The sequence below is a fragment of the Cervus elaphus genome, chromosome 24, assembly GCF_910594005.1.
Source record: "Cervus elaphus chromosome 24, mCerEla1.1, whole genome shotgun sequence".
NCBI classification, from domain to species: Eukaryota; Metazoa; Chordata; class Mammalia; order Artiodactyla; family Cervidae; genus Cervus; species Cervus elaphus.
Window position 1 is genome coordinate 12120297 of NC_057838.1, and position 144179 is coordinate 12264475.

Consider the following 144179-nt stretch of genomic DNA (forward strand, 5'->3'; position numbering starts at 1 on the left):
AAAAGAGAGACCAAAAGAGAAGAGACACATTTTCCATGTCAAGAAAGAAAACACATATGGCAGTAGAGATTCAGATTCTATAGACATTAATCAGATGATAAGAAATATCATGAACATATTTGAGCCAGGAAATTTAACAATTTATAAACCAACTCTTTGCAAAAATGCTGCAGAATCAAATTAAAAAAACAAAACAAAACTGAATTGCCAACACTTGTACACTGTTGTTGAGGATGTAAATTCATTCAGCCACTGTAGAAATATTAGAGAGATTTCTCAAAGAACTAAAAATCAAACTACCACGTGGCCTAGCAATTCCGTCCCTAGGTACATGAACCTGAAAAGAACAAAGCACTAAAATGAAATGATACAAGCACTCCAAATCCAAATGTTCAAAACATCATTATATATGATTGTCAAGTAATGGAAAACAGCTTAAGTGTCCATACACACACACACACACACACACACACACACACACACACACACACACAAATACATACACACATACATAAATATATGTTTATATTTATATAAATATACACACACAACGGGGTATGGGTCAGCTCTAAAAAAGGAGAAAAAAATGCCATTTGCAAGACATGGATGTATTTGGAAGACTACGCTCAGTGAATGTCAAACAGAGAATGATAAATAATGCATGATAACACAGATGTGGAATCTAAGAAATAAAACAAACTAATGAATATAGCAGCAAAAAAGCATCAGACTCACAGGAAACAAGCTAGCAGTTATCAGTGGGGGTGGGGGCGGATATAGAAGTGAGGGTGTGGATTGTACAAACTATTGGGCATAAAATAGATTCAATGAAGAATTGTACAACATGAGGAATATAGCCAATATTTTCTTTTCTTAATTACTCCAAATTATGTTTTATTAAAGCAAGCTCTTTTTTTACTGGAGAATAATTGCTTTACAATATTGTGGTGGTCTCTGCCATACATCAGTGCCATTCTGCCATAATTATATATATGTATACATATATATATTTATGCATTTAAAAATAAAATAATAAATAGCCTTATACTAGCTGAAGAAATTAAATTTGTACTTAAAATTCTTCTAAAAAATAACTCCAGGCCCAAAAGTACAAATTCTGCATCCACAAAATATTTTTAAATAAAAAATATAAATTCTACATAAATTATTTTGAAAATAGGAAATAGTAAACACATCATTTCATTCAGCCAACATTGCCTAAATGTCAGATCACATTATAAGAAAGAAAATGACAATTATCTCTTATGAACATAGGCACAACTATATTAAACATGTTAAATGAAATTTGTCAATTTATTTAATAATAATTCACCATGACCATGTGTGAAAAGTAATTGAAAGTGTCAGTCACTCAATCATGTCCAAATCTTTGCAACCCCATGAACTGTAGCCCACCAGGCTCCTCTGTCCATGGAACTCTCCAGGCAAGACTACTGGAGTGGATTGCCATGACTTTCTCCAGGGAATCTTCCTGACACAGGGATTAAACTTGAGTGCCCTGCATTGCAGGCAGATTCTTTACCGTATGAACCACAAGGGAAGCCAAATGGGTTATACCAAAAATAAACCATTGCTGAAAATAAATAGAAAAAAAGATCAAATATATTCACTCTGTGTGTGTGTGTGCATGTGTGCTCAGTGGTGTCCAAATCTTTTGAGACCCCTTGGGCTCTAGCCCTCCAGGCTCCTTTGTCCACTGAGCTTTCCAGGCAAGAATACTGGAGTGAGTTGCCATTTCCTTCTTCAGGGGATCTTTCCGACCTAGAGATTGAACCCGCCTCTCTTGTATCTCCCACATTAGTAGGTGGATTCTTTACCACTTTATATTCACTAAACTAGTAAAATAAAGTAGAAGGATAGCAAGATAACTTCAATAGATGTTTAATAGTTACAGTAGTTCTATTTAGATTTATGAATTAAAAAAAAAAAATACCAAATGGGGAAAGGGAAAATTACTCAATCTGATAAAGAGTATCTGTATAAAACCTAAGCCATCGTTATAGTTATAGGTGAATTCTAAGATTGGAAATAAGACAAGTCTGCCCCCTCTAAACTTTCTTTTGCATTGTACTCTATATTCCAGTTGTTAAATTTTAAATAAAGCCTCAACAAAATACTCATTAATTAAATCCAAGAACACATTAAAAGGACTACACATCATGATCAAGTGGGATTTATCTGAGGAATGCAAGAATTCTTCAATGTATGGAAATCAATCAATGTGATATACCATATAAAGTAATTGAAGAATAAAAAACATATGGTAATCTCCAAAGATGCAGGAAAAAACCTTTGGACAAAATTCAATAATCATTTACAATAAAAAAATCTCCTGAAAGTGGCCATAGAGGGACTATACCTCAACATAATGAAGGCCTTATACAAAAGACAAACAAAACACAGTAAACAGCATTCTCAGTGGTGAAAAACTGAAAACATTTCTTCTCAGATCATTAACAAGACAAGGATGTCCACTCTCACCACTATTATTCAACATAGTTTTGGTAGTCCTAGCCATGACAATCAGAGAGAAAAGAAATAAAAAGTATCCAAATGGAAAAAAAGAAAAACCATGACTGTTTGCAGATGATACGGTACATAGAAAATCTACAAGATGCCAAAAGAAAACTATTAGAACTAATCAATACATTTGGTAAAGTTGAAGGGTACAAAATGAATACACAGAAATATCTTGCATCCCTATACAGTAACAACAAAATATCAGAGAAATTAAGGAAAAAATCCCACTTACTATGGCAACAAAATGAATGAAATATCTAGGAATAAAAATACCTAAGGAGGCAAAAAAGCTATACTCAGAAAAGTATAAGATACTGATAAAAGCAATCAAGGTTCACAAACAGATGGAGAGATATACCATGTTCTTGGATTGGAAGAATCAGTATTGTGAAAATAACTACACTACCCGAAGGAATCTTCAGACTCAATGCAATCTCTATCAAATTACTAATGTCATTTTTCACAGAATTAGAAAAAACATAAATTTTCAATGTGTCTAGAAACACAAAAGACCTTGAGTAGCCAAAGCAAACTTGAGAAAGAAAAACAGAGCTAGAAGAATCATGCTCCCTGACTTTAGACTACACTGCAAAGCTACAGTAATCAAGACAGCATGTACTGGCACAAGGAAGAAATATAGATCGATAGAATATGATAGAAAGCTCAGAGTTAACCCCACACATCCATAGTCACTCTACAATAAAGCAGGCAAGAATATGCACAACAGAGAAAAGAGAATCTCTTCATTAAGTGGTGCTAAAACTGAGGAACTGCATGTAAAAGAATGAAATCGGAACACTTCTTAACACCATAAACAAAAATAAACTAAAAATGTACCTAAATGTAAATACCTAAATGTAAAGCTGGACTCTATAAAATTCTTTGAGGAAAACATAGGCAAAACATTGTTTGACAAAAATCACAGCAAGATCTTTTTTGACCGCCCCCCCCAAGATTAATGGAAATGAAAACAAACAACCAAAAAAAAAAAAAAAAAGCAATCTAATTAAACTTCAGTTTTTGCACAACAATGGAAATCGTAAATAAGATGAAAAGACAAAATCTCTCAAAATGGGAGAAAATATTTGCAAATGAAGCACCTGTCAAAGGATTAATCTCCAAAATACACAAAGAACTCATGCAACTCAATATAAAATAATTTAAAAAAACCAACTCTATCAAAAAATGGGCAGAAAAATTAAATATATATTTTTCCTAAGAAGGCACACAAATGGCCAACACTCACATGAGAGGTTGCTCAATGGCACTAATTATTAGAGAAATGCAAATCAAAACTACAGTGAGTTCTCACCTCATACTAGTCAGAATGACCATCACCTAAAAATCTACAAAAAAAAAAAAAAAGTGTTGGAGAGGATGTGGTGGGAATGTAAATTGATGCAGCCACCATGGAGAACAGTGTACTGGTTCCATAAAAATCTGAAAATAGAACTACCATAGTAATCGTACTCTTGGGCCTATACCCAGAGAAAACCATAACTCTGAAAGCCACAGGCACTCCAATGTTCTTGCAGCACTATTTACAATACTCAGGACATGGAAACCCATCAAAAGAAGAATGAAAAACAAGATGTGGTACATATTCACAATGGAATATTATTCAGCCATAAAAAGGAGTGAACTTGTTCTGTTTTCAGAGACATGGATGGAACTAGAAACTGTCACATAGGATGAAGTAAATCAGAAAGAGAAACACAAATATCATATATTTCTTATAAGTGTAATCTAGAAAAATAATACAGATGAACTGATTTGCAAAGCTGAAATTGAGATACAGACATGGAAAACAAACATACAGATACCAAGGGGGGAAGGGATGGTGGGCTGAATTGGGAAATTCAGACTGACATATCTATATTAAGTGGAAAGGAAATTTAAAAACAAATTAATAAATAAAGAGGGAATATATGTATATGCATACCCAATTCACTTTACTGGATAGCAGAAAGTAACATGACATTGTAAAGCAACTACTCCAATTAAAAGTAAATTTAAAAAAAAAATCAATGCCAATAATTTTATGCCTTCACTGCTTTGGCTCTCAGGTAATAGATACTAGATTCTAATATGGATAAGATGGAAGTTCTCTCTCTGACATGAGTGCACAGTTTAACTATACACAGGTCCCCATGCTGGAATTATGCCATAATTACTATTCACATAACATTCAGCCTTCTTAGAAAGCCTGGTTCAGATAGAGAAAGGGGACTCACATGTTTTGGTTGCAAATGCAGGGAATACAATTCCCCACTCAAGAATGAATGTTTTTCAAGTATATCTCTCCAGAATACTAGCTTCTAAGACAAAGCCATTCCATCAAAGGATATAATTTATTTCTGGGAGGGAAAATAGAAGCTACAAGACAAGGTTCTTGAATCTTAGTGGAACTTCTTTAAATATCTATGCATTGCAGGTTAAAATGTTTTCTTTGACTGTTTACATCTACAGAGAGAGATTCATCACAGATGCAGTGATCCATTTGAACGTGTTTTCACCACATATACTACCTCCTGCCCATGGGTCCAGAGTCATCTGTGGAAGATCATTTCTCCTTAGTGTTCCAAATAAGCCATTCTAAATGCAAGTCCAGGGTTTTCTGTAAAAACTTTTTGAGGCTTTGGGCTAGAAGAAAATATTTAGACTTACAAAAAGACATTTTTCAAACATTGATTTGATATGAAATTATCTAAATATCTTTAGATGACTCCAGGAGTTGGTGATGCACTGGGAAGCCTGGTGTGCTGCAGTTCATGGGGTTGCAAAGAGTCAGACACAACTAAGTGACTGAACTGAACTATCTAAATACCACAAGTTCCTTATCTCAAGAAGAGGTCAGCTTGAAGATGGGATTATATTTGAGCACTCACAATTATCCGTAAGTTCTAACCCTAAAAGGTGAGATTTTCAATAGCGCTGATGACTATAAAAGATTGTCAGGTTTCATACAGAGTTAGCATTATGTTTCCACACTTCTCAAATATACTAATAGAGCATTTTACCTCTTCCCAACTCTTCAAGAAATAGTTGGTAAGTACACATAAACTAATTTGACAAATGAAAACGTTGGGGCTCATAGAGATTAAGAAATTTATAAAATCCAGCTCCCTAACACCACATACCTTTCTTTCATCATAAGATACTTCCTTTAGTAACTGAAACCAATGAACAGAATCAAAAACATGTAAATACAAAAAGTATTTTCACACACAAAAATACATAATGTGAATATTAAATGATAGAAATCATAACCTGTTTATTCGAAACCCAAACATGAAGAACTTTTCTTGAGATCAACTACTATGAATAGTATGGATCTCTGTGGCTTCTTTGGGGCTTCCCTGGTGGCTCAGAAAGTAAAGAATCTGCCTGCAATGTGGCAGACCTAGGTTCAATCCCTGAGTTGGGAAGATCCCCTGGAAGAGGGCATGGCAATCCACTCACTCCAGTATTCTGCCTGGAGAATCCTACAGACAGAGGAGCCTTGTGGGCTACTGTCCACAGGGTCACAAAGTGTTGGACACAACTGAATGAAAAGTAAAATTGAAGATGATTCTTCCTTAGTTTGTTGCATGGTTAGATGTTTCTCTGTATTATTGCTCAGAATGTCAATTATTCCTGCACTTGAGTGAATAAAAAGTCATAAAAATAAGTGAAGTTCCTTTGTCTGTCCTCAGCAGTGTGGGGGATATGTTTCCTCAGTCAGTTCTCATTATAGCCAGTGAGGTGGATACCGTGCTCACTTTATTTTAGACAAAAGAAGGATGTAAAGTGCCAAGAAAAGCATCCTAGATACAAGAAGTTAAAAGTGGGGAAAAGCGAGATTCTTATCTTGCCTTTCTGATTCACAAAACAACACACTTCAGCACTGAGATTGTCATTTTTCATATTTTTCAGAAAAGTCTGTCGGATTATTCTTTGGAGGGGAACTGGAGAGAGAAGAAATGAGGTGAAGGAATACAGAGATAAAATGGATCTACCACAAAAGCAATACCGCATGGTTATTAACAATTGAGGCTAAATATTATGCTGTGTGTGTGTATGTGTGTATGTATGGGTATTTGTATATCTGTTGATGAATTTGCCTCCTAGATACTTGCCCCTGAAATTTTATTAAAGCAATTAGTTAATACGATCATATAAAATTTCGTTCACCAGTTAAATCTTATTTATTATGACATAATAATACAGAGCATGGGTTAAGAATGTGGAAGAAACAGATCTAATCATGGTTAAATCTTTATTATTTGCTTGATCTTGGTCAAGATCCTTAAGTTCTCTATGCTTCTATTTCTTAATGTGTAAAATGAGCATAAAATGAGAGTAGTAACTGTCTAAGAAGTTTGTTATAAGAATTAAACACTCAATGTCTTCAAAAACTGAAAGCACAGTAACTGCTCAGTAAGTTTCAATTATTATTATTATCATCATGATTTTCTGAGATTGCTTCTCATTTGCAAAACAGTGAAATAATATCACCCATACAGGTTTCTACCATGCCATGCATATAGCAATCTATCATTAAAATTATATTAGCTCTTATAAAGTTGTTGTGTTTAGGCAACATGCTTCATCAAATCTATTGCAGTAGCTCCTGTATTCTTTCATTACTTTCCCATCAGCAATACCCTGGCTTCCCCAGTGGTTCAGTGGACAAGAATCCAGCTGCCATGCAGGAGACATGGGTTCAATCCCTGGGTCAGGAAAATTTGCTAGAGGAGGGCATGGTAACCCACTCCAGTATTCTTGCCTGGAGAATTCCATGGACAGAGGAGCCTGGCAGGCTACGGTCCATAGGGTCACAAAGAGTCTGACAACTGAAGCATCTAAGCACACACATATACACACAGCAATAACCTATTACACTTTATGTCAACACAAAAAGAGTATGATACTGGGGTTCCTTTCTTTGGTTTCTATCTCCAAACAGAATCTCAGCCCACTTCATTCAGTCGCATGAACATCTTCTCTAGAGTTATATTGGTGATTTCCACTTTTTCAGTCCCTCTTTGGTTTTATACTCGTATTATCAATTACTATTTCTGATTTCCCCTTTCCTAAAAATAAATGGAAAATTCCTTAGCTTTGCATACATAACCACACACATAACCATACACATATTTTCTACCTCTCTTTTCAGTCTTCCACTATGTGTAAGATCTACTGTTTCACCTTATGCTCAGAGTCATCTCACATAATTAAGTGTCCACAGATCAACTCCTGCCTCTGCATCAAGATCTTTATGTCTATACTATAAAAATCCCATTACCCAGGAGAGACTTTGAGTAATCTTCAAGAGATCAGGCCAGTTTTTCTATCTCAAAAAAAAAAAAAAATCATAAGCATTCAGAACTCAATAGAATTTAGGCATTTACTGTTTATAACATTGACAATGAATTCAAGGTTGAGCTAATGAAATGTGACTTTTTCAAGTAACATGAATTAATCTTAATCTGAGATACATGGAAAATAGAAGCAATGTGACAGAGTTTGTTCTATTGGGGCTCTCACAGAATCCAAAGATGCAGAAAATCATCATCCGTTGTGTTTTTGATTGTCTACATTGTCTCTATTGTGGGGAATGTGCTCACTATGGTCACCATCAAAGCCAGTCATTATGGGGGTACCCTACTTACTGTTTCCTGGCTCATCTCTGGTTCATCGATGCCTGCTATTCCTGTGTCAATACCCCTAAAGTGATCATAGATTCACTCTATGAAAAGAAAATGAGTCCTTTCTATGAATGCATGATGCAGATCTTTGGGGAACGTTTATTTGCAGGTGCTGACATCATTCTGCTTACTGCAATGGCATATGACCGCTATGTGGCCATCTGTAAGCCCTTGAATTATACTACTATCATGAACTGGCAGGTTTGCGGCCTTTTAGTAGGAGTGTCATGGGTGGGAGGCTTTCTTCATGCAACCATACAGATTCTCTTCATCATCAAATTACCCTTCTGTGGCTCTAATGTCATAGACCACTTTATGTGTGATCTGAACCCTTTGCTTGATCTTGCCTGCACTGATAGCCACACTCTAGGACTCTTTGTTGCTGCCAACAGTGGTTTCATCTGCCTGCTAAACTTTCTTCTCTTGACTGGCTCCTATGCAGTCATTCTGCACTCCTTAAAAACCCAGAGTTTGAAAGCTCGGCAAAAAGCTCTCTCCACCTGTGTCTCCCATATCACAGCAGTCATATTTTTCTTTTTACCCTGCATATTTGAGTGCCTGAGACCAGAAACTAGTTTACCTATTGATAAAGCAGTTGCTGTATTCTACACTATGTTAATGCCCATGTTAAATCCCTTAATCTATACTTTGAGAAATGACCAGATGAAAAATGCCATTAGGAAATTGTGTAGTAGGAAAGTGATTTCAGGTGATCAATAAGATGTGTGAGAAACCCAACATTTATTCAAATTATGCAAGGATCAAAAGGATATTGTTTGTAAATTAGGCTAAGAATACCTATGAGATTTAAAAAAAAACACCTACAAACCATACATTCTGCAAGGTGAAGAGAAGAAACGGTTTTAGGTAAAGAGAGACAAACCTAACCTGAGACTAATGTTTGCATATTTGGAAAGTTCTGCCAAACTGGATTTTAGTTTTACTGTCTTCATTATTGTATATGGATTCATAAGCTTTCATCACAATAAAAATATTATTATATTAATATTCAGCTGCAATCTCTATAACAATATAAAGAGGTAGACACTGCTATCATCCCCATTTTACAGGTGTGTAAGCAAATAGAAAGGACTATGTTCCAAAACAGAAATATAATGAAAAACCTGTAACTGGAATCTAACTGACCTCTCAGACCATGTTTTTGTTTGTTTGTTTGTTTGTTTTTTTATGATCATGTTCTTAACTGCTGTAATCTATGGCCAGGCAATGATGATAGAAAGGTGGAATAATTATACCAGTTACCATTTATTGAGACAGGGACTGTGAGTGACTATATATCCATCTTTCTGTCTATATACACATATATGCCATTTTAAAATAAATTGGCATATATACATTAGTTATATATACAATAGTATAGATAGATAGATAGATAGATAGATAGATAGATATGCACACACAATTTTATTATGTATGGTGGTGGTTTAGTTGCTAAGTCATGTCTGACTCTTGCAACCCATGAACTGTAGCCCACCAGGCTCCTCTGTCCATGGGATTTTCCAGACAAGAATACTGGAGTGGACTGCCATTTTCTTCTCCAGGGTATCTTCTCCACCCAGGGATGAACCAACATCTCTTGCATTGGCAGGCAGATTCTTTACCACTGAGCCACCTGAGAAGCCCATATGTGTTCATTACATATAACTAAATTCTATTTTTTTAATTAAATACTCTACAAATTTGTACACATCATTGTTGGTGGTAAGCTGGTAATTGACAATAACACTATGGTATGAAACTACTTAGAATGAAAAACAATAAGCTATTTAACCTCTAAAGGTAAATGACAAGTGTTACATTATTTATAAATTTTTTTTGAATATTAAGTATAATTCTCCATTGTTCATATCACAAACTTAGGCTCAGAAAGCCATCAGTAAGAGTGGTGATTTCAATAAAAAGAACATTTTAATGACAGATATTTTCTCAGGCCATTTCTCTCACTCTTCTTCTCCTGGGACCCCTATAATGGGAATATTAGCATGTGTGATATTGTCTCAGAGGACTCTTAAACTGTCCTCATCTCTTTTCATTCTTTTTTGCTTGTTTGTTTTCTATTTGGCTGCAGTGATTTCTACCTCTCTTTCTTCTGACCCACTGATTCATTCTTTTGTCTCATTCAGTCTACTCTTTATGCTTCTAGTGTATTTTTCATTTCCATTATAGTATTCTTTAATTCTGCTTGACTGATCTTTATATTTTATCATTGTTTGTTAAAAATTTATGATTTCCCACTCTGTACATTTGTTTTCCTCCCAAGTTCTTTATCTTTACTGTCATTACCCTGATCTCTTTCATCGGTGGGTTTCCTATTTTCACATCACTTTGTTGTTCTTCTGAGATTTTATCTTGTGCTTTTGTCGGAAACATATTCTTCCATCACCTCATCTTGTCTAAATTTCTGTTTATCTTTTTATGTAAGTAGTAGGCTAGTGAGGATTCTTAACCTTGGAGGAGTGGTCCTCTGTAGATGTCCTCTGTGTCCCAGCAGTGGACTCTCATCTCACTCCCAATGGCTAGAAGCCAGTGGTCTCAGGACTGTTAGACTGTTACACCAGACTGCTTGAGTCTGGTCTAGACGCTTCTGCAGGTTTCCTGGTGGGAGGAGCAGGTGCCTGATGACTGGTGGGTTGAAGTAGGACTTGGACCTCTGATGGGCAGGACTATGTCTAGAGAGAAAGTCTAGAGGTGGTTGTGGGCTCATAAAGTCTTTAGACAGCTTGTCTGCTGTGTCTTACACTCAGTTTGTTTTTCGGCCTGGGGTGTCCCAGCAATGGAGGCTATAGGCTGTTGGGTGGGGCCAGGTCTTGGTGCTGAGATGTGATATATGATAGGTTCCAGTTTGTTCTGCAATTACTCATGATTTTGATGTTTTTGTGAGAGGAGGTGAATTTTTGAGGATCCCTTTACTCCCATCTGGGCAGCTCTCCTCAAATAAATTTGATTGATAGAAGTATAGTATATGGAAGTCTAGAAGTGGCAGATAAAAGAGATATTTAGGGATGGTGTAGAGAGAAGTTGTGGAACTTCTATGCCCTTTCCAGGTGCAATGATCCCAGCACCTCCATGAGTTCATCAACCCAGAAGATCATTACACAAACACTGCAGTAATCACTACTGTAGTCACAATCTCATTTGGTCCTAAAGTTGTGGCTAGTCCTCCAAATCTATCAATTCTAACCCATATCCCCTTGTAAAGTTTATTTTGAAATAAATTTAGTAAAATGAAATGAGGTTTTTTTTGTTCTCATTTATTTTAATTTCCAGGAAATTACAAAGTTCAGTGTTTTCATGTCATGCTCGAGGAAGGAGATATACGTGAGTGTGTGTGTGTGTGTGTTTGTGAATGGAAATTTTGTGATTCCCTCATAAAACTAATTTTATCTACACCTCCATAACACCAGCATGAACACACACAAATACACACACCACTATACAAGGGTTTAAGACTATTTGGATTCCAGGAATGAATGAATGAAGGTAGCAGTTATAAAAGAAAACAAAACAAGCTAATAGCTTGTTGGAAATGTGAAGTAAGTTAATGGAATAGGTTATACAGAAGTTAAACATGAAAAAATACTTAGAAGGTTTTATGTGGCTCAAAGTCGTTCAGTCACTAAGTTGTGTCCAACTCTTTGTGACCCTCTGGACTGCAGCACACCGGGCTTCCCTGTCCTTTACTATCTCCCAGAGTTTGTTCAAACTCATGTCCACTGGGCCTTCCCAGGGGTCACTAGTGGTAAAGAACTTGCTTGCCAATGCAGGAGACATAAGAGACGTGGGTTCCCTATGTTCATCGCAGCACTGTTTATAATAGCCAGGACATGGAAGCAACCTAGATGCCCATCAGCAGACGAATGGATAAGGAAGCTGTGGTACATATACACCATGGAATATTACTCAGCCATTAAAAAGAATTCATCTGAATCAGTTCTAATGAGATGGATGAAACTGGAGACCATTATACAGAGTGAAGTAAGCCAGAAAGATAAAGACCAATACAGTATACTAACACATATATATGGAATTTAGAAAGATGGTAACGATAACCTTATATGCAAAACAGAAAAAGAGACACAGATGTACAGAACAGACTTTTGGACTCTGTGGGAGAAGGCGAGGGTGGGATGTTTCAAGAGAACAGCATCAAAACATGTATATTATCAAGGGTGAAACAGATCACCAGCCCAGGTTGGATTCATGAGTGCCGGGAGCCGAGATCCCACCCATGACAAGGTCATGAGGGAGAAAACCTGACGGGCAAGGCAGATCAGGTTTTCAGGGATTCTGAAAAGCTGCCCCCGGCACTCACCTTAAAGATGATATCTGTCTTTCTGATGCTTGCTTCAATAGACAGCTCCCTAATTTCTGTGACACAGGCAGAAGGCCTTCCCCGATCTCTTTCCAAATAAGAATCAATTTAGAACTTTAACCAATAAGTTTCCTGGGTGGTGGTATTTTATGAGATTATCCAGGATGAAAGGAGTGCTTTAATTTAAACTCCTTTGCTGGTATTTTAGTTTGTTTGGCAAATGCGTTTATGCCCTTGGTACTAATATACATGATTGCTTATAATGCCCTAATCATAAAACAGCATAAAGAACCTGATCACATAAAGGCCCTAATAGGCACAGAACCCTTCGGGGGTGAGGAAGCCCTATTAGAGAACATAAAAATATCATTCTAAAAGTGGTTATAGTTAAAGATTTAGAAAAATAAGAGTTTAGAATTGTTAATTTTAACCAGGAATGCTAAACAGGGGCTGCCTCATTGGAGCTGCAGAGTCTTTGTGTGGTAAACCTTTTAGATAAATTTAACTGATAACTTCTGCAAAAGGACTGACCTTTGTGTTCATTAAAGAATTGATTACGGAAAACAGCTTTGCATTCACCTAGGTCATAAAATGTCAATAGGCCCCAAGGCCAGAAGATAATGTACAAGACCCTCATAAACAAAGAAGTATGCAGAAAACACCCTGGTTTCATGAAGAACAAGCTGATGTAATGTTAAACTATCTTCCCCTTAGAAATGTACTAAGTTAGGGCATAAAAGCCACAGTAAAAAATAAAGCATTGACAGACTCTGCCAGACTCTACTAACCACTCCCTCCCCAGTCTGGTCTCTCTCTCTCTCTCTCTCTCTCTCTCTCTCCCTCCTTTTCTCGCCTACACCATTCATCCTGAGGGTACCCCTGGATCCTGCTGAGGCTGGACCCCAGCAAGTGGCGCCACGAACAGGGAACCCAAAGGTAATCCCCCCACCGTTGTTCAGTCTTTGGGATGGCTAGGACCCCACTAGGGCTCCGCGGGCTCCCCTGCATAAGATAGGTAGGGTGAGGAAAGTGGGTAGGCTTCAGGTTTCTTCTTTAGGACCCCACTAGGGCACTACAGGCCCCCCTGCATAAGAAAGGTAGGGTAAGGAAGGTGGGTAGGTTTAAGGTTCCTTCTTTTCTAAGAGTAAGATCCTCTCCTTTTTCTTCTAATTAGTAACAAAAATGGGTAACAGTGAGTTAAAGGAAAGACAGCTTTTTATTGGGGTTATATTGCAGCTATTAAATAAAAGAAGTATTAAAGTAAAAAAGGCTAGTGTTCAATCTTTTTTCACATTTGTACAGGAGCAATGTCCTTATTTTCCAGAAGAGAGCAGTTCTCCTGGGTTCCCTTACCCTCCTGCTCTCCACCTGGGTGCCCTTTCCAATGAGATCTCTTGCTTTGTCAGCACATGTGTCTCCTCCGAGCTCAGTTACAGGCCCTGGAAGGGGTCCCCCTTCCTGCAACTGGTGGGGGACTCTTCTTCGCTGAGACTGACATCCTGACCACTCGGGGTACTCAGAGGCCAGCTTGCCTGCCAATGGACCAGACCCAGCGGCCGCAACCGAGACCCTTTTGTCCCTGGTCTCCTCCTGATGTGAACGACTGGCCAGAGTGCCCCGACTAGTAAGGAACAAGAGACTTTATTGACCTCTCTCCCCTTCCCTCTCTCTGTCCTCTCCTTAGCCCTTCCTATCCTTCCCGTTTTTCTAATCCCCCGGTCCTGGACACAGGAATTTGGTCAAAGGGCCTCAGCTTGCGCTGAGGATTGGAGACTGATCACCTCCTGTTGGCAGAGAACTCGAATTCTGGCAGGGCCGAGTTCCAGTCCTCCCTTCTCTGGAAGCGCAGGGAAAAGTCCCGTAATGCCTGGGTGTCTGCAGGTGGCAGGAGACGTCTGTAAGGCCACCCCTTTTGTCCCCCTTTCCCGCCTCCTCCTCCTTCTTTTCCTTTCTTCCTCTTAAAACCTTTGAAGACGTCTAAAGTTCTGTGTCTCTATAGAAGGTTTTCTGAGAAACTGTATTCTTGTATTTAAGGGAGTGTCTGATGAGGACTGCCAGGTTTATATGTGTGTGTTTTAACTCTGTGTTCCGTGTTGTGATTTTTGATGGCCATTCTGCTTTTTGTTAGAACTTGATTTTCTTTCCCTGTGCCTTGAGACCAGGGCTCTCAGGAACACTTATCTAGACCATCTCTAACTCCTGAGGCTGAGGGAAAAGGGAAAAAGCCTTTAAAAACTTTTATTTATTTCAACTTTTTTATAAACTAGTAAATTTTATATTGTAATATCTAATTCATGACCAAACTTAAAAAATGAAGCTAGATCTTGCACTGTGTCTGTCTAAATATGTCTTGGTATGTCTTTGTCTCTGGGTGATATTTTTTAGGTTAATTGGTAAATGAGCTCTATTTAATTGGCTTTAAAAAAAGGTAAGAGCTTACAAATCAAATAACTCTAAATTAAACAAATTCCAGGTTCAGGTAAACTGGAAAATATTCAGTATTAAATACCTGATATTAATGTTTCTTTGTTGACCTATCTAATACAGACATGTCTTAGAGTAATTAACATCAAGTAAAATATTTTCATTATGCCTAGGCTTATTATAAGTTAAATATTGTTATATTGTAATATCTGTTACAAGTTTGTCAACAAGGAAAGTACCTCAAGTAAAGAAACTTCAAAAAAAATGTAAATGAGATAGGAGTTTTTAGATAAACTATTAAAAATCATCATACTTTAGAAATGTCTCTCTAAAACAGTCCCTTTAGATTTTGGTAACCTGAATTTCTAGGGTGGTGCTAAATTAAGTGACTGATATATTGAATAGCTAGATCATTAAAAATAGTAATAATAATAATAAGATTCTGAAACATTCACTACTAAACACTGATTTCCCTTTACAGAAAAGTTAAAGAGATTTGGACTACAAATGAATAATGTTTGATGCCATCCTGAGATGTTTGCTAGAATTTTTTTAGAAATTATCACTGGTATTTATGTTCACCAATCTATAGACTGCTAATATAAAGGTAAATTCTTGGTTGCTTAAGGAAAGTAAGATGTGTGCCTTCAGTAAACAAGGTATGAAAAATGAAGTTACATTTTATTAAAAAAAAAAAAGGTGAAGTAAGTCTGACTTACAGGTGGCTGTTTCAGGATGGGAGAACAAAGTAATGGGTACAGAAAGTGTTAAAAATGTTTGATGGAAAGTGCAAATATATTATTTCACAGTGATCTATATAATTCTACCTGACAGAGTACCATAAACCCTTTTGATATTTATTGACAAAACTGCCTAAATAGCTTGACTTCTAGCTGACTTTGGGATGCTTCAGAGGGCCCCTGAGACATCCCAAAGAGCTATTAAACTACCTGAGTTCATTTGACATGTTAAATTGCATGGGAATTATTGTTGGAGGAGTGATAAATATTCTCAGGTTATATTGTATGGTTGATGTTACTTATGTAGATATCCTAGAAATTATGTGAAATTCATGAAAATCTGATATGTCCTGGTAAAATGTCAGTTATAATTTTAGTTATCATGTTAAAGTGTTATAAGTCACAGCAATGACCAGGCTACTTTGTCAATTACAATTTAATTAGATTTTAAACATGCCTTGTATGGTTTCACTCTCATGCCTTAAAAAAAAATACTGCTAGTTCTTCAAGATTTATAAAAAGACTTTTCTAAGATTAACTGAAAATGTTTGTTTGCTATCTGGTAAATTGGTAACAGACTGGAATTTAGTCTACTCTCTATGTTAAGAGAACAAAGTTTTCTTAGAATGAATCTTTCAATAACAAATTATGAATTTCTTTGCCTTTAAGTGATTTATATTTGTTTTTAAAATCTTTTGATACTTTAGTAAAGTAAATAAGTGTTATTTAAGATTATGGTACATATAAAAGATCATTCTGCTTCTACCAAAAATGACCCCTCACTGTTAGACTTGTGTTATCTTAATGTCTTAAAACTGACAATGCCCCTGCTTACACTTCTAAATCTTTTCAAGGCTTTTGTACAAGGTTTCATATAAAACATAGCACAGGTATCCCTTATAACCCACAGGGACAAGCCATCATAGAAAGAGCACATTAGACTCTAAAAACTCAAATTTTAAAACTACATAAAGGTGAATTTAAGTATAGTTCCCCTCACCAGATTCTACAACACGCTCTTTTTGTGATATACAATCTAAACACTGATTCATTTGGGGTTACTGCAATGCTCTGACATTGGAGTCCAGAGCAGCAGAGTACAAAACTTCTGGTTAAATGGAAAAACCTTCTTTCAGAACAATGGAGGGGTCCTGACCCATTACTAACCAGCGGCCGAGGGTGTGCTTGTATTTTCTCCCAAGGTGCTGAGTAGAAAATTTGGATCCCGGACAGACTGATTCGACACTAATTCGCCATGTCGCAGTCCCCCAGACATCTGGTTCCCCCATTACTTTGACCACAAAAGAAGAAGGACACTCCTCTGCCCCTGCCTCTGCCGCCCACCTAGAAGGTCCAGCAGACTCTGAAACAACCGGCAGTGGAGATCCTGGAAGAACAAATGCAAACCACCAGGACGCCCTGAGCGGACAACTCAACAAGCCTCCATACCCACATGGGGGCAAATTAAGTCACTTTGCCATCTAGAACAGGGAATAGCTTCTCTACAGGGATCCTCAGCCTCTCCTCAAAGGGTTTTTATTGCTATGCTTGCTTTACTGTCTTGCCAGGCAAGTGCTACCTCTTCTACATCAGAAAAATACTGGGCATATTTCCCTGATCCCCTGACCTTCCAAGTAGTTACTTGGAACAATGACCCTATACGGGTCAACACAGACCAGCCTCGTCTCTTGGGAGGATCCTATACTTCTTATGATAAAGATCACTACCCTATCAATTTTAACTATACTTTTAGGGGATTAACAGATGACCTTCCCCTTTGCTTTAACTTCCCCCATAGTCATACAAGTGATCTTATTACTCCCTCTAAGGAGGGGTGTGTTGGAGCCTCCAAGAAAGCAATTCTGACAGATTCTCCAGCATCAAAATTTTCAGACAAAACAGGAGATAGGCTGGTTTGGATATTACAGGCCCACATGCCCAGGGTCCTTGACCCCTATGAATCCTTGTTCCTTAATGCTCCACCAAAATATCCAAATTGTATTGATGTTGCTCCTTCAGACGTCATATGGAAAACTATAGACAACTGCCTTGGATATCCGGTATGGAAATCCTGTACTTATAATTCAAAAACAGATTATAGAATACCGGGAGGCAGAAACTATTCGGTACAAGACTGGAGCAATCCAAACCCAAGTCAGGATCCAGGATCTGTTCCTGACTATCAATAGGTTTAGCATTTGGAAAGATGATTCCATCCCTTGGCCGTTGGCAGCTAGCAGATGGCATCATAATCAATTTGTTCCCCCCATGCTGTCCTATACAACTAAGGGCAAAACCTTTTGACAACCAGAAATTTGGAGAGCCCTTGCTGCCACCTCCATTGTTACTTTAACTCGACTAGAAAACGATTCCACCTATTCTGTGCTGGCTTGTTTACCCTCCCCTTACTTTTTTTTTTTTTTTTTTTTTATGTCTACTAATGATTCATAAAGGCTTCATATACAAATGAATTATTCAGGTGGACCAAATATAGTCTACTGTGAACAATGCATGCTTTCATCCTGTTTAACCCCTCAATATAATATTTGTTCTTTTGTGGTGCTGCAACGTCCAACTTACCTTATGGTGCCCGTCACAGTGAATGCCTATTGGTATGACAATTACGGTTTAGCCGTTCTGCAACAACTGCAAGATTTAATGCATTCCCGATGGTTTGTTGGATTACTTATCTTAGGGATTTCAGCTTTGATAACAGCAATTACCTCTGTCACTGTGGCAGCGATATCATTGACTCAACAGGTACATACTGCTCAATATGTCAATGATATGTCAAAAAATGTTTCTTTAGCTCTAGCTATGCAAGAATTTATAGATAGAAAATTAGAAGTAAAAATAGATGCCCTAAAAGCAGTCATGCATATTGGAACTGAGTTACAGGCCTTAAAAGTAAAGTTAGCATTATCCTGTCACGCCGACTATCGGTGGATTTGTGTAACACCTCTAAAAGTAAATGATACAGATTATAATTGGGAAAAGATTAAAAATCATATTTTAGGTGTATGGAATAGCTCCAGCATTAGTTTAGATCTTGGAAAGCTTCACGGTCCTATAAAAACCTTAGAACATTCCCGCCTGGACTTTACTGCTGCAGGAGCTGCTAATGAATTTTTTCATAGCTTTTCTAACTTTATTACTGGAAAAAATATCCTACCAACTATCCTCAGTTATGCTACTGTGGCAGCCCTAGTCCTACTTCTCATTATAATCCTTCCTGGTATTGTCAGAACTCTCCGGCAGAACACTCAGAAGCTTGTGACTGAGATCCATCTGGCTGTCTTAAAAAATAAAAAAGGGGGAGATGCCGGGAGCCAGCGCACAAGATCCCACCATGACAAGGTCATGAGGAGGAGACCTGACAAGCAAGGCAGATCAGGACTTCAGGGATTTCGAAAAGCTGCCCAGGCACTCACCTTAAAGATGATCGCTGTCTTTCTGATGCTATATTAGACTACTCCCTAATTTCTGTGACACAGGTAGAAGGCCTTCCACGATCTGTTTCCAAACAGAATCAACTTAGAACTTTAGTTAATACGTCCGCTGGACGGTGGTATCCTATAAGATTATCCAGGATAGAAGGAGTGTTTCAATTTAGACCCCTTTGCTGGCATTCTGGCCTGCTTGGCAAATGCCTACTAATGCACATGACTGCTCACAACACCTTAATCATAAACAGCATAAAGAACCTGATCACATAAAGGCCCTATTAGGCACAGAGCCCTTCGGGGGTGAGGAAGCCCTATTAGAGAACACAAAAAATATTATTCTAAAAGTGGTTATAGTTAAAGATTTAGAAAAATAAGAGTTTAAAATTGTTAATTTTAACCAGGAATGCTAAACGGGCTGTCTCACTAGAGCTGCAGAGTCTTTGTGTGGTAAACCTTTTAGATAAATTTAACTGATAACTTCTGCAAAAGGACTGACCTTTGTGTTCATTAAAGAATAGATTATGGAAAACAGCTTTGCATTCACCTAGGTCATAAAATGTCAATAGGCCCCAAGGCCAGAAGATAATGTACAAGACCCTCATAAACAAAGAAGCATGCAGAAAACCCTGGTTTCGTGAAGAACAAGCTGATGTAATGTTAAACTATCTTCCCCTTAGAAATGTACTAATTTAGGGCATAAAAGCCACGGTAAAAAATAAAGCATTGCCAGACTCTGCCAGACTCTACTACACCACCCCCCCACCCCCCAGTCTGGTCTCTCTCTCTCTCTCTCTCCCCCCTTTTTTCACCAATGCCGTTCATCCTGAGGGTACCCCTGGATCCTGCTGAGGCTGGACCCCAGCAGAATTTGCCTATCATGCAGGAGAATATGGTTCAATCCCTGGGTTCAGAAAATCTCCTGGAGAAGGGAATGGAAACCCACTCCAATATTCTTGCCTGGAGAACTCCATGGACAGAGGGGCCTGGTGGGCTTAAGTCTATGAGCTGCAAAGAGTCAGACAGGCCTCACTGACTTTCACTTTCATACTTCATATGTCACGGAGTCCACTTTATCCCTGGTACCAGCCAGAACACTGAAGCAATTCAACTGTATGTCCTCTCTCACCACAGAGCTCAGCATGATGTCTGCAGGGTCCGAAACCTATCAGGCAATGAGTAAATTCTTGGTGCATTGCCATTTGCCATGGGTAAAATACGACTGTTTCCCTAGACTGTAAACCTAGGAGGAATCCAAATGCTCTTCTTCTCCTTCCATGTTTATCATTACTTTGTAGTAGATGAGAAATATAAATAAACATTTATTTAGAAAGTCATTTTGTACTGCCTCCAATTTTTCTTCTAGCTGAGGCAGAAACAAATACAATATTCATGGTGATAAACATATTTCTAAGAATCACAGAACTTGGAAACATTTTTTGTTTTACCAAAATAAAATACTTGTAAAAATGGAGGAGCTGTTGAAGGTCACAGAAGATGATGGCATAGTGTGAAAGAAAACGCCTATCTCCTGATCCTAAAGTTAGTGGTCTCACTCTCCATGTTTTCATAACAATAATATATTTGCTAAATATTGTTACATCATAGGGTCCATTGATTTCTTCAGTAAAGCACATGTACCCAGGAAGTGGGAGGCTGGAACAGTATGTCAGAAGAAGAAGCTATAAACCTATTTATGACATATATACGTATTTGTATTTTGATAGCAGACTTCACTTATAAAAAGAGCCAAAATTAATTCACAGACAATTTTCATAAGTTAGACACTTGTTTAACTGAGAAATATTTTTTCTTCAGTCAACTATGGAATTCCTTATACCACCTATGGCTCAGATGGTAAAGAATCTGCCTACAATGCTAGAGACCCAGGTTCGATCCCTGGGTTGAGAAGATCCCCTGGAGAAGGGAATGGCAATCCACTCTAATGTTCTTGCTTGTAGAATTCCATGGATAGAGGAGACTGGCAGGCTATACAGCCCGTGGGATCACAAAAGTTCGGACGTGACTGAGTAACTAACATTTCAATTTCAATATTATATACACATATATATGAAGTGAAAAGTGAACGTGTTAGTTGCTAAGTCATGCCTGACTCTTTGGCGATCTCATGGAGTATAGACCACAAGGCTCCTCTGTCCATGGAATTCTCCAGGCAAGCATAGTAGAGTGGGTAACCATTCCCTTCTGCAGGGAATATTCCCGACCCAGAGACTGACCCTGGTCTCCTTCCTTGCAAGTAGATTCTTTACCATCTGAGCCACCAAATGACTTATATATACATACATATATGTATGTATATATGTTATATATATATATATGTATACATATGTATATGGAATCCTCTTTGAAAAGTGCTTTACCTAAAGCACTTTTCAAAGAGGATTCCAGATTCAAGGAACTAAATATAAGGACAAATTTCTAATAGTGAAATTGTTTTATAAATTTACTTTACTGTGTACTTTTGAAAACTATCTGCATTTACACTGACTAATAACTGTTAATCTAATAAAGTATCATCCCCTATGTCATATAATCAAAGCACATTTTATATAGCTAATTATAATGAAATACAACCCCAAAGAATTCTATATGATGTGACAATCACAGGTTGTGGAATAAGAATATTTGGATTCAAAACTGACTTACACGTTCTATGATCTAATTATTTAACCTTTAAGATCTTTCATTTATTCAGTAAAATAAGAATACCAAATTTTATATTTAATATTGTTCTAACCATTCAAAAATCCTTTAAAGCTTTCACATCAGTTTAAATACCATGTAACTAATTTTTTTAATTACTGACAATTTTCACCTAACAGATCAAGAAATACAATATTATGTTTAATGCTATATATATCAGATATGTGCAAAGAGATAAATGGCAAGCATTTTCTTTCTATATTATGTTCCACATCATCCTAGATTCCAGTAGGCCATGCAGTTTTCTCAGAAACAACTGCCTACATAGGCTAGCACATTATAAAGATGTGTAATTACAAAGGGAAATTTAAAATTACTAGAAAACAAGAGAGGTTCTAATGAAATGCTTTTTCTCTGATATCCTTTGAAATGGTTGAAAGAGAATCATGTTTGGATTTAGAATAATTCAGATCCTATTATTAACTGTATCTCTGATATCAGCCAGGTCTTTGAACTTCTTCAAACTTCATTGTGTGAAATGGGAATAATCATAGTAACTCTTATCTTACTTAGTTGCTACTAGTGTCAAGAGAGAAGTGTGGGATGAACTTTCTAGTAAAAATACAGGAAGATGTAAAGACCATGATAGAAATAAAATATTCATAATTGGTCATTTCTTATCTGAAATTGCATTCCTGCTTAATAATATTATAATGACATGTTTGCCCTCTGGCTTCCTTACTGTGTAAGTAACAGGGATTAACATGGGAGATGGCATCCAGTTCCATCACTTCATGGCAAATAGATGAGGAAACAATGGAAATAGTAACAGACTTTATTTTCTTGGGCTCCAAAAATCACTGCAGATGATGACTGCAGCCATGAAATTAAAAGATGCTTGCTCCTTGGAAGAAAAGCTGTGACAAATCTAGACAGAATATTAAAAAGCAGAGACATTACTTTTCCAACAAATTTCCATCTAATAAAAGCTATGGTTTTTCCACTAGTCATGTAAGGACATGAGAGTTGGACCATAAGGAAAGCTGAGCACTGAAGGATTGATGCTTTTGAACTGTGGTGTTGGAGAAGATTCTTTTCATTTTCATGGACTGCAAGGAGATCCAACCAGTCCATCCTGAAGGAAATCAGTCCTGAATATTCATTAGAAGGACTGATGGTGCAACTGCAACTCCAATACTTTGGCCACCTGACGCGAAGAACTGACCCATTTGAAAAGACCCTGATGCTGGGAAAGATTGAAGGCAGGAAGAGAAGGGGACGACAGAGGATGGGATGGTTGGATGGCATCACCAGCTCTATGGACATGAGATTGAGCAAGCTCCGGGAGATGGTGATGGGCAGGGAAGCCTGGCGTGCTGCAGTCCACGGGGTAGCAAAGAGTCGGACAGGACTGAGCAACTGAGCTACTACTACCAGGTTCCAAAGCTGTTGCTGTTTAGGTCTAATACATAGATTTACATCCCATGAACCCCCTATTTTCTATCAGGCACATTGACTTCAGTTGATTTATCCACCTTATTAAACTAGTTGTTCTATTATCACTGCCCCCGTTTTACAGAGAAGCAAACTAAGGCCAAGAGAAGTTTATTAATTTACTTGTGTCACATCACACGTGCTTCCCCCACAAAGAGTGTCAGGTACTATTACCCTGGAATACAACTTCCTTTCAAAAGTTTCACCTACAAACTTCCAGCCCAGGTCTTTAAAACTCAGTCTTACTTTCTTTCAAATGAGACAGCACTGTCTGTGATATATTTTAGTCTATAGATGAGGAAATCGTCTGCAGTCTTAATGACTCACTTGTCCGTCAAAGAGACGGTGTCAGTGTTTCGTAATCCTGTCTCACGTTGTCCCTTGTCTTGTCAGTGTGCTGTGATCTTCTATATTGTGGCGTTATAGTTTAGCGAGTTTGTTCCTTATTGCCTTTGTGAAGGCTCAAGTTATGTCACTTCACTTTTACTAAAGACCAGCATTAGCATTGCAATAGACACCTATAATGGAAAAATCTAAAAAATTATATATAATTATTATATATATATATATATATATATATATATATATATATATATATATATATACACATATACAGTTTGTTGTTTTTTAGTCACTAAGTCATGTCGACTCCTGTGGGACCCCATGGACTGTAGCCTGTGAGGTTCCTCTGTCCATGGGATTTCCCTGGAAAGATTATTGGAGAAGGTTGACATTTTCTTCTTCAGAGGATCTTCCCAACTGAAGAATTGAACCCCTTTCTCCCTTTCTCCTGTTACAGGCAAGTTCTTTACTACTGAGCCACCAGGGATGTGAGTGTGTATATATATATGTATTTATATATATATATATAAATCACTTTGTTTTACATTTGTACTAACACAAATTGTAAATTGATGTAATTCAATACAAAATGGAAAAACAATGCAAAAATCCATTAGCATTTATATGATAGTGAATTCATGGATTTTTTTGGGGAAAAGAGGGTAAAAGCAACTATACTTGAGATTTCTTTCCATCAGTGAAATTAAGTGAAATCAATTTAACTAAGATAAACTTTCAGAAAGTGTGAAATACCTGAAATATTTCTCCATGCACGTGGAGAATACCAGGTCAACCTACATTGTTAATAACTCATACATCAAAACTTTTCTGACTACAACACTCCAACTCATTGTTCTTCTCACAAAAGTCACTCTCTAAAACCCAGTGGTCAACTGAAGCTATTTCTTCTATAATTTGAACATATATTCTGAACATGGTACTCAGGTGACAGGGTTTTTAATAACTTTTACATGACTATCTCAAATTCAAAAGAAACAGAACCTCTTAACACATGGTCTAAGCCTAAAAGATGGTATTATCAGCACTTAATTCATTAGAATGGTCAAGTTTGCAATTGCTGGTGAGAACAAAACATTTCGACAATATCTGGTCTACCTTATATTTGTTTCCTTTCTTTGTGACTGTTAGAGAGGATATGAAAGTAATCCAAGGATAAGGATGGGGGAAGTCTTCAGTAAGTATTGCTTCTATTCTAACAACAAAGGAAAGATTTGAAAAAGGAAACTGGGGTCAATGGTGTGTCTTTGGGGCTATACTAGAGGGTTAGCGGAGGCATGAGAAGATTAATACACATTATAAACTGTCAGCAGAAAACTCAGAAAGTATCAGAACCGAAGAAAGAAGTGTAGGCTGTATGACATTCTCAGAGGATAGAGTCTTGCTGGTTTGTGAGTTTAAACCTTCTTCAGTTGTTCGTTCACTCTCATCATCATAAATCTCTCCTGAGGACCAACTGTCTTCTGATTATTTATGATTCTTATTAAAAATATAGGGAAATAGATATGCTTCTCCTAAAAGTCAATGAGATAAATAGTGTTTGAATCTGTTGTGCAAAAGCAATTTGATTTAAACTGTTGAAGGTAAATTGTGAGGAATATATTTTGACATTTTTTTCTTTGTAAAAGCAAAAATCCTCTTCATGTTTCCTGTGAGTGAAATTAAGTATTAATGTAGGTCATTATAAAAGTGAAGTGACTAAGATGAACTTTCAGAAAGTTGGGGATACCGGCAATGTACCTCAATGCAGGTAGAGAATATCATGCCAGCCTCCATTATTATATAACTCTTTATAAATGAAAGCTTCTCTGGTTCCAATACTGCAACTGTTGTTACTTCTCACAAATATCTCTTTGCCAAAAACAGTGGCAAACTGGAGTTATTATTTCCATAATTTGACCACACAGTAATGCCTGAGCATAGTACTAGGGTGATTCTGTTCACTAAGTTGTACAAGGCTGCCTCTAGGAGACAAGAATATACAATGGAAAAAAGAATGTCTCTTCAATAAGCGGTTCTGGGAAAAAAATGGACAGCTACATGCAGAGAATGAAATTAGAAATCCTTTAACACCATACACATAAATCAATTTAAAATGAATTAAAGACCTGAATATTACACCAGACACTATACAACTCCTAGAGCAAAACATAGGCAGAATATTACTTTATATAAATTGCAGCATTTTCTGGGATCCATCTTCTAGAGAAAGTTCAGTTCAGTCACTCAGTTGTGTCCGATTCTGCAGCCTCATGAATTGCAGCACGCCAGGCCTCCCTGTCCATCACAAACTCCCAGAGTCTACCCAAACCCATGTCCATCAAGTCGTTGATGCCATCCAACCATCTCATCCTCTGTCGTCCCTCCTCCTCCCACCCCAATCCTTCCCAGCATTAGGGTCTTTTCGAATGAGTCAGCTCTTCACATGACGTGGCCAAAGTATTGGAGTTTCAGCCTCACCATCAGTCTTCCAATGAACACCCAGGGCTGATCCTCTTAGGATGGACTGGTTGGATCTCCTTGCAGTCCAAGAGACTCTTAAGAGTCTTCTCCAACACCACAGTTCAAAAGCATCAATTCTTTGGTGCTCAGCTTTCTTCACCATCCAACTCGCACATCCATACATGATTACTGGAATAACCATAACCTTGACTGGACGGACCTTTGTTTACAAAGTAATGTCTCTGCTTTTAAACATGTTATCTAGGTTGGTCATGACTTTCCTTCTAGAGAAAGAAAAATTAGCAAATGGGACCTAATTAAACTTAAAAAGATTTGGCACAACAAAAGAAACCATAAACAAAACAAAGAGACAATCTACAGAATGGAAAAAAATATTTGCAACTGAATTGAATGACAAGGGATTTATCTCCAAAATACACAAATAGTTTATTCAGGGCTCACATGGGGTCACAAAGAGTTGGACACAACTGAGCGACTTTCATTTCACTGCACTTCACCAGTGGCTCAATGGTAAACAATCTGACTGCAATTCAGGAAACACAGGAAATGCGGGTTCCATCCCTGGATTGATAAATTCCCCTGGAGAAGGGAATGACAACCCACTCCAGTATTCTTGCCTGGAGAATCCCATGTACAGAGGAGCCTGGTGGGTATAGCCCATGGAGTAACAAAGAGTCGGATATGACTGAGCAATGAACGCACACAAACACAGAACCTTGAAGAGCTAAATAGGTGTTATTTCCACAGGGCTTTTCCCACTGTTATCCTATAGAGTTAACATTTACTATTGGGGGGAAAAAATGGCTCTGCGGTTAATTCACCTTAGGAAATTGAGACTTATATAATTTAACCAGAAAGTTCTGTTCAGTGTCTATGGTGGGTTAGAGAGTTATGGAAACTGAGTATATAAGGTTTAATAACACTAACATCAATTGTGTCTATGTGGGAATAAAATTCCAGGGTGGGGGAGTAGGTGGGTAACAATCAAGTAAATAAATAAATGAAAAGCATGATCTTGTTAGCAATGTGTAAGATGAAGAAAGCCCTGTCTACCTGTAGCTTCCACATCACAGTTGTTATCTTGTTCTCTGTGCCCTGTATTGTTATCTGTGACTTGGAGCTACTTTTCCCACAGGCAAAACCACAGCAGTATTCTGTATTCCTGTTCAGTTCAGTTCAGTCACTCAGTCGTGTCTGGCTGTTTGCAACCACAAGGACTGCAGATGGATTAATGTGATCTGAGTTTTTTGAATGTTGAGTTTTAAGCCAGCTTTTTCACTCTCCTCTTTCACTTTCCTCAAGAAGCTCTTTAGTTCCTCTTCACTTCCTGCCATAAGGGTGGCGTCATCTGCATATCTGAGGTTATTGATGTTTCTCCCAGAAATCTTGATTCCAGCGTGTGTTTTATCCAGCCCAGCATTCGGCATGATGTACTCTGCATATAAGTTAAATAAGCAAGGTGACAATATACAGCCTTGACCTACTCCTTTCCCAATTTGGAACCAGCGCATTGTTCCATGTCCAATTCTAACTGTTGCTTCTTACCTGCATACAGATTTCTCAAGACGCAGGTAAGGTAGTTTGGTATTTCCGTTTTTTTAAGAATTTTCCACAGTTTGTTGTGATCCATGCAGTCAAAGGCTTTAGCATAGTCAATGAAACAAGAGTAAATGATTTTCTGGAATTCTTTGGAACCTAACCATATGCTTTTTATCAACGTATGACAAAACCCACTGAAATGTTGTGAAGTAATTAGCCTCCAACTAATAAAAAAAAAAAAAATTTATAAAAGGTGTTTACTCTTCTTGTTTCAAATGGTTCCTCAAATCTTGCTATGGAGATGAAAACATTTCTATTATATTCAAGAAAAATGTGAACCATGAGGATATTTAAGAAAATAAGAGACAGTTAAGGTTAATTTAAAACTTCCTGTATAATGTTTGTGCCAAAAAATAATTGTAGATAGATTGTGAATTATTCATTCCTCCTACTGTGGGTGTCTCTCTTTTGATTTTGATGATTTCATAGTGCAGAAAAAAATTCAGCTGTGATTCCTTCATGAAACTGCCCCTTCCCTTGGTATCTATCAAACAATTTTTATCCCTTATTTGCTTTACCACAAGCTAAGCTAAAATAGAAAAAGTTCAGAGATCAATGGTCTATAGAAAAGTCAATTTTATCCAAGTAGGATATATGGAAAACTTAATAAAGTAGCAGTTACAGTTAAGAATGATACACTCTACAATCATCAAACTAATGGCTTACATTTTCTTTATTATCTATCTTGTGGCTGTGAACATTAATATTGAAGTTTGTGTGTGTGTGTGTTAGTCTCTAGAAAGTATATTAAAACTTACAAAAATGCCTAAGATATGTCTAGCCAATACTAAATTATCAACAAATATTAGTTTCAGAGGCTTTTTTTCTGTCAATGTTCTGAAAAGTATTTTATTTTCTATCATAATTTACAATAGGTTCAAGGTTATCAATGCATATAAATCATTCTCTAATTGGCATCATGAACAGCTACACTACTCTCCTCTTCAACAAACTCCTCACAGCATTTTTCACCTCTGTGTTTCTCACTGTGTAAATGATAGGATTTAACATGGGAGTGAGGATTGCAAAGAACACACTCACCAACTTGTCTTCAGGATAACTGATCACCGGACGGGTATAAGTGAAAATATAAGGGATAAAATAGAGCACCACTACTGTAAAGTGGGAGCCACATGTAGAGAGGGCTTTGCGCCGTCCTTCAGAACCTTGGGATTTCAGGGAGCTCAGGATGACTATGTAGGAGATGAGCAGCATTACAAAAATAAGTAAACACATGCCCCCACTGTTAGTGGCCACTACCATTCCCAGCCTGTAAGTGTTGCTGCAGGCAATTTCCAACAGTGAAAAGAAATCACACATGAAGTGGTTAATAATATTGGGGCCACAGAAGGTCAAGTCCACAGTGAATAACATCTGCACGGTGGCATGTAGGATCCCTCCGATCCAGGCCACCACCACCAGGAGCTGGCAGAGCCCCTGTCGCATGATGGCCATGTAGTGCAGAGGCTTGCAGATGGCCACGTAGCAGTCGTAGGCCATGGACATGAGGACAATGACCTCTGATGCTGCCAGGAAGTGCTCCAGAAAGAGCTGAGTCAGGCAGCCACCCCAGGAGATGGTTCTCCTCTGGTACAGCAGGTCAATGATCATTTTGGGGGTGGTGACAGAGCTGAAGATGCCATCTATAAAAGACAAGTGAGTGAGAAAGAAGTACATGGGGGCAGAAAGTGTGGGGCTGAGGGAGATGGTGATGATAATGAACAGATTGGCCAGCACAGTGAACAAGAAAATGAACAAAAAGACAACAAAGAGTATTTTCTTCAAGTATGGATTCTGTGTGAGTCCCAAGAGAACAAATTCAGTCACATTGTTGGGAGCCATGAGATTCATTTATGAACTCCCACCTTCCTGGGGCCTGAATTGCCTGCAAAGATAAAGAACGATACTTGTTAATCAAGAAAGAATTATTGTCTGAATGTCTTAGAACAAAAACAGAGCAGTTATGGTGATTGCGGAGCATGTCCTTGTTACTTTTGCCCTGTAGTTGATTTAATGTTATTTCTTTTTTTTTAATTCTTCCTCAATGATGCTTTCTACCTCTTCAGACATCTAGTTTCTCTCACTTGTAAACACCTATCAGTCAACTTTTAATTTACCAATAAAACATTGGGCTGTCTACATGGGCTCTGGATTCTTCTCCTGGCTCCAATTCCATGTGAGTCTGATAAGTCATCTTAGTGCTCCATACATTTACAATTTACAATTATCAGATTAATCCTGTAAGGCTAGAGTTACCCCTCAGATGTAAGAGTTATTCCCTCTTCCATTAGAATTAGCATCTGAATCCTCAACTCTTACTGTAGAAAGACATCATCAATAAATATCTATCATAAGCAGGCATGTTAAGGATTATATATATATACATACATATATAAAAGTCTTTGGCAACACATCCTCTCCAGTACCTATCAGAACACATATAGCATTCAACTGTGTTTCCTCACTTATCATAGTACTTGGCATAATATCTGTAGTGCTTGAAACCTATTGAAGTGAAGTGAAGTGAAGTCGCTTAGTCATGTCCAACTCTTTGCGACCCCATGGACTGTAGCCCACCAGGCTCCTCCATCCATGGGATTCTCCTAGCAAGAGTACTGGAGTGGGTTGCCCATTTCCTTCTCCAGGGGATCTTCCCAACTCAGGGATCGAACCCAGGTCTCCCGCATTGTAGGCAGATGCTTTACTGTCTGAGCCACCAGGGAAGTTGAGTCTGAATGCTTGGTGAATTGCCATTTTCCATGGATAAGTATACAACTGCCTGTCCTAACCATAAACTTAGGAGAAATTTAAGTGTTCTCATTCTCCTGCTCTGTTTATTGTTACTTGATGAGAAACAAGCTTTTGAAGGAAGTTGCGTTCCAATTTAATAATTTCTAATACTCTTCCTGGGGTGAATGTGAAAATATCCTTGCCTGTAAGAAAGAGAATCTTACTGAGTAATTTTACTTTCAAGATGATTATGGCATTTATTAATTGAGCTTTTATTCTTTAAAACTTTGATCCACATATAATTTAATATTGTTATATTGTTGTAAAAATATAAAGTAAATTACAGATTCAGTAGGCATGGATAAAAAAAACTCTTGCATAGCTGTTCAATACATAAGGATCTGTTAGGGAAAAGAAATCCTTATTTTCAAAGTATTAAAATGAAAATTTCAATATGGAGAACTAACTGCAATAGCTTGCCAGGTAAGATAAAGAGATAGATGATGCACTATACATATATACACAGACTAACACAAGTATATCAAATTTGTTGCATACTAATAAATACTTATTGCAAGTTAATTCATTCAACAAATACCATTTCAGCCACTAGGAAAACCCCCAACAGATATTTATGGGATACTTAATCTGTATTTTAATGTATGTATGTTTACATAGAGTCATAAAAAGAATCCTTGTTAATTGCCCATAATGCCTGATATTTCATTACCAAAAAACAGCAGCTCATCCCACCATGATATGAATGACCTTCCCATTCCTTTATGTTTTTGCCAAATTCATTCCTATGCCTTCTTCTCCAATCTTTCCATACTAGCTATCATTCCTGTTTCAAGGATACTACATTACTAACAGAATGAAAAATTGGGGATATACATTTCCCAAAGAAAAGAGAAGAGAAACCATAAATATAATACAATGTATTCTGGAAAAAAATTCTTCCCCTTTCAAGGAGAAAGAATTTTATTTTTAAATTATCCAAAATGAAAATGATATACTTAAGTGGAAACAAAATGCTGTAGCTTCATTATATTCCCTTATTTTGAATTGGGATCCCAGAAATGATCAGAAAAGATAATAGTGTATCAATACAGAAAGCAGAATTAGACATAGTTATGTGTAACTAAGTGTTTTAGAAATAACTCTGAAGAAATAAAAATTACTTTTCCATTTTTTTGGCTCCAAAATATTCTTCCTAAGAATAAATTCTAATGGAAAATATTTTTGAAAGGAAAATTCATTGTTTACATTTATTAAGAGTTGTGAAAAATTTAGCTGTGTTAGTGGAATGATTATCATTGGAGAAATGGTATTTTAAAAAGTCATGCAATATATTTGGAAAATTTTGATGTATCATTAGTGGGGAAATTTTGGATGCAAAGTTGAAATATAAAATTATTCTAACTAATTATTCTTTTAAGTAATATAAATATGTATAACTGAGAATAAATACACAGTTTTACTTCTAAGTTGGTAGCATTGTAGTTGAACCTAACGTTCTGAATGTTTACTGAAGAAAGGATTTAAATCTCACATCAGTGAGGATGAGGGATGATTATATAATTTGTAAGATCATTTTTAAAACTGAGGGTCTATGATTATACTATTTCATGGAAAAAAAAAAAAAAATCTCACCTATGAACGTGTCTGACAAATGTCCATGACCAGGGCTTCAGGCAACTGTTAGTTCACCAAAAATGAGGTAAGTTGTAAAGTTAAAATGTCAACTAGCTCAGCTACAGAAAGTGTCTTTGTTGATTTATAAATGGTATCTTTGCATAAGACTCCTTTTGAGTCTTAAAGGTGCAACAGTTATCCTATTTGTAGGCAAACTCTGTCAAGTTTCTTAACTGCGGCTAATTGGACCCCAAGGGTATTTCACCATCATTAACAAACTTTGCCAGCAATCCAATTATTTCACTTAACTGAACTTTAGAAGATAACTTTTATAGCACTCATCTTTAATTTTAATATCCTCCTTAGGTTTACATAAAGACAAAATGCTATGACAAAAAGTCAAGTAGAGCACTTCAGAATTCAGGCATTTAATTTAAAAATCAGTGAAATACAGAGTCTGAATATTGGTTATTACTTATCTTAAATGCTTAGGTGGGTAACTATCTGATTAGTTTTTATTGTATTTTATTTTAAATTTATCTATAATTTGCTCTAATCATATTTCTTAAATATTATTTTCAGATGTACACTAAGTGATATTATGAACCCCGTATATTACTAATGTTGGCACTTTACACTTCAAAGTAGTTATAACTTGTGTCAATTCTGGATTTAACATAAAAAACCATGAAAATAATTCCACTCTTCAGTTATATTCAAAGATGGAAAAATGCATTTATTTATCATTTTAAATTAATCTCTATTGAGTAAAAAAGTAGGCAATAATATTCACAGTTAACAGCTAGAGACTATGACAGGAAATAAAAATGTCATTTGCCAAGGGAAAATATGAAGCTAGGTCACTAAATCCTGGACCAAGACTCTGATCTCCAAATTATTATTTATAACTAATATGTAATGATACTCTTGTGCTGCCATCAGCTGTAAAACCTATTGCAGTTATCTATTAAAAGAAATAAATATCATTATTTGAAATTATACTGTAAATAAATTTCATTCAATTCAACTCAGGAATGTAGAATGTAGAACACTCACTCAACATGTACAAATATGGTTGCATTAAGAAGAAATTTGCACATAACTCTGGATTAGCGCCAGAGAATGTGTCACTGTAAGCATGATGTGTCATGAAAGAAAAGATTTAAGAAAACTAAAACCACGTGACTGAACCTAGCTTGACTGGGTGTGTAGAGCAGTAATTATGATGACAGATGCCAAAGACACTCTGAATAAGGATCTGAACTATAAGGGATGTTGTTGAAGTGTCATCATGAAAATGGCTTTAAACATTTTTTCAACTCTGGCATGAAAGGCAGAGTCAGATCAGAGAATCATCATGTATTGACAAAGTCATCATTCAAAACCTCATAAAAGATTGAAATCCATTCAAAATGGCTCATAAAGACTCTGGTTAAATAGCTACCATGCTGGATAGAGAGATTACTTTAGAATCCATACACCAATCTAGCACATCACCCAAATCCCTAGAGTAGCACCAAATAGGAAGAAAATAAACTTGATCTAAATAAGTGAAGGTTACCATGAAAATAACTTTTCAAAAGAGGAGTTCCTGAAATTATAGGAAAGTCCATTTCCAGGAAAGCCTGTATGCAGAATACCAATCCAAGGACGGAGTGGTTTAAAACCCTGGAAGGACAGCAACATAGAATCTCAAACTTGAATAGTAAATCTGAATGAAAACAGGAGAAATTATATATGGATCTCTTCATAGTTGATCAGGAACTAATCAATAGTTGAGGTGTGGTCTGACCTATGACAGTCTCATGGACCAATTTCACAAAACCTGGTACTGCCAAAGTGTTCTGATGGAAGCTTCATGAGCTTCAATAGGTAGAGGGACATATTTTCAAGATAACAAAGCACTCACACACCCATACTGTCTTAGTCCAATCCAAGGAAGCTTTCATCACAGGAGCACATCTCCTAAGTTGTTTACCAGATATGGAAAAGTCCTGAGAAGTGGGCTGTGTTTTCATAGCTCTTCCAATTTTACTTCTAATAGAAGTAGAAGCAAATCTATTAATATTTGTGGCAATAAACATTTTATCTTGAGCCAGAATCTCAGAACTTGTAAACATCTTCTAATTTGCCTAAGTAAACTACCTGTAGAACTAGGGGAAACTGCTTAAGGTTATAAAAGAAGATGATGGCATGGTGTGGAATAAAAATCATGTCTCCGCACAGACATAGAGAAGAGACTTGTGGACACTCTGGGGGAAGGAGAGGGCGGAAGGAATTGAGAGAATGGTATTGAAATATACACATTACCATGTGTAGAGTAGATAGCTGGTAGGAAGTTGCTGTATATAACACAGGGAGTTCAGCCTGGTACTCTATGATGACTTAGGGGGTGAGATGGGGGTAAAGCAGGGCGGAGGCTCAAGAGGGAGGTGATATATGCTTATTTATGGTTGATTCACATTACTGTACAACAGAAACCAGTGTAACATTGTAAAACAATTATCTTCCAAGTTAAAAAAAAATAACAATACCTGAAGGACCTTCTCTATATAACACAGAGATCTATACTCAATATATTATAATAACATAAGGGAAAAAAATCTAGAAAAGGATATATATATGTGTGTGTGTGTGTGCTTTGCTCTACATCTGAATCTGACGTGACATTGTAAATCAACTATATTACAATAACACAAACAAATAAATAATATCTGAAGAATCAAGCTTAAAAAGCAAAAAAAAAAAAAGAATTAAAAAATCATATCCCCTGATCCTGAAGCTTTCCATCATGTTTTCCTTACCATAATATGCTTTCTAAATATTTTTACATCACAAAGTCTATTGTTTTATTCAACAGGCCAACATAAGGTACCCCTGAAAAGGGAAGTTGGCTCTTTCAAAGGAGGGAAATACAAACCCATCTATGACATGTAGACACATTTGTATTTTGATAGAAGACTTCATTCTTGAAAAGAGCCAAAGTTAATAGACAGCAAACTTACAAGTGAGGTAAGTTTCTTAGGTGAGAAATACTTTGATCAACTATGAATTAGTGACTTTGGCTTTGTTTTTATATATCCCTTATGAATGATCTACTAAACCAGCTTTCAAAGAGGATTCCAGATTCAAGGAACTTAAATATAAAGCCAACTTTGTAGTAGGGAAATTGTTCTACAAATATGTTTTACTGTGTGCTTGTGATAAAAAAAAGCATTTAATTGTTACTAATAATTGTTAGCATAATAATGTTTCATTTCCTATGGCATATAATCACAACTCTTTTTATATATCATACAGTAATCAAATATTAGCCCTAAGGAATTCTGGGTAATGTGAAGATCACAGGATGTGAAGTAAAAGTATTTGGATTAAAAGCTGATTTGTGTATTCTATGATCTAACAATTTAAGCTTTCAGATCTTCAATTGTTTTTCTTCAAATGAGAGCACTAAATTTCAATTTTATATTTCTGTTGAGACCATTTGAGAACAGTTTAAAATTTTCATATTAGTTTAAATACTAAATTAAATTTTTATAATCACTGAAAACTTTTACTGGAAAGAACAAGAAATCAAATATAATTTTAAATATTAGATATATTAAGTGTATGCCAAAGGAGTATTGGCAAGTATCATCTTTCTATTTTATATTCCATACCATTCTAGATACCAGTAGGCCAAACAGTTTTCTGAGTACCAATCACTTATACATGCAGGTACATTATATAAAAATGTAATTAGAAAGGAAAATTTTCAACCACTACAAATCAAGAGACTTGATTCTGATGAAATGCTGTCTTTTCTTTGATACCTTTTGAAATAGTTGAAATGCTATCAAATTTGAATTTAGAAGTATTCAGGTCTGAATACTAGTTCTGTCTCTGATATCAGATGGTTTATTTAACTTTCTTGAAGTTCATTGGTATTCTTCTGTGAAATGGGAATAATCATAATAATACCTTGCACAGGTGTATAAGTGTCCAGTTAGAGGTATGGGAAGGGCTTTATAGTAGTAATATATGAAAATGTAAAAGTCAACATAGAAAGAAAATATCATGTTGAGTCATTTATTTTCTGAAATTGTATTCCTGCTTAATAGCATCCTAATGGCATTTTTGACCTCTGTATTCCTTGCTGTGTAGATAAAAGGGTTTAACATGGGGGTAACAAGAGTATAGAATACTGCTATGGCTTTATCCATGGGAAGAGTAGCTACTGGTCGCAGATACATAAATATACAGGGCACAAAGAAGAAGACAACAACTGTGATGTGGGAGCTACAGGTAGACAGGGCTCTTTTCCTCCCTGCAGAGCTGTGAGTCCTCATGGAGCAAAGGATGAACACATAGGATACCAACAACATTACAAAAGTGACCACAGGGATTACCCCACCATTGACAGCAACCAAGAGACCAGCAAGGAAAGTGTCAGTGCAGGCAAGTTGTATCAAGGGGAATATATCACACATGAAGTGATCCATTATGTTGGGACCACAGAATGGGAGCCTGAAAGTGACTAGGATCTGTCCAAATGAGTGGAGAAAACCCACTGCCCAACACACCCTCACCAGGAGGCAGCATGTGCGGTGGTCCATGATGGTCACATAGTGCAGAGGTCTGCAGATGGCCACATAGCGGTCAAAGGCCATGACCACAAGGAGGACAATCTCTGAAGCTCCCAAGAAATGTTCAGTGAAGAGTTGTATCATGCAGGCACTGAAGGAGACAGCCTTTGATTCAGAGAGCAAATCAGCTAGCATTTTAGGGATTATGGAAGAGGAATAGCAGGCATCTATGAAGGACAAGAAGGCCAGGAAGAAATACATCGGGGAGTCCAAAGTCCGGCTGCAGATTATAGTAACCACAATGAACAGGTTGCCAGTGACAGTGACAATGTAAGTAATAAGTAACACCAAAAATAGAACTCTCTGCATCTGAGGATTCTGTGTAAGTCCCATTAGAATGAATTCAGTTACATTCATCTTGTTTTCTTTTATTGTAATTCTGAAGATGAATTTAAAAGTGGAGAATTAACCTGCAAAAACAACAGTATCCATAGCAATATGATGAGAAATTAATATTTTGGGCTTTCACGTAAGTCCAAAATGTTTTAATAATAGAAATTATATTTTTTTCCATAGTGCAAGAGAAGAAACATGCTACATTTTCTGTTTTATAAAGAAAGTGAAATTTTGCTGCTGTTTAATTCAGTTTATTACAAGGATGCTCAAAACCTTCTTGCACACCTTCTGACAAGCGGTCCTTCAGTCTTTGTTGGAGGACATCCAGGCACAGGGAGCTCATCAGGCCTTAAATCTGATCGCTTCTCAGCCAATAAGAAAAGTTAAAAATATTATTAAATTTTAAAAATATACTAACACAATTATTGCTTCTGGTTCTGCACATTAAATCTAATCTACCCCCCATTTTCATTTAAAACCCGCTTCAATTAATCTAAGATAAAATGTCTGTATTTGTCTTCTCTACCTCTTTACCTCCATTACTTGGTTCAGTGTCTGACATACTGGTGTTCCATAAAGTTAAGTGAATAAATGCATTGGAAGACTCTCATCTGGCTTTTTTGTGTGTGTGCTGTCTTTTGTTCAAGCCAACTGCAAAAATAGTACTTACTGTCTTAACAGCAACAACAAAACTGAAAAACGGTTGGAATGATAAACTCCTTTCACCCAGTGATTTCTCTCACTCTCTCCACCCTGAGTGGTTTTCTTCCCTTGTCTGCACCAACCGTCTCCCCTACCTTCTGGCCAAGGGGCGCAGGAGAGAATAAAAGAAGAAATGTCATGGTGCTCACTGTCTGGGTTCCCTTTAAGGCCTGTCAGTGGCTGGGTGACTTTAACTGAGGCTGCATCCATTTGGATGGACCTTCTGGGTTTCTGAGATCGCTGTCTTCCATGCTCTCCAGGTCCAATTATGGTGATGCTTCCTGCTCTTACTAGTCCAGGTTGTACTTTATCATCTCATTAATTTTCCTCAACTCCTTCCATACCTTGAAAAATCAATATGTTCAACTTGTTTTAATCTCCCATTTTATGTATGCTGTTTCTTGTTAAACTCCAAACAATGTGGAAATTTTGTTTTTTTTTTTAAGTGCAGAAATATAAGTGTGAAATCACTTTTCTCTGTATAAATCTGTTTTATTCATAAGGCATCAGTCCCTGTTTTATATAAAGCTGATAAATAAATTTAACTTTTTCAGAAAAATACATTGTGGAAGACTAATATGTAACAAAAATAAAGATGTGTGCATGTTATCACTAGCATTCCCTTTGGAGTCATAATTATATGAGATTTATATCTTTTACTGACTGTTAGCTATTTTACAGTTCTTGAGGTAACAGAAAACTGACAAGAATGGAAGTAATTATTTTCTATAGATATACAAATATTGTCAGATGCAAGTTTTATTGATTTCCCTGATCATTACAGATAAAACAAATCTTGCATTTATTCATAAAGTCATTACATATCTCTGATTGAACAATGTTAAAAATGGTACACTGAATTTTCCTTTTGGCTGTGATTATACCCTACTAATTCTCTCATTAATCAATAAGCTAAATGAAATTTCTGTTATGTGTTCTTTTCATGTTTTATGAAAGTCTGATTTCACTTTTCAAAAAAGTCTTTTTCCTCTGGATGTTACAATGAGAAGTGGAAAATTTTCTGCCATATCAGGAAACAAGGGTGTCACAGCCCTCAGCAATTGCAGTCCTCCAATGTGAGATGGAAAATGTCAGTTTTCATCCCAATCCCAAAGAAAGGCAATGGCAAACAGTGCTCAAGGTACCATACAGTTGTCCTCATTTCACATGCTATCAAGGTAACGCTCAAAATCCTTCAAGCTGGCTTCAGAAGTATGTGAATCGAGAACTTCCAGATATACAAGCTGGATTTAGAAAAGACAGAGGAACCAGAGATCAAATTGCCAACACCTGTTGGATCATAGAGAAAGCAAGGGAATTTCAGAAAAGCATCTACTTCTGTTTCATGGATTACATGAAAGCCTTTGACTGTGTGGATCACAAAAAACTGTGGAAAATTCTCAAAGAGGTGGGAACACCAGACCATGTGACCTGCCTCGTGAGAAACCCGGATGCAGGTCAAGAAGCAACAGTTAGAACCAGATATGGAAAAATGGACTGGTTCAAAATTGGGAAAGGAATATGAAAAGGCTATATCACTCTGCTTATTTAAATGTTATGCAAAGTACATCGTATGAAATGCCAGGCTGGATGAATCACAAGCTGAAATCAAGATTGCCAGGAGAAATATCAACAACCTCAGATATGCAGATGATAACATTCTAATGGGAGAAAGCAAAGCGAAGAGGAACTAAAGAGCCTCTTGATGAAGGTGAAAGAGGAGAGTGATAAAGCTGGCTTAGAACTCAGCATTCCAAAAACTAACACCCAGTCCCATCACTTCGTGGCGAATAGGTGGGGAGAACTGGAAACAGTGGCAGGCTTTATTTTATTTGGCTCCAAAATCACTGCAGTCATTGACTACAGCCACAAAATTAAAAGATGGTTGCTCCTGGAAGAAAAGCTGAGACAAACCTAGACAGTGTATTAAAAAGCAGAGATATCACTTTACTGACAATGATCCATATAGTCAAAGCCATGGTTTTTCCAGTAGTCATGTACAGATGTGAAAGTTAGACCATTAAGAAGGCTAAGCAGTGAAGAATTAATGCTTTTGCACAGTGGTGTTGGAGAAGACTCTTGGGAATCTCTTGGACTGCAAGGAGATCGACCTATCAACCCTAAGGGAAGTCAACCCTGAATATTCATCATAAAGACTGATGCTTAAACTGAAGCTCTAATACTTAGGCCACCTGATGTGAAGAGCTGACTCACTGGAAAAGACCCTGATGCTGGGAAAGACTGAGGGCAGAAGGAAAAGGGAATGACAGAGAATGAGATGGTTGGATGGCATCACCAACTCAGTGGATATAAGTCTGAGCAAACACCAGAAGATAGTGAAGGACAGGGAGGCTAGGCATGCTGCAGTCCAAAGGGTCACAAAGAATCAGACAGGACTTAGAGGCTGAACAAGAACAATGTGAGCTTGTCCTACCCTTTTAGGACCCTTAGAGGACAGCCACTCCCTAAGGTAAAAGAAGCTCCTGATGTGGAAACACAGATAACTGGACCCAGATAGCTGAGGTGCATATCACAGGAGTGATTTCAGTGAATCCAGACTCTTGCACCTTCCCGTACATAGAACAGAGCTAAATTTCTTAACATATCTGGTTTCTTTAATTAACAGTAATCTTTTGATGATCCCAACTACCTGCCCAGTGTTGCAAAGCTCCTATAGAGCCTAGCACTTCTCTTGCTTCTGCAGAGCAGTTTCACAGGGCTCTCTGAAACATTGTCTCCTGGGCTGTAGTCCTCATTTAGGCCCAAGTAAAACTTTACTAGCAACACTTACATGAAAATTTTTTCAGCAATAATAATGACATTTTAGAGAAATAAGCTAAAATACTCATAAAAGTCTATGTAGTTTTACCTTGTGGGTTATTTCATCATGTATTTTCTGGTTTATTTTCTTTTTGATTCATTTCTATATAGCCAGTTTGTAGAAATCTCCTTCAAAGCTTGCTTTGAAGTAAAATGGTCCAACAACTCTTTCTCATCTCTGTGTATATTTCCGTGGTATCCAAAATATTACAAGTTCTGAGATGATAAAGGACTAAGGAAATGAAGCCTATTTTCCTCTTGAGAGATGTTATTACTGGGTAAATTGCAAAGTTCTTCCTGAAGGTTAGCAATTATTAATATAACTAATGATCAGAACCAAATATTGCTTCATATATGCTAGGCACTGTGTGAAGAATTTTATAAATTATCTCATTTAAGAATTTTTTTGAGAACATTATATGTGGTTGGAAGATAGAAAAACTGAAACATGGAGAAGTTCAGCATTGTACTCTAGGACATGTAATTACTGAGGAGCAACCCTGAAAAGACATTTTAAAACTCTCTGATCTCAAGTCTTGATCTTGATCCTGAGCCCACATTACTTCCCATGTAAGAACTCACCAAATATTTAGCAGGAGACTTCTTTAACATCCATCTTTCAACAAAGGCTTTCAGAAGACTATTTTTCAGCCTAGTTTGTGGAAACATTAAAAAAAGAATTCAAAAAACCCTTGGGAATTTCAAAGATGTCAACTTCTTCCACTGAGAATTCTCCATCTCCTCTTGCAGGAAACTTTCTAATTATACAGACATTTTATTTATTTATTTAGTCAGTTAAATAACATGTAATCAACCCTGCCCATTTATCATCTGCCCTAAATTTCTTATTTAGAAATTTATCCTACATTGGGCATTTATTTTTTGTAATCATCACTCATACTTAATTTGAAAATAACTCAGAGATAAATACATAATTCCTAACTCATAGATAGAAAAGCTGAGAGTTAGAATGTTTATTTCACTTGTCCAGGATGAGGTAATCAGTAAGTAAAGCCTGCTTCTGCTGTTTCAGTTCCAAGCTGAATTTAAGAGCTCTCCAAAATCAGAAGCTTCTGGGAAATGTTGGACATGTTTCACCATAAACTGCATAATTATCTTGGATTTCATATTATATTATAAATGAGATTTTTGAGAATTCAAGTGTATAGAGGCCAGCATTAGGTCCACAAATAAATAAGCAATTAACAAAATATTAGTCATTGAGAATTAGGAGTTTATTAGAAAGTATCTAATTCACTCTTTTCATGTGCTTACAAAGAATCTGAAACCCAGGGTAGGAAAGGGGCATTTCTAAAAGTGCATATTTGGATACTGTCAGATTAAAGATAAGAATTCAGGTTTTCTAAATGCCAACTTGTTTTATCTTTTCCCTATGGGATTAGCCACTATTCTCACTTGAAATAAGGTAATTTCAACAAAAGATATTGTTTTCTTTGTGTAATTGTTCATATAATTATTTCAATGAGCTTCATTGTTTCCCAAGTGAGAACTGCCTAGGGAAATAAGAATGTTGAGAGCTCATAACCAAATACATCCTTTGACTCAGTCCTATAGGATTTTCTCACGTAAATAGAAAATACACAAAGTAGAGACCTATTATACAGTATGTTTTTAAGCTTCCAGTTTCCACACCGGCTTAGCTTGTGTCTTCACTTTATTCTTAACCCACAAAAGTAAACTAAGTTGTGATAGTAAGACTAGAGAACGTCCTGCATCTGTCAAATATCCCTGATAGCACAAAAATGTGGTGCTTTTTGCTCATTATGTTGGAAAGATAGATTTGCTTCAAATACTTCTATTCAGTTCTCTACACCATCAGGGAATGGATATGGAAATGCTTGCCCTCTGTAGAATACACATAGTTCACTAGATATGTAGAAATGGCCCACGAGGAGAACATTGAGTAAATATTCTCTCGCCTTGCAGAAATTAATAAACAGAAACCCAGTGAAATAGAGTTGGGAGACCGAAGGCAGAACTCTTGTTCCCTACAGCATAGCAGAGCCCAACAGGAAGAAAAAAGACTCATTTTCTTCCTGGTAACATCTCAGTCAATGAAAAGTCATGTGTTCTTTATTTAATAGTGCCCCCTCAACTTTCTTTTCCCTTCTATAAAAGCATTTACCTTTCCTTGCCTGTGGGGGAATTGCACATGGTTCATCATGGTTACAGGCCCTAAACTGCAATTCTTGCTGATCCCAAATTAACTCACGCTTGCTGGAGAAATATTTGGTATCCTATATGTTTCAGGTCAACAACTATCAATCAGCTTTCTGACCAGTGAAGGATGTGGCAATATGCCACCCAGGACTGAGGGTTAGAATCTATTTCTGGTAATCTCCAGAAAGATTTGAGCATTTATGTTTGCTAGAGTATATTTACCTTAGTAAATGGTCACAGATCTCTCAGAGAATGGTCAGGTTGAAGATTTGTACCACCTATTTGTGCTGACAGCTTTAACTCAAAAATATCTGATATATTTTTAGTCAAAAAAATCTCTGGATTTGGAAATTATCTATTTCTGGCAATTGGATGAGGAAATTTCTTTTTTTTTTTTTCTGATTTGAAACTTGGTCATTCAATTCAGACCTCTATTGAGCAAAGTCAACCTATATTTTATCATCATCAGCATCCATTATCAATACCACCATACATTAATTGACTTGGGCTTCCATAACAAAATAATGCAGACTGCACAGCTTAAATACAAGTCATTCATTTTTTTCACAGTTCTGGAGGCTGGATGTCCAAGATTAAAGTGACAGCAGGATGGGTTCCTGGTGAGGCCTCTCTTCCTGCTTACAGACGGCCTCCTTCTCACTCCATTCTCTCAGGGCCTTTCCTCTGAGCAAACATGTGGACTCTGGTTTACGTTCCGTTTCTCAGGAGGACGCCAGTTCTATTGGATGAGGCTTCACCCTATGCTCTCATGGAGCACTGCCTGCTTCACTTGCCACTGCTCAAGGCTTCCCAGCCTGTACATGACTTTAGCCTCAGACAGTTTCTGACTGCACGCTTATGAGAGATGCTGAACTTAAAGAACCCAACTGAACTAATCAAATTCTTGATCTATTATAATTACCTGAAATAGTAAAGTGAGAGTTAGTTTTTTAAACCACTAAATTTGGTAGTGATTTTTTTTTTTTTTAACATGGCAATGGTATCTGAAACACTGCAGTAATTTTAACAATATACTATTGGTTCATGGATAAATATGTTAATTGAACAAAATAAACAGCTAAGAAAATAGTAGATAAATAGATTTTATATATCAACATTATCATAGTGATGTAGAAGGGTAGCCAGAAACAGAATATCTTTTCCAAGTCAGATCAAGCTGTTTGTCACTTGAAAAATAATCAATACACATAAAACTTGGTAAATAGGAGAGCTGCCTTAAACCACAATGCCAACAATCTACAGAAATGATGGATTTAGTGTTGGCAAAAACCACCTCCAAAGAGTCTGTTGAGCTGTGAACATTTTGAATGGAAGAAGGGAAGAAATCTCAGTTAATCATTGAAGTAGAGAGTCGGATTCCTTGACACCCCCCACTGCATGCAGGAAGGATCGGGAAGATCCCCTGCAGAAGGAAATGGCAACCCACTCCAGTATTCTTGCCTGGACAATTCCATGGACAGAGGAGCCTGACAGGTTACAGTCCACAGGATCGCAAGAGTCGGCATGACTTAACAACTAAACCACCACCAACACCACGGAATGCTCAATAGTGTAAAAAAAAAAAAAATTGTATAATTGGAATACAGTGCATCTGCTTCAATAATATGTAGTTTTCAAAAGATTTTTTTTTTAATTGTGCAGTATCATAGAAACATTTTTAAAGTGGAGACAATTTGGATGCAAATGTGAATTGTTTAATTATTATAATTTACTTCTAATTAATATTTCTACTCTTCTTACTAATTTAAATACATGTTTTTGTTGTTCAGTCTCTGAGTCAAGTCCGACTATGCAATCCCATGGACCACAGCAAGTCAGGCCTTCCTGTCCCTCACTAACTCCTGGAGTTTGCCCAAGATCATGTCCATTTAGTCGGTGATGCCATCCAACTATCTCATTCTCTTACTGCCCTTTTCTCCTTCTGCCTTCAATCTTTCTCGTCATCAGGGTCTTTTCCAAGGAGGTGGCTGTTCACATCACATTAAATAAGTATCGGTAAAGAAGAAAAGACTTCAAAATATTTCTACAAATGGCAACCCACTCCAGTAATTTTGCCTGGAGAATCCCAAGGGCAGAGAAGCCTGGCAGGCTATAATCCTTGGGGTCGCAGAAGTCGGACACAACTTAGTGACTAAACCACCACCACATAAATTAGTAGCATTGTACTTGAATATATTTTTCTTGATGTACTCTATGCTGAGAAAGACACAATTTAATGTCAGATAGGTGAGGATATGATTTGTAAAATCAGTTTAAATCTGAAAGTCTCTGATTATGTGATTTCCTTGGGAAAAAAGTCTCACCTATGCATGTGTCTGATATGTCCACGCCCAATTTCTGTTAGCTCACCAAGAAATAACTTGCAAGATTTGAAAATGCCAACTATCCCAGCTATAATGAGTGTCTTTGTTGGTTTATAAATGGTACATTTTGATGAACCTTAAAAGCATTATCACATATCCTATTGTGGGCATTTTCTGTAAAGTTTCTTATCTGTGGCTAATAGGACCTCAAGGGTATTCCATCATCAATAGCAGACCTTTCCAACAACTCAATTTTGTCATGAGGTAAACTGAACTGAGAATAACTTTTATGTCACTTATATTTAATTCTGAACTCCTCTTTGAGTCTACATTAAGACAAAATAATATGATGAGACAAAAAAAAAAAAAATTGTTGACCACTTATGAACTTAGGTATTTCAAAATATATGAGCTTTATAATAAGACTGAATATTTACTAGTGTATAAATTAAACATTCAGGTGGGTAAATCTCATATTTAAATTCTATTATAATAATTTGTTTTTTAATCTACCCATTATACAAATCATTATAAAATGTTGTTTTTAATTATATCTTAAGTGTTAACTATTAACACTATTATAATATTGGCACTTCAGGTGAAGTTTTCAGTACCTCTTCAAAATAGTTGTTTCTTGTGTGAATTCTGAAATTAGATTAACATGATAATGATGAAAATAATTCTATTATTTAGTTATACTTAGATGGGAAAATACATGTATTTCACTTATTTAAAATTAACTTTAATATTCATATGAAATAGAAAAATTAGGCAATAATATTCACAATTTATAACAAGAAAATACAAGGAATAAAATTGCCATCTGCCAAGGAGAAATAAGAGGCCAGGCCATTAAATTCTGGGTGAGGACCCTTATCTTAAATTTATTATTTTAAGTGGTTTGACACATTATGTTACCACCACTGTAAGGCCCAATTCAATTATCTACTGAAGGAAATAAATATCAGTATTTGAAATTATTTGCTAAATAAATGTAATTCAGTCACACTCAGAAGTATCCCTATATGGAGTCACACTCACACACCATGTTCAAATATTTTTGTGTTAATAAGAAGGAAAATACATTATACATAACTCTTGATTAACTCCAGAGAATGTGTCACTGTGAGCAGCATGTGTCATGAAAAAGAAATTAAAAAAGAATTGAAATCACATGGACAACCCTAGCTTAAGTGGACACTTCAATTAGAGTGTTTTAATGCTACCTGTGATGGCAGATGCCAAAGACAGCTTGAATGAGAGTCTGAAACTATCTAAAGAGCTATAAGTGATATGGATTTCTCTGAAGTGTCACTGTGAAAATGTCTTGAACATTTTTTCCAACTCTGGAATGAAAGACAGAATCAGATCAGAGATTTAGCATGTACTGACACAGTCATTATTCACAACCTCGTAAAGATTGAAATCCATTCACAGTGGCTCATTGAGTGTCAGGCAGCGTCTACTTAAATAGCTACATGCTAGGAAGAGAGATTGCTTTAGAATTTCTACACCTGTCTAGCCAAACTCCTGAGGGCCTAGAGAAGCACGGAATGGAAGTAGAACAGATTTAGGTAAGGGATGTATATGAAAATAATTTATCAAAAGAGGAGTTCCTGGCTCTACACCAGAAAAATTTGTTTCCAAAATATAAATCCCAAAAGAAAGTTTTTTAGAACCCTGAAAAGACAGCCACACAGATTCTCAAACTTGAAGGGTTAACTAGAATGGAAGCAGGAAAATTTACACTGGATCTTACCACTGTTGATCAGAAACTAGATGAGATGTAGTCAGACATTTGATAGATTCAGGGATAAATTTAACAAGAACCAGGTACCTGTCAAAGTGTTGTTATGACAGCTCCATGCATTCCAATATGTAGAGAAATACATTCTCAACATAACAAAGCACCCAAGGGCAGACCTCGTATTGTTTTAATCCAATCCAAGGAATTTTTCATTCCAGAAGGACATCTCTTAAGTTGTTTACCAGGAATGGAAAGATTTTGGGAGGTGGACTGTGGTCTCATAAGCCTTCCAGTTTTAATTCTAATTGAAGTAGAAGAAAATATAACAATATTTATGTTGATAAGTGCATTGACTTTGCCAGGACAACACAATTTTGGAACATCATTGCAATTTACCTTGGTAAATTACTCATAGAAATCGGGAAAACTGTTTAAGGCTAAGGAAAAACATGATGGCAGAGTAAGAAATAAAGCTCATGTTCCTGGTCCTGACACTAGTTCTGTTGCTCATCATCATGTTGTCCTTAGCATAATATGCTTGCTAAACATTTTCACATCATGATGTATATTGATTTATTTAATTAAGTATGTGGCACCCATATAGTAGGAGGCTGGATTTTTCTAACAAACAAGAATATAAACATATCTGTGAAATATTTATGCATTTAAATTTTGATAGCAGAATTTATTTTTGAAAATAGTTTAAATTAATTGCAATAAAGTCACATAACATAGGTACATTGTTTAGTCAAGAAGTACTTTCCTTGGTTAAATGTAGCATGATTTTTTTTTAGTATACATATTCCTTATAAATAATCTCTTAAAACAGATTTCAAAGAGGATTTCAGATTAAAGAAACTAAGTATAAAGCCATCTTTCTATAACAAAACTTTTAAAAATATGTTTTACTGTGTGCTTTAGAGAAAACTTGCATTTAATTTTACAAATAATTGTTAAGTTAATGAAGGGTCACTTCCTATGGCATGTAATCAAAGGGATTTTTATATACAAAATCATAATTATATACCAAGTCCCAGGAATTCTGTATAATGAAAGATCAGAAGATGTGGAATTAAATTTTTGAATCCTATGCTGACTTCTATATTCTATGATTTAATTATATAATCTTTCTGAACTGCCATCTTTTCTGTAAATAAGAATATTAAACTTTAATTTTGTAATGTTGTTGTGACCATTTGAAAATATCTCAACTTTTTTTTCCCATAAGTTTGATAATTTTTATAATCTCTAATGTTTCCCAAGAGAATAATAAATCCAATATAATTTTCAATATCAGTTGTGCTCAGAATACATTAAGAGGATATTGGTAAGTGTCTTCTTTCTGTTTTATATTCCACACCATCTTAGATACCAGTAGGCCATATAACTTTCTGAGAACCAATTGCTTCTATACACAGGCAATTATGAAAGTATGTAATTACTATGGAAAACTTTTTAATTACTATGAAACAAGAGAGGTCCTACTAGAATTCTGTCATTTCTCTGATACCCTTTTAAATGGTTGAAAAGGATAAAATTTGGTATTTAGAAGGATGCAGATCTGAATACCAATTCTGTCTCTGAAATTGGATAGATTACTTATCTTTTTTGAAATTTATTCCTCATCATCTGTGAAATGAAGATAATCATAATACCTACCTTGCAGAGGAGCTGTTAGTGTCAGATGATATGTGTGGGAATGACTTTATAATAATAAAATATGAAAATGCAAAGATCATGAGAGAAATAAAATCTTCATATTGGGTCATTTATTTCCCTAAGTCACATTCCATTTACTAGCACTCTAATGATATTTTTGACTTTTATATTTGTTTCTGTGTAGATAATAGGGTTTAATGTGGGAGTAACAAGAATACAGAAAGCTTCTATGGCTTTATCTGTGGGAAAAGGAGCTACTGGTTGCAGATAAAACTACAGGACACAGAGAACAAGACAGCTGTGATGTGAAAGCTATAGGTAGACAGGTCTTTTTTCCTCCCTGCAGAACTGTGAGTCCTCATGGAGCTCAGGATAACCACATAGGATACCAGCCACATTACAAAACTAATCACAAGGATTGTTCCACTACTGGCAACAACTAAGAGACCAGCAAGAAAAGTGTTAATACAGGCAAGTTGTACCAGGGGGAAATGTCAAATGTGGCATGATTCCTGATGTTGGGGTCACAGAACGGGAGACAGAAAGTGACTGGGGTCTGTCCAACCCAGTGGAGAAACCCACCGCCCAACACATCCCCTTGAGGAGGCAGAATGTGTGGTGTCTCCTGATGGCCACATAGTGCAGAGGGGTCTTCAGATGGATATGTAGTGATCACAGGCCAAGACCACAAGAAGGATGACCTCTGATGCTCCAAAGAACTGTTTGAGGTAAGACCTGTTTCCTGCAGCTGTATAGCTTGGGAGTTCATTGGTGCTCTGTGATGACCTAGAGCATGGGATGGGGCAGGGGGTGAGAGGGAGTCTCAAGGGTGAGGGGATATATAGATACGGATAGCTGATTCACTTTGTTGCGCTGCAGAAACTAACACATGGGAAAGCAATTATATGCAAATAAAACAAACAAACAACAACCAAAAAGAAGCCACTGAATTATACAGCCTTTATACAGCTTTTTTTTTCTTTTTCCTGTTTTTGGCCATGGAACATGGCCCATGGGATCTTAGATCCCAGAACATTTGCAGTGGAAGTAAAGAATCTTAAGCCCTGGATCTCCAGGGAATTCCCTGAATTAGATGGCTTTTTAATCAGACAGCAAATCAGCTAGCATTTTAAGGTTGTGTTTTTTTTCTAAGTTTTCCTCTAGGAGTATTATAGTGGCCAATCCTACATGTAGGTCTTTAATTTATTTTAGGTTTATTTTGTATATGGGGTAAGGGAATGTGTTGAAGAGGCTCTCTTTTTTCCATCATATATTCATCCATCTTGGAGACAGCCTTGTACATCTTAGTAAACACAGTCACCCCAGTACAAAGCTCTACCATTGCTGTGCACTCAAATTATGGAAGAAACAGCTCCAGTTGAACACTGAGTTTCACACAGTAACATTTGTGAGAAGACACATGAGTTGGTGTGTCGTAGTTAGAGAAGCTCTGATTTATAAAGAACGATGTAAAAATGTAAGATGACCTGCTGTCTTCTAGATGCAGAGAGGAGCATTGCAGGCATCCCCAACTTTCCTGAAAGTTCACCTTAACCACTTTGCTTTTATGAAGATCAACACTAATTCTCTTTTTCAACAACAGCAAGGAAAACTGAAGGGGATTTTGCTTAAAAAAATTATGTTACCATGTTAGTGTTGTTCTTTTGTAAAAGTAAAGTGGCATAATTTGAACTTTCAAAAAGGAAAAAAATGCAATGCTGAAATATACTGCTATTAATACATGTGAGACAAGGCTGCAACCTACTGACACCATCTACTTGAAGGACAGTGACTCATTAAGACTGCAGATAATTTTCTTATCTATGCACCTAAACATAGCACAGACACCTAAGGATATTCAAGAATAGAGAGCAAATGAAGACTAACCTGAAAACTTCCGGCTTATTTTTTTTTTTGTTTGTGCCAAAAAAACAGATGGCGAATTATTCTTTCATCCTTTTGTGATGGCCTCTCTTTTTTCTTTTGGTAAAATCATAGTAAAAAAGAAATTTTCATTTGTGAGTCATTCACTAACTGTCGCTTCCCTGTGTATCTACCCAGGAATTTCTATCCCTTATTTGCCTTACTACAGGCTAGGCAAAAATACTTCTGAGGTCAATGTCCTGTGGAAAAGCCAATGTTGCCCAAGTAATAAATATGAATTTAGTACAGTAGGTGTCAGGCTCTTGAGAAAAACATTCTACAGTTCTCAAACTAGGGGTTTATTTTTGCTCATTTCAATTCCTAACATGAATCTTTGGACAAGAACATTGAACGGTCCTAGAAATTATATTGGGGTTCCCTAGTGACTCAGTCGCAAAGAATCTGCCTGCAAAGCAGGAGACTTAAGAGACCCTGGTTCTATCACTGGATCAGGAAGATTTCCCTGGAGGAGGGCATGACAACCACTCCAGTGTTCTTGCCTGGAGAATCCTATGGACAGAGGAGCCTGGTGGGATACAGTCCATGGGGTCGCAAAGAGTCAGACATGAGTGAAGCAGCTGAGCACTCAGAAAGTATTTTAAAACTTATAATAACACCTAAAATATATCCAAACAATATTAAATAATCAACAAATATTAGTATCTGGCCCTTTCTGTCAATGATCTACAATTTTATTTTTACTTTCTTTTTTTTTTTTTTAGCATATTATTTTTTATTTTTTTTTCAATTATTTTTATTAGTTGGAGGCTAATTACTTCACAACATTGCAGTGGGTTTTGCCATACATTGACATGAATCAGCCATATTTTTACTTTCTATCACAATTTATAACGGGTATAATCTTACCTATGTATATAAATCTTTCTCTTCTTGTCATTGTGAACAGCCTAAGTCATGATCATTCTTAGCAAACTCCTCATGGCATTTTTCACCTCTCTGTTTCTCACTGTGTATACGATAGGATTTAACATGGAGGTGAAGACTGCAAAGAACATAGTCAGCCACTTATCCTCAGGGTAAGTGGTCACAGGACGCATGCAGGTGAATATACAACAGACAAAATGGAACACTGCTACTGTAAAGTGGGAACTACATTTAGAGAGGGCTTTGCACCTTCCTTCAGAGCCATGAAGGAAGCTCCCATGATTTCAGGGAGCTCAGGATGATTATGTAGGAGGAGCATGAAAAAACGAGCAAGCACATGCCCCTGGTGTTAGCTGCCACTGCCGTTCCAAGCCTATAGGTATTGCTGTAAGCAAGATGCAACAGTGAGAAGGAATCACACATGAAATGGTCAATGGTGTTGAGACCACAGAAGGTCAAGTCTACTGTGAAAAGAATCTGCATGGCGGCATGCAGGATTCCTCTGACTCAGTCCACCACCACCAGGAGTTGGCAGAGCCCCTGTTGCATGATCGTCGTGTGGTGCAGAGGCTTGCAGATGGCCACGTATCGGTCACAGGCCATGACAGTGAGGATGGTAACCTCTGATCCTCCCAGGAATTGTTCCAGAAAGAGCTGAGTCAGGCAGCCACTCCAGGAGATCGTTCTCCTCTGGTACAGCGGGTCAGTGATCAATTTAGGGGTGGTGACGGACGTGTAGGAGGCATCTATGAAGGACAAGTGAGTGAGAAAGAAGTACATGGGAGCTGAAAGTGTGGGGCTGAGGGAGATGGTGATGACAAGGAGCAGACTGGCCAACACAGTAAATAAGAAAATGAACAACAACAATAAAAAAAAAATGAAGAGTATTCTCTGCAAGTGTGGATTCTGTGTGAGCCCAAGAGAGCAAATTTAGTCACACTGTTTGGAGATGTCAAGAGATCTGTTTAGCAACATATACCTTCCTGGGTCCTGAGCTACCTAGAAAGGAACAAAGAATGATGCCTGTTAATCATGAAAGCATTAGAGTCTGAATTCTTTAGAACATAAGCACAGCAGTCCCTGGAACTGCGGAGTGTGTCCTTGCCACTGTGGCCTGGCACGTGCTTCAGTTCTTGCTCACTTCCTCTGTGATGAGTTTCCCCTCTTCTAACATCTAGAACTTGTCACCTATGAATATCTCTTGGGAAACATTTGATATGTCATTAACTGAAAAAACACTAGGCTTTCTACATAAAACATGGATTTTCCCCTGCTTTCCAACTCCATATGACTCTGCTAAGTCTTTCAGTGTCTCATGTTTCCAAGCCTTCCTCTGTGTGTGAGGTTACAAATTTTAATTCTCAAATGCACCTCGTAAGCTGGGATGTGCCACACACAAGTGAGAGTTATTCCCCTTTCCATGAGAATTTATGTTTGAACACTCTGCTCTAACTTTGGAAATAAAGACATGGTCGAAAGATATTCATCATAAGCAGTGAGTTTAGGAAAATATATAAGTCACTGCTCACACAATGTAATTAGTACCAACCAGAATACAAGCTATTCAGCTGTGTTTCCTCACTCACTATAGTGCTTGGCATGATGTCTGTGGTGTGTGAAACCTATTAGGTGATAAGTAGATGCTTGATGAATTGCTATACACCACGGGTGCATATGCCTGATTCCCCAGACCATAAACCTAGGAGGAATTCAAGTGTTTTTTTTCTCTCCTATTCTGTTTATCATTACTCTCTACTTCAAGAGAAACAGAAATTAACATTTGAAAAGAAGCTGAACTCCAGTTTAATAGTTTTGGCACACCTTATGGAGTAAGTATTAAAATATTTAATTGCCTCTAGGAACAAGTATGTTATGGGGTCTTTTTACTTTCAAGATAATTATAGTGTTTGTTAATCAAAGTTTTTTATTCTTTAAAATTGTTTCATATTGAATTTAATGTAGTCGTGCTTAGTAAATGTAAAGCTTCTATAACCTTGGGTAAAAAAAATAAAAAATAAAAACCTTTGCAAAGTTTTTCAGTATACAAGGAATTTTCAAGCAGTGGACAGCTTTATTTTCAAAAGTCTTAAAGTAAAAATTTAATGTAAAGAGCAGAAAAGTCTGAAAGATACAAAGATAGACAACATACTATACATTCATGCATATCAATTCATACTCAGACTAACACAAGCACAGATAAAATCCACTGAAGTATCTATTACAAGTTCTCTCACTCAAGAAATATTTGTTGGACACTTACTGCCTATGAATGTGCATCTGTTAACACAAAGTCATGAAGAGTGTTCCTGCTCAATGCCCTCAAAACTTAAATTTCATTCCCGAACAACAGCAGGGTGTCCATCCACAATAGGAACGGTCTTTCCACTTCTTCCTATTTCCACTACATGCATTCTCATGTTTTCTTCTCCCATGTTTTCTTCTCCCACGTTTTCATAAGATCCATCTTCCTTCATTCCTGGTTATAGACTACTGAATTACTAATAGAATGAGAAATCTGGGGACACAAATGTCCCAAAGCAAAGACAAGAGAGAACATAAGTACAGTATAGTGTACTATGCAAAAGTATGCCTTACCTTCAAAGATCAATGGATAAAGAGCTTTATTTTTTAACTATTCAAAAGGAACACAACAGAGACGTCCCTAACAGTCCAGAGGTTACAGAGGGTTTGGGGATTCGGCCAATGTTGAGGAGCTAAGACTTCATATGTCATGCAGCCAAAAAAAACAAAATATATTAAAAAAAATAAAAGCAATATTGTAACAGATTCAATAAAGGTTTTAAAAATTATTCACACAAAAAAATAAATCTTTAGAAAAAATGAACACATACTCTTCTGTGTGTGTGTGTGTGCTAGTCATTCAACCATGTCCGACTCTGTGCGACCCCATAGGCTGTAGACCACCAGGCTCTTCTGTCCAGGGAATTCTCTAGGTAAGAATACTGGAGTGGGTTGCCATTCCCTTCCTCCGGGGATCTTCCCAACCCAGGGATCAAACCCGGGTCTCCCGCATTACAGGCAGATTCTTTACCATCTGAGTCACCAGGGAAGCCCTATACTCCGGTAAGTATTAATTAAAAACTGAAAATTATAGTTATGAGCAAACAAAGTGGAGCTGGTTCACTGTATTTTGTTATTCTGAGGTATGATCCTCTAACAGATCAGAAAAGGGTATACACACAAGGTAAAAATGAGAGATGATTTACATAATAAAATTGTTTTGATTTATCTATGAAGAAATTTATGTTTTTATTTTTACTTGGTGCACACTACTCTGTCTAGGAATAAATTCTAATGGAAATATTTTTAAAGGAGAAAAATCATTCCTAACAAATATTTTCAACACAATTATTAAGGGTTGTGGGAAATTTGGAAATGGTATGGAATATTAAACATTGGAAAAATGGATAACTGAAATTGAAAATTGAAAGTTGCACAGTCGTGTCTGACTCCTTGTGACCCCATGGAATTCTCCAGGCCAGCATAGTGGAGTGGGTAGCCATTCACTTCTCCAGGGGGTCTTCCCAACTCAGGGATCGAACCAGGTCTCCCGCATTGCAGGCAGATTCTTTAACAACTGAGCCACCAGGAAATACAGTTAATATGTACTTTCTAACAGGTAAGCTTTTAAAAATTGTTCAGTATCCCAAGAACATTTTTCATTTGTGATATAAAGTGGAGACAATTTGGGATGTATATTTGAATTGCTTAATTATTCTAATTCTACCCAATTTTATTATTCTTCTTACTAGTTTAAATATATGTCAGTAAGGAAAAAAGACACCAAAATATTTCTACTTATAAATTGGTAATATTGTATTTAAATCTATCTTTATTGATGTTCTATATGCTGAAAAAGATACATTTTAATGTCAGATAGTTAAAGGTGAGGAATAATAATATCATTTATGTCACCCATTTAAACCTGAGAGTCTGTGATATACAGTCTATGATATTCTGGGAAAAAAATCTCACCTATGAACATATCTGACATAGGTCAATGCTAGAGCTTCAGACAGCAGTTAGTTCAGCAAGAAAGAAGTAAAGGGTAAGATTTTAAAATGCCAACTGGCTCAGCTATAAATGTCTTTGTTGGTTTATAAATGGTACCTTTGTATGAACCTTAGAAGTAGGATCATGTATTTTGTTTGTAGGCAAATTCTTTAAAGTTTCTTAGCTGTGTCTAATAGGATCTCAGGAGTATTTTGCTATCATTAGCAGATCTTGCCAACAACCCAATGATATCAAGTAAAGTGGCTAAACATCAGAAGAGAACTTTTAGATCACTCATCTTTAATTTCAAATTCCTCCTTGAGTCTGCATGAAGGCATGAAACACTATTAAAGAAGGAAAAAAAAAAAAAAAGAAAGCAGAGAATCACATGAATGTAAGTATTGGAAAACATATGGGTTTATTACTGAGTATGAATATTTAGTATTATATACATTGAGATGTATGTGGGTATTTATCAGATATTTAAATTTTGTTATAATAATTTGTTTTTAATCTACTTATGAAATCAGAATTTTAAAATATTGTTTTCAGATATATTTTAAGTGGTAATTGCTGTTTAGTCACTGAACTGTATCTGACCATTCTGTGACCCCAAGGACTGGAGCCCACCAGACTCCTCTGTCCATGGGATTTCTCAGGCAATACTGGAGTGAGTTGCCATTTCTTTCTTTAGGGAATCTTCCCAAAACAGAGACTGAACGCATATCTCCTGTTTGGCAAGCTGGTTCTTTATCACTCAGCCACCATTGAAACAAGTGATAGTTATGAACCCTATTATAACACTGACACCTCATACCAGGTGAAATTTACAGTAGTTCTTTTGTGCCAATTCTGGAGTTAGATTAACGTGATGGTGATGGAAATAATTTGATTATTCAAGTATACTTGAGATGGGAAAATACATTTATTTAAATCAATTAAATATAATTTTATAACATTCATTATGGGATAGGATAAAATAAGCAATGACATTCAAAATTTATAGCAAGGAAATATAAGCCAGGGAATGAGAATGCCATTTACCAAAGGGAAAGAAGAGGCCAAACCATTAAATTGTGAGCCAGCACTCTTGTATTTAATGTATTGTTTTACAGCAAAAGTGGCATGAAGTGTATTCCTACCAATTGTAAGGCTCATTACAAATGATCTACTGAAAGAAAAAAATACAGATATTTGCAATTATATTATAAAAAAAAAAGTACTTCAATTCAACTCAAAAAATACTCCTGTATATATGAAAAAGAAATATTTATAGATAGAATCGCACTCACATACCATGTTCAAATATGCTTTAAGTAATAAGAAAAATAAATGAATTGTACATAACTCTGCATTGACCCCAGAGAATGTGATCATTCTGAGCGGCATGTATTATGAAAGAAAAGAGGTTAAGGAAACTGAAATCACATGGACAATTCCAGCTTCACTGTAGTTATTGTTGTTCAGTTGCTAAGTTGTGTCCAACTCTTTGTGACCCCATGGACTGCAGCGTTCCAGGCTTCCCTGTCCTTCACTATCTCCTGGAGTTTGTTCAAATTCATGTCCTTTGAGTCAGTGATGCCATCCAACCATCTCATCCTCTGTCGTCCCCTTCTCCTCCTGCCCTCAGTCTTTCCCAGCATCAGAGTCTTTTCCAATGAGTTGGCTGTTTGCATCAGGTGGTCAAAGTATTAAAGCTTCAGCACCAGCTCCTCCAATGAATATTAAGGGTTGATTTCCTTTAGAAATGACTAGTTTGATCCCTTTGCTGTCCAAGGGACACTCAAGAGTTTTATCCAATACCACAATTCAAAAACATCAATTTTTCAACTCTCAGTCTTCCTTCTTTATGGTTCAACTTTCACATCCATACATGACTACTGGAAAAATCATAGCTTTGACTACATGGACATTTGTCAGCAAAGTGATGTCTCTGCTTTTTAATACACTGTCTAGATTTGTCATGGCTTTTCTTCCAAGGAGCAATCATCTTAATTTCATGACAGCTGTCACAATCCACAGTGATTTTGTAGCCCAAGAAAATAAAATCTGCCACTGTTTCTATTTGTTATCCATCTATTTGCCATGAAATGAGGGGACTGGATGCCATGATCTCAGTTTTTAGATGTTGAGTTCTAAGCCAGCTTTTTCACTCTCCTCTTTCACCTTAATCAAGAAGCTCTTTAGTTTCTCTTCACTTTCTGCTATTAGGGTGGTATCATCTGCACATCTGAGGTTGTTGATATTTCTCCTGGCAATCGTGATTCCAGGTTGTGATTCACCCAGCCTGGCATTTTGCATGATGTACTTTGCATAGAAGTTAAATTAACAGGGTGACAGTATACAGCCTTGTCATATTCCTTTCCCAATTTTGAACCAGTTCGTTTTTCCATGTCTGGTTCTAACTGTTGCTTCTTGACCTGCATACAGACAGGTTTCTTAGGAGGCAGGTAAGGTTGTCTGGTATTCCAATCTCTTGAAGAATTTTCCACAGTTTGTTGTAATCCTCACAGTCCAAGTCTTTAGCAAGTCAATGAAGAAGAAGTAGATATTCTTCTGGAATTCCCTTGCTTTCTCTATGATCCAACGGATATTGGCAATTTGATTTCTGTTTCCTCTGCCTTCCCTAAATCCATGGTGGGCATCTGGGAGTTCTTGGTTCATGTATTGTTGAAGCTTCCCTTGAAGGATTTTTAGCATTATCTTGATAGCATGTGAAATATCTGGAGATGCATAGTAACTTGAACATTCTTTTGCATTGTTCTTCTTTGGAATTGGGCTGAAAACTGCCTTTCCCCAATCTGTGGCCACTGATGACTTTTCCAAATTTACTGATATAATGAGTGTAGCATTTTTACAGCATCCTCTTTTTGAATTTGAAATAGCTCAGCTGGAATCCCATCACCTTCACTAGCTTTGTTTGGAGGTATGCTTCCTAAGGCCCATTTGACCTCACACTCCAGAATGTCTGGCTCTAAGTGAGTAACCACACCATTGTGGGTACTCCAATGTTAGAGTAGTGCTACATAGCTGCAGGTACTATAGTGCTATTTGTGACGTCAGGTGCCAAAGACAATCTGTATAAGTATATAAAATGATCTAAAGAACTATAAGGGATATGAATTTGGCTGAAGTGTCATCATGAAAATGTCTTGAACCCTTCCTTCAACTCTGGAATGAAAGCTAGATTCAGATCAAATAATGATCATGTACTGACAAAGGCTTCATTCCCAATCTCATAAAAGCTTGAAATTTACTCACAATTGCTCATTGCATGGTCATGCAGTCTCTACTTAAATAGCTACAGTGCTAGGTAGAGAGCTTGCTTTAGAACTCCTACATGTGTCTAGTCTAGCCCCCCAAGCTCTGGAGAAGCACAAAATGAAAAACAGAGCAGAATTTAGGTCTAACACAGTGAAAGTTGTCCAAGAAATAAGTTGTAAAAAGGAGTTCCCAGATCTTTACTGGGAAAGTTCCAGATTGCAACTCTAAAGACAGAGTGATTTAAACCCTGGAGAGAGAGAGCAATATAGATTCTCAATCTTCAATGGTAAAGTAAAATGAAAACAGAAGAAATTATACATGGGCCTTATCGTTGATCAGAAACTAGTTGAGATATGGTTTGACTTTTGACAGGTTCAGGGATTAATTTCACAACAACCAGGTAAAATGTACTGGCAAAATGTACTTATGGAAGTTTCATGCATTTCAAACATGTTCTCAAAGCCCTCAATAGCAGAGGTAGGGGCTTCCTTGTTAGTCCAGTGGCTAAGACTCTGAATAATGACTGCAGGGGTCCCAGGTTCAATCTCTGGTCAGGGAAATAGATCTAGCATGCATGCAATAACCAGGTGTTCACATGCACAACTAAAGGTCTCCTACACAGCAAAAAAGATCCCATGCAACCAATATAAAAATAAATAAAGCAAACAAACAAAAAAGAAAACAGATGACCAAGAAATGGTATGTTGGGTCACCTTGCCATTTCTCATCATATTAAATCCAAAGACTAGCCTAATAGTAAGCAGTGCTTTAAAAAAAAAAAAAAAAAAAAGTGCAGAGTCCATATTCTTTCAGTCCAATTCAAAAAGGCATTTTCATCTCAGAAAGACATCTTCTAAGTTGTTTACCAGTAATGGAAAGGTTTTGAAAGGTGGACTGTGGTCTCATAAGCCTTCCTGCCTTACTTCTTTTTTTTTTTTTTTTTCCATTTATTTTTATTCGTTAGAGGCTAATTACTTTACAATATTGTAGTGGTTTTTGCCATACATTGACGTGAATCAACCATGGATTTACATGTATTCCCCATCCTAATTTAAGTAGAAACAAATATAACAATATTTATGGCAATAAATGCACTGGTTTGGCCAGAGTCACAGAAATTGAAAACACACTGCAATTTACCTAGGTAAACTACTTGCAAAAACAGGGGAAACTGTTTAAGGCTAAAGAAGAACATAATGGCATAGTGTGAAAGAAAACTCATGGCTCCTGATACTAAAGTTAGTGTTCTTACTCTCCACCATGTTTCCATAGCCAAAATATGTTTGCTGAATTTTGTTACATCACGATGTCCATTGATTTCTTCAATAAAGTATCATATGATACCTATGTAGTAGGAGGTTGGGCATTTCCAACAAAAGAGGAGACTATAACCCCCTCCATGACGTGTGTGTGTGTGTGTGTGTGTGTGTATACATGTATATATGTGTGTGTGTGTGTGTGTGTGTGTGTGTATTTTGATAGCTGATTGACTTCATTTTTTAAAAGACCCAAAATTAATTTTCAATAAAGTCTTATAAGTTAGTTGCTCAGTTTTGTCCAACTCTTTGCATGGAAGGTAGCCTGTCAGCCTCCTCTGTTCATGGAATTCTCCAGGCAAGAATACCAGAGTGGGCTGCCATTTCCTTCTCCAGGGCATCTTCCCAAGCCAAGGATCAGACCCAGATCTCTTACATTGCAGGAAGATTCTTTAGCACTGAGCCACCAGGGAAGCCTAGATAATTTTTTTTAGCCAAGATATATTTTCCTTGGTTAATTGTAGAATAATGATGCCCACTGTTCTTTAAAATATATATATATATTCCTTATAAATAATCTCCAAAGCAGTTTTCAAAAAGGAATTATGTTTCAAGGAATTAAGTGCAAAGCCAACTTTCTAATAGTGACATTGTTTTTTCAAACATTTTACTGGGTGCTTTTGGGAAAAAAAAAATGCATATAAGTGCTCCTAGTTGTTGGTAACGTAATGAAGTGTCACTTCCTATGGCATATATCAGAAAATATTTTTGTTTTTATAGACCAAACTTCATCTAACATCAACACAAAGGAATTCTGCATGATGTAAAGATCACAGGACATGGAATAAGAGTATTTGGGCCCAATGCTGACTTACATGTTCTATGATTTAATTATTTACTCTTTCTGATCCTCCAACTTATTGGTAAATAAGAACACTAAACTTAAATTATACAATATTTTTGTTTCCATTTGAGAACAACTTGACCTTTTCACATCAGCTTAAATGGCATACAACAAATTTTTATAATCACTGACAATTTTCCCCAAGGGAAGAGGGAGATCTTAGGAACTTAGAAGGTTCATTCAAAATGGAACAGCCTCAGTTAAAGGCATTCAGTCTTTGACAAACCACAACAAGGAACCAGGACAATAAACATTCTTTTTGTTTTGTTTTGTTTTTCCTTCTCATCTGCCTTCTAATATTCAGCTAGGGCTACCTCTTGGCCAGAAGGTAAGTGAGTTGATTGAAACAGACCAAGGAAGACAGATGTTTAGGGTGGAGAGAGTGAGAGATCTCACTGGGTGAAAGAACTATATATTTTTAAACATTACAAACATTTATTCAGCTTTTATTTCTCCCTGAAGTAAGAAACTAAATACTTATCTTGGGATTAGCTAGAAAAAAAAGAAAACACAGGGGAAATGAGAGTCTACAAACTCATTTATTGACTCAGTTTTATTGAACGTCAGTATGAGCCAGACCCTGAACCAAGTGCTGGTGATAAAGTGGCGAACAAGACACAGACCTTGTCTCTTAGGCTTACTTAAATGGTTTTTAAGTGGAAGAGGAGAGCGAGTTAGACTTCATCTTTGTATCAACAGTGTGCTGAACCAGAACAAACAGCTGCACAAGTACCCTCTTTACTATCTAAAGAAATGTTTTTCACATTTCTTACTGGTGGAAAAGCAATCAGGTTATTACATGGTGAGTTCTCTGTGCCTGGATGTCCTCCAGCAAAGACCCAGGGACCACTTGTCAGAAGGTGTAGAAGAAGGATTTGAGCATACTAAGCCTCATAATAAGCTGAATAAAGCAGCCTTAAAAGTTCGCTCTGATACAATATTTGATTTTCTTTTTCTGAATTACTTCACTCTGTATAACAGGCTCTAGGTTCGTCCATCTCAGTTCAATTGACTCAAATTCATTCCTTTTTATGGCTGAGAAGTATTCCATTGTATATATGTACCACAACTTCTTTATCCATTTATCTATCGATGGACATCTATGTTGGTTCCATGTCTTGGATATGGAATCTAGGAAATCAGTAATAATCAACTTATTTGCAGGACAGGAGTAGAGACACAGACATAGAGAAAGAACTTGTAGACACAATATGGGAAGGAGATGGTGGGACAAACTGAGAGAGTAGCATTGAAATACATACATTACCATGCTTAAAAATATATAGCTAGTGGGAAGTCGCTATATAACACAGGGAGCTCAGCCTGGTGCTCTATGATGACCCAGAGGGGTGAGATAGTGGGGGGATCAAGAGAGAGGCTCAGAAGAGAGGAGCTATATGTATACTTATGGTTGATACATGTTGTTGTATGGCAGAAACCAACATGACATAGTAAAGCAATTATTTTTTGATTAAAAATTAAAAAAATAATGTCAGTGAAACAATTTCTTTTTATAAAATGGAAAAAGTAACATGTTTCTTTTCCTCTTGCATACCATGGGAAATATTATTTTCTTATTACAAATGTTTTGGACATATCTGAAAACCCAAAGAATTAACTTCTTATCACCTTGGTGTTGAAAACATTGTCTTATTTCATTAAGTCTCTGCTTCTGAATTCATCATATCACTGAAATGAAAGAAGATACAATGGAAGTGACTTAATTCATTCTAATGGGACCTGCACAGAATTCTCAGATGCAAAGAATTCTGGTTTTGTTGTTACTTATCACCTACATTGGCACTGTCACAGACAATCTGCTATTCCTCTTCCACAATCCTGTTACCTTCAGCCACTGAATTGGACAGGTTTTTTCTTTTTTTGGCTATGCATTGCAGCATGTGAGATCTTAGTTCTCAGACCAAGGATCGAACCCCACGAGTCTGCAGTGAAAGTGTAGGATCTTAATCACTAGATCACCAGGGAAGTCTGAATTACACAACTTTTGAATCAGAGAGCAAATCAGCTAGCATTTGAAGGATTGTGAAGAGGAATAGCAGGTGTCTACCAATGACAAGAAGACCAGGAAGGAATACTTCACAGAGTATGCAAAGTCTGGCTGCATACGATAGTCACCACAGTGAGCAGGTAAGGTTTTGAGCTCCCTGGGGTCTCAGTGGTGAAGAGTCTGCTTGCCAATGCCTGAGACTCAAGTTCAATCCCTGAGTGGGAAGATCCTCTGGAGAAGGAAATGGCAACCTCCTCCAGTTTTCTTGCCTGAAAAATCCCATGGAAAGAGGAACCTGGCAGCTGCAGTCCGTGGGATCACAAAGAGTGGGCCTACTGAGTGACTGAGCAGGAACATGAGAGAGTAATTACTTTATTCAAAAGTTACTCATTCTTTTTGTTTTGCATACAGAACAACTGAGACCTATGAAAGAAAGAAACATTTCTAAAATTGCATATTTTGTTCAAGCAGTTTAAAAGCAACAATTAAGTTTTCATTAAAGTCTAACCTGTTTTATCTTCTCCCTGCATGGAATAACTGATATTCCCACTTGTTACAGAGTAATTAAAACAAAAGACATGCCCAAATGATCTATGCCATTACTTCTATGAGCTTCATGGTTTTTTTCCCAAGTAAGATCTGAGGAGTGAATTAAAGATATTGAGAGATATAAAATACAAATACAAGAGATACAAAAATGCATCTCTTGACACTTTTAGAGGATTTCCTCATATAAAAAAATAATAATACAAAGTAAAGATTAGTAATACAGAGTTTTTTTTTAAGCTTTCAGTTTCCACACTGACTTAGCCAGTCTCTTCATTTGATTCCTAAACCAGACAAGTAACTTAGATGGGAACAGGATAAGACTTAGTCCCTGCCTTCATTAAATCTCTTTGGCTGCACAACAATGTGGTGCTGCTTTTTGCTTATCAATATGAAACAATAAATTAGTTCCAAATACTTCTACTCAGTCACTATAAAAACTACTCAAGCACCACAGACTCAATATGGAAATGCATGTCTTCTTTAGAGTACATGTAGTCTACTAGATACCAGAACTGACCCACTAGGAGAGCTTTGGGTCAACATTCTCTCACATTAAAATAAATAAATAAACAAATACTTAGTTAAATGGAGCTGGCAAACCAGAATGGGGAACTCTTATGCCCTATAACATAGCAGAACAAAACAGGAAGAAGAAACGCTCCTCCTTGTTGGCAAGGGCTTACCCAATGAAAAGCCACAAGCTCTTTATTTACTAGCTCCCCACCCCTTAACTCTCATTTCCTCTCTCTAAAAGCATTCCGCTTCCCTTGCCTTGGGAAAAATTGCACATGTTTTGCCATGGTTGTTGTTGTTCTATCACTAAATCGTGTCTGACTCTTCGCAAACCCCATGAAGTGTAGCACACCAGGTTTCCCTGTCCTTGACTATCTAAGTCCCCACCTGCAATTCTTGCTGATCTGAAATAAACCCATCTTCTGGAATAAAGCATGACAGTCTATTTGTTTCAAAAACCATCCATTTAGTTTCTGATCAGTGGATAACAGTGGCATTCAGGCAACTAACAGTGAGCTTTAGCTTAGAATCTACTTCAAGTCATTTCCAGTAAGAACTAAAGAGCCTCTTGTTGAAAGTGAAAGTGGAGGGTGAAAAAGTTGGCTTAAAACTCAACATACAGAAAACTAAGATCATGGCATCTGGTCCCATCACTTCATGGCAAAGAGATGGGGAAACAATGGAAACAGTGACAGACTTTACCTTTTGGGGCTCCAAAACCACTGCAGATGGTGACTGTAGCCATGAAATCAAAAGACGCTTGCTCCTTGGAAGAAAATCTATGACAAACCTAGACAATATATTAAAAAACAGAGACTTGACTTTGCCAACAAAGGTACATCTAGTCAAAGCTGTGGTTTTTCCAGTAGTCATGTATGGATGTGAGAGTTGCACTGTAAAGAAAGCTGAACAGCAAAGAATTGAACTATGGTGTTGGAGAAGACTCTTGAGAGTCCATTGAACTGCAAGGCAATTCAATCAGTCAATCCTGAAGGAAATTGATCCAGAATGTTCTTTGGAAGGACAGATGTTGAAGCTGAAACTCCAATACTTTGGCCACCTCATGCAAAGAACTGACTCATTGGAAAAGACTCTCATGCTTTGCAAGCTTGAAGGCAGGAGGAGAAGGGGACGACAGAGGATGATATGGTTGGATGGCATTACCGACTCGATGGACATGAGTTTGAGCAAGCTCTGGGAACTGGTGATGGACAGTGAAGCCTGATGTGCTGAAGTCCATGATGTTGCAAGAAGTTGGACACGACTGAGTGACTGAATGGAACTGATTTGTCCTGATCACAATTACACTCTGATCAGTGACCTCAGATCCCTCAGAGAAAGATTAGATTGAAGATCTACCTGATGTATGATGGTGATATTGCCAGACAATATCTTATGTCTCATTTATTCAAAGATCTGGATTTGGAAATTATCCACGTCTCTGGTGATTGGATTCGGAGTTTGTTTGTTTGTGTTTTGCTTTTTGCTGTTTTTTCCCTGAATTGAATCACATTCAGTTCAGACCTCTGTTCACCAAATCTGTAGTATACATCATTTTAGCCAGTTTGGATTGCCTTAACAGAATACTATAGACTGTGTAGCTTAAAAGACCGATGTGTTTTTTCACAGTCTGGAAGTTGGAAGTCCCAGATCAAGGTGATTGCAGGGTTGGATGCCGGTGAACAGTTTTTTTCCCCAGCTTGCTGATGGCCACCTTCTAAATCCATCATCACAGGTTGTTATTGTTCAGTCTCTGAGTCATGTCCAACTCTTTGTGACCCCATGGGCTGAAACATGCCAGGCTTCCCTGTCCTTCATCTTCTCCCAGAGTTTACTCAGACTCATGTCCATTGAGTTGGTGATGGACCATTCAACCATTCATCCTCTGTCATCCCCTTCTCCTCCTGCCCTCAGTCTTTCCCAGCATCAGAGTGTTTTCCAGTGAGTCAGCTCTTCACATCAGGTGGCCAAAATATTGGAGCTTCAGCTTCAGCATCAGTGCCTCAGATAAATATTCAGGGTTGGTTTCCTTTAGGATTGACTGGTTTGATCTCTTTGCAGTCCAAGGGACTTTCAAGAGTCTTCTGCAGCACCACAGTTCAAAAGCATCAATTTTTCAGTATTCAGCCTCACAGGGTCTTTCCTCCAAGCAAACATGAGAGAGTGGGCTCATTTTTTAAGACACTAATTATATTTGATTAGGTTCTCACTCATGATCTCAAGAAGTACGGGCTATTCTAATCCCCACTCTTCAGGTCTTTCCAGCCTGTATATCAGGTATATGAGTGAAGAAAGTTTTTCGATGACTTTAGCTTCATTGAATTTCTAACTACAACCTCAAGAGAAATGCTGAGACTGAAATATCCAACTTATCTATCAAGTTCCAGACTGAATGAAAAAATCTGAACTAATAAAGTGAATGATGATGTTTTAAACCACCTAATTTTGGGATGATTTTTTTATATGGCAACCATATCTGAAACACTGCAGTAATTTAGACACTATAGTACTGGCTCATGGATATATTAGTTGAACAGAATGGAAAGCTAAGATATGGAATTACATATATATATATATACACACACACACATATATATACTGTGCTGTCACTTCAGTCATATCCGGCTCTTCGATAGCCTATGAACTGTACTTCTCCAGGCTCTTCTGTTTATGGGATTCTCCAGGTAAGAATACTGGAGTGGGTTGTTTTACTCTCCTCCAGATGATCTTCCCAACCCAACCCAGGGATCGAACCTATATCTCATGTCTTCTGCATTGGCAGGCAAGTTCTTTACCACTAGTACCACCTGAAAGTGAAAGCGAAAGTGAAGTTGCTCAGTTGTGTCCCACTCTTTGCGACCCCATGGACTGTAGCCTACCAAGTTCCTCAGTCCATGGAATTTTCCAGGCAAGAGTCCAGGGGAATCTTCCCGACCCGGGGATTGAACACGGGTCTCCCATGATGCAGGCAGACGCTTTACCATCTGAGCCACCATGGAAGCTATAGTGCCACCTGGGAAGCCTATATATATATATATTATATATATATATATATATGAAATATGAAATTAGTGGTATTGCACTGTCATCCGGAAAATAATTATTATTCAATAAATGTACTGGGAAAATTTATTTATCCTTATGCTAAGAAAGAAGAGTATATATTCATCTCACACCATATCTGAACATATATCTTATGTAATTTTTAAAGATGTAAATATGAAAAAATACTTCAAACTATTTAAAGAGTAATTTCTTTTTATTGAGAGCAGGGAATGATTTGGGAAGTGCATGCAAAGATATTTTGTCTTGAGTTCAAGACCTCATCGGCCTTGAGGAAGACCTCATCGGTACCTTCCTCACTCTAGTGAGTACGGTCAAATTCAGGTGTCAGTCACTTCAATATAATATTTTTTTAAGTAATTAATTCAATTAGATTCCTTTCTAGTTAAAAGATCTAGTATATTTTTACTTCCTTCACTGAGGAATAAATGAAATTTTATGTCTGGTATAATTTGGTATGTGTTAATAATCAGAGGAACTAACATTGCTAAGTACACTGAGTCCAATCACAAGTAGAAAAAAAAAAGATAAAGGCATATGGAATATTTTGGTATCTAAGTTGTAGGGTGAATTCTAAGATTTAACTTGTAATACAAGGGCCTTAAAGAATGATCTTTGTGGGACTTCCCTGGTGGACCAGTGGTTACATATCCTCCTTCTAATTCAGGGGACATGGGTTTGATCCCTGGTTGGGGAACTAAGATATCACAAGCTGTGGAGCAACTAAGCCTACAGGCTGAGCCCACGCACCACAGCTACTGGGTCTGTGCATTCTGAAGACCTAGTGGCACAATTAGAGAAGCCTGTGGGCTCCAACTAGCAAATCCTGTGCACTGCAGTGAGGACCCAGTGCAGCCAGGAGGCAAAAAAAAAAAAAGATCTTTGTAATACAGTATTGGATTCCCTTAACTGCCAAAGGCTATTGCAGGAAGAGAGGACAATATGATTTCGTCACTTAAGGTAACAACATATCATTTACAGAGAGTCACAAGGTCATTCATTACATAAAACAAAAAATATATATCCAAAATGTTAAACATTTATTGCAATAGAAAACCTGTACCCAGATAGTTTAAAGTAGACAGACTCTGGAGTGATATGAATGAGTTAAACATATTTCAAGTATCAGAGAAGGTCAGTTGAAAAAATGCACAGAATGGAGTTGAAAATTTGAAATTTTCAGTGCAAAACCTGATTTGAATAGACAAAATCCATCATACACCACCATTACAGAATAAAGCTAACAAAGTTAATTTCTCATCATTTTATCTTCTGCTATGGACAAAGTCTGTGAAATTTTAAATTAATTTATTTTTATTGCTAGATTAATTTTTTTTTAGCAATCAGACTTTTAAGTTTCAAATTTCTCTTTCTTGGACTAAAAGAGAACTTTTCACTAGGTCATATTTCTCAGTAACATAGACGTATCAACACCCCCAAATAAAAACTTCAAATAAGAAAAAAAAAAAAAAGTTACTGTCACTAAAGAATCTTAATACAGTATGTTATATATCTAAGAGGTTAAAAATATGTGATTCTCTTGGTCTCTCAGAACTATAAAATATTCCACTTAAAGTTTAATTCATATAGCTGTTTCAGAATAAGCAGGATGGATAATCCAAAGGAAATGATTTTCTAAATATAGTCACTGAGAGTGACAATTCTTTGATTCTGGAAAAAAAAAAAATGACTTTCACATCCTACGTGATGGAAAACCCCCTCTTCCAACTAAGGTCGCATTTTTACTCCAGAGTTTCCTCATGGCATTTTTCATTTCTGAATTTCTCAGGGTGTAGATTAAAGGGTTCAACATAGGAGTTATGAAAGTTACGACCACCATCATGGATTTATCAATGGAAAAGTTGACATTGGGCCTTGCATACAGGAAGATACAAGGAACAAAGAATAAAAGGACCACAGTTATATGGGATGCACAGGTGTAGAAGGCTTTGTGATTCCCTTCCGAACCATGAGTCTTCAGGGAGTGTAATATGACCCCATAGGACACTAAGAGGATGAAGAAGACAACAGTGCAGATGGCCCCTCCATTAGCTATCATAGAGAGTCCAATGAGGTGGGTATCAGTGCAAGCAAGTTTCAGTAAAGGGTACATGTCACACAGGAAGTTGTCAATGACATTGGGGCCACAGAAAGGGAGCTGATAAATAAAAAGAATTTGAACCAGTGAGTGCAGAAAGCCTCCAGTCCAGGCCACCAGCAGCATGAGGACACATACCCTCCGATTCATGATGATCAAATAATGAAGAGGCTTGCAGATGGCTACATATCGGTCATAGGCCATCACCACCAGAAGAATGACTTCAGCACCAGCAGTTAAATGATCTATAAAGACTTGAGTCATACAAGCCTGGAAGGAAATAGTCTTTTTCTCATAAAGGAAGTCAGTGATCATTTTGGGAGCAATGATGGTAGAATAAAGAGCATCTATAAATGATAAAGAAGACAGAAAAAAGTACATAGGGGAATCCAGTGATCGGCTGGCTGCAATGGTCACCATGATAAGCAGATTACCCATTATTGTCACAATATACATGAGTAAGAATAGGATAAATAGAACTTTTTGCATCTCAGGGTTTTGTGTAAGCCCCAGGAGGACAAACTCAGTCACATTGTTCCTATTTTCCATGTGTTCTTCTGAAGCTATTGATCAGGTGTCAGAGGCTGCAAACCGAGGGGTCAGTAATGAATTTGAGAGGATCACATGCTTTGTGCAAAATATGAGATACCTTACTCAAGAGTGTTTGCTCAATCGGATCTCACAGAGAGTAAGCCTTTGGAACATGACACTTTGCAATATCCTTCCACACACTCCATTCATTTTATCAAATCCGTGCTTCAACTCCACTGATGAGACTTCAGTGTTCTAACAGGGTGGTTATATGAGTGGGTGTATCTGTAGGTTTATGTACCAAGTGAGGAAAAAAAAAAAAAAAAAAAGATGATTTGTCCAGAATATCTTTCACAAAAAAACTGTATTTTTTAACTTTACATATTATTTCTTTTTTGCTAAGTGCATTTTGACCTTCTGAGATCTACCATATAAATAACCAAAGTCTAATAACTTTCTTTATATATTTATGTGAAGTGACACCTAGTCATGGGGCATAAAATTATAAGCTGACCTTTAGATAAATACCTTTCTGAAAATTTTGAGTTCCCAAAATTGAGAAATAAGTCACCCACAACAGTGAAAGAACCAGGCAGTGATTCTTTGCCTATTTTCCAATGCCTATTTTCGCTCATGCTTAGTCACTCAGCTGTGTCCTTCTCTTCTACAACTGCATGAACTTTAGTCCAGCAGGCTCCTTTGTCCATACAAGCTTTCTCCAGGCAAGAATGCTAGAGTGGGTACCCATACTCTTCTCTCAGGGATTTCCTGCCCCAGGGATTGAATCTGGGCCTACTCAATTGCAGGCTGATTCTTTACCATCTGAGCCACCAGTGATACCCTCAGTGCTTATTAAACTCTAATTAAACTGAATTTCAAGACTTATCAGAGAATAACTGAGCATAGATAAAATGTATGAAATCATTCTATTAAAGAGTATACAATGACATCATCGATTTGCTTGAATATATATACACACCCAAACAATACATACAAAATATATATATATATACATTTATTACAAACTAGGTATTGAAGGGGAAAAATGGACAAAGAAAATGTAAGGGGTTGGGTACTACAGAAATAATTTTTTCTGCTCTCCAAAATTGTTTAGAACTGATTATTGCTAGCCATAGCTCAATTAAGATGTCAACATAAAGATTTTAAACTGAATTATTGTATAATGGAAAGAATTCTCTACCAAAAATCTAGAAATATTATTTGATTTTCCTTAGGCTTGGACTTATTTTTGGGGCCCCCAAATCACGGCAGATGGTAACTGCAGCCATGAAATTAAAAGACGCTTGCTTCTTGGAAGGAAAGTTATGACCAACCTAGATAGCTTATTAAAAAGCAGAGACATTACTTTGCCAACAAAGGTCCATCTAGTCAAGGCTATGGTTTTTCCAGTGGTCATGTATTGATGTGAGAGTTGTACTATAATTGATGCTTTTGAACTGTGGTGTGGAAAAGACTCTTGAGAGTCCCTTGAACTGCAAGGAGATCCAACCAGTCCATCCTAAAGGAGATTGGTCCTGGGTGTTCACTGGAAGGACTGATGTTGAAGCTGAAACTCCAATACTTTGGCCACCTCATGTGAAGAGTTGACTCATTGGAGAAGACCCTGATGCTGGGAGGGATTGGGGTCAGGAGGAGAAGGGGATGACAGAGGGTGAGATGGCTGGATGGCATCACCAACTCGATGGACATGGGTTTGGGTGGACTCCAGGAGTTGGTGATGGACAGGGAGGCCTGGCGTGCTGTGGTTCATGGGGTCGCAAAGAGTCGAACACGGCTGAGTGACTGAACTGAATTGAACTGAGGCTTGGACTTCCCAGGTGGGTCTAATGTTAAAGAATCTGCCTGCAAATTCAGGAGGTGTAAGAAACGTGGGTTCTATCCTTTGAGCAAGAAGATTTCCTGGAAAAGAAAATAGCAACCCACTCCAGAATTTTTGCCTGGTGGATAGCATGGACGGAGGAGCCTGGTGGGCTATTGTCCATAGGATCACAAATTGCTGGATGTGACTGAATGTCTGAGCGTGATCACAAGGCACTTTTGTGAAAGTCACATCCCAACTCCTATTCCTATTGAAAATGAAGTGAAAGTTGCTCAGTTGTGTCCTACTCTTTGTGACCCTATGGACTGTAGCCCTCCAGGCTCCTTTCTCCATGGAATTCTCCAGGTCAGAATACTGGAGTGGGTGGCCATTTCCTTCTCCAGGGATCTTCCCAACCCAGGAATCAAACCTAGGTCTCCTGCTTTACAGGCAGATTTTTACCATCTGAGACACCATGGAAGCCCAAGAATACCAGAATGGGTAACCAATTCCTTCTCCAGCAGATCTGACTTTTTCCAGAAATTGAACCAGGGTCTCCTGCATTGCAGGTAGATTATTTACCTGCTGAGCTATCAGGGAAGGCAGTATTATTTCCAGATATGTGAGTTTCCAAATTCTTGTCATTGAAAGCTTTATCCCAAATGACATCCTAATGTTTTTGCTGGTGCAATCTTTTTTATATTAACCAGGTGAATTCATGTGTGTTATAGGATGTTTTTTTATTAAAGTAATCAAAAGTTTAGACTGGTTATTTTGTTCAAATTATAAGTTCCTAGGGTCATGAGTCTGTGTGAACTATAAGACATTCATTCTCACTAAAGGAAAATAAATTGTTGGGTCTTTCAGATATGATCTAGGACCAATTTTTCATGTAATTGCTTCAAATGTCCTCAATTTCAGTGTTTACTTTCTAGACTGTCATTTGTGAAGGTCAGGAAATTTTTCTATTCTCTGTGCCTCTGGTAAGCCAATCTGAACTCAAACATCAGAGGGAGAATAAAGTATAGAGAAGAGAAAATAAGAGATGATTGAGAAAAGGCAGATAGCAAATGGCAAAGACCATGAGCTGCATAGCATATGCTTTGAAATTGGTAAATAATTTCATTTGCAGACACTGAATGAGAAGGGGATAGAAGAATTTCAGATTTCCTGAGTAATCAGTCTGCAGATGGAATGACAGATAACTCAAGATCAGCATCAAAACTTCCTTCTCAGAAGTCTTATACCTCCAGATCACAGAAAAATGAGAAAATCAAATCCTGAGCTTTAACATGCATGAATAAAAGAATGTGCAGTTCCTAAGTCATGTTCAACTCTTTGAGACCCCATGGACTGTCAGGTTCCCCTGTCCATGGGATTCTCCAGGCAAGAATACTCTAGTGGGTTGCCATTTGCCAGCTGCCCAAAGGAGCCCTGTGTCAGAACTCTGGCAATTCACTGTATAGATATGTCATTAAATATCTTCACTCACAACACAGAAGTTACATATGCATTCGTAATGGCAAATAAATATTCACAGTGCATAGAAGTTCTTCTGAGCATTCAAAAGACAGCTTCCAGTAGGAGAGTCTAACCCTTTGACCTGTTGACCACTTAAAGCAGTTATGGGCTTACAACTGGTTTTCCATTGAGTTTGTCAGTGCAGTGAACATTTCTTGTTATTGATTGTATCTCCAGAATCTGAGTGTATCTTATGTGTTTTAAGTTATCAATAAATATTTGGCTCTTAAAAGGTTCTTATGAGCATAGCTAGTATTCTAAACTCTTCAAAAGTTTTATTTTGACACAGGATGATATAAAATTATATAATTTATAAATGTTTTACTTTAGTAAAAATCAATATATTTGCTTCAAACAGTTGTGAGATTCTTCACATTTTCTTAACATAGTCAATAAAACATATATATATATATATATATATATGTATATATATATATATTAAATGCTCAAAAATGCAAATCAATGATAACTATCTCACAATGATAAGTAAAATAAAATTAAGTAACTCTACACTATGCCAAATTCAACAATATAAGATGAAAAAACAAATCATTTATATATATATGGTATGCAATGTGTAAAATTTTGGTAAACACTTTTTTTTTTTCTTTTTTTTGGTAAACACTTTTAATTGACAGGATATTGGAGCTTATAGACCTTGAAAATTTGAGTTTCAGTCCAGATCCTTTTTCAATATATGATCACGACTCATGTCTAAATGTTTCTATTTAACTGTCTATATCATAAAACCTATTTCCAATACAAGCAAGAGTTTTTATTCTACTATTGAAAATTTATCATAAATGATGTAGCAAAACTTTGAAGGTTTGAATAAATACTCAAAGAGCTCATCAGATTTTTTTAAAGAGATACATTTTAAACCAATATTATATTTTACAAATAACTTTCATTGTACATGAAAACAAATTCTACCTCTGAACCCTAAATATGATTGAACAGACTTTGAGGGCAAATACAGGAAAACAATTATCAGAGACCGTACACTGCCTACCTCATATACGGTTCTTGTCACTTTGGTTTGGTTTTGTTTTACAATTTTTCAGGGGTGGCCCTGGATGACAACACTGTACTTTATGAGAACTTGGATTCTAAATTATAGTTTGGAATTTGAACCTCAAAATCCATACTTGCTACCTGTGTAACCTGGATCAAGTATTTAATACTATCTGGATAATGAGATATAATAGCATGCAATATATAGCATATTTGTACATGTTCATAAGAGCATTATTCACAATAGCCCAAAGGCGGAAACCACCCACATGCTCCAAAAGTAATGAAGGTACAGACAAATCATGCTATGTACAGACAATAGAATGTTAGCCAGCTTTCAAAAGGAAAGATGTTCTAATCCATGTTATAACATGGATGAATCTTGAAGACATATGCTAAGTACAGTAAGCCAGACAAAAAAAAGGCAAATATTTTATGATCCCCCTTTTATGAGATACCCAGAACAGTCATACTGACAGATGCAGCAAGCACATCATTGGTGACCATGGCTTATGGAATTGAGGAGTTAGGGAGCTATTGTGTAATCGGTGTAGAGTTTTAGTTTTAGATGATGATAAGTTTCTGTATTTGGAGAACGGTGATGGATGCACAATAATGTGCAAGGTTTACTTTACCACAATAAAAAATCATCAATGAATAAAATAATACCAGGAGATTTAAAGAAATCATGAAAGAGATAATGATTTATAAAGAGCTATATTAATTTATTATCTTAAATGTTGACACATTAAAATTCAAAATTATATTAAATTCTCTAAATTACATAAAGCACTTTTTAAAAAGTTATAATGAAGATCATTTCCAGATCACATTATATTGTCATATTTTGTTATGTGTTTTCTCTATACTTCTATGCCAAAATAGAGAAATCAAATACTTGTAAAACAAAATATTGGATAAATATATCATCACTATTCTTAATTCAATAATATTTTACAAAATGGAGAAAAATGTAAGTAGCCTATTATTCCAGGAGCTTCTGGCATAAAAGGTTTGAGATCATACTTTAAAATCTGCTTCTTAAGAAAGATACTTAATTCATTACAAATAGCTCCATTTGGCCCTATTCTAATAGCAGAGAAGAATTTTTGTGAATGTGTTACCTGGGTTTTCTATTTCCTCTTCTGTCATTTGTTCCAGTTCCAAACTTCTCCAATTCTGTCTTTGGTCCTTGAAGATGAAATTTAGTTCAATTAAAATAAGTCAGAACTGCAGCCACATACACCCTGCTGTGACCACAGAGGAAAGACAAGGGCACACCTAGTCCCTGTGGCAGGAAGTGCTCGGTCACACAGATATATCTCTGTCTGTACAAAGCAGGAGCATCTTCAGTGCTTATAAACACTTTACAGTTCAGATTGGAAAATTATCCAGAGTTGGCTTCAAGAATACACAGTTGATGTGGTTGATAAGTCATCAAATTTGAAAGATTTTTTTGAAAATATATTTCAGTATCAAATTCAAAACTTAACTATTATGCTCAACTAACCAGCTTAATTGAACAAACTTTTATAATACTTTTAGTCAAAAATGAAGATGAGCTGAATAATTATTAATTATAATTAGTCAATAACAGTGAAGAGCTGGATAATTAAAGAAATAGGCTTGATTTTGGATTTTTATAAATCATTTGCATGACTATTTCAATATGGCTCATACCTACTAACATAATGGCTTATATTTTACATCTTGGAAGTAACATCAATACCCAAGGAGAAGTCTTCACCCAGATAAAGGAAGATATGAACAGGCATTTGATCAACAGTGACCAAGAAAGCACTTCACTGAGCTGTTAAAACAATTAGTCCCCAAGCTGCTGGTTCAAGATAAAATTCACCTAGGAATCATGCTCCAGAGAACTGAGAGATATTTTCAGTGCATGGTATATTTTCAGAGGCTTCCCCTGTCCTGTCACCTTAGGAGAGTCATTCTAGTAACAAAGAATAGTGACTTATTTATAGCAAATATATACGTTTATATAAACAGCTATTTATTTTCAACTAATCAGTATATATTTGCAATTCTCAAATGCAGGATGGCACTGGAGTGAAGTTAAAAATATTAAGTCTAAAATATTAAGTTAATTAATTAATTAAGTTAATTAATATTAAGTTAAAAATATTAAGTATAGCAGATGTATGTAATGAGATTATTGCTAATTTCATTTAATTTAGATAACACCTGCATACAAAATTCAGATTTTATATGCAGATATTCTGCATACAAAATCTATAAATTAGTTTCCATTTAACTTAGATAACATCTAAGCATAGGTACATCTAAGCATCTGGTTATTTTCTTACCAGTAAGTAATAAAATATAAAGAACTTATCCTTTATTTAGAAAAGCTATTTTATATGAGCCAGATTACAGTGAACTAATTCTGACTCAGAGCTGGAGACATAGTATATGCATAGGTATAATTCTCTATGATCTTCCCTGCAGAGTGCAAAGAGCTACTTATGCTTTCTGCTTATGTGAAGGAGGTAAAAGAATTTGCTAGATCATATCAAAGAAGCAGAATTTACATGTTCCAGTAAAAGTAAGACACTGGAAACGTAACTGCCATTGTGACTCAAAATCTGTAATAATCCTTGATAATTCCCTATTAGCTACATTTATACTCAAACCAGAAAATTAAATATAAATAGAGTGATAGCATCTGTTACCTGCAGAAGCAAGAATGTTTGTCTTGTAATAAGCATTTCAATACAAACCACAAGAAGAGTTAGAAAGATATAAAATGCATGTGTTTAACAACATTAGAGAACTAGCAAGGGGTCCATATATTGTGGGGCCATTACTTTGAAAAGAAGCCAGAGTTAAACCCTGTATTTAACATCCTCTTTTCACTAAAGATATGGGCTAATTCTGAAAACTACACAAGAAAGCCTGAAAAGGGTGAGTTGAAATTCATACAAATGCCTTTCTCTTGGGACAATAAATGGGATTCAAGGTCTGTCAATAAGAATAGGACTTTGAAAATATCCAGTTGTGTTTTTTTTGTTTGTTTGTTTGTTTTTTTACTTTTTTATTCCCATAGAACGAAAACAGATCCAGGAGATAGATCCAAAAGCTCTTACTGTGATTTATGTCAAAGTGTGTCCTGCCTGTGATTTCCTCTAGGAATTTTGCAGTGTCTCATCTTACATTTAGGTCTTTAATCCCTTTGGGGTTTATTTTGTATATGGTGTAAGAGAATGTTGTTGAAGAGACTCTCTTTTCCCCATTGTATTTCCCTGCCTCTTTAGAGACAGCCATGCAAAATTATGGAGGAAATACCTCCACTATACGACTGAGTTAGAGAATGTGACATTTGTGAGAAGTAACATGAGTTGGAGTATTGTAGTCAGAGAAGCTCTGATTTATAAACAGTTATGTAACAATGAAAGATGACCTAACATTCTCCACTTGCAGAGAGGAAGAATGCAAGTATCTCCCATTTTACTAAAATTCACGTTAGTCAATTCCTTTTTATGAAGACATACATTAGAACTTATTTTCACTATAAGGAAAGAAATAAGAAGGATTTTTTGTTTTAAAAATATCTATTCTAATACTAATGGTGGACTTTTGTAAGACTGCAGAGGCATACATTTGTCATTCAAAATAAAGAAAAAGCTTGTAGTGCAGAAATACATGGCAACAAGTCAGAGAAAACTACAACACATTGACATCACCTTCTTGAAGGACAAAGTGAATCATTAAGAGTGAAGAAAATTTCTCATCTATAGACCTAAACATACCACAGAAAATCCTGTCTCATTTGCAAGAAACTAGGACTGATCTTTAAAGACATGGATTGGATATTTGTAGCTGAGATTTTATAAAGGACCCACATTGTAGTGTAACTGTTCCTGACACCCTTTAAGGGGAAGCACGTGGGTTGCTATTCAGTGGCTCAGTCGTGTCTGACTCTTGGCGACCCCATGGACTGCAGCATGACATGCTTCCCTGTCCTTCACTATCTCCCACAGTTTGCTCAAACTCTTGTCCATTGAGTCAGTGATGCCATCCAACCATCTCATCCTCTGTCATCCTCTCCTCCTGCCCTCAGTCTTTCCCAGCAAGGTGTTTTCCAGGGAGCTTCAGCTTCAGCATCAGTCCTTCCAATGAATATTCAGTGTTGATTTCTTTTAGGATTGACAGGCTTGATCTCCTTTCAGTCCAAGGGCCTTTCAAGAGTCTTTTCTCCAGCACCACAGTTCAAAAGCATCAGTTCTTCAGTGCTCAGTTTCACAGGGCCTCTCTTCTAAGCAAACATGAGAGAGTGGGCTCTGGCGAACTTTCTATTTTTATTAGGACATCAATTGTATATGATTAGATCCTTACTTTTGTGATCTCAAGATGTACCAGCTGTTCTAATCCCAACTGTTCAAGGCTCTCCAACCTGTGTATCAAGTATAGGAATGAAGAAACTTGTTTAGATGACTTCAGCCTCTGCCCATTTCTAACTAAAACCTCAAGAAAGATGCTGAGACTGAAGTAGCCAATTGATCTGATCAAATTCCAGACCCACTGAAAACACCTGAAACAATAAAGTGAATGTTACTGTTTTAAACCACTCAATTTTGCTGTGATGTTTTATATGATAATGGTATCGGAAACACTGCAGTAATTTAAGCACTATAGTACTGGTTCATGGATATTAGAGGAACAACATGGACAGCTAAGAAATAGAATAATGTGTATGTATATATGTATGAAGTTAGTGGTATTGCAAGGTAGTCAAGAAAAGAATTATTATTCAGTAAATGTACTGGCAAGATTTATTTATCCTTATGCTAAGAAAGGAAAGTATATGTCCATCTCACACCATATCTGAAATGTATATCTTACGCGACTTTAAAGACATAAATATGAAAAAAAACTTTAACATATTTAAAGAATTTTTTTTTTAATACAAAGAGCAGTTAAGGACTTGAGAAGTACATGCAAAGATATTTTTCATTGAGTCCAGTTTCCTTATCTGTATGTTCCTCACTCTAGTGAGCATGGTCAAATCCACATGTCAGCTCCCTCAAATATGATTATTTTTGAAGTAGTTAATTCACTCTATTAGAGTCCTTTCTAATTAAAAGATCTAGTGCACTTTTTATTTCCTTCACTGAGGAATAAATGAAATTATATAACTGGCATTAGTTCAATATGTGTCAATAATCGGAGGCATTAACATCGCTAAGTACACTAAGTAAATGCAGTTAGAAATTGATAAAAGGATAAAGGCAGATTGAATACCTTAGTATTAAGTTGTGGGTTGAATTCTAAGAAGAATGGTACAATGAACCTTAAAGAACCTTAAAGAATGATCGTTGTGAGACCTCCCTCGTGGTCCAGGGGTTAAGAATCCACCTTCTAATGCAGGTTTGATCCAGCATGCTACAGGGCAACTAAGCCTGCAAGTACTGAGCCTGCACAATGGAGCCTGCGTGCTAGGTCACTTCAGCCGTGTCCATCTTTTTGTGACACTATGGACTGTAGCCCAGCAGGCTCCTCTGTCCATGTATTCTTTAGGCAAGAATACTGGAGTGTGTTACCATTTCCTTCTCCAGAGGATCTTTCTGATCCAGGGATCAACCCAGGTGTTTTATGTCTCCTGCATTGGCAGGCATGAGCCTAGGTGCCCCAATTAAAGAAACTCACGGAGCTGCAACAATAGAAGCCCACACACTGCCATGAAAAGGCCACACACCACAAATGAAGGCCCAGCTCAGCCAAAAGAAAAATAAAAAGAATGATGTTTGCTATACAGTATCTTACCCTCCAAACTATCAAAGAATCAAAGAGCTACAGAGAATTGGGAAGACATCCATTATTGGATTAAAAAATCTGTACCCAGATATAGAAAGACTCTGGAATTATATGTGATATGAATGACTTAAAACTGTGTTTCAAGTATCATAGGGCTGTTGATCTAGAGGCACAGAATACAGTTGAAAATTTGACATTTTCAGAATGAACAAAGATCCATCATATACTACCATTTTAATATAAAGTTGACAAAGTTCATTTCTCATGGCTTTATACCTTCTATGAATATGGTCTGTGAAATTTTCAGTAATTAATTTTATTGTTAGATTAACCTATTTAACAAAAATCTGAATTTTTATTTTTTTGTCTCAAGATAGAAGTTTATTTATTTATTTTTCATTTATTTTTATTATTTGGAGGCTAACTACTTTGCAATATTGTAGTGTTTTTTGCCATACAGTGACATGAATCAGCCATGGATTTACATGTGTTCCCTATCCCGATCCCCCCTCCTGCCTCCCTCCCCATCCCATCCCTCTGGGTCTTCCCAGTGCACCAGCCCTGAGCACTTGTCTCATGCATCCAACCTGGGCTGGTGCTCTGTTTCACCCTTGATAGTATACTTGTTTCAATGCTGTTCTCTCTGAACATCCCACCCTTGCCTTCTCCCACAGAGTCCAAAAGTCTGTTCTATGCATCTGTGTCTCTTTTTCTGTTTTGCATATAGTGTTATCGTTACCATCTTTTTTTTTTTTTTTTTCGTTACCATCTTTTAAAATTCCATATATATATGTTAGTATACTGTGTTGGTGTTTATCTTTCTGGCTTACTTCACTCTGTATAATGGGCATAATTTCACTCTCTAATAGAGAATACATTCTACTAGGTCATATTTCTTGGTACTAGGATGGTACAATAACCCACAAATAAGAATGTGAAATAGACACAAAAAATGTTGTCAGTAAAGAATCTTAATACAGTATGACTACATATATAAGAGATTAAATATATGTGATTCTCTTGGTCTCTCAGGACTGTAAAATATTCCACTTACATACAGTTTTATTTATATAGCTGTTTCAGAATAAACAGGCTAAATAAAACAAAGGAAATAATCTTCTAAATAAAACCACTGAAGGTGAAACTATTCCTTGATTCTGTAAAAGAATAACCTTCAGATTCTGTATGATGGATAACTCCCTCTTCCAACTAAAGCCATGTTTTTACTCCAGAGTTTCCTCATGGCATTTTTCATTTCTGAATTTCTCAGGGTGTAGATTAAAGGGTTCAACATGGGAGTTATGAATGTTAAAACAACAATCATGGATTTATCAATGGGAAAGTTGACATTAGGCCTTGCATACAGGAAGATACAAGGAACAAAGAATAAAAGGACCACAGTTATATGGGATGCACAGGTGTAGAAGGCTTTGTGATTCCCTTCCGAACCATGAGTCTTCAGGGAGTGTAGTATGACCCCATAGGACACTAAGAGGATGAAGAAGACAACAGTGCAGATTGCCCCTCCATTAGCTATCATAGAGAGTCCAATGAGGTGGGTATCAGTGCAAGCAAGTTTCAGTAAAGGGTACATGTCACACAGGAAGTTGTCAATGACATTGGGGCCACAGAAAGGGAGCTGATAAATAAAAAGAATTTGAACCAGTGAGTGCAGAAAGCCTCCAGTCCAGGCCACCAGCAGCATGAGGACACATACCCTCCGATTCATGATGATCAAATAATGAAGAGGCTTGCAGATGGCTACATATCGGTCATAGGCCATCACCACCAGAAGAATGACTTCAGCACCAGCAGTTAAATGATCTATAAAGACTTGAGTCATACAAGCCTGGAAGGAAATAGTCTTTTTCTCATGAAGCAAGTCAGTGATCATTTTGGGAGCAATGGCGGTTGAATAGACAGCATCTATAGATGATAAAGAAACCAGAAAAAAATACATAGGGGAACCCAGTGATCTGCTGGCTGTGATGGTCACCATGATAAGGAGATTACCCATTATTGTCACAATGTAGATGAATAAGAATGGAACAAATAGAACTTTTTGCATCTCAGGGTTTTGTGTGAGCCCCAGAAGGACAAACTCAGTCACATTGTTCCTATTTCCCATGTGTCTTGAAGCTGTTGATCAGGTATCAGAGACTGCAAACCGAAGGGCCAGTAATGAATCTGAGATCACAAGTTTTGTGTCAAATATGTGATGCCTTACTGAACAGTTTTCTCCACAGTATCTCACACAGAGTAAGTCTTTAGAACATGACACTTTGTAATGTCCTTCCACAGTACACCATTCATTTTATCAAATTCCTTGCTTCAACTACAGTGATGAAGCTTCAGTGTTCTAATCGAGGAGTATATATGAGTGGGTATATCTGTGAGTTTATATACCAAATGAGGAAAAAGATGCTTTCTCCAGAACATCTCCTATCAAAGACAAGATTTTTTTTTTCATTTTACATATCATTTTTTTTCCTAAGTGCATTTTCACCTTCTGAAATCTATCATGAAAACAATATCATCTGTAATAACTTTCTTTACATACTTACATGAAGTAATACCTAGTCATGGAGCATACAATTATGTGCTAATACACTCAAACGTGTTCAACTCTTGTGACGCTATAGGAGCCTGCCAGTCTCCTCTGTCCATGGGATCCTCCAGGCAAGAATACTAGAGTGGATTGCCATTTCCTTCTCCAGGATAAAATTATAAGTTGAGCTTTTGATAAATACCTTTCTGAATATTATGATTTTCAAAAATCAAGACATAAATCAACCACAAGAGTGAGAGAAACAGGCACATTTTGAATGTTCTTTCAATGCTTATTCATGCTCATGGTTAATTACTCAGTTGTGTTCATCTCTTTTGCGACCCCATGGACTGTAGCCCACCATATTCCTCTGTCCATAGTTTTCTCCAGGCAAGAATATTGGAATGGGTAGTCAGTCCCTTCTCCAAGGGATCTTCCTGACCCAGGGTTTGGACTGGGGTCTCTTGAATTGCAGGTGGATTCTTTGCAGTAAAAGCCACCAGGAAAGCCCTCAATGCTTATTAAATTCTACTTAATTATATTGAATTTCAAAACTCATAAGAGAGCAACTGAACAGAGATAAAATGTATGAAATCTTACTATTCAAGAAAGCACAATAAAATCATCATTTTGCTTGAATATATACACACCCAAACACATAAAAACACACAAACTAAGTAGAGATTTATTACAAGCTACTTGGAAGGAAAAAATCTACAATACATTTTGGAGGGAAAATGGACAGTGCAATTTGTTATAAGCTATTGGAGGGGAAAAAATGGACAGTACAAAACTAAGGGATTGGGTACTATGTAAGCATTTTTCCTACTTTCCAAAAAAGTTTAGAACTGATTATTGCTAGCCAAGCTCAAATAAGAATGACAAAATAAATATTTTAGGCTGAATCCTTTTATAATGGAAAGAATTTGCTACCAAACATCTAGAAATATCATTTGATTTTGCTTAGCTTGGGCTTCCCTGGCTGGGCTAGTGGTAAAGAATCTGCCTGCAAGTGTAGGAGGCTTAAGAGACATGGATTCCATCCCTTGATGGAGAAGACTCCCTGGAGGAGAAAGTGTCAACCCACTCCAATATTCTTACCTGGAGGATCCCATGGACAGAGGAGCCTGGTGGACTATCATTTATAGGGTGGCAATGAGCCAGACATGACTGAGTGTCTGAGCATAAGCTGGAGGCACCTTTGGAAAATCACATCCCAACTCTGATTCTTATTGAAAAGGCAGCATTATTTCCAGACGTGTGAGTTTCCAAATTCTTGTCATTGAAGCCTTTATTGTAAATGGCATGCTAACATTTTTGCTGGTTCATTCTCTTTATATTAATGAGGATGAATTAATATATGTTAGAAGTTATTTGTTTATTAAAGTAGCCAATAGTTTAGTTATTTTGTTCAAATGATACATTCTTATTGTTGTGAGTCTATGTAAAATACAAAACATTCATTCTCACTTAAGTAAAATAAATCGTCTGTTGGGTCTTTCAGATAGGATCCAGGACCAGTTTTTCATGTAATTGTTTTAAATGTGCTCCATTTCAGTATTTACTTTATAGACTGACATTTTTGAAGAACAGGAATTATCTTGTGCCTCTGACAAGACAATTTTTACTCAAACATTAGAGGTAAAATAAAAGTATAAAGAAGAGAAAATAAGATTGAAAAAAAAGCAGATAGAAAGTGGCAAAGACCATGAGCTGAAAATAATATGCTTTGAAATCAGAAAACTGCTTAGTTTGAAGTCACTGAATGAGTAAGGAATAGAGGACTTTCAGATTTCCTAACTGTCCATCTGGAGGTGGAATGAGAGATAACTTCAGTATCAAGATTTATATTATACTTTCGGTCAAAGGAAAATGAGGAAATCAAATTCTGAACTTTAAGAGGCATGGATAGAAAACACCAGCTGCCTAAAGGAGCTCTGGCTTCAGAGTTTTGCCTTTTTGTTTTATGTTGTTGTAGCTGATTAGTTACCAAAATGTGTCTGATTCTTTGCAACCCCATGGAGTATAGCCTGCTAGACTCCTCTGTCCGTGGCATTTCCCAGAATGAATATATTGGAGTGAATTGCCATTTCCTTCTCTAGGGAACCTTCCTAAACCAGGGTTTGAATCTAAGTCTTCTGCTTGGCAGGCAGATTCTTTACAACTGTGCCACTTGGGAAGACTTTCATTGTATAGATATATTATTAAATATCTCCACTCACAATGAGGAAGCTATGTAAGTGTTTGTAATAGAAAATAAATACTCATAGTTCATAGCAGTTGTCTGAGCACTAAGGAGATAACTTCCAGTAGGAGATCCTTTGAGCATTTACACTTGACCTTTTGAGCACTTGCAACATGTATGTGTTTATAGCTGATTTTCTATTGTCATCTGTTGTGTTTGTTGGGTCAGTAAACATGTCTTACTAATAACTATTCCCAGAATCTCAGTGTGCCTTATCCATTTTAAGTGGGCAATGAATATTCAATTATTAAAATATTCTTATGAGCATTAGTATTCTATTGACTCAGAATGATATAAAATTGTAGACTTTATCAATATTTTACTTTAGTAAGACTAAATATATCTGCTTTAAACATTTGTGAGATTCTTTAAATCTCTTAATCAATGAGAACACACATCTTTAAAGAATGCTCAAAAATGCACATTCATGATACCTCTTCCACAAGGATAAATAAAATAAATTAAGTTGAGCTACACGATGCTGAATTCAACAGCATACTATGAAAAAATGAACTATTTATATGGTATGCAAGGATTAAAATTTTGGGAAACACTTTCAATTTAAAGATCTTAGAAATTGCAAACCCTGAAAATTTGAGTTTCAGTCCAGACCCCTTTGCAACATATGATCACAATCTATACTTTAATATGTTTCTATTTAACTGTCTATATAGTAAAGCCTGTTTCCAATGCAAGTAAAAGTTTTAATTTAGTGATTGATCAGTGACCATAAAAATGATGCAGCAAAAAAATTGGAGGTCTTGATAAACATTTAACCAGTTCATCAGATTTTGTTTTAAAAGATGAATTTTAAAGCAACATCAAATTTTTCAAATCAATTTCTTTATAATAAAGGGAAATATACTGCCTGTATACCCTAAATATGATTGAGCATGCTTTGAAGACAAACACAGGAAAGCAATGACGAGGTATCATACATTTCCTACTTCATACATAGTCTTGTTAAGTTTTACTTGGTTTTATGTTTTATAATTTTGCAGGTGCAGCTCTGGATGGCAGTATTGTGCTTTATGGCAACTTGGGATTTAAATTATGGTTTGGACTCCTAACCCTGCAATCCATACTTACTAACTGTGTGACCTGGATCAAGTGCTCAATACCATCTGTGTAATGAGACATAATATCACTTATCACATAGCATGGTTTTAGGGATTCAATACAATAATATAAATAATCTCTATGAAAATGGTCTGACTAGTAATCACTAAATAAAATTAAAAATATGATTTACTATTATTTGTCTCCCCATGTAACTTAACACCATGACTCTATAATTAGTTTTACTTCAGTTTCCCCACAAACCCAACCTTTTGTCTAATTATCCAAAAAATCATTCTTTTTGGATAGGTAGGTCAAATGGGTCATTACCTTTTGTAATTCTGGAAGCTGCACTATTTTCACCATTCACATGACGTTGTGGACATTCCCTTGTCTGTCTTTTTCCATGTCTCATTTTATTCTTTGAAATATATCATTAAAGTTAAATTTAATCTGAGGAATCTTCTTCCCATAATTAAGAGGACAACTGAGTGCATAAAGTGATATGTTCTATTGCATTCATATTAAATTTAAGATTCTAAAAATGAGAAATATTCATGAAATTAATGCACAGAAAGGTATAGATATTGATATTTTATTAAAATTCTGTAAATTGTGTGTGTAAAAATATACATGAATTATATTTCCCCAGATACTAAAATGCACTAACAAATTATAAGTACAGATAAGTGAATCTAGCAAGTAACTCAGTGTCTCTGAGCTCAAGTTTTCACATTGTAAGTTTGTTTGCCTCTGTAAGAAGAGGTCATTAGTTAAATCTAAAAATGTTAATGTGGGTTTCTACAAAAAATGAATAGGAAGCAAATACTGTAGTACATGTTGGCACAAGACATTCATAGGAACGTTATTCATAATTGCCCAGAGGTGGAAACGACCCAAATTCCCAACAACTAATGAATGATTTCCCTGGTGGTTCAGCAGTAAAGAATTCACCTGCCAATGCTGGAAATGCGAGTTTGATCCCTGGGTCGGGAAGATCCCCTAAAAAAGGAAATGGCAACACACTCCAGTATTCTTGCCTGGGAAATTCCATGGACAGAAGAGCCTGGTGGGCTACAGTCCATGGGGTCGCAAAAGATTTGGACACGACTTAGTGACTAAGCAGCAACAATGAATGAATAGACAAATTGTGCTATATATAGAAAATGGGATATTAGTCAGCCTCCACAAAGAAGGACATTCTAATGCATGCTATAACAGGGATGAATCTTGAAAACACATACTAAGTGCAATAAGCCAGACAGAAAAGGCAAATATTTATGATCTGTCTTTTTGAGGCTCCTAGAATAGTCATATTCACAGAGACAGAAAGTTCATCAGTGGTTACCAGGGTTTGTGGAAGAGAGGAGTTCCATTGTTATTATTTAAATGGGTGCAGAGCTTTAGTTCAAATGATGATAAAGTTCTGGAGATGGAGAGTGAAAATGGATGAACAATAATGTGTTAGTTATATTTTACCAAAATAAAAAAGTTATCAATAAATAAAATATTTACACAGAACCAGGATATTTAAAGTGATCATTCACAAGGTAACAGTTTATAAAGAGCTATATTAATCTTTGTATTATCTTAAATATATTGAAATGCAAAATCATTGCTAAATTCTCTAAATTATATAAAGCAATCTTAAAAAAGTTACAAAAAGACCATTTTTATATCACATTATATTGTCATGTTATCTTTCGCTATATGTTTTCTCTATTTCAGCACACATTTAAATACTTCTAAAGAAAAATACTGGATAAATATATCACCTTTTTAATTCAATAATATTTTACAAAAGGAGTAAAAAATGTATGTATTCTACTATACCAGGAGCTTCTGGCATAAAACCTTTGAGGTTATGTGTTAAATCCTGCTTCTTAGAAAGATATATCATTCATTTCAAATAACTCGATTTTGCCCTGTTTGCATAGCATAGAAGAATTTTTGTGAATGCGTTACCTGGGTTTTCTATTTCCTCTTCTGTTATATTTTCAAGTCCAGGCTTCTCCAATTCTGTCTTTGATCCTTGAAGATGAAATTTATTTAAATTAAGATAAATCAAGATTGTCACCCCATCAACACTGCTATGACCACAGAGCAAAGATCAGGGCACACTTGGTCCCTGCAGCTGGAAGTGCTTTGTCACATGGATACATCTCACTGCCTGTACAAAGAATGACCATTTTCAGTGCTTTTAAAATCTTAGTTCAGATTATAGAATTATCCTGAGTTGACTTAGATAATATACATTTGATGTGGTTGATGTCATCAAACTTAAAAGATTTTATTGAAAATGTATTTCAGTACCAAATTTAAAACTTCACTATTATATTCAACTAGCCAGATTAATTTATCAAACTTTTGATAATAATTTAGTCAATAATGTGAAGAGCTGGGTAATTAAAGAAATAGGCTTTATTTTGGATTTTTACAAAGCCTTTATATGACTATATTAATATGATTCACACCTGCTAAGGCAATGAGTTATATTTATATCTTGGCAGTAATATCAATACCCACGGAGAAGTCTTCTCTCAGGGAAAGGTAGACATGAATGAGCATTTAATCAACAATGAACAAGAAAGCACTTCACTGAGCTGTTAAAACAATTAGTCCCTAAGCTGCTGGTTCAAGATAAAATTCACCTAGGAATCATGCTCCAGAGAACTGAGAGATCCTTCTAGTGCATGGTATATTTTCAGATGCTTCTCCTGGTCAATGACCTTTGGAGAACCAACTGGAAAAACATCATCCTAATAGCAAAGAGTAAGTGATTCATTAAGAGTGAAGACCTAAGTTTCTGAAAACAACTATTCTTTATTTTCAATTAATCAGTGTATATTTGAAATTCTCAAATCCAAGGTAACACTGGAGTAAAGTTAGAAAGATTAAGCTTTTGTGTATGGCAGACCTGTGTAATGTTATTGTAGTTCAGTTGCTCAGTCGTGTCTGACTCTTTGTGGCCCCATGAACTGCAGCACACCTTGCTTTCCTGTCCTTCACCATCTCCCAGAGCTTGCTCAAACTCTTGTCCATTGAGTTGGTGATGTCTTCCAATCATCTTGTCCTCTGTTGTCCCCTTCTCTTCATGTCCTCAATCTTTGCCAGCATCAGGGGCTTTCCCAATGAGCTCTTCACATGAGGTGGCCAAAGTATTGGATCTCTGGCTTCATCATCAGCCCTTCCAATAAACATTCAGGGTTGATTTCCTTTAAGATTGACTGATTTGCTCTTCTTGCCATCCAAGGGACTCTCTAGAGTCATCTCCAGCAACACAGTTCAAAAGCATCATTTCTTGATTGCTCAGCCTTCTTTATGGTTCAACTCCCACATCAGTACATGACTACTGGAAAAACTATAGCTTTGACTAGATGAAACTATTGCTGCCATGCTTATTTAAATTTTACACAGAGTACATCATGAAAGATACTGGGATCAAGACTGATGGTAGAAATATCAATAAGCTCAGATATGCAGATGACACCACCCTGATAGCTGAAAGCAAAGAAGAACTAAAGAACCTCTTGATGAAAGTGAAAGAGGAGACTGAAACAGTTGGCTTAAAATTCAACATTCAAAAAACTAAGATCATGGCATCCAGTTCCATCACTTCATAGCAAATATATGGGGAAACAATGGAAACAGGGACAGGCTTTATTTGATTGGGCTCCAAAATCACTGAAGATGGTGACTGCAACCATGTATTTAAAAGACGCTTGCTCCTTGGAAGAAAAGCTATGACCAACATAGATAGCATATTAAAAAGCAGAGACTACTTTGCCAACAAAGGTCTGTCTAGTCAAAGCTATGGTCTTTCAGGAGTCATGTATGGATCTGAGAGCTGGACAATAAAGAATGCTGAGCACCGAAGAATTGATGCTTTTGAACTGTGGTGTTGGAGAAGACACTTGAGAGTCCCTTGGACTACAAGATCAAAACAGTCAATCCTAAAGGAAATCAGTCCTGACTATTCATTGGCAGGACGGTGCTGAAACTGAAGCTCCAATACTTTGGCCACCTGATGCCAAGAACTGACTCATTTGAAAAGAGCCTGATGCTGGGAAAGATTGAAGGCAGGAGGAGAAGGGGATGACAGAAGATGAGATGGTTGGATGGCATCACTGACTCAATGGACATGAGTTTGAACAAGCTCCAGGAATTGATGATGGACAGGAAAGCCTGGTATGCTGCAGTCCATGGGGTCACAAAGAGCCGGACACGACCGAGCACTGAACTGACTGAAGACGGACATTTGTCAGCAAAATGATGTCACTGCTTTTTAATACACAGTCTACGTTTGTCATGCCACATGCTGTGCCCTCCGGGATTGCTGTGGCAAGTATCCCTGTCCCCGAGGCAGGCCACTGCTCACCTCTGCCTCCGCAAGAGACATTGAAACACTCAAAGGCATGTCTGGCTTTGGAGAGTTCTGACAAAGCAGAGTCCACTGGAGAAGGGAATGGTAAACCACTTTAGCACTGGAAACCCCGTGAACAGCATGAAAAGGCAGACAGATGTGACACTGATAGGTGAACTCCCCAGGTCAGTACGTGAGCAATATGCTACTGGGGAAGAGATATAGCTCCAGAAAGATTAAATAGTTCAAGAAAGAATAAAGAGGCTGAGCCAAAGTGGAAACAATGCCCAGTTGTGGAGATGTGTCTGGTGGTGAAAGCAAATTCTGATGCTGTAAAGAACAATATTGCATAGGAACCTGGAATGTTAGGTCCATAAATCAAGGTAAATTGGAAGTGGTCGAACAGGAGATGGCAAGAGTGAACATTGACATTTTAGTAATCAGTGAACTAAAATGGACCAGAGTAGTTGAATTTAATTCAGGTGACTATTATATCTAACACTGTGGGCAAGAATCCTTTAGAAGAAATGGAGTAGCCTTCAGAGTCAACAAAAGAGTCTGAAATGTAGCACCTGGTTACAATGTCAAAAATAACATAATATTCTCTGTTTACTTCCAAGGCAGATCATTAAATACCACAGTAATCCATGCCTATTAACCAACCACTAACACCAAAGAAGCTGAAGTTGAATGGTTCTATGAAGACCTACAAGACCTTCTAGAACTAAACCCAAAAAAGATGTCCTTTTCATCATAGGGGACAGGAATGCAAAAGTAGGAAGTCAAGAGATACATGGAGTAACAGGTAGGTTTAGCCTTGGAGTACAAAGTGAAGCAGAGTAAAGGCTAACAGATATTTGCCAAGAGAATGCACTGGTCATAGCAAACACCATCTTCCAATAACACAAGAGTCCATACTACATATGAATCATCAATACTGAAATCAGTTCGATTATATTCTTTGCAGTCAAAGATGGAGAAGCTCTATACAGTCAGCAAAAAAAAAAAAAAAAAACACAGGATCTGACTGTGGTTCATGTCATGAGCTTCTTACTGCAAAAATCAGACTTAAATTGAAGATAATAGGGAAAACCACTAGTCCATTAAGGTATGACCTAAATCAAAACCTTATAATTATACAGTGAAAGTGGCAAATAGATTCAAGGGATTAGGTCTGACAGACAGAGTGCCTGAAGAACTATGGACGGAGCATCATAACATTGTACAGGAGGCTGTGTTCAAAACCATCCTCAAGAAAAAGAAAGGAAAAAAGGCAAAATGGTTGTCTGAGGAGGCCTTAGAAATAGCTAAGTAAAGCAGAGAAGTGAAAGGCAAAAAAGCAAAGACATACCCATCTGAATGCAGAATTTCAAAGCATAGCAAGGAGAGATAAGAAAGCCTTCTGAAGTGTTTAATGCAAATAAATAAAGGAAAATAATAGAATAGGAAAGACTAGGGACCTCTTCAAGAAAATTAGAGACACCAAGGAAACATTTCATGCAAGATGGGCACAATAAAGGACAGAAATGATATGGACCTAAAAGAAGCAGAAGATATTAAGAAGAAGTGGAAGTAATACACAGAAGAATTATATAAAAAAAAAATCTTATACAAATTATACAAAAAAAGTAAGTGACAGAACTAGAAGTCTGTTTCTGTTGTTTCACTTCCAAGTTCTTAGGTGACTGATTTAAGAGTTTATCACAGTCTTTTGGACTCTGTGGGAGAGGGCGAGGGTGGGATGATATGGGAGAATGGCATTGAAACATGTAAATTATCATATGTGAAACAAATCGCCAGTCCAGGTTCGACGCATGATACAGGATGCTCGGGGATGGAGCACTGGGATGACCCAGAGGGATGGGATGACGAGGGCGGAGGGAGGGGGTTTCAGGATGGGGAACACATGTACACCCATGGCAGATTCAAGTAAACGTATGGCAAAACCAATACAATGTTATAAAGTAAAATTAATTAATTAATTAATTTTTAAAAAAGAGAGTTCATCAAAATCAGAAATCTCCAGAAAGTGTTGGACATCTTTCACTATAAGCAGAATAACTATCCTGAATTTCATATTATGTTATAAGTGAGTTTTCTATGAATTAAAGTACATGGAAACTAGAATTTGAGCTTTTGATACCAATTCCAAGTTCGTGTTTCTTGTCCTGTGTCAGGCCAACAAATTGAGATACAAATTTTTAGGGTAAGGGGTGGCAAATTTCTTCAGAAAGCTAGTAGAATGAGGATATGGTAGACTAGTGTTCAAAAGGACCATCTTGTCTGGGTTGGGGTGCTAGTTTCCTTATAGAATAAAAATAGAGAGGTGAAGGGGTAAAGTAAAAAAGGTGGCGTGTGTGTGCTTAGTCACTCAGTCATGCCTGATTCTTTGTGACCCCAGGAGCTGCAGTCTGCCAGGCTCCACTGTACATGGGGATTCCCTAGGAAAGAATATTGGAGTGGGTTGCCATGCTCTCCTTCAGGAGATCATCCCAACCCAGGGATCAGACCCAGGTCTCCTGCATTGTACGTGGATTCTTTACCATCTGAGCCACCAGGGAAGCCAAAACGGTGACAAGTTGATGCAAATATTTCCTGGTTCTGGCCAGACTACAGAGGATATGCATTATTTTCTTCTTTCTTGCAGTCATTCCCAGGGGGGACTGGTCAGAATGTTTTCTTGAGCTAAATAAATGTAATTTTTCTTAATGTTTAGGCATGGGAGGTAGCATTCCCAGAGATGGACCGTTTCTTTTGTATTCTATTAGCTACAGACAACATCTCTTTAGTGATGTTGTAGCAATAGCAGTAAATATAGCAATAGTAATAACTTGTAATAGTAATAACTTGTAGCAATAGTAATAGAATGCAAAGGTTAAAGTAAAAGAAATAGATCCAATATGGAGTCATATTTGTTCTTTCCTATTATACTTACATTGATTTTAGTGTATCTATATAAAGAAGTAAAGCAATAACCAGGAATGATTCAGCCATAAAAAGGAACAAAATTGGGTCATTTATAGAGACATGGATGGACCTAGAGATTGTCATACACAGTGAAGTACGTCAGAAAGAGAAATGCAAATATTGTATAATAATGTATATATGTAGAATCTGTAAAAAAAAAAAAAAAGATAGAAATGATCTTATTTACAAAACAGAAATAGACACCCAGAAGTAGAGAACAAACATATGGATACTAGGCGGGGAAGGCAGGTGTAGAATGAATTGTGATATTGAGACTGATATATATATATATACTATTGATGCTATAGGTAGAATAATGAGTAATAAGATAGGTAACTAACGAGAACCTACTGCATAGCATAGGGGACTCTACTCAATTCTCTGTGCTGACCTAAATGAGAAGAAACGCGAAGACCAGAGCTATGTGTGTGTACGTGATTCTTTGCGGTACGGCAGAAAGCAGCGCAGCGCTGTAAAGCAGCCATGCGTGCGCCAAGTGGCTTCAAACGTGTCCGACTCTTTGCGACCCTATGGACTGCACACTGCAATACAAATTTAAAAAGAGAATGCTTTTAGATTTACAGAAAAACTGAGGACATATTTCAGAAAATTTCTATATATTCCGCACAATTAAAATTCTTATATTGCTAATGGTTACAATTGGTACAAATTAATAAGCTAGTATTTATACATAAAAATAAAGCAGTGCAAGGAAACTGAGAATTAGTTAGGTCTATATGGACTGGTATGAAAAGATATTCAGAAGGCTAAGTGGTGCAAAGGAAAATTTATACCCAGACACACACACACACATATATATGTATATATACACTTGTAGTTTTGAAATATTAGTTGAATCTCAGAAACTGAGTGACTGCATTTGGAAGTACTGAGGAACATGTTTTGGGATGTGTATGAGGTTTATTCTACTTTAATGTGCCTGGATTCTATATTTAGTCTTCAAAATTATTCACCTTATTGTCAATTTTGATTTAAAAATTAAATACTACACTAAAAAATTCATGTGTAAAGCAAATGAAATAGAAAAAAAGAATGGTCCATATAGCATTAAAATGTTAACTAGTATAGTAATAAGAATGAGGTAAAGTATGAGAATTCAACTTAAAACCAAGAATGAAAAAGTAATGAAAGTAAATGCAGAAGTTAATTAAAAATTAGTGTGCTCTATAAAAATTTCATTGACTAATTCATTAAATTCTATTTATTGATGTCCCAGTGAATGTATTCCACCTCTTTAAGTGCAATCATAAATCAGACATGATAGAGTGTACATTTTAGCAGGGAAACTATCATTATTTATGAAAATATAGTTCATTCTTTAATTTAATTATTATAAATCCTTTAGAAAAAAGGAAAGCTTGCATCACATTTATAAAGACTTCAACATTCCAAATAAATTGGTATTAAGGCTAAAGTAGTTTCTGATGAATAACACACTTATTTAATACTTAATCTCATTGTGTTTCTCCAGAGTTTCTTCATAGCATTAGTCATCTCAGAATTTCTTAGACTGTAAATTAATGGGTTCAGCATGGGGATTATGACTGTGTAAAACACGCTGAATGATTTGTCAAAGGGGAAAGTCTTAGCAGGTCTTGAATACATGAAAATACAGGGGACAAAGAAACAGAAAACCACAGTGATGTGGGAACCACAGGTGTGGAAAGCTTTCCACCTCCCTTCCTGACTCAGGTTCTTCAGAGAGTGCAGGATGACTCCACAGGAGATGAGTAAGTGCAGAAAAACCACAGCAGAGCTCAGTCCTCCATTGGCCACCACTAAGATGCCAATGGCATGGGTATCATTACAGACCAGTTTCAATAAGGGGTACATGTCACACATGTAGTGATCAATGACATTGGGGCCACAGAATGGGAGCCCATAAACAGGACACCACCAAAAGTACAACACACACCCTCTGCCTCATGATGACCAAGTAATGCAGGGGCTTACAGATGGCCACATAGCAGTCACAGGCCATCACCAGCAGAAGGGCGACCTCTGATCCTCCAAAAAGGTGCTCAGTAAAGAGCTGGGTCATACAAAATCGGAAGGATATTGTATTTACTCCAAAGAACAAGTCTGAAATCAATCTGGGGGAAATGGAAGAAGAACAAATTAAATCTATAAATGAAAAGCTAGCAAGAAACTAATACATAGGTGAATTCAGGGTCTTACTGAAAGTTATTGTCACAACAATGAGCAAGTTGCCCATCACAGTCAAAATGTAGACAAGCAAGAACGTAACAAAAAGGACTTTCTGTTCCTTTGGGTTCTGTGTGAGGCCCAGGAGGACAAAGTATGTTACATTGTTCCTTGGCTCCATCTAATCTGGATGGAAGTAATTTACCTACAAAACAAGGGAGAACACTTTAAAAGTATTTTATTTATTTATTTTTTCACTTGGCCCTATTCCCTATGCTCATTTAAAAATAAAACATATATTTATTTTTCAATTGAAAGATAATTGATCTGCAGAATTTTGTTTTCTGTTGAAACTCAATGTGCATTTTAAGTTAACCTTTTTATTAATCCATTCAATTAAAACAATGTATATGGAGTTTCTGTGTCCAATGCATCACAAGCATTATAATTACCAACTTCAATAAGGCATAGTTCCCTATCTTCAGCAATAGGACACATAGGAAGGGATCAAACAATTCCAGGCCAATGCATTAAAGGCCATTACAGAATATTCATACAATACTAAAAGTCACAATGTCGGATTATATCAGTCTATCTGGAATAAGGGAAGACTTCCAGGAAGAAGTAATGCTTTGACAGAGCTTTCAAGGAAAAGTAAAAGAACAAGGAAAGATTAAAAGGGAATTCCATTGAAAGATACCCCATTTATGAAATTCCAAATGTGTGCCACTGAGTCCCACGTAATATAATTTACACGTTCAGTGAGAGCAGACCAAACTTTAGGTATGATGTCAGTACCCTGGGTTGTCTCAAAACTCACTTGGGGTCTTTAGTAAGGTATTCCTCTTTTTTGCCTGAGCAGTAATTACTGAAACTGTGATTTTGTGTCTCCAGCTTGTGTGTGTGCACTTATTTTGAATCTTGTACATATAACACCTCCAATTTTGGACATCTCTAGTTGGATATCAATTTGGTAATTTTACAAGAATTTTTTTTTTCAATAAAAAGCTGTTCCTCGTCTCACCTTCAAGATAAATGGTATCACCTTCAATATATTTGCTCAGACCAAAAAAAAAAAAAAAAATCACAGACTGTTTCTCACTCACTTATTGATCTCATATGATTTTTTCAGAGCTTTACCAAATCCTCTAGTCTCTACTTTCAAAATGTATCACAACTTTAATCCTTCCCTACCTTCATTTCCTTCCTGGCCCAGTGCAATTGCCTCTCACCAATTATGTCCTCTTTTATTTTCACCTCTAACAATTTGTTCTCCTGGAGCAATCCAAGTGATTTTCTTTAAATTGTGTTCTGGTTCTAGTGGTAAAGAACCCATTTGCTAATGCAGGAGACATGAGAAGAGGGTTCAGTCCCAGGGTGGGGAAGACCCCCTGGAGGAGAGCATGGCAACTCACTTCAGTATTCTTGCTTGGAGAATCCCATGGACAGAGGAGCCTAGTGAGCTACAGTCCATGAGTCACACAGAGTCGGACACAAATGAAGAGACTTAGCATGCATGAATGCATATCACTCAACTGCTCAAAACCACCATGATGTATTCCAATCATGCACTCACCATTTAATATACCACACTTAATATTACTGTCTCAATAATGGTATTTCTCACATTTTATTTGAATTAATTTCCCCAAGGACACATATTTTACCTGATAAAACTAGATCTGGAATTGAAGTTTGACTTACATCAGAATGGCTTACTTTTTTACACAGTATAGTCACACAACTGTGAAGCCTGAATTTCACTATGTATTTAAGTCTCACCTTGTGGAGAAATGTTCACAATCTGAAAGAAGATGTATTAACTCACTCAAGATGTCTTGGAAATCTTTTAATCCAGTATGACAACAGAGATCAAAAGACTGCTTGAGGATATTTTTCCTTCATTCAGCTCTTCATTTATTTCTTCCATGGACTTGTCTGATTATGCAGATTTCCATTTTCACTGTAGACTATTTAAATAAATTGCACAGAGTTCACAAAAAAAAAAATAGAAAAAAAAATTTACCATGCTAGGATAATTTAACAAAAATAAATGTAAATCTTATGTTTTCATAGGAAGACAGGAACTAGCCTTTTCCCAGGGAAACTGATCTCAAGTAAGTTCTTTTCCTACTTATTTTAGTATAGAAAAATTCCATTCAATTATTTAGTCCTTTTCATTCAATCAAGTTGCTTTGATAAAGCTCAGTTCGGTTCGGCTCTGTCATACAGAACACTTTGAGATCCCATGGTCAGACTAATTGAAAGTTGAACTGAAATGTTGACATGCTATTTTCTTGTGCTGTTTTTCTTTCTTTCTTTCTCTTAATGCATTGCTTTAAGCTTAACAAAGAACATACTGAAAATGTATATCTTAAAAAGATATCAGCATATTTCCCAATAGGGTAAAAAAATCACTGGACATTTTATCTCTTCTGATTTCATTTATCATTGTCTTAGAATTGGCATGTGTCCAAGACTGATTCTTACTTGAGTAAATTCACTGGGATTTTTCACTACATTTTAAAGCAACATGTATATGTAAAGAAACTACTAAATCACATCACAGAATTAGGGTTAAAAATATATCACAGGGAGAAAAAAACAGCTCTATAAAGTGTGGATCACAATAAACTGTGGAAAATTCTGAAAGAGATGGGAATACCAGACCATCTGAACTGCCTCTTGAGAAACCTGTATGCAGGTCAGGAAGCAACAGTTAGAACTGGACATGCAACAACAGACTGGTTCCAAATAGGAAAAGGAGTAAGTCAAGGCTGCATATTGTCACCCTGGTTATTTAACTTATATGCAGAGTACATCATGAGAAACACTGGGCTGGAAGAAGCACAAGCTGGAATCAAGATTGCTGGGAGAATATCAATAACCTCAGATATGCAGATGACACCACCCTTATGGCAGAGTGAAGAGGAACTAAAAAGCCTCTTTATGAAAGTGAAAGAGGAGAGTGAAAAAGTTGACTTAAAGGTCAACATTCAGAAAACTAAGATCATGGCATCTGGTCCCATCACTCCGTGGGAAATAGATGGGGAGACAGTGGAAACAGTGTCAGACTTAATTTTTTTGGGCTCCAAAATCACAGCAGATGGTGATTGCAGCCATGAGATTAAAAGAAGCTTACTCCTTGGAAGGAAAGTTATGACCAACCTAGATAGCACATTTAAAAGCAGAGACATTACTTTGCCAACAAAGGTCCGTCTGGTCAAGGCTATGGTTTTTCCAGTGGTCATGTATGGATGTGAGAGGTGGACTGTGAGGAAAGCTGAGCACCGAAAAATTGATGCTTTTGAACTGTGGTGTTGGAGAAGACTCTTGAGAGTCCCTTGGACTTCAGGGAGATCCAACCAGTCCATCCTAAAGGAGATCAGTCCTGGTTGTTCATTGGAAGGACGGATGCTAACTTTGAAACTCCAATACTTTGGCCACCTCATGTGAAGAGTCGACTCACTGAAAAGACCCTGATGCTGGGAGGGATTGGGGGCAGGAGGAGAAGAGGACGACAGAGGATGAGATGGCTGGATGGCATCACCGACTCAATGGACATGAGTTTGAGTAAACTCTGGGAGTTTGTGATGGACAGGGAGGCCTGCGTGCTGCGATTCATGGGGTAGCAAAGAGTCAGACACGACTGAGTGACTGAACTGAACTGAACTGAACCATTTTTAGACTCTTTCCAAATAAGAACAAAATATCAGCCCAATAATTTTGTTCCAGTGAAGATTTATTTATCAACTGTCTCCACGATTGCCATAGCAAGTTTATAATTCTTTTTATTTCATACTCAGTTTATCCTGCCTTGACATTTGTTACACATAAAATGTTATCACTAATTTGGATATAATATTTATATTTTTTTCAAATTATTTTTCATAATTTAATAAAAAGATAGCTATTTTATACCAGGAACTGTGTTATGGGTGAGGACACAACAATTGATAAACAGGAGGCAAACCATGTAAAAGTTCCTTCCCACAGGCACCTTGTATTTTCATTCCAGAGTCAGACAGTGAAGAAGGAGACAATTTAATAAATTAGTTGTAGTCTATGCAATGCTTATAAAAAAACAAATTGGGTCCTGTGATAGAAATAAGAGGAAGAATTCTACTGTGTATATTGTAATTAGAGAAGACCTTTCTTAAAAGGTGATGCTTAAGCTGAGATCTAAATGATAAAACTGGCTAGCATTGGAATCACCATTACAGATAGTCAAATTAACTAAATATTAAGTTAAATTATCTCATTCCAGAGATGACCTGGGCTATGTGTAGAAAAAAATTCTAAAAATTGAACAGAACTTTTTACTGCAGTTTAAATTTTAAAGGAATGTTTAGAGTGTACACTTTTGTCTTGCTTCATATTTTAATGAGAAAGTTTTCAACTTTTGAAGGTTGAGTACAATATGAGCTATGGTTCTGTCAGATACAGCCTTAATTATGTTTGGTACTTTCCTTCCACACTCAATTTGTTGGGATTTTTATTATTATTATTATTATGAAAGGATGTTGAATTTGCATACTACCAATGAAAAATGCAATGGTTCTGAGGTCAGGAAAGAGGTGGCACCATTTTCCTTTAACCAACAACAACACGGTTAGCATCAATGGTACAGCATCTCCTTCAGCATTCCTGTCCTTTTCAGGTGTGCTCCTGCAAGTTGTTAACTGTAGCTCAGATTAGAATCTGTAAACCAAACCATCCAAAGATTCTTTAAGCCATTTGACTGGATAGAATAAATTATTTCTTCGTAACCTAGATAGACATAATTCAATGCCTTCAGATGAGAACTTTGACATATACCAGACCTAAAACTCTCCATGTCGTCATCACTTTCAATGGAATATCATCAATTTCAGAAGCATTCCAGTTCATAAGAGCCTCCCCACTTTTGTGTGTGTGTGTGTGTGTGTGTGTGTGTGTGTGTGTGTGTTTGGCAGAAGCAATTACTTCTATGAAGGTTAATAAGAGATGATGGTTATTCATTCAGTAAATATTAATTAAGCATTAATTTGGGCTTCCCTGGTGGATTCTGGGCCAAATTGTCTTCTAGCTCAGGATATGTGATGCTGAACAAAACAGACACCCTATTCTGCTTCTGAACTTCCTATATTTGTAGTCTTTACGTATACTGCTGCTGCTGCTGCTAAGTCACTTCAGTTGTGCCCGACTCTGTGTGATCCCATAGAAGGCAGCCCACCAGGCTCTCCCATCCCTGGGATTTTCCAGGCAAGAACACTGGAGTGGATTGCCATTTCCTTCTCCAATGTGTGAAAGTGAAAAGTGAAAGTGAAGTCTCTCAGTCGTGTCCGACTCTTAGAAACCCCATGGACTGCAGCCTACCAGGCTCCTACATCCACGGGATTTTCCAGGCAAGAGTACTGGAGTGGGGTGCCATTGCCTTCTCTGACACATACTACTAGCATGTTATAATGAACTCATGTTCATAGCAAAATAATGTTTTGACTTATCACACACGTGTTGTTAGGTGACTTAGACTTACAGCTGTGTCACTTAAATTTTTGAAAGTACAGGGCCAGTTTATAAGGAAAGAATAAGAAAAATAAATTCAGGTAAGGCCAAAGATATAAAGGACCATTAGAAGCAAGAATGCATACAAGACCAGTCAGCTTTCACAGTGTTCTTCCTGGCTGAGAGAGAGAAATTATGTACAAACTTTCCTAAAATTAGATTAATTAATGAATTCATATATAAATATATATATATATATATACACACACACACACATAATAATCTCAAAAATGACAGAATGATCTCTGTTCAATTCCAAGGCAAACCATTCAATATCACGGTAATCCAAGTCTATGCCTCAACCAGTAATGCTGAAGAAGCTGAAGTTGAATGGTTCTATGAAGACCTACAAGACCTTTTAGAACTAACACCCAAAAAAAAAGATGTCCTTTCCATTAAAGGGGACTTAAATGTAAAAGTAGGAAGTCAAGAAACACCTGGAGTAACAGGCAAATTTGGCCTTGGAGTACGGAATTAAGTAGGGCAAAGCCTACTAGAGTTGTGCCAAGAGAACACACTGATCATAGCAAACACCCTCTTCTAACAACACAAGAGAAGACTCTACACAAGGACATCACCAGACGGTCAACGCCGAAATCAGATTGATTATATTCCTTGCAGCCAAAGAAGGAGAAGCTCTATAGAGTCAGCAAAAACAAGACTGGGAGCTGGCTATGGCTCAGATCATGAATTCCATATTGGCAAATTCAGACTTAAATTGAAGAAAGTAGGGAAAACCACTAGACTTTTCAGGTATGATCTAAATCAAATTCCTCATGATTAAACAGTAGGAGTGAGAAAAAGATTAAGGGAATAGATCTGATAGACAGAGTGCCTATGAACTATGGACGGAGACTCGTGACATTGCACAGGACACAGGGATTAAGACCATTCCCATGGAAAAGAAATGCAAAAAAGCAAAATGGCTGTCTGAGGAGGCTTTCCAAACAGCTGTGAAAAGAAGAGAAGCAAAAAGCAAAGGAGAAAGGGAAAGATATTCCCATTTGAATGCAGAGTTCCAAAGAATAGCAAGGAGAGATAAGAAAACCTTCCTCAGAGATCAATACAAAGAAATAGAGGAAAATAACAGAATGGGAAAGACTAGAGATCTCTTCAAGATAATTAGAGATACCAAGGGGACATTTCATGTAAAGATGGGCTCAATAAAGAACAGAAATGCTATGGACCTAACAGAGGCAGAAGATATTAAGAAGAGGTGGCAAGAATACACAGAAAAACTGTACAAAAAAGATCTTCATGACCCAGATAATCACGAGGATGTTCTCACTCACCTAGAGCCAGACATCCTAGAATGTGAAGTCGAGACGGCCTTAGAAAGCATCACTATGAACAAAGCTAGTGGAGGTGATGGAATTCCAATTGAGCTATTTCAAATTCTGAAAGATGATGCTGTGAAAGTGCTGCACTCAATATGCCAGAAAATTTGGAAAACTCAGCAGTGGCCACAGGATTGGAAAAGGTCAGTTTTCATTCCAGTGCCAAAGAAGGGCAATGCCAAAGAATGCTCAAACTACCGCACAATTGCACTCATCTCACACACTAGTAAAGTAATGCTCAAAATTCTCCAAGCCAGGCTTCAGCAATACATGAACTGTGAACTTCCAGATGTTCAAGCTGGTTTTAGAAAAGGCAGAGAAACCAGAGGTCAAATTGCCAACACCCACTGGATCATCGAAAAAGCAAGAAATCTCCAGAAAAATATCTATTTCTGCTTTATTGACTATGCCAAAGCCTTTGACTGTGTGGATCACAATAAACTGTGGAAAATTCTGAAAGAGATGGGAGTACCAGACCATCTGAACTGCCTCTAGAGAAACCTGCATGCAGGTCAGGAAGCAACAGTTAGAACTGGACATGGAACAACAGACTGGTTCCAAATAGGAAAAGGAGTATATCAAGGCTGTATATTGTCACCCTACTTATTTAACTTATATGCAGAGTACATCATGAGAAACGCTGGGCTGGAAGAAGCACAAGCTGGAATCAAGATTGCTGGGAGAAATATCAATAACCTCAGATATGCAGATGACACCACCCTTATAGCAGAGTGAAGAGGAACTAAAAAGCCTCTTGATGAAAGTGAAAGAGGAGAGTGAAAAAGTTGACTTAAAGGTCAACATTCAGAAAACTAAGATCAATGGCATCTGGTCCCATCACTCCATGGGAAATAGAGGGCAAAACCGTGTCAGACTTTATTTTTGGGGGCTCCAAAATCACAGCAGATGGTGATTGCAGCCATGAGATTAAAAGACACTTACCCCTTAGAAGGAAAGTTATGACCAACCTAGATAGCACATTTAAAAGCAGAGACATTACTTTGCCAACAAAGGTCCGTCTGGTCAAGGCTATGGTTTTTCCAGTGGTCATGTATAGATGTGAGAGTTGGACTGTGAAGAGGCTGAGTGCTAAAGAATTTATGCTTTTGAACTGTGGTGTTCGAGAAAACTCTTGAGTGCCCCTTGGACTGCAAGAAGATCCAACCAGTCCATGCTAAAGGAGATCGGTCCTGGGTGTTCGTTGGAAGGAATGATGTTGAAGCTGAAACTCAACTACTTTGGCCACCTGATGGGAAGTGTTGACTCATTGGAAAAGACCCTAATGCTGGTAAGGATTGGGGCAGGAGGAGAAAGGGACGACATCATCAACTGGATGTTGATGGCATCATCAACTCGATGGACATGTGTTTGAGTAGACTCTGGGAGTTTGTGATGGACAGGGAGGCCTGGCATGCTGTGATTTTGGGGTCACAAAGAGTTGGACACGACTGAGTTACTGAACTGACTGACTGATACATATAAATATATATATTTATAAACAGAAACACACATACATATATATTTTTGGTGGTTCAGTCACTAAGTCATGTCCATCTTTTGCAACCCCATGAACTGTAGACTGCCAGGATCCTCTGTCCATGGGATTTCCCAGGCAAGGATATTGAAGTGTGTTGCCATTTCCTTTTCCAGAGGATCTTCCCTACCAAGGATCGAACACAGGTCTCCTGCATTGCAGGAGATCTCTTGCATTGCAAGGGGATTTTTTTACCAACTGAGCCACCATGGAAGCTATATACATATATATATGTTATACATTTATTAGTTTAACACTCTAAGCCAGGTGAGTAGTTCTATTACAGTTTAAAGGGCTCTATTGTTGGCAATAAAGTGTCCAAAATAACTAACATTAATGAGCACTTAAGTTCAGCTCCTAAATAATCTGCCTGCAATGCAGGAGACCTAGATTTGATCCCTGGGTTGGGAAGATCCCTTGAGGAAGGAAAAGGCTATTCATTCCAGTATTCTGGTCTGGAGAATTCCAAGGTCACAAAGAGTCAGACATGACTGAGCAACTTTCACTTTCTTTTCACTTTTAGTTGTCTAAGAACTTATTTGGATTATTTTCTTTGATCTTGAAAATATCTTCATTTTAATAAAAAATAAGAAAGGCATATTTTGCCAAAGTTTACATTATTAGAGGCAAAGCTAAGATTTAATCTTAGAAGAATCTTTCTCAAAAAGACTATGCTCTCAACCATTAGAATATACTGAATGCTACCACCCATTCCTTAAAAATGCACATGAAATATATTAAACATAAAATCCTTACCAACAAAAGAAAAACTATAAAAATGGGGCTCTTAAAGTGAATGACTGGTTAAGATTATAATAAAAATGAGTTTTTGTCATTGTGTCCAAGTGTGTACTGCTTGCTGCACATCAGGCCAATAAATGGAGAGACAAGTTGTTAGGACAAGAAAAGGGAACTTTGTTCAGAAAGCTAGTCGAAAGAGGGTACAGTGGGCTGGTGTTTGAAAGGATTGTCATCCATGGGTTTGTGTGCTAGTTTCTTTATAGAGCAAAAATGGAATGAGCAAAAATGAAGGAGCAAAATTTTAAGAGGCAGTAAACTGATGCAAATATTTTCTACTTCTGGCCATACTCCAGAGGGCACGTGTTAATTTCTTATTTCCTGCAGTCATTCAGCAGTGGGCCTGATCAGGATGTTTCCTTGAACTAAACAAATGTATTTTATTTTAATATTCATGCATGGAAGGCATTTTCCCTGAGATGAGCCATTTCTTTTATATTCTTTAAGCTATAGGCAGCATCCCTTTAGTGATTAACTTGTACCAATAGTAATAAAATACAAAGTTTAAAGTAAAAGAATAAGATCCAGTAGGAGTCATTTGTTCTTTTCTATTTCACGGACATCAATTCTAGTGCATCTTTGTTGCTCAGTCACTCGGTCATGTACGACTCCTTGTGACCCCATGAACTGCAGCACCCCAGGCCTCCCTGCCCCTCACCATCTCCCAGTTTGCTCAAACTGATGTTATATCCAGTTTATAAAGACTGTATCTTTATAAAGAAGTAGAGTAAGAGCCAGGAATGACACAGCTATAGAAAGGAATGAAACTGAGTCGTTTATAGAGACATGGGTGACCTAGAGACTGTCAGACAGAGTGAAGTACATCAGAAAGATAAATGCAAATACTGTATAATAATGCAAATATGCAGAATCTGAATAAATTGATACATATGATCTTCTTTACAAAGCACAAATAGAGACTCAGATGTAGGAAACATATAGATGCCAAGGGAGAAATGCAGGCAAGGGATGAATTGTGAGATTGGGGTTAACATAAATAGAGTATTGACACTATGTGTAAAATAGGTAACTAATGAGAATTTGCTGCATAGCATAGGGAGCTTTACTTATTGTCTGTGGTGACCAAAACAGAAAATAATTTTAAAAAAGAGGGGATATATGTATACCTATATCTGATTCACTTTGCTATACAGTAGAAAATAGCACAACATTGTAAATCAACTATGTAGCTGTTTGGTCGCTATGTTGTCTGACTCTTTTTGCAATCCCATGAACTATAGGCTATCAGGTTCCTTTGTTCATAGAATTATTCAGGCAAAAATACTGGAGTGGGTTCCTGTTTTCTTCTCCAGGAGATCGTCCCTACCCAGGGATTGAACCCGTGTCTACTGCATTGGCAGAAGGATTCTTTACCACTGAGCCACCACAAATAAAAATTTTAAAACAGAAAATTCTTTTAGATTTACATAAAAATTGAGAACATATTTCAGAGAATTTCTATTTATTCTGCACAATCAGCATCATATATTATCATGGTACATCTTTTATAAATTAATAAGCCAATATTTCTACATTAAAAAAAGTAAAGCAGTATGAGAAAATTGACAATTACTTAGGTCTATATGGACTAGTAGGGCTTCCCAGGTTATGCTAGTGGTAAAGAACCTGCCTGCCAGTGCAGGAGACATAAGAGACAGGGTTCAATCCCTGGGTTGGGAAGATCCCTTGGAGAAAGTTATGGCAACCCACTCCAGTATTCTCGCCTGAAGAATCCTGTGGAGGAAGAGGCTGGAGGGTTACCGTCCCCAGGGTGGCAAAAAGTCGGATATGACTGAAATAGCTTAGCCCTCATGCACACATATGGCCTGGTATTTAAAGATCTTCAGAAGGCTAAGTAGTGCAAAGTTTATACACAGTGGCATCAATACAAACATATATGAAAACACACTTGTATTTGCAAAGATTATTAGTTGAATCTCAGAAACAAAGTGACTTCATCTGGGAGAAGAGGGGGATACTGATTTGGGATATGTATGAGGTTTATTCTACTCTCTTTCATTTTTCATGGACTCTTTATTTAATATTTGTAATTGTTTATTATACTTTCAATTTTGATTTTAAAAAATGTTACACTAAAAAGTTAAGTGGTAAAGCAAATGAAATTGAATAAAGAACATGGTCCATATAGCATTAAACAATTCAACTATTATAATCATTAGAATGAAGGTAAAAGATAAGAATCTGACTTTAAGAATGAGAAAGTAATGAAAGTAAACCCGGAGTTTAGTTAAAAATCAGCGTATTCTATAAAAATTTCATTGACTAACATATTGCCTTATTTATTGTTGCCTTAACTGTAAAGGTATTCCACCTCTTCAGGTGCAATGATTAAATCAGATAAACCAGATAGAGAGGTTACATACTAGCAGAGAAATTGTCATTGTTTATGAACAATCAGTTCTGTTTTAATTATTGTAAATCCTTTAGAAAGAAGGAAATCTTGCACCACATTCATAAAGATTTTCCATTACAAAGAAATTGGTCCTAAAGCTAAATTAGTTTCTTCATTATAGATATCATACTTATTTAATATCTGATCTGATTTTTTTTCTCCAGAGCTTCTTCATAGCATTAGTCATCTCAGAATTTCTTAAACTGTAGATTAATGGGTTCAGCATGGGGGTTATGATTGTGAAAAACACACTCAATGATTTGTCAATGGGGAAGGTCTTAGCAGGTCTTACATACATAAAAATACAGGGAACAAAGAAGCAGACAACAACAGTGATATGGGAACCACAGGTCTGGAGGGCTTTCTGCCTCCCTTTCTGACTCAGGTTCTTCAGAGAGTGTAGGATGACTCCATAGGAGATGAGTAAGAGCATAAAAACAAGAGTGCAGATCAGTCCTCCATTGGCCAACACTAAGATGCCAATGATATAAGTGTCAGAACAGACGAGTTCCAATAAGGGGAACATATCACACAAAAAATGATCAATGACATTGGGGCCACAGAATGGGAGCCCATAAACAGTGCTAAGCTGAATTACTGAGTGCAGAAAACCTCCCACCCATGATACCACCAGCAACACAACACACACCCTTTGCCTCATAATAACCAAATAACGCAAAGGCTTACAGATGGCCACATAGCGGTCATAGGCCATCACCAGGAGAAGGAAGACTCCTGATCCACCAAAAATGTGCTCTATAAACAGTTGACTCATGCAGGCTTCAAAAGATATGGTATTTTCCCCAAAGAACAAATCTGAAATCAATCTGGGTGTCATAGAAGATGAATAAGCAACATCCATAATTGATAAGCTAGCAAGAAAAAAGTACATTGGTGAGTTCAGGGTCTTACTGACATTTATAGTCACGATAATGAGCAGGTTGCCCACCACAGTCAAAATGTAGAAGAGTAAGAACATAACAAAAAGGACTTTCTGTTCCTTTGGATTCTGTGTGAGGCCCAGGAGGACGAAGTAAGTTACATTGTTCCTTGATTCCATCTAGTCTGGACAGGAGCTGAGTTTACATATTAGAAACTGTATACCTACAAAATAAGGGTGAGATTTTTTAAGTGCATTATAAATTAATCACTTTATGTATCCATGCAATTACCACAATGTGTATAGAGCACCTATTTTTCTTCATTGTTTCAGAAAATGTGATCACCAAAGTGGATGTCATACTGTCCTACTCTTATTGATATGATACGTAATGAGGCATTAAACAATTCTGGACCAGAGATGCCTTATAAGAATATTCACAGGATGCTAAAAGTCACAGGCTTCCCTGGTGGCTCAGATGGTAAAGAATCTCACTGCAATGTGGGAGACCTGGGTTCAATCCCTGGGTCAGGAAGATCCCCTGGAGTAGGAAATGGTAACCCACCCCAGTATTCTTGCCTGAAGAATTCCATGGACAGAGGAATCCATGGGGTCACAGATTTGGATACAACCAAGTGACTAACACTACTATACTTAGAGTCATAGTGTAGAGATATAGCAAGCTTAATTCAGAGAATATTTCCTGGGGAAAAAAAAAAGAACATTTCAACTGAGTTGTTTTTTTTTTTTTTTTCATACAGTAAATAAACTTTATTTTTCTGTTCTGAGATGACATTGCCAACAGTCACACATTTGCATATGACACAGTTACATATTGGCTATTTACAATTTACAGTAGTAATTTTTCCTCTGAAAAATATAAGTACAAAAGCTAAGCAAACAATGAGATACTGCCATTTGGATTTATCATATGTCAGAGCTTAAAGACTAGTCTTTAGCAAATATTCAACAAATCAATCTGGATAATCAACTGAGTTTTAAAGGAAAAATGATAGAACAAGAAAAAATGGAAAGGGAATTCCATAAAAAGGTAAAACATTTCTGAAGTTCTGAAATTGTAATACTAAATACCCATATAAGCTATCAGTAATATACACATTCAGAGTGAGCAGCTCAACTATGAATAGAAAGTCACTGCCCTGTATTGCCGCAGAACTCACTGAGACTTTTCTTAGGGTCTTTAGTTACTATTCTTCTTTTTTTCTGACCAATAAATAGTGAAGCAGTCAAATTTGTGTTTCCAGTCCATAAAGTGAAGTCACTCATTCATGTCCAGCTCTTTGTGACCCCATGGACAGGAACCCACCAGGCCCCTCCGTCCATAGAATTTTCTAGGCAAGAGTACTGGAGTGGGTTGCTATTTCCTTCTCCAGGGGATCTTCCCGACCCAGGGGTCGAACCTGGGTCTCCTGCATTTCGGGCAGATGCTTTACCATCTGAGACACCAGGGAATTCCAGTCCATATCTCTAACCAAATTCCCAGACTTGTATAGGAAGCATTTTTGGACCTCTTCAGTTGGATATAAGTTTAGTATTTATAAAACAAATGTTAAATTTTACACAATAAAAAGTTGTCTCCCATGTCATTGCATAGTCCCCCCTTTGATGTAATTGTTCAGAAAGAAAAACAAAAAACAGTATCTCGCACTCCCTTTTGGCTCTCGTATTACTTATTGATACTTTTAACTAAATCCTACTGTTTCTATTTTTGAAATATAACACAAATTTGGTCATTTCTTGTCCCCCATTTCCTTCTTTGCCCATTGCCATAGCTTTCCAAGCCTCTCCACTTTTATTCTGGCCTTCAATTTGTTCTCTGGAAGTAGTCCAAACTTTACTCTTTAAATCTTGTTCTTATCATATTACTCAACTGCTCTAAACTTTAACAGTGGATTCCAATCAATCACTCACCATTTAATGTATCACATTTAACATTTGCAGTTAAAAGAATTGTAGCCACCATTTTGGGCTTACCTGGAGGCTCAGAGGTTAAAGAACTCACTTTTCAAAGCAGGAGATGGAGGTTCAGTCCATGGGTTGGGAAAATCCCCTAGAAGAGTAAATAGCAACCCACTCCAGTATTCTTGCCTGAGAAATCCTGTGAACAGAGGAAACTGGCAGTGTACAGACCACGAGGTAGCAAAAAGAGTTGAACACAGCTTAGCACTAAACAGCAACAATTACCATTTTATAGTCTAAGAAAATGAGGTTCAGAGTATCTAGCTAACTTCCCCAAAGTCAAGCAGCTTTAAGTGATAAAAGTAGAACTGGAACCTAAGTTTGATTTATTTCAAAATGATTCAATATCTTACATAATAAAGCCACACCATTGTGAAGACTGGTTCCCACCATTTCCTATCAGTCTTACCTTGTGGAGGCTTGCTCACAATGTGAAGAAAGCTTCTTTATGTTGCTCATAGAAAGCTGGAATTCTTCTATCTTCTAGTATTACAACAGAGAGTGAAAGCCTGCATTATTACTTGAGGAAATATTTTATTACATTCAGCTCTCTATTAATTTTCTTCATGGAATCTTCTGATTATTCAGAAGACATTTTAATTTAATTGTAGATTGTTTAAGAGAAATACCATGGCAACTACAAAAAACAAAGGTTTACCATGTTTAAATAATTTATTGAAAAGACCACCAAGCTCTATGTTTACACAGGAAGATAGCAACTAGCCATTTCCCAGGAAAATTTATCATAAGTAACTTACTTCCTTACTACCTTCAAAAAAAAAAAAAAAAAGCATTCAGCTGTTTAGTCCTTCTCAATCAGTTCTGTTGGTGTGGCCAGACTAGTTGATTTGAGATTCTGAGATACATTCCTGCGCTGTTTCCTCTCTCTCTTTCTCTTTTGATATTTTGATATCCACGTCTTCAGTTCTTTAAGCCTAAGAAGGTCCTTCTGAAAACGTTCTATCAGTTTTTAAAAAGATATTATCTTTTTTTCCCACCAGAGGCAAAGATCACTGGACATTTCATCCCTTCTAATGACATTTATTATTAAGTCTTAGAATTGGAAAATGTCCAAGACTGATTCTTGCTTAATTAAATTCACTGGGATTTTCTACTACATTTTAAAAGTACACCTGTATTTAAAGATACTACTATGCCAAATCACAGAATTAAGGTCACAGTGATGGAGGGAAAAATCAGCTTCAGCACCGTTTTAAAGCTACTGCCAACCAGGAACAAAATACCAACCCAATCATTTTGTCCCAGTGAATATTAGCTCATCGTGTATTTCTTCATTTGCCCTAGCACATTTTTTCTTTTCTTTTACTTACTGCTCAATTTATTCTACCCTACATTTGGCTAAACATACAAAATTTTTATCAACAATTGAGATATAATAACTAGGTATTTATCCATTTTAAGAAAAAATTAAGCATGTTAGTTGCTCAGTCATGTCTGACTCTGCGACCCCATGAATATGTCAGTTTCCTCTCTTAGGTTCCCGTGAGCCTTCCAAGCTCCTCTATCCATGGAATTCTCAAGGCAATAATATTGGAGTGGCAGTCATTCCCATCTCCAGGGGTTCCTCCTGACACAGGGATCAAACCCTGGTCTCCTGCATTGCAGGCAGACTCCTCACCATAAATTGAAAAAAATAAAAGAGAGAGAGAGAGAGAGATCTATCTCTTATATCTAAATTGGTGATGCTGCTGCTGCTGCTGCTGCTAAGTCGCTTCAGTCGTGTCCAACTCTGTGCGACCCCATAAATGTCAGCCCACCAGGCTGCCCTGTCCCTGGGGTTCTCCAGGCAAGAACAGTGGAGTGGGTTGCCATTTCCTTCTCCAATGCATGAAAGTGAAAAGTGAAAGTGAAGTTGCTCAGTCGTGTCCGACTCTAGTGACCCCAACCTTTCTTGGTTTCACCAAGAACAAATCATCAGCATCACCCTCAGCACCAACACAGACACCATCCCTGTGGGCAAAGCTGCTCACAAATACACATATATGTTGCATTTTTGTCTGTATGTGTGATCCAAATTATTGGATCCATTAAATAATTAAAATTATTAACTCATCAAAACAGAAAGAAAAGCACTACCAAAAGTCTTTCTCAAAGGTAAGTAGCAGAAAAATAAAGTTAAAGTAAATTATTATAAGTGGAAAGCAGAAATACACATAATAATACACATATAGGCACACACATAGAAAACTGCACGAAAAAAGGAAAACATAAAATTTGTCTAAAACTCTTTTCTACATACTAGATGCTCCTGTTCCTCCTTTTTCTAAGAAATGTTTCTGAAACACACTCTTTCTTTTTTTTAATTTTTTAAATTTAATTTAATTTAATTTTCCATTTATTTTTATTAGTTGGAGGCTAATTACTTTACAATATTGTAGTGGTTTTTGCCATACATTGACATGAATCAGCCATGGATTTACATGTGTTCCCCATCCCGATCCCCTCCCACCTCCCTCCCCATCCCATCCCTCTGGGTCTTCCCAGTGCACCAGCCCTGAGCACTTGTCTCATGCATCCAACCAGGGCTGGAGATCTGTTTCACCCTTGATAGTATACTTGTTTCAATGCTGTTCTCTCTGAACATCCCACCCTCGCCTTCTCCCACAGAGTCTAAAAGTCTGTTCTGTACATCTGTGTCTCTTTTTCTGTTTTGCATATAGCGTTATTGTTACCATCTTTCTAAATTCCATATATATGCGTTAGTATACTGTATTGGTCTTTATCTTTCTGGCTTACTTCACTGTGTATAATGGGCTCCAGTTTCATCCACCTCATTAGAACTGATTCAAATGTATTCTTTTTAATGGCTGAGTAATTTTCCATGGTGTATATGTACCACAGCTTCCTTATCCATTCGTCTGCTGATGGGCATCTAGGTTGCTTCCATGTCCTGGCTATTATAAACAGTGCTGTGATGAACATTGGGGTACACGTGTCTCTTTCAGATCTGGTGAAACACATTCTTTCATTCACTCATCTCATGATCTGGATTGTAAGTCAAGATAAAAATTGTTGATTACTCAAGACTTCCTCTTGAGGCTTTAATGTGTTTATACAGACAAAACAGGTGAACTGCTGACACTTTTTAAATATACTTGTCACCTTATATAAGTGATTCAGTTATTTCAATGATTTAAAATTAGTAGTTTGAATTAATAAAAGCACATTTAATACTTAAATAAGTTGTTAAAACTGCCTCCTCAAAAACTCAATCTCATGTTACCTCATGTTAGTGACCTCTAAAAGATAATCACCTGTGGTCCCAGTAAGTAGAATGCACAGATTATACAAGTAGATATTTTGGGATCACATCAGGAGAGCCAAAACCATTGTCCCATCTAGGATGTGCTAAAGCAAACTTTTCTCTAGGAATAATGACACATTAGTTTCATCATAGCAAATCCAAGCATAGAGGCAAGTAAATCAGTACCACACTTGAAGCAAAACAACTGATCAACTAATAAGGAGTCATTTTGATAGGACCAGTGGTTCTAATGATTTTGAAGAAATATTTAAAACAGGTGGTCTAAGTGGCCAAGGACATATATAGATAGACACTGTTGTGGATGGTAGAGGAATTCAAATTTCATCTAAATAGGAAAGATTGCCACAAAGACAGCCAGCTAAGCTGTTTACAAAATCATGGAAATAAGCCTGTCACTTAGGTATATTTGAGTTCAATTTGTAAACACTTAACAGTCCACATCTTTGAAGATACAGCATCATTGAGATGTTCTCCTTTGGGTAATAGACCTGGGCTAAACAGATCAAAGTGCTATTTTCAAATGGCACAGGATTTCAAAATGTAGACTTTCATCATTTCAACTGCATCCCTTTGAGGCTGTTTCTACTGACTGAGGCATTAGTCAACATACCCGTGAGTCCCATCCACCCCTGCAATGATCCCCTTTTCCCAGGGGCAGAGCTTCCCTGGACCCAGGCCAAGCTGGTGCTCCACACCTACAAAGCTAGATCATGTTATAATATTAACCATTCATTTATTTATTCAACAGGTAAGCTCTCTTCTTGAATGTAAGAAAGTCCACACAATGATTCATTTGCCTGATAATATAGATGAAGTTAATAAGACTTGTTCTTGGCCACCTAATTAGTACCAAGGACTGAATTTTTCTATCATGTAACCTGGTGCTCTCTATTCTTTCAATATTATTATTAACACTGTGTCATATCTAACTACAGGACAGTTGCCTTTATAAAGGATTTGAAAATGTACCTCAGGTTTGAAAAATAATAACTACATTCTTTCTTAACGCATGCATCATGCTAAGTCGTTTCAGTCCTGACCAACTTTTTGAGTCCATGGGGACTGCAGTGGCCTGGCTCATTTGCTCATGGGATTCTCCAGGCAAGAATACTGGTGTGGGTCTCCATGCCCTCCTCCAGGGGATCTTCCCATGGGTCAAATCCACGTTGCCTATGTCTCTTGCATTGGTAGGCGTGTTCTTTACCTCTAGTGCCACTTGGGAAACTCTTCTCAGTGCATAATGGTTAGTATTATCAATACTTTCAATTTAGAAATAGTGAGGGTCACAGCCTTCATTCTTTTTCTAACTTCATTTGTAGTAAATATCGATTTACAACACATTTCACAACAGATTACAACTTGGCCACTTAATGAAATCTCCTGAGAAGGAGGAGCATCTGAATTTTACTGAATATGATTCATGAAGGCGATGGGTCATGTTCTGTGTTTGGATGATCTTTACTATCTTTCTAAAGTTACCCCATGATCTTACTTAGTCGCTTGGGTATAAGTTAGTGATTTTTTTTTCCTTTCATTATTCATCTCAGATGTGCTTTCTTAGAGATTTTGTTCCTTAATTTTCTCTGCCTTGAAAAGAGTAATACCACAAATATACAAGCTATTCGTGTGATTTGTGTATATCTGTGCATTATAACAGAAAAATAGTAAGAAATATTCATCCCCCAAGGAATTAGTTTTGCTTTGTTGGGAGAGATGTTTCCCCCATTTCAAATGCATGTTTTAAAATAACTTACTTATTTTTCAAAAGGAAGATGTATAACGTAGTTATTTAAACTTGGATCAAACTGAAAATCTGTCTTTGCTTCAAACAACTACACAAATAGATATATCTAATTCTTCTCTCTGGCATCACCCTCTTATAATTTTTTTTTAATCTTATGCATTACTAGCAAAATTATACTTTTAGTTTATGTGCTTACTTGCTTATTACCTATCTACTCCACCTTGGAACTTTAGTCCCATAAAAAAGAACTTTTTTGTGTGTGTACTTAAAGTTGTATACCAGCTCCCATAAGTCTCTGGCCCAGTGTAGGCACCAAACTATATATATATATATATATATATATATATATATATATATATATATTCTGGAAAAAGTGGCTCTATGTTGTACTTTATTCAGTGCAGGTAATTTTAAGTCCTGCACTGAATAGAGTAGAACATAGAGCCACTTTTTCCAGTAATAATTGTGTACACTACAGAATAGCATTGGGAGAGCTCTATGGAAATGCACCTATGTAGTTTTTCAAGGTGCTACCTTATGCTCAAACAGAATATCAATTTCCTCAGTGATTGAGCTGCATATTTTTCCTTTAAATACCTCTTTCCCCCAAGTGTCACGTCCTTTGAAATTCAAACATTTGCACTTCCTTACCTGAGCCTATTTCATCTCATTTATCACGATGCCCATGAATGGAATGTATCTGCAGAAAAAAATCATCAGATGGTTTTTCATTAACACAAGAAGAGTCTATAGAGTATAAGTAACCTGGGGAATGAAGATTAATGGGAGGGAGATGAAGGGAAGAAAATGCCTCCCACTGAGAATAATGTCTCAGTGACACTCTTCACAATGTAGTCAATGATCAGATATGTGTTTAGCTATTTTTCACTTCATGATATCAAGGAGTATTGATAAGTGAGAGGAGTAGAGGAAGCAAAGACTAAAAGACCTGATAATGTTATCTAACTTCATTGAATCACATTTTCCTTCTGTATAAAATGGAGTGAAGACCTCTCTAATAATACTTGCTGCTACATGAATAAAGTATGTAAAGAACCTATCAAAATGTATGTATCATACTTGCCTCCACCAGTAGTACACTCATTCCACTCACTTAATGCCTAATATTTTTATGGAATCAAAAGTTTAGATTAAACCAAAATATCCTCACATAACAAATCCAAACATTGCTTATGTCATTATTTTTTTTTAAAGTATCAGAGATAAGCAGGTGACAGTTGGTTCTTAGGGGAGATTCTTGGTAATAGTGCAAAGGATCATCTAAACAAGCATTAAACTTACAAACCATCAAGACTTTATATCCACTAAGAATGCCAGACTGCCTTTCATTTCCTCCTTCAGTTCTTATACCTTGAAAGATTGCTGTTGGCAATTAATAATTTATGCATCATTAATCTTCTCGCCCTTCCATCGAGTCCCAGGTATATCCTCTAGGATGCAATCACTGGCCTGAGTTCCCCTCTCCAAATCCTCTGTTTGGTCTTAGCATAGGAACCACTCTTACTCCCTGTTTTTCCCATCCTTTCCCCCAGGGTTCTACCCTCCCTTCTCTAAAAATCATTGGACAAAATGAACCACATAGCATTTAGTCGAGATTCTACTGAAACATTTCATTCTCATCAGCAATTACAAACTGGATAATTTTAATAGGTTAAGTACTGATGCTATGTTTTAGACCTAGATTTTGTTGGAAAATGTTTGGTTTCTTATGAACTGGCGACATTCATGCACAACTTAGTAAACACAGTCACACAAGTGTGATGCTCTGGTATTACAGTATGGGCAAATTAGGGGAAAAAATAGTTCCAGTTGATCATTGGATTTGAGAAAGTGATATTTCTGAGAAGTAACAGAAGTAGCATTTGCTACAAGTGTTGTAGTCAGAGAACTTAGATTTATGAGTTATATAACATAGGATGACCTTTTATCCTTCACATGCATAGAAGAACATTGCAACCTTGCAGTAGTTCATCTTAGCTATTTTATTTTTATGATGGGCAATTTAAATACTGGTAAAAATTTGAAAGAAGTGTTTAGTTTTATAAATGGGCAAGTTTATATTAATATATATAACATCATTATTGATATTATAATGATATATCAATAATAATATTTAATATGATATATTATTAAATATTTATTAATAGAAAAATCTGAAAGAAATGTTTAGTTTTATAAAAAAGAAATCCTTTGCCACACTATCAACTTGTAGTGCTATATTTGAGACATTTGTTACAAGGCTGCAGCAATTCCAACATGATTTTCTTGAAGGACAAAGTGGATAATTAAAACTACAGGTAAGTTTCTTATCTGTATACCTAAACATAGTATGGACTCCTGTGTTTCATTTGAATGAAAGCAAAACTAAGTTTTAAAGACTTTGGTCAGAAGTTCATAGCTGAAACTTTTGAAAGGAAGCTGTATTCTAGCTTTCCTGACACACACTATGGGATAAAAATGTGTGATTTGATTTCAGTAAATTAGTAAATATTCATGACTTCAATTTGTTTCTCTGTAAAATGGGGATAATGATAATGGAACCACCAGTTTACATGGACAAATCAACTGAAGCAAATATGCCATATAGATAATAAGGGGATCATTTAATGTAAATGTATGTATTAGACCTACACATAGCTACATATAGTTCCCTTCATAGCTTTGAACCTAATTAAATGACTTTCTGTTGAAACTTGATTAAAAATAAAAAATGCTTGCCATTCTTATTTCAAGTGTTTCCTCAGTCTTTGTATGGAAGAAAACATTTCCTTATTATTCAAGGAAACCATGAGCTACAAGGATATTTAAACAAATAAGAAAGAGCCAACTAAGAGTGATTTCAAAATTATGTGGCAAAAAAAATGAAATAGATTGTGAATTATTCATTCCTCCTTTTGGGGGGGGGGTACTTCTCTATGTGTTTTTAGTAAATTCTTATTTCAGAAAAAGAGAATCAGTAATGATTCTTGCACTTCCCATCTGTCTCTTTCCCACATATCTATCGGAGATTTTCTATACCAGAATACTTTCCCACAGGCTAAGCAGAAATTAAAGAAGTTATGAAATCAGATCCTATGGAAAGCAACTTTCATCCAAGAAACATATATAAAGAATTTAGTACAGGAGCAGTAAGACTGGAGAAAAATTATGCAACAGTGATCCCCTAGGGGATTATAGTTCTTTCCCTTGCTTATTCAGAATCTATGAATGTGAACATACAAGCCTTGGTAAAGTACATTAAGAGTTATCAAAAAGACTAGAAAATAACTAGCCATTATCAAATACTCAACAAATGTTAGTTTCTAGTCCTTTTTTTAGTCAATAAAATACCTTTTTCTGGGGAGAAATCAGCATGGGAAATATTTTTAATGGAGATGATCTGAAAAATTTCTTAAATTTCTTTCACAATTTACAATAGGCAAAATCTTCCCTATGTATATAAATCATTACTTTCTCGGACTCAAGGAGAGCCTAAGCTACTCTCCTCTTCAACAAACTCCACATGGCATGTTTCACCTCTGTGTTTCTCACTGTGTAAATGATAGGATTTAACATGGGAGTGAGGATTATAAAGAACACACTCACCAACTTGTCCCCAGGGTAAGTGGTCACGGGACGCATGTAACTAAATATACAAGGAACAAAATAGAGCACCACTACTGTAAAGTGGGAGCCACATGTAGAGAGGGCTTTACGCCGTCCTTCAGAGCCATGGGATTTCAGGGAGCTCAGGATGACTATGTAGGAGATGAGGAGCAGGAAAAAAATGAGCAAGCACATGGCCCCACTGTTGGCTGCCACCACCATTCCAAGTGTGTGTGTGTGACTACAGGCAATTTCCAAGAGTGAGAAGAAATCGCACATGAAGTGGTCCATGACGTAGTGACCACAGAAGGTCAAGTCTACTGTGAAAAGAATCTGCACAGTAGCATGCAGCATCCCCCCAGCCAAGGCCACAACCACCAGAAGCTGGCAGACTGGCTGTCGCATGATGATCATGTAGTGCAGAGGCTTGCAGATGGCCACGTAGCGGTCATAGGCCATGACAATGAGGACTATGATTTCTGATCCTCCCAGGAAGTGTACCAAAAAGAGTTGAACCAGGCATCCATGCCAGGAGATGGTTCTCCTTTGGTACAGCAGATCAATGGTCATTTTAGGAGTTGTGGCAGATGTGTAAAAGGCATCTATGAAGGCCAAGTAAGTGAGAAAAAAGTACATTGGAGCAGAAAGTGTGGGACTGAGGGAGATGGTGATGGCAATGAGCAGATTGGCCACCATGGTAAACAGGAAAATGAGCAGAAAGACAATGAAGAGTACTTTCTGCAAGTGTGGATTCTGTGTGAGTCCCAAGAGAACAAATTCAGTCACATTGTTTTGAAGCCTAAGAAGATCCATTCAGCAAGTAACAACTTCTTAGAGCCTGAATTACCTAAAAAGTAATACAGAATGGTGCTTGTTAATCTTGAAAAGATTCTGGTCTTAATTTCTGAGAACAAAAATAGTGCAGTCACTGTAAATGTGGAGCATGTCTTTAGCATTCTTGCCCAGTATTTGCTTCAAGAATTTCTTACATCTTCAATGATGGCTTTTATCTCTTCAGACTCTTAGTACATATCACCTGTAAAATATTGATAAGGACATTTGATACATGATTTACTGAAAACCACTGTGCTATGTACATGAGATCAGGATTCTCACTTTGGTTCCTTCTCCATTGGCCTTTGCTGCATCATCTCAGTATCTCAAACTTTCAAGCCCTCCTCTGTGTCTATTAGGTTATAAGTTGTAATTCTCAGATGTATCTTGTAGGCTCAGAAGTGAAGTGAAGTGAAGTGAAGTGAAGTCGCTCAGTCATGTCTGACTCTTTGCGACCCCATGGACTGTAGCTTGCCAAGCTCCTCTGTCCATAGGATTTTCCAGGCAAGAATACTGGAGTGGGTTGCCATTTCCTTCTCCAGGGGATCTTCCCAACCCAGGGATCAAATCCGGGTCTCCTGCACTGTAGGCAGATGCTTTTACTGTCTGAGCCACCAGAGAAGTCTCAGAGGTCCTGTGCAAATTTAAGAATAATTCCTTCCTCCATGATAATTTATACTTGAACACTCAGTTCTAACTGTGAAAACAAATACATAGTCAACAATTTTCTATCACAGTGAAGTGTAAGTAGCTCAGTTGTGTCCAACTCTTTGTGACTCCATGGACTGTACAGTCCATGGAATTCTCCAGGCCAGAATACTGGAGTGGGTTGCCATTCCCTTCTCCAGGGAATCTTCCCAACCCAGCAATTGAACCCAGGTCTCCTGCATTGCAAGCAGATTCTTTACCAGCTGAGCTACCAGGGAAGCCCCTATCTTCTATCATAAGCAAGTAATTTATGGAAATGTGTATAAGTCCTTGGTGACACATCCACCCTGGTACCTATCAGAATACATAAGTTATTCAGGTGTGTTTTTCACTCTGACTGCTATAGTGTCTGCCATGATGTCTGCAGTGCCTGACACCTATTAAGTGATAAGACATGCTTGGTAAATAGTCACTCCCCATGGATAAGAATAGCTCTGCTTTTCCAGACTATGGGCTTCCCTAGTGGCTCAGTCAGTAAAGAATCTGTCTGCAATTCAAGAGATGGCGGTTTGATCTCTGGATTGGGAAGATCCCCTGAAGAAAGAAATGGCTACCCATCCCAGTATTTTTGCCTGGGAAATCCCATGGACAGAGGAGCCTGGCAGGCTATAGTCCATGGGATCACAAGAGTTGGACATAATTTAGTGACAAAACCACCACCACACAGACTACAAAACTACACGGATTCAAGTGTTGTTGTCCTCTAGCTCTGTTTATTGTTATTCTCTAAGAGAAACATAAATTAATTATTGAAAGGTAGCTACAGTCTAGGTTTATAATTTCTGGCATAGATTATGGGGTAGGTATGAAAATAACTATTGCCTCTTGGAAAGAGCATGTTAGTATGTCAAGATAATTATACTGTTTCAAGTGATTTTTTTTCTTCTTCAAAATTATATTCTACATACAATTTAACATGGTCATCTTCAAAAATTGATAACTTCAGTAGACTTGGATTAAAAAAAAAACTTCCATAGGTATTCAGAGGAAGGAGGGTTTGTTAAGAAAATGAAATCCCTGTTTTCAACAATCTAAAAGAAAAAAAAAAGAATATGGAGAACAGAGAGAAATAACATTAATAGATAAGTTATAGAGATAGGTAATACACTATGCATACAAATATATTAAGACTAACTAATAGAAACACATATAAAATCTATTACTATAAGTATCTATTTCATTCTCGCTCATTCAACAAATATTTATTTGACACTCACTACATATGCTGAAGTGTCCATGGCAAATGCCCTTAAATGCCTGAAATGTTATTACCAAACAGCAGCAACACATCAGTCCATGACATGCATGATCTTCCCACCCCTTCCTTTTTCTGCTACATGTGTTCTCACGGCTACTTCTCCCATCTTCCCACGGCATCCATCTTCCACCATTCCTGGTTACAGCATTCTGCATTACTAACAGAATGAGTAAAGAAAAAAGAGAAGAGACAACATAAACATAATAAAATGTATTCTGCAAAAAATATGTGTTTTCCTTTCAAAGGTAAATGGATACTTTTTAAGTTATCCAAAATGAAAACTGTATACTTGTGGAACAAAGTGCAACAGCTTCATTGTATTTTCTTATTCTGAGGTGGCATCTACCTACATATACCCCTACATACAAAGAGACTAGTGTACATAAAGCAAGAATTAGACATATTATAAATACAAGTATTTTAGACATAACTATGCAGAAATACTTTTTTTCATTTTCTTCTCTCCATAATACTTTTTTTTCTGGGAAGAAATCAGATGGAAAATATTTTTAATGGAGAAAGATCATAATTTATGAATATGTTCAACACATTTTGAAGAGCTGTAGAAAATTCAAAAGTTACAATGATCACTTAAATCAGAGAAATGGATAAGTAATATATAGCACATGTTTTTAAGTGTAATTTTTAATATAGATGTTTTAAAAATTCTTCAGCTTCTTAAAGGAAATTCTTATTCTGTATTGCTAACTGGGAAACATTTTGATGTTATTCTTAACACTAATTATTTTTAATCCTAATTTAAATATGCATCAATAGGAAAAAAGCAAAATATATTTATTTCTATATTGGTAGTATTGTAGTTGAGTCTACCTTTCTTGATATTTTGCATACTAAAAAAGGGTGCCAAATTTCAGTTAAGTGTGGATAAGGCATGATTATATGATTTGCAAAACCCATTTAAACCTGAGTTTATATGTTTTCCTGAAAATAAAAATCTCACCTACAAACTTGTCTGATATAGGTCCATAGCCAGAGCCCAAGGCAGGTGTTAGCTCATAAACAAGAAGTTATATAATTAAAACTGTCTGTAAGTGTCTTTGTTAATTTATAAATGGTACCTTTCTGTAAGGTCTGTCTGTTAACTCTTCAAAGTACAATCAGATGTTCTATTTGTAGGTAAATTTTGTGAAGTTTCTTAACTCTGGCTAATTGGACCCCAAGGGTATTTCATCATTCTTAGCATACCGTACCAACAATTAAATTATTTCATATAAGTTAAATGGGCTTTGGAGGATAACTTTTTTAGTACTCATCTTTAATTTTGAACTTCTCCTTAGGTCTACATGAAAACAAAACACTATAAGAGAACAGAATAAGTTAACCATTCATGAATTTAGACATTGACAACAAATGAGATTACTATGGAGCGTGAATATCACCCTTATATAAATTAGTCATTTAAGTGGATAACTATCTGATGTAAATTTTTTTCATGATAATACTTAGTATTTTCCACCTATCTACCATTCATGCAAATCACAATTTTTACTATTGTTTTCAGATATACCTTAAGTGATAATACAAACTTTATAATAATATTTGCCACAAAGAGTTGGGCATGACTTAGCAACTGAACAACAACAACCACAATAATATTGGCACTGTAAAACAAATAAAGCTTACAATACTTTTTCAAAATGGCTATATCTTGAATTTATTCTGGAATTAGATTAATGTGAAACTGATGGAAAAAGTCTATCAAATTGTACTCAGAGATGGTAGGACACATATATTTAAGTCATTTAAATTTACCTCATAATAGCCCTACTAAGTAGAAAAAGAAAAGCATAATAAGTCCTACTAAATAGAAAAGAAGATAGCCACAATTAATAGCAAGGAAATACAAGATACAGAGTCAAAACACCATTTGCAAATTCAGAATAAGAAGCCAGGGCACTAAATGCAGGGACAAGATTTCTTTAAACTACTGTTTTTCAACCTAAGTGTCATGAGAAGCTCAGTTTGCCACCTCAGGTAAGGTCTATTACAATTATCTACTAAAATAAATACCGATATTTGATATTATATTAAAAATGTATTTAATTCAATTTAATTGAGAGATTTTCTTACATAGAAACACACACTATATTCAAATATGGTTGTATTAATAGAAGAAAAATAGGTTGTTCTTAACTTTTAATTGGCTTCAGAATACGTGTTACTGTGAGCAGCATATGTCATGAAGGAAAAGAAAACTGAAACCACATGATTAAACCTAGTTTGACTAAACACTCCAATGTTATAGGGCAGTAATAATTTGAGTGATGGCAGATACCAAAGACAGTCTGAATGAGGATTTGAAACTATCTAACAAACTATAGAAATATGGCTTTTTCTGAGTGTCACTCTGGAATGAAAGGCAGAATCCTATCAGAAAAACAGCATGTACTGACAAGGGCATCAATTCCAAGCTCATAAAGATTGAACTCCAGTCACTATGCTCATTGAGTGACCATTCAACTTTTACATAAATAGCTATAGTACAGTGCAAAGAGATCACTTTACAACTCCTATACCTATCTAGTCCAGCTGTCTAAGCCTTAGAGTTGCACCAAAATGGAAACAGAGTTAGGTCTAAATCAGTGAAGAGTGTCCTTTGAAATATATTTTTTAAAGGAGGTCCTGGAGCTATACCAGGAAAGTGTGGTTTCAGATTACAAATCCAAGGACAGATGGTTGAAAACCACTGAGAAAGAGCCACACAGATTCTCAAACTTCAAGGCTAAAATAGAATGAAAGCAGAAGAAATTAAATATGAATCTTCTCATAGTTGATTGGAAAATAGTCGAGGTGTGGTTTGACTTTTGATAGTTTCAGGGACTAATTTCACAAAAACTAGGCACCTGCTAATGTATTCTTATGGACAGTGTTGTGCATTTCCATGGGTAGAGAAGCACTATACCAAAAGCAGAAGGCACTCCAAAGTAGAGCTCATATTGCTATTTCATAGCAACCTGTATTTCATTACTAAGGGAGATAAGAATGGCATATATTGTTAGCATTTTTTTAAAACTGTATCACCCAAAATATCTAGTATTAAGCTCTGAAGTTCATATCTGAAGTTTGTGGATTATGGTTTATGCTAAATTTACCTGCTGGGCATTTCTCTGCCTTTTCATCTTGTTTATATCGCTGTGTTTGGGGTGGCATTTCCATATTCCGGCAGTTTGTGGTTCCTCTTTATTGTGGAGGTTCCTCACTGTGGGTGGGGTTGGACGAGTGGCTTGTCAAGGTTTCCTGGTTAGGAAAGCTTGTGTCAGTACTCTGGTGGATGGAGCTGGATTTATTCTCTCTGGAGTGCAATGAAGTGTCCAGTAATGAGTTTTGAGATGTCAGCGGGTTTGGTGTGACTTTGAGCAGCTTGTATATTGAAGCTCAGGGCTATGTTCCTGTGTTGCTGGATAATTTGCATGGTATGTCCTGCTCTGGAACTTGTTGGCCCTTAGGTGGTGCTTGGCTTCAGTGTAGATATGGAGGCATTTGATGAGCACCTATTGATTAATGATCCCTGGAGTCAAGAGTTCTCTGGTGTTTTCAGGATTTGGACTTAAGCCTCTGGTTTTCAGTCTTATACTTACAGTAACCTCAAGACTTTTCCATCTATACAGCACCGATGGTAAAGCATCTAGATTAATGATGAAAAGTTTCTCCACAGTGAGGGACATCCAGAGAAGTACACAGAGTTACATGGAGAAGAGGAGAGGGAGGAGGGAGATAGAGGTGATCAGGAGGAGAAGAGGGGGAATCAAAAGGGGAGAGAGCAAGCTCGCCAGTAACCACTTCCCTATGTGCTCTCCACAGTCTGGATCCCTCAGAAATGTTCACGGACTTACACAGAGAAGAGAAGAGGGAAGAAGGAGACAGAGGTGTGGCCAGGAGGAAAAAGGGGGAATCAAAAGGAGAGAGACAGATCCAGCCAGTAATCAGTTCCCTAATTGTCCTCCACAGCCCAGAACACACAAAAAGATTCACCAAGTTGGGTAGAGAAGAGAAGGGGGAGGGAGGAGACAGAAGTGACCTGGTGGAGAAAAAGGAGAATCCAAAGGGCCAGAGGGCAATCAAGCCAGTAATCTCTCTCCCAAGTTAAAATAGGTACTGAAGATTGGCTTCTTAAATGTACAGAATTGATAACAACAACAACAACAAGAACAAAAATTGATAACAAATACCAAAAAGCAAAGATTAAGAATCTAGAGTAGAGGTTAGATTCTCAAAAATACAACATTAAAGAAAAAAGCAAGTCACAAGAAATATATATATATATGAAGTTTGCTTTAAAAATAGGGGCCTTTGTGTTGTTGTTGTTTTTTTTTTTTTTTTTTTGCAAAGCAATAGGTTATAAAAATGAAAATTAAAGGAGGAATAGAGGACTTAAAAGTGAAAAAAATGAAAAAATTGAAAAAATTGATAATAGTAAAAATATATCTAGGACTTTCTCTAGAGCTGTTGCGGGCAGTGTGGGGTCAGTCCAGTTTCAGATAGTTCCTTGTTCCAGCTTATACTTCTCAAGATCTATAGGCCCCTTCCTATGTAGTCGGTGCTAACGCAGGGTTTTAATCTATTGCACCTGTCACTTCCAAAGCGGTTCCCTCTGTTTATTTTGGCTTCTTCTGTTTGCTGGTCTCCTCAGTGTCTAATTTCCGCCCTGACACAAGGGGGCGGTGGTGGTCACTCTTTTAGGCTCACGTGTTCAGTCCTGCTGTGGGGAGGGAGCAACATGGCAAACAAGTATCACTGGCGTGTGTGGGGAGCGCTCGCAGTGTCCCGGCCCCGCTGGGTTTGCCCCCGCTCACGGCGTGTGTGCTTTCCCGGTCTACAATGCTCAGGCTCCAGGTTCCTCTGCCGGGAACTGTCAGGCGGGCCCTGGGTTGCCTGCACTTCCCATGTCCAAGCCACTCAGGTTCAGGTACTCAAGTACTCCACAAAGGCGCAGACTCTATTGGGCCTGTATTTTGTGCCCTTCCCAGGCCCGAGCAGCTTAGGTGATCAGGTGCTTGGCGAGCGCAGTCGCCCCCAGTTGGAGGCTGCGGCTTATCACCTCCCACGTCCCATCCGCTCAGTTTTCTGGGTGTACAACCTGCGCACCTTCTCAGGTGCGCCATGTGTCTCTTCTGGGGAGCTGATCTCTGGCTGCAAACCTCTTGACGGATGTCGACCGTCCAGAATCCCAAGAAGTCTTGGTTAGCAAGGAAGCCTGCGTGCAGTTTGGTGGAGGATGCCTCTCTGGGGCCACGATTGCCCCTTTCTGGCTCTGGCTGTCCCAGCCTGCCTGTCTCCAGTGGGGGATGGGCCAGTCTGTAGCCAGCTAGCTCTGCCCAGTCCTTTGTTCTGTGAGCAGGCCTGGCGGTGTCTTAGGTTAGGGCTTTTCATGGGATAGCTATCCCACAGTCTGGGTTGCTATCTCAAGTTAGTTCCCTCAGATTTCTCTCGGGGCATTCAGGCCTGGTCCTTACCCAAAACAGTGCAGCCTGCACCTCCCTGTCCAGTCCCCACTTGCTAGTGGTGGTTGCAAGCGTCTGCACTGCTTCTCCGCTGGGAGTTTCCATTAGGCATGTAATCTGTGGGTTTTAATTATTTATTTATTTTTCCTCCTGGTTATGTTGCCCTCTGAGGTTCCAAGGCTTGCCACAGACCCACTGGTGAGAGTGTTTCCTAGTGTTTGGAAACTTCTCTATTTTTTAAGACTCCCTTCCCTGGACGGATCTCCATCCCTAGCTCTTTTGTCTCTCTTTTTATCTTTTATATTTTTTCCTACCTCCTTTCGAAGACAATAGGCTGCCTTTCTGGGGGCCTGATGTCCTCTGCCAGCATTCAGAAGTTGTTTTGTGGAATTTGCTCAGTGCTCAAATGTTCTTTTGATGAATTTGTGGGGGAGAAAGTGGTCTCCCTGTCTTATTCCTCCACCATCTTAGGACCCTCTACTGTACAACAATATGAATTAGCTTTATATATGCCCCTTCCTTCTTGTGCTTCCCATCCCCCAACCCACCCCTCTAGGTCATCACAGAGGGATAAATGTGTTATCATACTTTCATAATTTAGAAAATTTTTTAAAAAGTAAGAAGAAAAAAGTAATTTACCATATTACCAACATGTAGTGCTTAATTTGAAACAAGCCAGGAGCACCAAGTTGAGTTTCCTGCATTACAGCAGCTTCTCATTAGCTATCTGTTTTGCACATAGTATTGTGTGTGTGTACACACACACACACACACACACACACACACACACACATATATATATATATATCAATGCTACTCTCTCAATTCTTCCCAGTATCTCCATCCCACAGTGTGTCCACTTGTTCGTTCTCTGTGTCTGCCCTGAAAATAGATTCATCAGCACCATTACCTCAAGTCAGTACTGAAAAGTGAAATGTCTCCTTCATATTCAAGAAAACCTTCTGCCTTAGTGCCAGTACCACACTGTCTTGATGACTGTGGCTTTGTAGTAGAGACTGAAGCGGGGCAGGTTGATTCCTCCAGTTCCATTCTTCTTTCTCAAGATTGTTTTGGCTATTCAAGGTTTTTTTGTATTTCCACACAAATTATGAAATTATTTGTTCTAGTTCTCTAAAAAATACCATGACCCAGCAATCCCACTGTTGGGCATACACACTGAGGAAACCAGAATTGAAAGAGACATGTGTACACCAATGTTCATCGCAGCACTGATTATAATAGCCAGGACATGGAAGCAACCTAGATGCCCATCAGCAGACGAATGGATAAGGAAGCTATGGTACATATACACAATGGAATGTTACTCAGCCATTAAAAATAATACATTTGAATCAGTTCTAATGAGGTGGATGAAACTGGAGCTTATTATACAGAGTGAAGTAAGCCAGAAAGAAAAACACCAGTACAGTATACTAACGCATATATATGGAATTTAGAAAGATGGTAATGATAACCTTGTCTGTGAGACAGCAAGAGAGACACAGATGTATTGAGCAGTCTTTTGGACTCTGTGGGAGAGGGCGAGGGAGGGATGATATGGGACAATGACATTGAAACATGTAAATTATCATATGTGAAATGAATCGCCAGTCCAGGTTTCATGCATGATACAGGTTGCTCAGGGCTGGTGCACTGGGATGACCCAGAGGGATGGGATGGGGAGGGAGTTGGGAGGGGGGATCAGGATGGGGAACACATGTACACCCATGGCGGATTCAAGTCAATGTATGGTAAAACCAATACAATGTTGTAAAGTAAAATAAATAAATAATTTAAATAAATTTAAAAAAAGAACAATACACAGTCACCATGTCCAAATATTCTTGCATTACTGAGGAGAAAAATAAATTGTGTATAGCTCTCAGTGGACTCTAGGAATGTGTCACTGTGAGTAGCACAAAGAAAGAGTTTAAGAACACTGAGAGGGTGTGACTGAACCTAGTTTGGCTAGACACTCCAGTATTATAGGCAATGATAATATGAGTAATGGCAGATGCCAAAGACAGTCTGAATGAGGATTTGAAAATATCTAATGAGCTATAAGGAGTATGGATTTTGCTAAGGTGTCATCATGAAAATGTCTTAAAGTTGTCTTTCCACTCTGGAATGAAAGCCAGAGGTAAATCAGAGAATTAGCGTGTGCTGACACAAATAGTCATTCTCAACTTCCTAAAGCTTGAAGTCCATTCACAATGGCTCATTGGCTCTACCAGAGTATGCAATGGCAACCCACTTCAGTACTCTTGCCTGGAAAATCCCATGGACATTGGAGCCTGGTAGGCTACAGTCCATGGGATCGCTAAGAGTAGGACAGGACTGAGGAACTTCACTTTCACTTTTCACTTTCATCCCTTGGAGAAGGAAATGGTAACCCATTCCAGTGTTCTTGCCTGGAGAATCCCAGGGACAGCGGAGCCTGGGTGGCTGCCACATATGGGGTCGCACAGAGTCGGACATGACTGAAGTGACTTAGCAGCGGCAGCAGCAGCATTGGTCCTACATTAAATAGGTACAGTGCTGGCTAAAGAGATTGCTTTAGAACCCCTACACCTGTCTAGTCCAGCTCTCTAAGTCCTAGAGGAGCAACAAAACGGAAATAGAGGAGAGTTAAGTCTAAGTCACTGAAAGTTGTCTGTGAAAACAATTTTTCAAAAAGGAGTTCCAGGAAAGTGTGTTTTCAGAATGTAAATCTAAGGGCAGAGTGTTTTAAAAGCCTGGAGAGACAACAACACAGATTCTCAAACTGGAAAGGTAAAGCAAAATTAAAACAGGAGAAATTATGTATGGATCCTATCATAATTGATCAAAAACTAGTTGAGATATGGTTTGACTTTTGATAGTTTCAAAGACTAATTACACAGAAGAAGGTACCTGCCAAATTGTTCTTATGGACAGATTCAATAGGTAGAGCAACATGTTATGAAAGTAGCAAGGCACTCCAAAGTAGAGCTCATATTATGTTAGTCCAATCCAAAGATACTTTCATTGCAGAAGGGCATCTCCTAAGTTGTTTACCAGGAATGGAAAGTTTTGGGAGGTGGATTTTGCTCTAATAGTTCTTCCAATTTAATTCTAAATGAAATAGAAGCAAATAAAACTATACTTATGGTAATACACATATTGAATTGGGTAGAATCTCAGAACTTGGAAACACCTTCCATTCACCTAAGTAAATTACTTGTAGAAATTGGGAAGACTGATTAAGGTTATTGAAGATGATGGCATAATGTGAAAGAAAACTCATGTCTCCTCATTCTGAAGCTAAGGTTCTTACTCTCCTTCATGTTTTGTGACAGTAGTATGTCTACTAAACTTTGTTACACTGTAGAGTCCATTGATCCTTTTTTTTTTTTTTTTCCAATAAAGTATACGGAACCCTGGAAGTGTGAGGCTGGACCTTTCTGTCAGAGGAGTAAACTATAAACACATCCATGACATATACACACATGCATATTTGGAAGCAAGCTTCCTTTATGAAAGATCCATAAGTAATTTACAACAAAGTCTTCTCTTATAAGTTAGAAAAGCTGTTTAGCTGAGAAGTACTTTCCTTGGTCAACTGTGGAATAATGGTTTCTGCTTTGTGTTTATTTATCCCTTGTAAATGACCACCTAAAGCAATTTCAATGAAAATTCTAGATTCAAGGACCTAAGTATTAAGCCAGTTTTCTAATAGTGGAATTTTTTACAGATATATTTTAGTGTGTGATTTTGAAAAATGCCTGTATTTAGTTGCTAATAATAGTTGTTAATCTAATAAAGTGACACTTCTTATGGCATATAATGAAAAATATTTTAATATTCTAAATCATAGTCAAATGCCAGCCCCAAGGAGTTCTGTGTAGTGTAAAGATTGCAGGATGTGGTGTAAGAATATTTGGGCTTAAAGATGCCTTAAATGTTGGATGATCTAGTTATTTCATCTATCATATTCTCCATTTGTTTATAAGAACACTACATTTCAATTTTATAATATTGTAGTAACCATTTAAGAACAAATGTTTCATATCAATTTAGATAGAGTACAATTATTTTTTAGAATAACTGGTAACTTGTACCATATAGAATAAACTCAATGTAATTTTATTTTATTTTATTTTTTTTATTAGTTGGAGGCTAATTACTTCACAACATTTCAGTGGGTTTTGCCATACATTGATATGAATCAGCCATAGATTTACACGTATTCCCCATCCCGATCCCCCCTCCCACCTCCCTCTCCACCCGATTCCTCTGGGTCTTCCCAGTGCACCAGGCCCGAGCACTTGTCTCATGCATCCAGCCTGGGCTGGTGATCTGTTTCACCATAGATAGTATACATGCTGTTCTTTCGCAACATCCCACCCTCACCTTCTCCCACAGAGTTCCAAAGTCTGTTCTGTATTTCTGTGTCTCTTTTTCTGTTTTGCATATAGGGTTATTGTTACCATCTTTCTAAATTCCATATATATGCGTTAGTATGCTGTAATGTTCTTTATCTTTCTGGCTTACTTCACTCTGTATAAGGGGCTCCAGTTTCATCCATCTCATTAGGACTGATTCAAATGAATTCTTTTTAACGGCTGAGTAAAATTCCATGGTGTATATGTACCACAGCTTCCTTATCCATTCATCTGCTGGTGGGCATCTAGGTTGCTTCCATGTCCTGGCTCTTATAAACAGTGCTGCGATGAACATTGGGGCGCACGTGTCTCTTTCAGATCTGGTTTCCTCAGTGTGTATGCCCAGAAGTGGGATTGCTGGCTCATATGGCAGTTCTAATTCCAATTTTTTAAGAAATCTCCACACTGTTCTCCATAGCGGCTGTACTAGTTTGCATTCCCACCAACAGTGTAAGAGGGTTCCCTTTTCTCCACACCCTCTCCAGCATGTATTGCTTGTAGACTTTTGGATAGCAGCCATCCTGACTGGCGTGTAATGGTACCTCATTGTGGTTTTGATTTGCATTTCTCTGATAATGAGTGATGTTGAGCATCTTTTCATGTGTTTGTTAGCCATCTGCATGTCTTCTTTGGAGAAATGTCTGTTTAGTTCTTTGGCCCATTTTTTGATTGGGTCATTTACTTTTCTGGAATTGAGCTGCAGGAGTTGCTTGTATATTTTTGAGATTAATCCTTTGTCTGTTGCTGCGTTTGCTATTATTTTCTCCCAATCTGAGGGCTGTCTTTTCACCTTACTTATAGTTTCCTTTGTAGTGCAAAAGCTTTTAAGTTTCATTAGGTCCCATTTGTTTATTTTTGCTTTTATTTCCAATATTCTGGGAGGTGGGTCATAGAGGATCTTGCTGTGATTCATGTTGGAGAGTGTTTTGCCTATGTTCTCCTCTAGGAGTTTTATAGTTTCTGGTCTTACATTTAGATCTTGAATCCATTTTGAGTTTATTTTTGTGTATGGTGTTAGAAAGTGTTCTAGTTTCATTCTTTTACAAGTGGTTGACCAGTTTTCCCAGCACCACTTGTTAAAGAGGTTGTCTTTTTTCCATTGTATATCCTTGCCTCCTTTGTCAAAGATAAGGTGTCCATAGGTTCGTGGATTTATCTCTGGGCTTTCTATTTTGTTCCACTGATCTATATTTCTGTCTTTGTGCCAGTACCATACTGTCTTGATGACTGTGGCTTTGTAGTATAGTCTGAAGTCAGGCAGGTTGATTCCTCCAGTTCCATTCTTCTTTCTCAAGATTACTTTGGCTATTTGAGGTTTTTTGTATTTCCATACAAATTGTGAAATTCTTTGTTCTAGTTCTGTGAAAAATACCGTTGGTAGCTTGATAGGGATTGCATTGAATCTATAGATTGCTTTGGGTAGAATAGCCATTTTGACAATATTGATTCTTCCAATCCATGAACACGGTATGTTTCTCCATCTGTTTGTGTCCTCTTTGATTTCTTCCATCAGTGTTTTATAGTTTTCTATGTATAGGTCTTTTGTTTCTTTAGGTAGATATACTCCTAAGTATTTTATTCTTTTTGTTGCAGTGGTGAATGGTATTGTTTCCTTAATTTCTCTTTCTGTTTTTTCATTGTTAGTATATAGCAATGCAAGTAATTTTAAATACTATGTATATCAGATGTGTATCAAGAGAGTACTGGCAAGTATTTATTTTTTTCTATTTTATTTTCTGTACCCATCTAGTTACCCCTAGGCTATAAGCTTTCTGGATGCAAATTATTATATATACAAGCACCTTATATAACTCTGTAATCAGGAAGGAAAACATTTCAATTGCTATGAAACAAGTGAGGTTCTGATGAAATGCTGTTTCTTTCCTGGATTCATTTGAAATGGTTGAAAGAGTATCAAAATTGAATTTAGAATAATGTAGATCTGAATATTGACTCTGTCTCTAATATTGGGCAGATTATTTAACAGTTTTGAATTTCAATTTTCGTCATCTGTAAAGTAATAATTGTATTAATAATATATATATAGGTGTATATATATATATATATGTATATATATATATATATCTTGCAGAGGCACTAATAGCATATTTATAGAAGAAATAGCATGTTTGATAGAAGTTAATCAGAAACTCAGTGAGGAAACTGATATTATAGTGACTTGATTTCCATCTCCAATGCTGTGTTGAGTGATAGTCACTCAGTCATGTTTGACTCTTCGCTATCTCATGGACTGTAGCCTGCCAGGCTCCTCTGTCCTTAGAATTCTCTAGTCAAGAATAAAGGTGTGGTAGCCAGTCCCTTCCTCAGGGAATATTCCCAACCCAGGGATTGAACCCAGGTATCCTGCATTGCAGGCAGATTCTTTACTATCTGAGTCACCAGGGATAAGCTTCCCTAAATCTTTCAGAGAATGAGGCAATAACCACTGGGGCTATTTCTTGCTGAAATGGGGCATGCATATGTGTTCAATCATGTCCAATGCTTTGCAGTTCCATGGACAGTAACCCACCAGGCTCCTCTGTCCATGGGATTCTTCAGGCAAGAATACTGAAGTGGGTTGCTGTTTCCTTCTCCAAGGAGTCTTCCTGACCCAGGAATCAAACCCAAATGTGATCAAACTCTCACATCTCCAGCACTGGTAGATAGATTCTTTACCACTGAGCCACCTGGGAAGGAAATGGGACACAGTCCTGCTTCAAATTAGGAAATAAAAAGTCTCACACAAATAGATTCAAGTGATTGACAAAGTCTATAGAGTGAAATTTATGTGATGTACAGTGTGCAAGAAACTGAGAATACAAAGGCAATTAACTAATTTTCCCTGACTTCAGAGAGATTGCAGACCAATAAACACAGACAATTAACAGAAGACTTTATCTCCTCACTTGAAATAACTACACAAATTCAAAAATTAAACTTCTTGTTTCATTTGGGTTGCTAAAACAGAATACCATAAACTGGATTGTTTAAACAATAAACGTTTATTTTTCACAGGTTTGGAATCTCAAAAGTTCAAGATTAAGGTGCTGGCAGGTTCCATGTTGGGCAAGACCCCTTCCCTAGTTGATAGACGGCCATCTTTTCCCTGTGTCCTCTATGGCTGATGATCAAGTGAGCTCTTGGGGTCTCTTTATAAGGATGTTAAACCCATAGCCTTGTGTGTGTGTGTTCAGTCACCTTAGTCCCTCATGAATCCACATGGAATAAGGAAGGCAAAATAATAAGTTTTTTGACCACATGCTTCCAATAATTTTGAGGCAGGTAATGTTCCCTTTAAAGCCTGATGCAGAGATAGACAGAAGATTGCATGAATGATGTTTCTGTGAAATAAAACAATATATTCTGGCCTCTTTATTTCTTAGTAATAAGTATTTCATTAGCAAGGGAGATAAAATGGCATATATTGTCAGCATATTTTTTAAAAATTATATCACCCAAAAAGCCTGGTATTAAGCTCTGTAGCTCATGGATTATGGATTATGCTAAATTGACAAATGATAGGCAGAGCCTGGATCTCCATAAAAGGTTATGGAATACCATAAGCAAGGAAGGAGGTAGGGATATTGAAAAATAGCAGATGTTTTACCAGATGTTCTAAATTACCTGGGAAGATTAATGAATCATCTTTATGATAATGTAACTCCAAAACAATCTAGTCCAATTGAGACAATTCAATTAGAAAAATGAGTAAGATATGGTTGTTTTTTCATATTTACATCCTGTTAATTTGATTATTTTTATAAATTTAGCCTCCTTATGAAAATATTTGCAACTCTGCAAATATTTGCAACTCTGAAGTAGAAGCATCATTCTACTTCAACATTTACATTCTAAGCAATATTAGCACAATAGTATATGCTTCTTGCAGAAACAAAAGCAAGATAAATATTTCAAATATAAATATGGGTTGAATTGTGTGGAGAGAAATGTACAATAATTTATTTCATATTACTAATAGTTTTCTGAAATTTTTAATGAGTCCTATTAATTCTGAAATTTTTTAAAAAAGAAATGAGAAAATCTTCCAATAACTTAAATAAATGTATAATATTAATCATAGCTTAACTCTTATATAGCACATAAACCTCTACTTCAAAGTAGAGATTTTTAGATCCCAAAATGATACATACTTTCATAAGAAAATGTGAAAACCTCAAAAACATATTTCAAAGAATATATATACTTGAACTACAGAATTATAAAAATCTTGATAATATATTTATTCATCAGAAGTATTCACATAATAGATGATTTCATCATGTCCAAATTAATAAAATATGAAGGGAAATTTAATACACTTAAAGATCACACAAGGCATTCCAATAAAGAGAAATTCTTCATTGAAAATGAGTCATACATTTCCCAGCTGTCTCATTTTCTTTCTTTGGTCCAGAGCTTTTTGATTGCATTTTTCATCTCACTATTTCTCAGAGTATAAATTAGAGGGTTCAACATAGGGGTGATAATAGTGTAAAACACAGTCAAGGATTTATCAATGGGTAAGGTGGAAGGAGGTCTCACATAAAGAAAAATACAGGGCACAAAGAAGAGGAGCACCACAGTGATGTGGGAGCCACAGGTGGATAATGCTTTGCGTCTCCCTTCCTGACTAACGTTCTTCAGAGAGTGCAGAATGATCCCATAGGAGATGAGTAAGAGTGTGAAGATGATCACAGATATTGCGCCATCATTGGCCAACACTGTGAGGGCAATGATGTGAGTGTCAGTGCAGGCAAGTTTTAACAGCGGGTACACGTCGCAGATGAAATGGTCAATGACATTGGGGCCACAGAAGGGAAGGTTGTAAACAAAGAGAGGATGAAATATACCGTGTAAAAAGCCACCAACCCAGGCCAACAGAAGCAGCAGAACACACACTCGCTGATTCATGATTGTCAAATAATGCAAGGGCTTGCAGATGGCCACGTAACGATCATAGGCCATGACCGCCAGAAGGCATATATCGGCACCACCAAAAAAGTGCCATATAAAAAGCTGGGTCATGCAAGCTTGGAAGGAAATAGTTTTCTTTTTAGACAGTAAGTCCTTAATCATATCTGGGGTGACTGTAGTAGAATAAACAGCATCTATAAATGATAGGTAGCCAAGAAAGAAGTACATAGGGGCATCCAGGGTTGGGCTGACCATCACAGTCACAATAATGAGTAGGTTGCCCACTACGGTCACAATGTAGATGAGCAAGAACAAGACAAATAATATTTTCTGACCCTGAACGCTCTGAGTGAGCCCCAAGAGGATGAACTCAGTTACATTGTTCTTTTGTTCCATAGGTCCTTATGTACGTCTTATGTTCCAGATAAAAGTACCTGTAAATATAATTATTATAAGAAACTTTCCTAAATCTTAAGATAATTTTTTCATTCATTCATTCAATCAATAAATCATATGGTTATTATGCTTTGGTATTGTCAGAGAACATAATTCAAGGCTGATTAAAACATCATCCTTAATCTCAAAAATCTTACAGACTAATGGAGAAGTATTTAAGAGACATATGTAGGAAAAGGACACATTTTTTATGTAAATGAGGTGCCACAATTACCTTTCCCACTGAAAACTAACAAAATTCTATGCATAGTTAATATCTTATACAAAGCCGAATATTGATCAAAGTTTTAATAATGAAATAAAGCAAAATTTTCCTTATTTTATTTTTCATTTATTAAGGTGATGACTGTTTATTATAGTGGTGGGAGGATCTTCTAAATCAATTACTGAAATTGCAAGTAGATATATTTAACAGTTTCATCTTATTCAAGGAGTCAGGAAAAGAAAACACAACATCAATTAAGAAAAATATAATAATTCAGAGAAAGATTGACATTTTAGAGGATATACACAGAATTAGTATCTGTATACAGTGAACAAAGAAAAATATAAAATGAGTAAAAATATAAACAATTACAGAAAAAATAAATGATCAAAAAGTATGTGATAGGATGCTATAGCCCACCAATGAACAGAAACTTATGAATTTTCCCTACAGCCTTACCTACACCATGCATTATTATTTTTGAATATGTTAACCAAACAATAAAGCAAAAAAAAAAAAAAAACCTTTCTGTTTTTCATTCATTCAATCATTCATTCATAGTATTCTAATGATGACATAAATGATAAATACATTATTTGTATCAAAATAAAGTTAAATTAACTGCAATGCAATGTCTATGTAGAGATACATAATTTATATACATATCCAAATAAAATTAATGAAAATAATAAATCATTTAGTAAATATTGTCTACCAGGTTCCAGACATTTTGCTAATACTTTACACATGTTTTCTCATTTAATCCTCAAATTAGTTATGAAGAGACGTTTTATGACTGAGATAAAGCAAAATATAATTTGCTTAACAATATACTGTTTGTTGTCATAAAGCCTAGATTTGAATCCAAGAAGACAATTTTACAGCTGACATTTGATTCTTATGTCTGAATTTCTCATGGAGCTAAATTATTTATTCAATAAAATCCTAGATAACAGCAAGTGATAGCAGTATATTTAGGGAGAGCCTCTGGGTCGTTATTTTTAAAGAGAAATAGCACCCTGTGTTCCTCAGAAGATCTGTGCCCTGAGTATAGGCGTCGTCAACAGACTACATCTAATGTAGGACTTTAAAAAGATTATTTCTAACAGTAAGTCTTCAAAACTTATTTGCTTTCCTTGAAAGATGAGTAGAGATGGAATTATCTGCTGTAGCTCTTTCTCTGGTTGAAAATTTCTATCCCATTATAGATATGAAAATTATTGCTTTCTTGGAAAGGTTCCAGAGAGAAGGGGTCAATCCCTTAACAAACTATCTTGGTTTCACCACCTCATCTCTGAGAAAATTATCAACATCAACCCTAGCACAAACACCAACACCACCCCTGTGCACAGAGCTGCTCAGAAACAAATGGACTTGCATGCATATAGATAGATAGATAGATAGATTCTGTGTGAGTGTATGTATGTGTAATCAAACTTATTGCTTTCATTAAATAATTAGAATCATTAACTCATCAAAACAGAAAGAAAAGCACCACATAAATTCTTTCTCAAAGATGATTAGTAGTAGAAAACTAATGTTAAAGGAAATTAGTAGAACAGGAAAGCAGAAATATATATATATATATATATATATATATATATATACATTATGTATGTATATATATATATATATATAACATACACACACAGAAAAGTGCATAACAGAAGGGAAATAAAAATTATCTCTAAAACTCTCCTTATACATACTAGATACTCCTGTACCTCCTTTTTCTAAGATGTGTCCTTGAAACTTAAACACACTCATTTATTCCTTTATCTCATGACCTGAATAGAGACCAAAATGTAGATACTTACGTTTTGGTAATTTGCCAAAATAGGTTAAAGTAAACCAAGCTAAAAATTGTTAATAACTCTGGAGTCTTCAACCTGAGGCTGTAATTTGTTTATACAGACAAACTACAGGTGAATCATGGACACATTTCAAATAGAATTGTCCCTATATATAAATGATTCAATTATCTCAATGATATCAAAATAGTAGTTTAAATTAATAAGACCATGTTTAATACTCAAATTGTTAAAAATCACCTCAAACAGTCTTATTTCCCTCTATGATCTCTAAAACCCAGTTACCTGATGGTTCCTGCATGTAGAAGTCAGAGATTGTTCAAGTAAAAATTTTAGGATCATGTCAGGGTAACCTAAAGTATGGCTCCATTCAGCATGTACTGATGAGAACTTCACTCAATGAAAGAGCTAAAAATCATGACACATTAGAGTTTCAGCTTCGCAAATCCAAGCTTTAGTCAAGTAAATTAGGATCACATTAAGGGCAAAACAATAGGGATTTATTTTGATAGGGTCAGAATTTCTAAGGATTTAAAATTATATGTATTTACATAGATATTCTGAATGTCTAAGCATTTATGTAGGATACAAACCTTCGGGTAGCCAAGAAATTCAAATTTCATCTCAATAGAAAAGGTTTTCAAAAAGACCATCAAGTAAGCTGTTTGAAAAATTATGGAACTATGCCTGTCACTTACCTATAGTTGAGTCTTATTTGTAAACAGTTTGCACTCCACACGTTAAGAAACACATCATTATTGAAATGTTCTCCTTTGGGCAATAGACCTGGGCTGAAAGAGTACAGAGTGCCATTTTCAAATGGCACAGGATTTCAAAACATGTAGACTTGCATCATTTCAACTGCATCCCTCTGAGGCTGTGTCTCTGCTGACTGAGGTACTAATCACTATACCAGTGAATTTCCACCCACCCCTGCATCATCCACCTTTTCCAGAAGCATAGCTTCATTGAAATCTGTTCAAGCTTACTCTCCACAGACAGAAACCCCGATTGTTGTATTACCCATTCAGTCATTTGTTCAACAAATAAACTGTTTTCTTGCGTAGAGGAATGGCTTCACTGTGTGATAATACAGATGAAGAAACGTCAATAGAACTTCCTGACCAACTAGCTAGTACCAGGACTGAACTCTTGTATCATCTAATATGGTGACTACTACTCTTTCAAGACTATTATTACAAAAATGTCATATCAAGCTGCAAGACTGTTGTCATTATAACTGATTTTAAAACATTCCTGAGCTAGAAAGTAGAATTAAATTCTCTCTCAATGCATGATGATTAGTGTTATCAAGTGACATGCATTCAATTTAGAAATACTTAAGAGTTATAGCTATAAAACTCCTAGAGGAGAACATAGGCAAAACACTCTCCGACATAAATCACAGCAGGATCCTCTATGACCCACCTCCCAGAATATTGGAAATAAAAGCAAAAATAAACAAATGGGACCTAATGAAACTTAAAAACTTTTGCACAACAAAGGAAACTATAAGTAAGGTGAAAAGACAGCCCTCAGATTGGGAGAAAATAATAGCAAATGAAGCAACAGATAAAGGATTAATCTCAAAAATATACAAGCAACTCCTGCAGCTCAATTCCAGAAAAGTAAATGACCCAATCAAAAAATGGGCCAAAGAACTAAACAGACATTTCTCCAAAGAAGACATGCAGATGGCTAACAAACACATGAAAAGATGCTCAACATCACTCATTATCAGAGAAATGCAAATCAAAACCACAATGAGGTACCATTACATGCCAGTCAGGATGGCTGCTATCCAAAAGTCTACAAGCAATACATGCTGGAGAGGGTGTGGAGAAAAGGGAACCCTCTTACACTGTTGGTGGGAATGCAAACTAGTACAGCCGCTATGGAGAACAGTGTGGAGATTTCTTAAAAAACTGGAAATAGAACTGCCATATGAGCCAGCAATCCCACTTCTGGGCATACACACTGAGGAAACCAGATGTGAAAGAGACACGTGCGCCCCAATGTTCATCGCAGCACTGTTTATAATAGCCAGGACATGGAAGCAACCTAGATGCTCATCAGCAGATGAACAGATAAGGAAGCTGTGGTACATATACACCATGGAATATTACTCAACCATTAAAAAGAATTCATTTGAATCAGTCCTAATGAGATGGATGAAACTGGAGCCCATTATACAGAGTGAAGTAAGCCAGAAAGATAAAGACCAATACAGTATACTAACGCATATATATGGAATTTAGAAAGATGGTAACGATAACCCTACATGCAAAACAGAAAAAGAGACACAGAAATACAGAACAGAATTTTGGACTCTGTGGGAGAATGCGAGGGTGAGATGTTTCGAGAGAACAGAATAGAAGCATGTATATTGCTAGGGTGAAACAGATCACCAGCCCAGGTGGGATGAATGAGCCAAGTGCTCGGGCCTGGTGCACTGGGAAGACCCAGAGGAATCGGGTGGAGAGGGAGGTGGGAGGGGGATTGGGATGGGGAACACATGTAAATCCATGGCTGATTCATGTCAATGTATGACAAAAACCACTACAATATTGTGAAGTAATTAGCCTCCAACTAATAAAAATAAATGAAAAAAATGCAAAAAAAAAAAAAAGTTATAGCCTTCATTCTTTTCCTAACTTCAGTTGTAGTAAATATCAGTTTGTAACACACTTTAAAGATTACAACTGGCTCATTAGCATAGCTGACCACACAGTCTGGGAAGACTGATGAGAAGGAAGCATCTCTCAATTTTACTGATGTGGTCTTCACCAATGTCTGTGCTTGGATGACCTTAACTAACAATCTAGTTACTCCATGCTTTTACCTAACAATTTAGAAATGAATTAGGGCAGTATTCCTCAATCTTTTTTTTTTTCATCATTGCCACATGGAGATGTTTTTGGACATTCTATCCCCTTGACCATCTGTCCTTCAAAAGTAGCAATACCACAGATATAGTACCCATTTATGTGTGTTTGTTATGCATAAAAACAGTAAGTAATCTTTATCCTCATATAAACTACTTCTATTGGGAGACATATTGTCCCCATTCCTAATGCATGTTTTTAAATAGCATAAAACTTTTTAGTTTTAGTTTTCCTTTATAGTTTTAAAAAGGAAGGGACTTAATGTGGCTATTTAAGCTCAGACCAAACTGAAATTCTAACTGTGCTTCAAACAGCTACGCAAATCTCTATCCAATTCTTCTCTCCTGTACCATGTCTTATAAAATGTCTCTCATACCACTCATTACTAACAAAACTATATTTTTAATTTAGTTGCTCACTTGTTTATTATAAACCTATTCCCTGCTGGAATTCAAGTTCCTCATAAGCACAATTCTTGTCTCTATTGTTCAGTCTTATATACCCAGCTCCCATAACTGTTTGGCCCACTGTATGCACTGACCTGTATTTTGTGATAAATAAGTGACAATCTCCTAAATTTAATTTACCATGGATTCATACATTTTTGCCAGTAATTAATGTTACCACTATGTGATAACAATGGAAAATGCCTATGGAAAGAGGATCTATTCAGCTCTTCAAGTGCTCCCCTCTTGCTCAAAGTATCAATCTTCTCAATGATTGGGTTGCTCTGTTTTTCCTCTAAATGTGTTTTTTACTCAAAGTTCATTTTCTTTGAAATTCAAACATTTCAATGTTGCTTCTTGAGTCTGTTACATCCCACTTTTCCTGATGCCCACAAAGAGTAATATATCTTCAGAAAAAGATCATTAGATGACTTTTTCATGGGACACAAGAAGAATCAAAAAAGTGTTTGTAACCTGGGAAATGGAGTCAACAGAGTGTTAAAGGGAAGAAAATGCCACCCTCTAAAAACAAGGAAATAATGTCTCAGTGCCAAGGTGGCCAATGATCAGATATGTTCTCTTCATGATATCAAGTAGTATTGTTATTGTGAGGTACAGAGGAAGCTGAGTCTAAAAGACTTGATATTGTTGCTTAACTCTATTGGATCTAATTTTCTTCTTGATAAAGGAAGTATAAACACCTGTAATAATACTTGTTGGTACAATAAGGGATTTAAAGTATGTAAAAAGCCTAGTAAAATGCATTCCTCATAGTTGCCTCAATCAATAAACTCATTCCCCTCACTTAATGCCTAATATTAATATTTTCACTGAATTAAGAGTCCAGATTAAACCAAAATTTCCTTACACAACAGATCCAAACACTATTTATGTATTTATGTCATTAAGATTTAGGACACATAGAATCACTGTCTAATTTTTTAAGTTATCATAATCAGGTGACACTTTATTCTCAGGAGAGACTCTTGGTGATGAGTGCCAAGGAGCATCTAAACAAGCTTTACACTTACTCACAAATCAGCAAAACTCTGTCCACTGAGAATATCAGACTGCCTTGCATTTCCTCCTTCAGTTCTTACACCTTCCATGTCTCTCTTGACAATTTATCATTTGTGCATCATTAATCTTCTCACTTCCCCATTGAGCCCCTAAAACACACACATTGGCCTTTGTTTCCCTCTTCAATTCCTCTGTTTGGTCTTAGACTAAAAGCAACATTTACTCAGAGCACTGTCCTTACTCCTAGGTACTCATAGGAGTACTCCTCTTCTCCCTAATAGTAACTAAACAAAATGAACCGTGTATCATCTAGTCTAGATTTTGTTGAAATGCTTCATTCTCACCTGCAATTGTAAATACTTTTAATAGATTAGGTGCTGATTATTCCATCTTCCAGGCCTATATTTTGTGGGAAAAATTTGTTTCTCATTAATTTGAGATAGCCATGTACAACTTAGTAAACACAATCTCAGCAGTTGGAACCTTGCTTGGGCATTACTATATAGTCAAACTATAAAATAAATAGCTTCAGTTGATCACTGAGCTTGATAAAGTGATATTTGTGAGAACAAATAGGCACTGGAGTATTGTAGTCAGAGAAGCTCTGGTTTATAAGATTCATGTAATAACGTGGAATGACCTGATAATTTCCCACATGCATAAAGGAGCATTGCAGGTATCCCCCACTTTGTGAAACTTCACCTTAGCCACATTGTTTTTATGAAGGCCAACATTAATTAACATTTGTATTCACTACTGAAAGAAATCAAATGGGGATTTTTGTTTTTACTAAAAAAAAAAATCTGTTATTATGCTACCCATTTGCTGTGCTGAGATATATTGCTACATATGAGATAAGACTGCAGCAAATTTTAAACCGTCTTCTTGAAATAAAAAATGAATCATTAAAAAAAATGAATCATTAAGACTGCAGCTAATTTATTATATATAGAGCTAAACATACCATATGACTGTATTTCATTTCATAGAAAGACCAAGTTTTAAAGACCTGGGTTGGAAGTTTGTATCTGAAATTTGTGAAAGAAATTTGCATCCCAGTGTAATAGCTCCTGACACAATTTATGAATGAAGCACTTGTGATGTGAGTCAATTAAGTTAGTAAACCTCTCTTAGCTTCAATTTGCTTCTCTGTAAAAGGTAGGTAATGATAAAGGAACAACTACTTTAGTACGTAGATGAATCATCTGAAGTGAATGTGCCCGATAGATACTAAAGGGGTCTTGAAATGTAAATATATATATATATATATATATATATACATACATATATATACACATACATACACATACACATACATATATAGTAGACCTGCAATAGCTTTGGATCCCAATTATAGGCCTTTTTGTTTAAATTTGGTAAAAATAATAACTTTCCTATTTCAAATGGTTCATCAAGTCTTGATACGGAAAATGAGTACACTATATTCAAGAAAAGCTGTGAGGCATTTAAGCAAATAAGATTAAGTTAAGAACAATTTCAGAAATTTTGGCTTAACATTTGTGCCACAAAAAAAATCAAAGATAAATTGTGAATTATTATTTTCTCCTTCATGGGTGCTTCTCTAACTGACTTGGGTAAATTCATAGCACAGAAAAATAAATCAGATGCATGAGACAAGTGCTCCGGCCTGGTGCACTGG

The 144179-nt window shown here is 36.8% G+C and overlaps 7 protein-coding genes and 3 pseudogenes across 7 annotated transcripts; 1 reads left to right on the forward strand and 9 right to left on the reverse strand.

The window, feature by feature from the left end:
* Positions 1-7428: 7428 nt before the first annotated feature.
* Positions 7429-8951, forward strand: LOC122683198 (annotated as a pseudogene).
* Positions 8952-28678: 19727 nt separating this feature from the next.
* On the reverse strand, positions 28679-29602 carry LOC122682505 (olfactory receptor 140-like). Its single transcript, XM_043885244.1, has one exon. It carries the CDS (start codon positions 29600-29602, stop codon positions 28679-28681), a length of 924 nt encoding a protein of 307 aa, XP_043741179.1.
* A 6578-nt stretch (positions 29603-36180) lies between these two features.
* On the reverse strand, positions 36181-42774 carry LOC122683199 (olfactory receptor 4C46-like). Its single transcript, XM_043886813.1, has 2 exons — positions 42746-42774; positions 36181-37120 (listed from the first exon to the last, which is right to left on the reverse strand). The coding sequence occupies exons 1-2, from the start codon at positions 42772-42774 to the stop codon at positions 36181-36183; spliced, it is 969 nt and encodes a 322-aa protein (XP_043742748.1).
* An 8567-nt stretch (positions 42775-51341) lies between these two features.
* Positions 51342-59858, reverse strand: LOC122683200 (annotated as a pseudogene).
* An 8724-nt stretch (positions 59859-68582) lies between these two features.
* LOC122683201 (olfactory receptor 4A15-like) lies at positions 68583-69597 on the reverse strand. Its single transcript, XM_043886814.1, has one exon. It carries the CDS (start codon positions 69534-69536, stop codon positions 68583-68585), a length of 954 nt encoding a protein of 317 aa, XP_043742749.1. The 5' UTR covers positions 69537-69597.
* Positions 69598-80818: 11221 nt separating this feature from the next.
* Positions 80819-81772, reverse strand: LOC122683202 (olfactory receptor 4A15-like). Its single transcript, XM_043886815.1, has one exon. The coding sequence runs from the start codon at positions 81770-81772 to the stop codon at positions 80819-80821; it is 954 nt and encodes a 317-aa protein (XP_043742750.1).
* A 12512-nt stretch (positions 81773-94284) lies between these two features.
* Positions 94285-95173, reverse strand: LOC122683203 (annotated as a pseudogene).
* Positions 95174-106751: 11578 nt separating this feature from the next.
* On the reverse strand, positions 106752-107681 carry LOC122683068 (olfactory receptor 4A47-like). The gene has a single exon (XM_043886606.1). The coding sequence runs from the start codon at positions 107679-107681 to the stop codon at positions 106752-106754; it is 930 nt and encodes a 309-aa protein (XP_043742541.1).
* Positions 107682-118003: 10322 nt separating this feature from the next.
* Positions 118004-118930, reverse strand: LOC122682481 (olfactory receptor 140-like). Its single transcript, XM_043885213.1, has one exon. It carries the CDS (start codon positions 118928-118930, stop codon positions 118004-118006), a length of 927 nt encoding a protein of 308 aa, XP_043741148.1.
* Positions 118931-135174: 16244 nt separating this feature from the next.
* LOC122683257 (olfactory receptor 4A15-like) lies at positions 135175-136092 on the reverse strand. Its single transcript, XM_043886942.1, has one exon. The coding sequence runs from the start codon at positions 136090-136092 to the stop codon at positions 135175-135177; it is 918 nt and encodes a 305-aa protein (XP_043742877.1).
* Positions 136093-144179: the final 8087 nt, after the last annotated feature.

Excerpts from the sequence above, each read along its gene's own strand:
- LOC122682505 (XM_043885244.1), bottom strand. The coding sequence starts at position 29,602 with ATGAATCTCATGGCTCCCAACAATGTGACTGAATTTGTTCTCTTGGGA.
- LOC122683199 (XM_043886813.1), bottom strand. The coding sequence starts at position 42,774 with ATGTGCAATTCCCCCACAGGCAAGGAAAG. Across the intron at positions 37,121-42,745 it reads TCCCCCACAGGCAAGGAAAG|AATTACAATAAAAGAAAACA; the intron begins GTAAATGCTTTT and ends ATTCATCTTCAG.
- LOC122683201 (XM_043886814.1), bottom strand. The coding sequence starts at position 69,536 with ATGGAAAATAGGAACAATGTGACTGAGTTTGTCCTCCTGGGGCTTACA.
- LOC122683202 (XM_043886815.1), bottom strand. The coding sequence starts at position 81,772 with ATGGGAAATAGGAACAATGTGACTGAGTTTGTCCTTCTGGGGCTCACA.
- LOC122683068 (XM_043886606.1), bottom strand. The coding sequence starts at position 107,681 with ATGGAATCAAGGAACAATGTAACTTACTTCGTCCTCCTGGGCCTCACA.
- LOC122682481 (XM_043885213.1), bottom strand. The coding sequence starts at position 118,930 with ATGGATCTTCTTAGGCTTCAAAACAATGTGACTGAATTTGTTCTCTTG.
- LOC122683257 (XM_043886942.1), bottom strand. The coding sequence starts at position 136,092 with ATGGAACAAAAGAACAATGTAACTGAGTTCATCCTCTTGGGGCTCACT.